Below are 105,000 nucleotides of genomic sequence, written 5' to 3'. Positions count from 1 at the left end.
GTCCATTGACACAGACAGAGGGTCTCGGCCACACCCCCTGCTCCTGTGTCAGCAGATTTGATTGACAGCAGTGGATGCCAATTGCTCCCCTTGCTATCAATCTGTCCAATGAGGAGAGAGACAGCTGTGCTCATGCACATCGCTGAATCGGATGGGCTCAGGTAAGGAAAAGGGGAAGGGGGTCTGGGGGGCAGCTGCAGCACAGAAGGTTTTTTACATTAATGCAAAGAATGCATTAAGGTGAAAAGCCTTAAGGCTTTAGAACCATTTTAATAAGCTATCCTATTTACAAATCTTTACACAACTACTTTTTTGCTCTTTAGTCAGACCCATGCTTTCTTATCAATTACAATTAACTAGCCACGTTGTTAACTGTATAAATCTGTTCTGTATAATTGTTTTATTATTTTATTTATTTCAATTCTCCTAACAGGTTTAATCTGAAAACCCAGACCTTCTGTTATGTACTGTCAAATCAGAAATACGGTAAGATGTTTATGGCGTTGTAACTGTATTCATTTTATGACCATAGATTATTGATCTGTAGATACCTAGACCAAATTTATCATATTTATAATGCATATTTGTAAAGCAGTGACTGTGACTCTCACCAGTCATTCATATTAGGGGAGTCTTCTTGGTGGTTTAAATTACAGTAAAGCCTCTTCCACACAAGGCGGATCCGCTCAGCGGAGTCTGCCAGCTCAGCAGGAGATCGCTCCGTTGATTTCCGCTTAGCTGGCGAATGACAGGTCCGTCTCTGCTCACTGAGAGGGGAGGGGCCTGTCAGAGCGCCGCTAATTCCTATGGAGAGATCGCATGACAAGGGACAGCAATCGGACCTTAAACGGTGAACCAGGACGCACCGGACCCCTGCTGTGAGACGGATCCGTCTTAGGTGTGAACCGAGCCTTAAATGTTTTTCTTACAGTCTGCACAGCCTCTTTAAATCCCCCCCCCCACAGTTGACGTGTTTGGGTGATTGTTGGTAGGTTAAATCATCCACCCAATTGTAATATCTCTCTGGGATTTCTATGAACCTGTGTTTTCAGCCCTCCAGCATCCACTAGAACTAAAATAACAGTTAATGTCTGGGCAAAAAAAAAAAAAAGTAATACAGTACATCACTACAATACATGCATGTTTCCCCATGTCTTGTCTCTATTAATCCTGCAGGTACAGAAAAATACCTGCTAATCTGTCAAAAATCAGTTTAGCTGCTAACTTCCTGTAGTAAGCAATGCTGCCTCTGCTGCACTAAAATCCCAAGCAGTGTTAGCACTTCCTAGTTCTCCCCTGATGGTTTACAGACCAACCCCTCTCCTCATCTTGTAACATAAGGAGGGCATTCTGTAGTCCTGCAGAAGCAAACTTGACAGGGCTGACAACACCGCTCAGGATATCAGTGCTGCAGAGGCAGTGATGTCAGATCACTACATAGAGTTACGGGCTTTCTGGATTTTTGGAGGATCAACAGTCATTTTTCTGTACTTGCATCAATTTAAAGAGAGAAAATATAGGAAAATGTGCATAGATTGCAGAGCTGCACTGCATTTGGTATTTCATTTTGTTCAGATGCACTATTGGGATGGACATCCCTTTTAAATGAGAAATTGAAATACAAATACATGGGCGATACAAGTTTCCTTATGCAAATAAAATATTTCCAGTTTTGCAAAAACTAGAACTAGTTACATTACTGTCAAGAGTGAGATGACATATTAAAAAAACACATTTATTGTTCAGGGTTTCCTGTAACCCATATCTTAACTATATGCATGCTAAGCACTTCCCCAATGGCTTAAAAGTGTGATGTCACAGCTTCAGTCTTAAGCAGGATACATGCATCATTTGCTTTTAATATTTCATGGAGATATTTTATCATATTTAGGGCTATTTTCTTTCAAAGGTACCAAACATCTGCTTTCTTTTTTTCAAGTTGCTCAAAATTTAAATCAGAGACCAGAGGAAAATAATTCCTAATAAAAATTGCATTTACATTTTTTTTCAACCACTTTTTTTTTTCACATTCTAAGAGATCAAATAAAAAACAAATACATTTAATTATGTCCCACGTGGTACAACTGCATTGAAAACAAAATTGGTTAACTTATCCAACTGCTTTTTATTTGATTTATTCTATAAAAAAAAAAAAAAAAAAAGGATTATGAAAAGCTGCACAAGGTTTAATCTTTCTTGGATCCTAACTTAACAATTGGATTTGATTGTGTCTAGACACCTTATGGTCCCTTTTGGACAGTAAGTTCATAACATGGTTGTGGTTATTATAAATGGGCTACCAATGCATCTCAGCACGTCTCAACCTGGACCTAACCCTTTTTTGGCAGCACAGCACACCACAGTGTACAGCAGTGCAACACAGGTTCATTGCCTAATATTTTGGGGTGTCTTGAAATGAATGGCATTGTATTACACTAATGCCCCTTACACACGGTCGGACTTTGTTCGGACATTCCGACAACAAAATCCTAGGATTTTTTCCGACGGATGTTGCCTCAAACTTGTCTTGCATACATACGGTCACACAAAGTTGTCGGAAAATGCGATCGTTCTAAACACGGTGACGTAAAACACATACGTCGGGACTATAAACGGGGCAGTGGCCAATAGCTTTCATCTCTTTATTTATTCTGAGCATGCGTGGCACTTTGTCCGTCGGATTTGTGTACACACGATCGGAATTTCCGACAACGGATTTTGTTGTCGGAAAATGTTATCTCCTGCTCTCCAACTTTGTGTGTCGGAAAATCCGATGGAAAATGTCCAATGGAGCCCACACACGGTCGGACTTTCCGACAACACGCTCCGATCGGACATTTTCCATCGGAAAATCCGACCGTGTGTACGGGGCATAATACTACATGATGTGGCACTGCATGTTACTGCAATGCAAGAGTGTAAGGTCAGCTTATTTGGAGCTTTATAAACATATTTGCAACATGTTTTTTACACAAAGCCTAACTAAATTAACTTGATGCACATAATTCGATTAACACATAAATAAAAAGCCAAATTCCAGGCAAACGAATATATATAGTTGAAGTACATAGCCATTTTACCTGCTAAAGGATTTATATTTCTCCATACATCTATGGAAAAGATTGAGATTTGTGACCTGACCTTTCCGGGTTGCAGTGAAGCACTACAGTTGGGTTATCTCCCAGCCTCCAGACTGACTGGACAGTGTAGGAAAAGCAGTAGGCCGAGGAGCTTATCCCCTTGCTCTTCTACTGTCAGCACATGTGCCTTCCTGTCCTACTCTTAAGGCTGGGTTCACACTTACTGCGGACGTGGCTCACAGCAGGGGCCCTGTGCGTCCCTGTTCTCTGTTTCAGGGATGAATCAGGCCTGAATTTTTGCCTGAATTCGGACCTGAATACGTAGCCAAAGATGCACAAGACTCTTGTGCAATCTTCTCCACGGCCGCCACGGAGATTTGTGAATCGGCTCCGTTGAGAGCCAGGCACACTCTCCTGTCATGTGAATTGGATGCGGAAAAATCCGCATCCAATTTGAACTAGTGTGAACCCAGCCTAAAGGCTATACAGAGGATTACAAAAGGTCAATGCCAAGTCTGACTCCAGTACTTACACAAGTTTCATTTAAAAATATATTTATAAAGGATAAATAACTGTGTTTAATATTATGTTTTAATGTCTGCTTTGAGGCCATCTTTAAAGTACAACTAACAGGTCCCATATGCCAATTTAAACCTGTACCAAATCAAGTTACTAAGTGATGCACAAGCTTCATAAAATAGACAAAAAACGTCATTTACTTTCCATAACTGACTAAACTCTCCTATATTTGTACCTCCCAAACACTGCAGTTTACAATTTGAGGGTTTAACCTATGCAGATCCGCGCTATTGCCAAATGACGGCAACAGCGCGGACCTACATTGCCGGGATTACGTCTATTGACGTTGTCATGTGCATGAGCGGCCTGCGTGCCCCCTGCAAGACGCACTCGGTGATCAGCGAGTCTATGACACTCGCCTGATCACAGATCAGAGTAAGGGGTCGGTCCCGACCCTTACCACATGATCAGCTGTCAGCCAATGACAGCTGATCATGTGATGTAAACAGAGCCGGTAATCGGCTATTTTTTCTCCTTGCGCTGACAGCGTGAGGAGGAAAAACAAAGCCGATCACCAGCGGCCGTGAGAGGGACATCAGTCCCGATCACGGCGATCATCTGTGCCCCCTGCCAGTGACACAGCAATAGGCAGCAGTGCCGCCTACCAGTGCCCACCAGCGTCACCCATCAATGCCCACAGTGCCATCCATCAGTGCCACCTATCAGTGCCCATAAGGGCCCATCAGTGCCACCCATCAGTGCCCCCCATCAGTGGTACCCATCAGTGCCCATCAGTGCCACCTATCCGTGCCACCCATCAGTGCCACCCATCAGTGGCCATCAGTACCACCTTATCTCTCCCCATCAGTGCTGCCTTAACTGTGCCTATCAGTGCTGCCTTAACTGTGCCTATCCGTGCCCATCAGTGCAGCCTATCAGTGCCCACCAGTGGCGCTTAATCAGCGCATATCAATAAGGGAAAAAAATTACCTGTTTGCAAAATTTTATAACAAACTATGAAACATGATTTTTTTTCAAAATTTTCCATCTTTTTTTGTTTGTTTAGCAAAAAATAAAAATCCCAGCTGTGATTAAATACCACCAAAAGAAAGCTCTATTTGTGGGAAAAAAATGATAAAAATTTCATTTGGGTACAGTGCTGTATGACCGCGCAATTGTCAAAGTGCCACAGCGCTGAAAGCTGAAAATTGGTCTGGGCAGGAGGGGGGGTTTAAATGCCCAGTAAGCAAGTGGTTAAGCAACAGAGTAGACATGTGCGGTTTATTCGGAGATTCGGATATATCCGAATACCAGAATTACAATAAACAAATTTTACCAAATGCTCTGAATAACGAAACTAAATTTGTCTAAATTTTGGAAATTTGGACTGAAATTCAAATAGAATTTTACAATAAACTCCAGTCAAATTCTTACTGTACACATATTGCTGCAATCAAAGACTGTGTGTGTTATTGGAGTACCATTTCCAAATAATGCTGTTTTTTTTAAGCCAAAGGTGATTCATCAAGAGTCATTGTAATCATTTGATGAAGATTTTTCTTTTGTTCACTTTGCCACATTTGAATCGAAAAAAACAAAAAAAAAAAAGCTTTCGATTTGACCGATTCAAAATCTATTTGAACGTTTAGAAAAAAAAAAAATCTATAAATTCAAAGAAAATTCGAAAAAGACATCAACCGAATTTAACGGAACTAACTAGATTAACAAATTGAAACAAAACAAATTTTTTAGTAATGCACATGTCTACAATAGAGGCAGTGCTGTCAATCCAGAAGGCAGTGAGCAGGACTAGGTGTGGCCAGGTGCTGATTGACAAGCTACAGGTTCTGAATCAGCAGTGAAAATGCTGATAGCCATGCCCCTGTCAACAATTTTTCATCCTACTGTATACTGCATTCAGGCACCGCCTACATGAAAGTGGCAACTCTGCTGTGACATGAAGAGCAGTTCAGTATCATATCAGAAACCATCACAGAAAGGTTGCATTAGGTGGTCTTTACTTGCAGGCTTAAAAGGAGAAGTCCAGCCTGAGCTGGTTTGGCTGGGCTTCTCCTAAGGGTCACAGGAGTGCAATCAGTTTTGCACTCCTGTGACCCGTTTTCAGCAGAGAGCAATCTGAAGTCCGCTCCCTGATGACAACCCACAGATCAGTCCAGGCACCGCGTCATCACGACAATGGAAGTCGGGATCTGCCAGGTGCCTGGACTGATAGCGTCTCAGCCTCTCTGCGAGCATGGAGCAGAGCAGGAGAGCTGCCGATTGACAGGCAGCAGCTCTCTGCTTGGGGAGCTGAGAGAACCGTGCCATTGGCAATGTTCGATGGTTCGGTTCTCAGTGCAGAGGCGATGGGGGACAGATACAGCATCCACCTAGGTAAGTATGAATATGGGGAATTTTTTTCCCCATACTTTTTAAATAGGTATTTGTGGGACTTCTCAGTTGTACTAGGGCAAAACTAAGTGCAGATGCACTTTTAATTTAGTGATGCAACACATATTTTTATAATGGGAGGCCATAGTGCTACTTTAGTTTCTCAAAGCCATGCTTGTTTGTATAGTGCAACATAGGCCACTTCACCTCCCGCCTACTCACTAATAAAAAATTCATTAGCATCACCTCTATTTAAAGTAGCAAAAATGTCACCCAGGAAGCAGTACAGGGACTAAACATTGTAGCATAGGTGTCTAAATCAAAAGTGACTGAACAAAATTAGAAATTCTTTGGCATGTAAATCTTTGTCCAAGTGCCTGCATGATCTGAATAGGCCTACTTGGATTTTCCAAATAACAGTCAAGGGTTGTATGCCTTATCCTATGACTTTACAATCCCTGATGAAGGAAGAGTGTTGAGCCCCTGAAACGTGTTGGCTTTTGTAGCAGAATTAAATCTTTTTATGGACTATAAAAACTTCTGTGGCAGTCCCATCTTTTTGGCCTGTAAAAGACACTACTACGTGTTTTTTTTTTAAATTCCACTTTACTCAAACTGTTGTACTTACTGACAAAACTCAGCAACAACTTTAAGAAAGAAATCACTGTGCATTTTTATTGGCAAGTCAGGGACATTGTATGCTGGTACAGTATGTGAGGAAAGGGATTAAATAAAATAATTTAAAAGAAAATTTTGATATTTTTAGTGGCTGAAAATCTGTTTATTACATTTACTAGTGTCTACATAATACGTAGTTAGTCTGGTTGAAAAAAGACACAAGTCCATCCAGTTCAACCAATAGAAGGGAAACAAAAAATATATACAATCCTATACCCACAGTTGATCCAGAGCAAGGCAAAAAATCCCAACAAAGCATGAATCATTCCGCTCCAGCAGGGGAAATTCCTTCCCGATTCCCCAAAAGGCAATCAGATATTCCCTGGATTAACTTTATCTATAAATATTAGTATCCAGTTATATTATGTGTATCTAGGAAAGATTCCAGGCCTTTCTAAAACAATTTACTGGATGGCCAGAACCAGCTCTGAAGGGAGTCTATGCCACATTTTCACAGCTCTTACTGTGAAGAAGTCTTTTTGTATTTGGAGGATAAATCTCTTTTCCTCCAGACATAAAGCGCGCCCCCTTGTCCTCCGTTATGACCTTAAAGTGAATAACTCAACACCAAGTTCACTATATGGACCACTTATGCATTTATACATGTTGATCATATCCCCCCTTAATCTCTTCTTCTCAACTATGTTTCCTGTTCCCTCAGATGACTCCAGTTTTGAGATCATGGACCGGTTTGCTCCTGATGCTACCAGTTGCACTAGCTACACCCACAGAGAGGGACAGCTCAACCACAGTTGTGTTACTTTTTCTGCTTTTAATTGTGATCGCAATCGCCCTTGTCCTTGCCTGGAAAAAACTTGTCCACACTGAAGGTGGGGAGGCTTACCATCCATGGGAGCTGTGGCAGAGAGCACAGGAAAAGCTACAGAGTGTGAAGAACAGATGCACCCATGAAGATGAGGAGGGGAGTATTGGAGAAGATCAAGATGATGAAGAGAAGGAGGCTGATCTACAGGGGGAGGAACCAGACATCACAGCTTTGTGATGGGACTTATCTAAAGTCTAAAGTCTTTTTTTAAAAGAATATATTATATATTATATTATCTTTCTTGCCTTTCTACTGAAATTCTTGCATCACCACTGATTATGAGGTCTCTGCTGAGGGGCTTGGGGAAGTGATGTTCAGGCCCACACATTGACTTTAACCAGACAGCACATTGCCTCTTTTGGAGAAGAGTGGTATTGCAAGGATTCCAAAAGCAGACTTTTTCTAAACTCACTTTTCATTTAATATCAATTGGGAGGGTTGTATATAAAAAAAAAAGATAAGGGCGGGGTTATAAATCCAATGTAAATAATTTTATAAGCATGTTAAAATTCTTAAAACTTGTTTCTATATACAGTGTAGAATGTATATTTATATTTGAACATTAGTTACATTTGCGTCTCATGTACAGTCGTGCTGAAAACTTTGCATACCCTGGCAGAAATTGTGAAATTTTGGCATTAACATTAAAAATATGACTGATCATGCCAAAAAAACTCGGTCCCGCTGACCTGGATCGCCGGTTCTAAGCCCCGGTATGTCCACGCCAAGAACCCGGGGCTTAGAAATCCTCTCTGCGTCTTCATAGCTGACAGAACTAGCTATGTAGCTGTTGATTGGTTGGCGCCGCCCACGTGACGGCGCTGACCAATTAGAATGCTCCAAAACATCCCTCTGATGATTTCTAAGCCCCGGACACCTGGCGCGCATATACCGGGGGTTAGAAACGTAGATTACCGTGTTTCAGGTCAGTGGGCCAGGGGGTGGGGAGGGGGATCTGTGTAAGTCCCTTAGTTTTCTGTGTAGGTGAACTTACCCTTTAAATAAAAGACAGTTTTTTGACATGATCAGTCATATTTTCAATATTAATGCCAAAATTTCACAATTTCTTCCTGGGTATGCAAACTTTTGAGCACAATTGTATACATACTTTGCTTCTTGCTTGGCAGGGCCGTATAGGAACTATGGCTTGACAGTTGGTATCTGTAGGTTTTAATTTGGTGGGGTGCACAACACAGACGGTTTTTATTTAAAAAGTACTGATCAGAATTAAAATATGCCACTGTCACTTGCTTGTGAATTTGTAGACTAGGGGGCTATCATCCCAATACTTGCTACACTACTTTGCGAGTCACTAAAATGGAAAAACAAATGTATGTCAGGGGTTTGATCAGCTACATAACTGCTCCATATTAAGGACTCAGTGGTTAAGTATGATAAAGATGACCGCCTTAAAGCCTGCAACTTCTAAAACAAGCCAGCATTGTCATCTCCCATATTTCTTTACAAGTGTGTTAAACGGAGACCATTTTTTACACTGTGCTGTTTATATTTTGAAATGCAGCCAACAATATTGCCAATGCATTGTCTAAATGTGGGCTAATGTATAAAGAAATGTTACCTGGTTTAACCCTTTATGATTGCTCTAAAAAAGGACCACCTGAGAAAAAAAGGTTATATTTGCAAACCTACTTAGTGTGTAGATTTAATAAAAGAGTTAACATGTTTCAGAAATGCCCGATCCATTACAATGTAATTTCCTTATTAAAAAGAGGGTCATAATACATCTAAAAAAAAATAAAAAATAATAAAAAAAAACGTTCTTGCTAAAGAAGGACTTACAGAAAACATACCATTCTGCAATAAATATGTAATACGAGTATCTATTTAAATGTGTCTAATAATAAGAATGTTTTTGACCTGCAAATAGAAAGCAAGGATTATTCTATGGGTTCCTGACAGGAAACTGAACACTACCAACGAAAAAAAGCAGCTACAGCTCTTCCCCTAGGAAACTTGCCTTTCTACTATACTATACTATACTATACTAGACTATACTATAACCTATACTGTAACTGCCATGGCAGGTGGGCGGACCTGGGAGATGAAGCCCAGAGACAGTAGAAACTTGGTGGTTTAATTCTTCTGCATGTGAAATATCAGTTTTGAAAGTGTAGATACCTCTGTAGCTCATAATGGAGATATGCTTGGATATGATACAGTCATAGTCTTCTCATGGCAATGAACATAACAAAGTATCACAGTCATTTCCTAAATTGTCATATATTGGATTTCAGTTTAACAGAAGATAAAAAAAACCCCTTTTTATTTACCGATTAATCTATCCTAGGAGTATATTGAGGGACACAGAATAAAGTATTCAGGTACATTTGCAGAGCGTGAGTAGGTGTCCTGGGAGCCGCACATTAAGTCAAAGCCTGCTGTACGATAGTGAATGTCAGGCAGTCTCAGCCTGGACCCCCCCCTCCAGGCAATGTGGGGGGGGGGGGTCCAGGCTGAGACTGCCATTCACTATCATACAGCAGGTTTTGCCTTGATGTATGGCTCCTGGGACACCTAGTCACTCTCTACCATTGCCTGGAGCATAAACGGGCTTCATTCCCAGCCATCACTCACAGCAGTTGGCATAGGACTTCATTCCCATACAACCTGAGCAGCTCACACACATATCTTGGTTGAAATTCAGGTACATTGGGTTATGCTGTTGACTCTAGGAGATTGTACACTGTAAGGACAGCCCAACATAACCCCCCCCCCCCCTCCTTTCCTCAGTTTTGTAGCAAGCAATAGTAGGAGTGGTTCATAGAAACAGAGAGGGGGGACCAGTTTAAAGTTGTTGTAAACCCGAATATTCAAAAATAAACTGATCAGTCTACCTCACACTGTAAAGCAGAAGAAATCATCTGTCCCTAGTTTGAACAGTCATGGAGCAGCCAGTCTTTTAAAATTCTCTGTCTTCCTACACTGAAAAAAAACAAACACCTCCAAAAAATTTGTGTCGCCACACTCCCTCTCCTGTGACTGACAGACTAATAATCAGTCTCATGTACGAGCAGTGGGCGTGTACCAGCAGCTGTGCACAACAACTCAAGCTAGATTGCTCACCCTACCTCCTCCGGCTCCCCTATGATTGGCTGTTCCTCGCCAAAGCTACCCCTGCACTCTAATATATTGGAATTCCTGGCACTGGGTAGCTTTGACATGTGCACATTGACTGGGCTGTGTGAGCACACTAGGAGTGAGGCGCACGGTACTGTGATTTATGGGGGCGTGTACACATGGGAGGAGAGTCAGTGATGTCACAACTCCACCTCCCCAGCTCCGGCTTGGGGACACGCCCACAGACCGGAGACATTCGCAGGGCTGCGACAAGCACTAGGATTGAAAAACGGAGGTACAGATAATGCGATTTGGATTCTTTTAAAATTGATGAAGATGGGGTTTACAACCACTTTAATGTACTTCAAGAAAAGACCAGTAATTTATAAATAAAAACATAAGGAACACAGGCTGAAGTATTCAGGTACATTGTGCACAACATAGCTACCTAAAAGAACCTTACGATTAAAGTGAGCTTCAGCTGAAGCCTGAACATCCATCTGGTAAAACTTAACAAATGTGTAACAGAATACCAGGCAACAGCCTTGCAAATCTGAGAAACAGATACCCGATGCTGAAAAGCAAATAACGCATTAACTGATTTAGTAGAGGGTGTTTTGAAAGGAAAAAAGTAAAAACCTTTACACTTTTTATAGGCTTTAAAAAGGAGTTGTTGAATCCCCCTGGCTAGTGGAATGTGAAGCATTTTGTTCCCTATCTGGACCTTCTTGATTGGCAAAGCATCAGATTGTTGAAAGGGAGCTGTGGCTGAGAGACAGACTCAACAGCAGGTATCACAAGCGGAGAATAAAGGGAGATCTTCTAAGGTGAATGGAAGAAACCACACTGGGAAGAAAAGGCCTTGGACCTCAAAACAACCCTGTATTGTATAGCACAAGAAAGGGTTCTTTACATGTTAAAGCACAAAACAAGAAGGCATGCCTCACAGAAGTGATGGCAACAAGAAAGGCAACCTTATGAATAAGGGTAGACAGAGGAATATCTTTGATAGTTTCAAAGGGTGATCGAGAACCAACAGAGTCTCTGGGGGAACATACACAAAGCATAATGTGAGCAACACCCTGTACAAAGGTCTTTACTTGCGAGGCAAGCGGTCTCTGGAAAAGAAAATAAAACAAAAAAGAGTGGCGCAAAGATTGGTACTGGCAGACTACGGCAATGTATAAGACAATATCAAAGGACATGCATAAAAAACATACTAGGTCCAGGGTGATCAATTGGGTATGGAAAACTAACAATACAGAAAAAAAGTCCAATGGAACATTGTAGCACCACTCGTGGCAGCTCCCTTAAGCAGTCCCATGGAAGACAGATGGGAGAAGAACAAGGTGTGCCAGACTAAGTGCAGCATAAAATCAAACAAGGGTTTATTAAAAGTATCAGCCAAATGGCTACTTACAAACTGTAGGATATAAAAGAGCATATAAACCAAGAGGAGTCCATGGTCACTCCGGGGGGGTCCAGGGGTATCACACAGCAGACCCAGCGATGTTTGTGGCAGAGTAGATCGAGACGCTGGCCTGAATCCTGCCTCTCGGTGGAAGAACAAGCGTGGAACGCACCAGGAACCCTCCCGGAAGTGATGTCAGGACATGTCACATGACACGTTTCAAAGCTTCTGCTTTTTCGTCAGATCTGATTGCCTGTTAGCATTGTCAGTCTTATATATGCTTGCTCAAAGTCAAGCAGGAGACGCAGTGTCAAATAAATCTATGGAGCTTGATTTAAAGGGGACCAGCACATTATTATAAGGACAAAAAAAAATGCATGTATAGAAAAATGGTGAACTAAATAGACATCTTGAACATATAGTCAATCCATAATCAAATTAGTATAGTAATTCTTGTAATGAATATTTCTGGCTCACAATGATTACAAAAATGCTTAAAAGCATACATGGAAAAAGGAGGAAATTATTAAAAGACACAATTATAAAAACACACAAAAAAAGAATCCAGCTATGGTTAGATAATGGTATATAACCTCATCAGTGGTCAATGATATGGGCCTGAGCAGAAAAACTATGTCTCTATTAAACGGAATAATCAGTAATATCTCTCTAATGGCAGTTGTAAATATTAACCATGTCAAACATTTTGAGCTGTCTACTTACCACCCTACAATCTACAGGCGGTGGAGTCACAACAGATGAAAAAACAGTGAGAAATGATCTCAAACACCTAAAAGACAATAATGTGAAAATGTCCATGGAGAAAGTTATGCATTGGGAAACAATGTGAAACTAAATTAAGACATAAGGGTCATTGTTATAATACTGTATCTTCTTCAATTTCTTCGTTTAGGCCTATTGGCATCAAAGTATTTAAAGTGTAAATCCAGAAGGTTTCTTGCTTACATAAACGTTGAAACCGTTCAGCTGGTGAGTATTTATCTGGTATGGATTCAATAATCTCAGAGGAAGTCGTGATGACAAAACACATCAGGCGTGACATTACGGTGACCGGAAGTGGCATTTGCGTTCCACGGCCAGGAAGAGCCAACCGGAAGTAAGCGGTGGACGCTGTCTTCCTAATGTTTGAGAGTCTCGTACCTTTCCTGTGCTGTGAATAATGCCTTTTTAAATGTTGATGACACAAGAACCATCTTACTGTCAGATTTTATGGAGCCTGTCATTTGAGATTAATAAAAGATAAGAAAACAGAATTATGCTATTTTGAGCCTTTTTTCTATCAGAGTACCTATGGGAGATCCAGGACAGTTCTGATACCCTCCATGATGTGGATGACAGCTGTTGTTAACATATCAAGGCTTGATGTGTTCTGCTTTCTGGTGAGTGAGAACCCCTAAGGGGAGTGTGATGCACGGCTTGAGTATTTTTGTCGTGAGGTACACATCTTCATTACCACATTAGGATCACAATCTGTGTATTTCTGGACTTTTATTTCTGGACTTTTATTACCATCTGTCATTTATCTTTCTCATGTGTTGTTATTATCATATGAAAGCTGGTCATAATAAGTAATGACGGTAGCGCCGCTTTAGTAATCAGGGGTACTTATTGAAGCACCTGTGGACATTTTACTATATTGTATGGACCATTCAATAATCCATACCTAAAGATCAGCAGTGGCCTTGGGATGATGTTCAGCAAAATGTCGTGCGACACTATATTTTGGATTGATTTCCTGAACTGACTGAGCTCTCCAAATCTGGCCTGCAGGGTCCTAATGGTTTTACCAACATAGAGCTGGATAAGCAGTACACTACATGTGTCGTCAAACAGTTGTAAAAAGAATTGATAGTGAATGATCTACCATTAGTGACAAAGGTTTTTTTTTTATCATGGGACAGTTGTAACTTTGGCCTGGGATTTTAAATTTGCTTGGCACAATTTTTCTCTTAACACTTGGTGCCTTTCTATATGCGAATTACGGTAGTGAGGAAATGGCTATTGTTAGGTGGGGATCCTGGGTCAGAATGGGCCAATGTTTTTTGAAAATATTTCCCTCTTTCGATGTGCTGTGTGATATTGGGTGATAAACCTGGTGGTGGGTTCTAGGTCCTATTTTGTTGAAGGGGATAGGTTATAAAGAACATACATAGAACTTCAACCTGTAGCAATAAATTCATGCTCACTCTGAAGGCAATACCCTTTACCAGGACTTTTTTTCCCTCAGAGAAAAGGTGCAGGAACTCACCCTCTTTGTCCAATTCTCCGCCCAAACCACGCCCAAACTCTGCCCCAACCACACCCAAACGCCAACCCCAGTCTCTTAGAGGAGAGATTTACAGCGGCTCCAAAAAATTGTAATGAGTTAAGGCTTAGAACTGTATATCACATAAGGAAAATTCCGCAAAATCCCCCCCAGGTTTCCTTATCACAAATCCCCCCAGCTCTCCTCTCTGCTGACCTCCTCCTCCACACACATACTTTCTCAGCTCACCTTTCATCACAAATTCCCCCCAGCTCTCCTCTCATCACAATTCTCCCCAACTCTCCTCTCATCACAAATCCCCTCCTAGCTCTCCTCTTATGAAAAATCCCCCCAGCTCTTCTCTCATCACAAATCCCCCCAGCTCCCCTCTCATCACAAATCCCCTCCTAGCTCTCATTATAAATCACCCCCCAGCTCCCCTCTCATCACAAATCCCCCCCCAGCTCTCCTCTCTGCTGACCTCCCCCTCCTCCACACAGATACTTTCTCAGCTCGCCTTTCATCACAAATCTCCCCAGCTCTCCTCTCATCACAAATCCCCCCTAGCTCTCATCATAAATCCCCCCCAGCTCTCCTCTCTGCTGACCTCCCCCTCCTCCACACAGATACTTTCTCAGCTCGCCTTTCATCACAAATCCCCCCAGCTCTCCTCTCATCACAAATCCCCCCCCAGCTCTCCTCTCATCACAAATCCCCCCCAGCTCTCCTCTCATCACAAATCCCCCCCAGCTCTCCCCTCATCACAAATCCCCTCCTAGCTCTCCTCATGAAAAATACCCCCAACTCTTCTCTCATCACAAATCCCCCCAGCTCCCCTCTCATTACAAATCACCCCAGCTCTCCTCTCATCACAAATCACCCCCCCAGCTCTCCTCTCATCACAAATCACCCCCCAGCTCCCCTCTCATCACAAATCCCCCCCAGCTCTCCTCTCTGATAATCTCCCCCTCCTCCTCCACATACATACTTTCTCAGCTCACCTTTCATCACAAATCCCCCCAAGCTCTCCTCTGTGTACAATGCTCTCCCCTCTGCTAAACACACACAAACTTTACCTCTCTCCACATATTCCCCCTCCCCCACACACTTCCACAGTGCACTCCTCTCTGAATGAACTTAGCCTCTGCACAGCTCTCCCTCGTTTTCACAGTGACAGATCCCTCACCTCTTCTGCCATCACCGCTCTCCGTGGTATGTGCAGGCTTTTTTTCTGTACAGTGCAGTGGACTGGAGAGTTCCCCCTACTGTAGCACAGAGCTGAGGAGGTGTTTCAGGGCTCCTCTGCTCCATTCTACAAAGGCTAGTAGCGGTGGCAGGCAGGGATGGAAGCTTCCTCCTGAATCACTGCAGCAGCTGAAGGTTGGAACCTCAGTGATCGAGGGCAGCAGCCCTGAGTGTGCAGCGCTAGCACAGAGAAGCCAGTAGAGGAAGCGCGCTGTGCAGAAAACTTCCTCTACTGGCTTCAGTATTAAAGGACAGGCTGGAGAGGAGGGGAGAGGAGACGAGGGGGCTGCCAGAGGTTCCGGAACGCAGTTCCGGCTGAAAAAAATGCATTCCCTTTTTCTGATCACTACCTTATTAGTTTCACTCTTTCCCTCCAACCACCAAGTCAACCCTTCTCTTCTCTACTCTGCTACTGACCACCTCTATGACAAAATTTCACCCCTATTCTGCAACGACCTAGCCATTTCTGTCTACAAAGCTTAACTTCTAGCCTCACTCAAATGCTACGTTCACCCTCTGGCTCTATTCTACACTCTCTAACCCACACCTTCAATCCCTTCCTCTCTTCTGGCATCTTTTCTAACTCTCCAAAACATGCACTAGTCAGCCCCATACTTAAAAAGCCCTCACTGGACCCAACCAATCTTAACAACCTACGCCCCATCTCTTCGCTCCCTTTTTTATCAAAACTCCTTGAACATCTGGTCTACAACCGGCTGAGTGATCACCTTGCTGAGAATAGCATTCTTTACCCTTTCAGTCTGGATTTCGTCCCCAACACTCCACAGAAACTGCTCTCCTAAAACTAACAAACGATCTACTAACGGCCAAAACCAAATGGACACTATTCTGTACTCTTACTCCTGGACCTTTTTTGCTGCCTTTAATACGGTTGACCACCCCCTCCTCCACAAGAAAACTCAACGCCTTTGGTCTCCATGACTGTACTCTTCACTGGTTCTCTTCCTACTTTTCCAACTGCACCTTTAGCGTTACTTACAATTCTACTTCCTCCTCTCCTCTTCCTTTCTCTGTTGGGGTTCCCCAAGGTTCTGTTCTTGGACCTCAATCTACACCTCCTCCCTGGGTCAGCCGATAACCTCCCATCGCTTCCAATACCAGCTCTATGCTGATGACACCCAAATCTATTTCTCTACCCCTCAGCTCACTCCCTCTGTCTCACAGATATATCAGTCTGAATGTCACACCACTTCCTCAAACTCAATCTATCCAAAATCAAACTTATAATTCCCCCCCCACGTGCCCCTTCCCCTGATCTCTGTCAAAATCGATGGTACAGCTATAAGCCCATCCCCGCACGCCAAGGTCCTAGGTGTATTCCTGGACTCTGAACTCTCCTTTAAGCCCCATGTCCAATCACTGTCTAAATCTCTAAATCTTGCTGCCAATGACACAACTAAGCTCTTAATTCACTCCCTGGTCATCTCTTGCCTTGACTACTGCAAATCCCTTCTCATTGGCTTACTTCTACATAGTCTATCCCCCCTTCAATCCATCATAAATGCTGCTGCCAGACTCATCCACCTTACCAACCGCTCAGTATCTGCTACCGCTCTCTGTCAATCCCTCCACTGGCTTCCGCTCCCCCAACAAATTAAATTCAAAATACTGGCAACTACTTACAAAGCCATCCACAACTTAGCCCCCCAGCTACATCACTAGAATAGTCTCAAAATACCAACCTAATCGTTCTCTTCATTCCTCTCAAGACCTCCTGCTCCTTAGCTCCCTCGTCACCTCCTCCAAAGTTCACCTCCAGGACTTTTCCAGAGCCTCTTCAATCCTATGGAACTCGTTACCCCAATCTGTCTGATTATCTCCTACTCTATTAGCTTTTAGAAGATCCCTGAAAACCCTTCTTCAGAGAAGCCTATCCTACCCACACCTGTATGTCTTTTTTCTCCATCATCTCATCCCCCCCCCGTTATTACCTTTTGTTTCACTTGACCCTCCCTTCTAGATTGTAAGCTCTAACGAGCAGGGCCCTCTGATTCCTCCTGTATTGAATTGTATTTTAACCGTACTGTCTGCCCTAATGTTGTAAAGCGCTGCTTAAATGGTTGGCTGGTGAGTGAGGCACAGTCAGGAGGGCCCTGACTGAGTTAAGGAAGACTGTTGCGACTTAAGGACACTAGCAAAAAAAATAGAGACGGGCTTTGGAGTGTGTGTGTGTGTGTGTGTGTGTGTGTGTGTGGTTGTTATACTGGGCTATCTTTACAGCTTTATTTCCCAGTATCTAATCTCCTATAGACAGCAGCAAACCCAATGTACCTTGAATACTTTATCCATGTGTGTTCCCCCACTGGCTATTGAATAGTGTTTCCCCCCCACCTACCGCTACATTAGTACAATGTTTTTAAGTGATGCAGGGGTTATTGGGGAGAAACATAGCAGCCAGTGGGGGACATGATATCCAACAAATCTGGAAATGTCTGCACTACCCAGAGCTCTGCAATACAGAAACATGTTAACACACCACCTGTCAGAGAGCAGAGTATTCCTTTTCTTCTTTTCCAGTCTACTTCCATTTTCATTTAATGAATGAAGGAACAGGGACATTTAAGTAAATTTATGAAGTGGCAAAAAGAATGAAATGCAGGCACCCACAGGTGCATGCATGAACAGTATGTTTGCAAAGCTTCCCGAGTTCCCATGAACCGTTAAATCAAGGAAGCAGAAAAGTGCATGCCACTGCAGAACTCAAAATGGCACACCCTTTTGTGCACCTTATTCCTGATGAGTGGCATTAGCAGCCAACAGTAAAATATGTGAGGTATCATTTTCAAATTAGAATTTTACTAGAGCAACCTGCTAATACCATTTTTTTTTTTACCAGTGACAATTTTGCTTAAAACAATAATAACTTTTTGACAATTACCTATATTAATAAGCACCTGTTACAGAAAACCTGAAAAAGTAGGTAGTCACTGCTGACTTTCCAACAATGCCAGGTACCTGGCCTCAATACTTTCTATTTAAATTTACAAAAAACAAGGATGCAATATAAAAAGTTCTGATGTGCATAGTAGTTTGTCAATGATTTAAACCTTTCAAGTTATTGGATTAGCCTGACACCTCAGAAGCTGGCATTTTCAAAAGGAGAGTAAAACTGTGCTTCTCTGCTCTCTCAGTGAAAGCTTCATGGCAAAAAGTTTTTTTAAAGATATCTTTTAAAGTGGACATGGTGGGGTTGATTTAATAAAACTGAAGAATGCAAAATCTGGTGCAGCTCTGCATAGAAACCAGATTCCATTTTTTTTTTTTTGTAAAAGCTTAATTGAAAAAGCTGAAGTTGGAAGCGGATTGGCTACCATGCACGGCTGCATCAGATTTTGCACTCTTCAGTTTTAGTAAATCAATCCCACTGTATATTCCGGCAGACTTATCCTCGCACTTACGATAAGGTGCTCTTTTGCCCATCTCTACTTTTTCAGAGTGTCTGTGGAACAATGCTTTCTATTCCTAGACCCTGTCCCCTAATGACACCATTAATGTAATCTAGTAATCAGAAGCATGGTTGGACAGGATAAACTCCTAATAGGCTCCTGTAAAGCTAGAAGAACTGTGTCTATCTAGGCACTGTCACATGTAAGGAATTGCTTAGCTTCTCGAGACCCCATTTAATGCCTGAGTAGCTTGTTGCACAATTCTTGAAGCATGTGAATGCTCAAGATGGAGAATCCCAATATTCTCAATGAGCCCATTCACACCTGAGAGATGCATCGCTTATTGCATAAGTTCAAAAAAGTATGCGAGATTCGATTGGGGCAAAATAATGCATTTACTCATATAGAGTACCTGAAAATTGCTTAAAAAAAACAAACAAAAAAAAAAAAACGTGATTGCTTTTCTCTTTCAGGCGCTCTAATTTAAAAAGAGCGTATGGCGCCAAAAATGCGATTGTGCCCCTGTTCTATCAGCCGTGTATAGGAATGCATAAAAAAGTTGTGTACAAATGGGCAAGAGATGCACCTAAATCACCTTGCTACGTTCACAATCAGGTGTAAATGGGGCCCAAAATCAGGAGTTATATGTTAACAGTATATTTTTAACTGATTGCTTTAAAGCGGTGCCATTTAATCCCAATCAGCAGACAGACAAGTGGTGAAAATCTGAACAAAAGAAGTCGGGCACTAAATTACAAATGGGGAGATACTGCAACTACAAACAGAGAATTAAACTCTGCTATTCTTTTCTATTAAATTGTCACCCAGGAGCTGTTAACTATAATGTGCTATTATGCACCGCATATTTCGACATTATGGCAGACTTACCTGTCAAACTATCCCCTCTAGTACTGCTCAGTCAGCGTTCCGGCTGGTCACGAGCACTTCCATCTTCTCCCGGTCTTCCTTCTGGATTTGGTCTGTTTGGCCACTTGTATGGGCGTGTTGCAATTAGGTCACTCCCGCACATGTACACAGGAGTTACATCATCACAGCACAGGATGGTGCCATAAAAGTATGCTGAGCTGTGCATGCACGGCTCAATGAACATTAACGCTGATGGACAGGGAGAAGCATTTATGACAGTAGAGACCAAAAGGGTCTCTTCTGTCAGAAGACCTCACAGGTAGGGTTTTTACCTCTTTTTAGTTCAACTTCACTTTAAATAAGAAAAAAAAAAAAGGGAAATTCCATGTTCAATCAATAAAATACAGAAAAAAAAACAAAAACACAAGCATAATTAAACATGTGTATTATTCATTCCAAATATCCCACATTTATTAAAAACTCAAGAGATGATGCGCAGAGCTAACGGCGACAGACACGTACCGCTGAAGCTCCGCTTTTCTCAGGACTCCACGACTCTAAAGGACACCCGAACAGCAGGGTAAATACCATTAAAACATTACCCTAAGCCTCCTCAGCGACCTGGGAGCATTTAAAAATGGTTTTGGGAGCCGCCCGTGGCAAAAATAAACCTAAAAACCTCAAAGACATAGGGCTCAGAGGCTCCTGTAAAATGGTGCGGTCTTACTCTCCTCCCACAACCACATCTCGTGCTGACAAGCGGCTGCATTTACCTCAGGAAGATTATGATACTGACTGAACACAGCGTCGCCTCCCAGGAAAAACAGGCAGATACCTTACACCCAAATATAATTAGACAAATTGAAAAAATGCTACAGAACAGCCTTAAGGCAGACCTCTGATCATATTACTGAAAGCCTCACAAAAGAAATCCGTGAGTTAGGTCAGCGTACTGCTGACTTAGAAAATATAGTGGATGACATTGAAATGAATATTTCTCAATCTATCGTCATCACCCCTTAGAGAACTTAAAAAGTCAGTCTCCCCTCCCTTTCATTTTTCCTTTTACATGTGGGTAGTTGTTCCTTGGATGTATTACACTATGGTCAGTTTATCTCCTTTTTCGGTCACATACTGAGGATATAGATTTCCTGGCTACAGTGGGGGAATAATCTACTTCCTATCACCATTCAATTGAGTCCTAGTGGGGTATAGAGCCAAATGCATTTTAAAGCTTGTGAGTTGGTAAGCATAGTCTACAGCTACGGTGGTGGGAATATCACCTTTCGTTTTATGTGCACATCAGGGTGTTGGTCACGATTGAATGTCTACATACGTTGTAAAACAAAACTAAACTATGGCCAGTTTTCTTGTTATTTCCTTCTTCCGGTATTGAACTGAGGGAACGGTAACCTGAACCTGGACAGAGCGGGTCATTCTCTACCTTAAAGGCCCTGGCTGGGTTTAAGCCATCCGCCCACATTGTTTGCTGTTCTGGTAAGGGCAACTTACTACTATGGTGTTTGGACTGTTAATCAATTCTGTGTATATTTAAGCATTTTGGTGATCCGGAGTGCTTTCGCCTAAAGAGAAATTGGGACTTTTTGTTTGGAATTCATTCCATGATATTTATTTAAAATAACTTATTGAACGTTTAGCGCAGTTTATTTTTAATATTGAAATGAATGTACTGTCTCATGATAATGAAATAATCAAAATGACAGCAGGGCGGTGCGTCTCTCTTTCTGGGACGACATCATATGATGGCGTCCCAGAGCAGCCGCGCCATGTTGCTAGGACATGGCGCAACCCCGCATCCGTGGCTCTTTAACCATGTGATCGGCTATGTCCAATCACAGCTGGTCACATGAAAACACAGTGATGACAGTAATCGGCGCTCCTCACCTCACACTGACTGAGTGTGTGGCTAGGAGAGCTGATCAGTGGCATCTCCTCGTAGGGGGACATCTACACATGTAATCATGGCACTGATGAGTGCCCTGATTACAATATGGTGACACTGTTGGTGCTAATCAGTGCCCACCATTGCCAGCAATCAGTGCCCATCTGTGATGCCAGTCAGTCCTGGCTATGAGTGCTGCCCATCACTACCCAGTGCCACCCATCAGTGCCACCTAACAGTGCCCATCAGTGACACCTATTGGTGCTCACAAGTGTAGCATATTAGTGTCTCCTCATCAGTGCCAACTCATCAGTGCCCACCAGTTCAGCCTATCAGTGCCCATCAGTGCCGCCTCATCAGCACACATCAGTGAAGGAGTAAATTTACTTTGTTTCTGTCAGTAAATTTTGTAAGTAAAAAAAAATGGTTTCCAAAATTTTTGGTCTTTTTTTTTTTTTTAGAAAAAAATAAAAAACCCAGCAGTGATTAAATACCACCAAAAGAAAGCTCTATTTGTGTAAAGAAAACAATAAAAAATTCATGTGGGTACAGTGTAGAAAGACCATGCAATTATCATTCAATGTGCGGCAGCGCTGAAAGCTGAAAAATGGCCTGGGCAGGAAGGGGGAGTAAGTGCCCTGTAGGCAAGTGGTTAAAGATGAAAACCTTATACTGCAAACTCGATTAGAGGATTTCGAAAATAGAGCATGTCATTCAAATATCCGTATACGAGGTATACCTGAGGCTGTTATTGACCTTCAATCTACCATGACTGCACTTTTCCAAGAATTGTCACCATCAATACCGATTGAAAGATTAGAAATGGATAGAATCCAGAGAGCTTTAAGATGTTGCAAGCCAGAAGGTCCCCCCGTGACATAATTGCGAAAGGAGCAACTTTGCCAGAAGCAAAGAATCCCTCATCTTCCAAGGTCACTCCTATCAGCTCTTTGCTGTGCTTTCCCAAATAACTGTAGCTAAGCGAAGTGTGATGAAACCCTTACCAATGGGGATTCTCATTCTCTATTCACTTCACGATGTGAAGCCTTCATGCAAATCCTCAGATGAACTACTGAACACCTTACAGTAACTTCATCTTTATGAAAGACCCTCAGCTAGCCCTCGCCGACGCACAACAGCCAGCTCTCCACGAGAATCCTCCAAATTCGGGAATGATAGAAGCAGACAAAACCCCTCTAAGAAAGGTCGATTCAACGCTCCAGACCCAGACCCTCCGGCCACAATGGACTGAATGGCTTTCATACATCAACCTGAAGTTTACCTTATTTTAAGGCTCTCCCTTTCAGCGGTCGCTGAATACTTACTGCTTTTATTATATTTTGAATATACCTACTTAAATTAATACGGTTTTAAGAAGTTATGAATTCTCCTCTGAATCTCTCTCAGATTCAGATAATTAGATTTACTATATTATCTACCTACTCACTATTCCTCCCCTACAACCCCCTCCCCTATTCCTTTCCTTCTTCTCCCCTCCTCATTCCCTTCCCCTCTCTCAACCAAAAAGTGTTACATATTGTTCTGGTCATAGCCTTATCTACTTAATTTACTTCAAAGGAACAAACTTCGTTATCCTTTAAATTTTAATATTACAAATGCTCTATTTTTAATGCTCCTGATCATCAACAGCATTACTTACCATATCCATTACTGGCATTCCTAAAGCAATCATTAATGTTAAGCAAATCATATTTATTTTTAAGCTATACAACCTTAAGAGAAGTCATATAGTTTTTATTTTTTAGTTGTATAACCTCAGGAGACTTTCTTTCGCTTTATCCATTTTTTCTCTATATACTGCCGAACTTGGATGCCCAAGAAATTACTTTTTCTTTTTTCAAATATACCTCTTGGCCGTTGGGGACTCGAGAAATGGTCACCGCTCCCCTCCCCCATTTTTCTGTCTAAGGACACTCCTCCATTCTGTTTTTTTGGTGGGGGATCTCCTCGGACAGATATTGGGCCTCTGAGTTAGCGCTGTATACGCACTCAGTAAGCCACTATTTTATACTTTTTTCTTTTTACACAGTTAAATTGTAAATTTGTGCATATGATCGTTAATCTCTCTTTCTTCCTTAGCAATCAGTCTATGTTCCCTTCTTTTTTTCATGCCCCTCCCCAGGGTACCTATAAATTTAAAATCTATAAATGCAATATACTACAATATCCTCCCTATGGTCTCTAGATGGCCCCCTTAAATGTCCTTACATTAAATGTATGAGGTCTAAAGATTCCGCAAAAGCGAACTAAAGTTTTTCGTTCCTTATGCCTCCAAGAAACTAAATTTCACTGACTTAACAACTCCTAAATATTTTGGCTCAGTTTATCCCCAAGTTACCACAGGCTCTGCTAAATCTAAACAACGAGGAATGCTAATAGCATTTCATCGATCTACACCCTTTTCCCTTCTGACAGGCATCAAAGACCCGGAAGGTTGCTATCTTATACTTACGGGATATCGATGCGATTCCCCAATCACAGTGGTATCCTACTATGCTCCTGATAGAAATTCATCTTTATTTCTCTCCCACTAATTTCAGGTAATAGATGCACATAAAATGGGCACACTTTTAATCTGTGGAGACTCAAATTAATTTCTATATCCTTTTTTAGATAAATCCCCAACCCCTACTGCATCCAATTCTCAATCTCGAAGGTTCCAAAGACTTCTTCAGCAACATGCATTGCTAGATTCCTGGCTTGAAATTAACCCTATGAAACGCCAATATACATTCTATTCCCATCCTCACAAAAAGTTTTCTCGTATTGATTACATACTGATCTCAATAAGCACGTCCCCCGGAATTTTTTACTTCATCAGTCATCCCTTTTACATGGACTGATAATTGTGCTATTCTCTCAACTTTTACTTCTCCAATACCTAAAACACAAGATTCCACATGGTATATTAATGATTCAATCCTATCTCACCCATCACACTCCTCTGATCTAGAAATAGCCATAGAAGATTATCTTGCTAACAAGACACCTGATATACATGTATATAATGTATCTCCATTAACATTATGGGAAGCACAAACCAATTCTCTGAGGGGTCTGTTTACGCTAGGCATCATTTAAAAGAAAAAAAAAAAAAAAAAAAAAAGAGAAAAACGACGAATGCAACAATTTGAAAATTTGCGTGGCAAGTAGGGATGAGCTTCGAGTTCGAGACGAACGCATGTTCGACTCGAACATCGGCTGTTCGCAAGTTTGCCAAACAGCAAACAATTTGGGGTGTTCACGGCCAATTCGAATGCCGCGGAACACCCTTCAAAAGTCTATGGGAGAAATCAAAAGTGCTCATTTTAAAGGCTTATATTCATGGTATTGTCATAAAAAGTGTTTGGGGACCTGGGTCCTGCCCAAAGTTTTAAAAACAGCCGTTTTTTCAGGAGCAGTGATTTTAATAATGCTTAAAGTGAAACAAAAGTGTAATATCCCTTTAAATTTGTACCTGGGGGGTGTCTATAGTATGCCTGTAAAGGGATATAAATGTAAATGTTTCCCGTGTTTAGAACAGTCTGACAGCAAAATGACATTTCAAAGGAAAAAAAAAGTCATTTAAAACTACTCGCGGCTATTAATGAATTGCTGGTCCGACAATACACATAAAAGTTCATTGATAAACTTCCCACAGGGGAACCCTGAACCAAAAAAAAAAAAAAAAAAAATGGCGTAGGGGGTCCCCCTAAATTCCATACCAGGCCCTTCAGGTCTGGTATGGATTTTAATGGGAACCCCGCGCCAAAATTAAAAAAAAAAAGGCATGGGGACCCCCTAAAAATCCATACCAGACCCTTATCCGAGCACGCAACCTGGCAGGCCACAGGAAAAGAGGGGGGGGATGAGAGAGCGGCCCCTCCTCCTGAACCATACCAGGCCATATGCCCTCAACATTGGGAGGATGCTTTGGGGTAGCCCCCCAAAACACCTTGTCCCCATGTTGCCTCATCCCCACAACTCTGTCAGGTAGTTGTGGGGGGTCTGCGGGCGGGGGGCTTATCGGAATCTGGAAGCCCCCTTTAACAAGGGGACCCCCAGATCCCGGCCCTCCCCCTGTGTGAAATGGTAAGTGGGTACTTGTACCCCTAAAATTTCACTAAAAAAAAGTGTCAAAAATGACAAGAGACAGTTTTTGACACTTGCTTTATTTAAATGCTTCTTTCTTCTATCTTCCTTCGGTTTCTTCCTCCATCTTCTTCTTCTGGTTCTTCCTCCGGTGTTCTCGTCCGGCATCTTCCTCCGCGGCGTCTTCTTCCCTTCTTCTCCTCGGGCCGCTCCGCATCCATGATGGCATCTTGGATTAGTAAAATTAATGTAATAAAGATGTCTATATTACCCAAAATCTTATATCTTTTTTGAGTCTTACCAATCCCTGTCCCAGCATATTTTCTTAGGATACTACAATGTATTTGCTTTCGTTTGGGGCTCTTTGAAATCTCGTTTTACCAAATATACCCTTTACCTTCCCAAATTTAAAGGTGGACTAGGGTTTCCGAATTTCACTGCATATTACCATAGCACATATACCTAAATACCACGCAACACATGAAACTCCGCTTTGGGTAGCACTAGAATCGATAGATCGCGATCCATTTTCCATAACAAACCTAATATGGTCTAACCTCTCTGACTGTAAAACTATCACAAATGTTATAACTAAACTCACTTTTTTACCCTGCATGTTTGTTTCCTAAATCTTATAAAGAATGGACCTCCTCTAATCTAACCTAACTTTGTGGGTTATCATCCACCTCATTTAAAATATTTCCCGAATTATGCGAAAGTCACAAACTCCCTCAATCACAACTTTTTCAGTATCTGCAGATTAAAAAAAATAAATAAATAATGTATGCCCTATATACAAGGGAAAAGTAATCTAAATAAACTTATGAGTTTTGAAAGAATATAACGTGATCCCCATTCAAAGGGTCTTATAACAATCCACAACCATCTTATTACTTTACCCAATATTGAATCACCGTCATATGTAGCAAAATGGAAGAGAGACCTTGGATTTCAGGTAGAAGCAACTGGATGTGATAAAATTTGGGCCACAACAAAATCTTTACAGAATATTACTGCCTTAGAGACAAACTATAAAGGTACTCGCACACTGGTATTTGGTTCCTATCGGAATCAAAAAATTTGCTCCCTAATATTCTGCATTTTGTTTTTGTGGCTGTGGTGAACTAGGATCACATATTCACATATGGTGGGGTTGCAAAAAACTTTTAGAAAGATGTTTTTCTTATGATCAACAGTATTTGAGATTTCTATCAAACCCGATCCTACAATTGCACTTCTAAAACATAAAACCGACCACCATTTCTTATATCAATTTCAAACTCCTATTACAAATAACCACAGCCGCGAAACAATTGCCAAAGCTTGGAAATCCTCATCCTTAATGATTTCTGAAACTGAAAATAGAATAAACCAAGCATTGATGCATTTCAAAACAGAAGCCATATTCCATGATAGAGTACACATCTTTGAAAAAATATTGATTTTTTTCCTTCTAACTTTGAAACCTCCCTACTAAGGCCTTGGTAATTCTACGTCATACCTCTATTCTATATATGTTCATAGTGTAAAACTTCCACCATGTGATATCCCAGGGACCCCCACCATTTTTGATGTCTTTCTCTCATTTTGCCTTTTCAAACTTCTACTTCAATTTACTTTATACACAAAGTTGGTAGCAGATTTCTTATTTCGTTATTTCCTTGAATAGGTCATGAGTGTTCCTCAGTATAGACACATAGTCTATAGCATTATACAAATGTTATAATGTCCCATTATACAACGCAAATCTATTGATTCTACACAAATCCATTCTTTAACCACTTCAGCCCTGGAAGAATTTACCCCATTCCTGACCAAAGTGTTTTTTGCGATTTGGCACTACGTCGCTTTAACCGACAACTGCGCGGTTGCGCCCAAACAAAATTGACATCCCCCCCCCCCCACAAATAGAGCTTTCTTTTGGTGGTATTTGATCGCCTCTGCGGTTTTTATTTTTTGCGCTATAAACAAAAAAAAAAAAAAAAAAAAAAGCAATAAGCGTATGGCGGACACATTGGACAATTTTAAACACATTTTTTTAAACCATTGGCATTAATACAGCAATCAGTGCGATTAAAAATGCATTGATTACTGTAAAAATGTCACTGGCAGTGAAGGGGTTAACTGTTGCCTGGGAGGTGATTCTAACTGAAGGGGGAGGGGACTAACTAGAGGAAGTGACGGATCGTGGTTCCTAGCTAACAGGAACACACGATCTGTCACTCCTGTCAGAACAGAACAGGGAAGTGTGTGTTTACACACAACTCCTCCCTGTTCTGTGTCTCCTGCTCACAATTGCTCGTGGCTGGCGGTCATAGCGACCGTCAGCCACGAGCATCGGCACCCCCACTGTGCAGCGGGCTTGCGCGCGCCTGCTATCCGGACCCTGCGAGCCAACGTATAGCTATGTGGTTTCGCGCAGGGGAGCCAACCTGCCACAGTATAACTGCGGCGGCTGGTCCGGGAAGCAGTTAATATCTTCTACATTATATGCAAATGATTTATGTGAGTTAATGTTCAGATCCCTTCTTTTTCTCTCCATCACTTAAGATAATATTATAACCATGTACTCTATCCGAGTTTTAACCTTTCATTTTCAACATAAAACATTTTTTGGGAGATGTTAGATTTTTACCTAAATAGGTTAAGTCACAATATCTTAAAATATTGGAACTCCAGATTGATACCATCTACTTACCATATACTTATTACCTATGTTGGTAATTATTGAAATTCAATAAACAAAATGGACAAGAAAAACTCAAGAGATGAACATTCCCTTTTGTGCGACTTTATTTGCTTTCATATACACACAAACACTTCATCATGCCAGTAACAAATTTAAAGGAGATTATTAAAACCAGTGTCAGTTGTTAAGGTCTGTATTAACAGTCACATACAGCCTGAAAAAAAATGCATATCATTTAGTTTAGTTCCAAAGTAGATATCTTTAGTTGGGTTACTTGAAAGTTTTTCATTTTCAGATAGGAGTAGAAAACTGGTTCACTTGCCCCTCTGCTAGTTCACAAGAGTGTCCTGCTGAGTCGCCCCACTTGGAACCCAATCAGCTGATTTAATGGCTCTAATGAGCAGCCCAACTGTCACTGTAACTTTGACACTGCTTTGCTTTCATCAGTGATCTTGGCCTCCCTCTAAAAAGGCCTAAAGATTTCCAGAGCAGGCTAAATCATGTATCCCGCTGATCAACAGCTGGGAAACAGGGAGTGTTGGAGAGGTCAGTATAACTTTCTTTCTATCCTTTACAAAAATACATTAATACTATTTCCACAGTTGACTTTAGTGTGTAAACTTCAGATTTCTCATCTTAAAATGCCATTTTCAGGCATCTCTATGCCATATTTCTATCCACTGCTGACAGCTCAGTAATCTGAGTGTATCTATGGGTTTATAATGGTGCAATGCTAAGACACATAAGATGAATGAACTGATTATAGCATAAGCTGCCAATTCTATGTGTAAATGAATATATATAGATCACTTAAAATCACTCAAAGATTCTAAAAACAATTATAATTTGATAAATAAAGTGCTGACAACCATGTCTGAATGATATTTGTACCACAAAAGCATTCAAAACGGTGATCCCAACGTGCTCTTTTTGCAATGTCCATTCCCTTTGTTCTAGTCCACAGATAAATCATACATATCTTCTGTGCAATAAAGAGTCACTCAAAAGGTGCCTTCCACTAATAAAATTAGTGTCCGTGTGCTACTCATCTCACCCTGTGTGAGTTACGCCCCATACACACGGTCGGACATTAATTGGACATTCTGACAACAAAATCCATGGATTTTTTCCGACGGATGTTGGCTCAAACTTGTCTTGCATACACACGGTCACACAAAGTTGTCGGAAAATCCGATCGTTCTGAACACGGTGACGTAAAACACGTATGTCGGGACTATAAACTGGGCAGTAGCCAATAGCTTTCGTCTCTTAATTTATTCTGAGCATGCGTGGCACTTTGTGCGTCGGATTTGTGTACACACGATCGGAATTTCTGACAACGGATTTTGTTGTATAGCAAGCTCTCAAACTTTGTCGGAAATTCCTATGGAAAATGTGTGATGGAGCCTACACACGGTCGGAATTTCCGACAACAAGGTCCTATCACACATTTTCCATCGGAAAATCCTATCGTGTGTATGGGGCATAACACTCACCAGATTTTATACAACCTTTTGTCACATGTGAAAAAGAAGGTCCCAAGCGCTTTATATTATACACTCCCACTCTTCCAGGTTTCCGCCTTACAGTGTTCCTTATGGCAATTTTATCAATTCATGCTCTAGTGCCATCTTGTGAATGATTGATATACTACATTTTATGCACAAACTAAAAATGTAATATAATAATCATCTACAAGATGGCACTAGAGGGGATGGTTGTATAATGCTTTCAGCATGTGGATTAGGATGACTAATCTACATGCCATGGCAGGACTAGAACAAAAGAAATGGACATTGCAATAGGAGCAATTTAGAATCAGTTTTGAATGTTGTTTTTTTCGTGGCACAAATATCATTTAGCCATAGTTGTCAGCACTTTATCATATTAGAATGGTTTTGAGAAGCACTTTATGGGATGTGATTTTAAGTGAAATATATGCATGTTTTTAATTTACAGAATTGGCACTTTATGGTATAATATTAATAAGAGTTCACTTACCCTAAGAGTCTTAGCGCAGCAATGTTATAAACACTTAGGCATCGCTCTTTTCCTGTATGGGATTTTATGTAGGTGTTTAGCAGCTTATTAAATGAAATAGGGGTAGAATAGGTGCAAAGTCCCCTTCTTTTTATTGTAAAAATCTGAGAGTATATCTGACACTTTGCTTGCCCTACAAACACAAGCTTCAACCGTGGGAGTTGCACGTACTTGAAATTTTTTAAACAAATGTAGATTAGTGGTCGGTGAGAGCTCAGTCTCAGTATTACAGATTTGCATGAACATGAAAAAAAAAAAAAACACAGCTGATGTTCTCTGAGCTCTCCTACTATAAATGGTCTAAAGTTCTCCTTCTCCACAAAATCATTTGTTTTGCAGCACTGTACAATATATTTTAATAAATACATAATTGTAATCCATGGTATTTTTCTATATTTTCTTGGGGCTCTGCTTTAAAAAAAAAAAAAAAAATAAAATTTGAACATGGTTTATATTTAGGAATTGTTGTATATTAATGCCCTAAAAGCGTAAAGAGATGCTTTACATGCCTCTGTTGCAGCTGGTGACATGACCTAGTTCTTCTGGCTATGGGAAGCATGTGACCTCCTTCTGCAACAAATCAATAGTTCCAAGTGCTGACAAATGACCAAGGAAGTGACAGTGCTGCTTCCCTTAGCACCTGACCTCAGCTAGCACAAAGCATTTGAACGCCAGCCCCCCCCCCCATAAATAAACATCCCCTTGCTCTGCATGGGCATAAAACAGTGTTTCCTTAATATTCATAACTAAACATCTCTATTAACTGAAATACTGTATGGATCCATTCACACAATGCCAGGACTGGTGTGTGTTGGGCACACATGGTGTGATGTTAGAACGCACTGCAGTGCTTGCTTTTTTTCTTTTACGTTTATTTAAAGAAGATTTAAGTGACTCCGTGCTTGGCAGTGCATTGCAATACATTTCCGTGTGTTATAACGCGCTGCATTGTGATAACTTCCATACCTGCATCATTTTAATGCAATGCACTCCAATGCAGCACATTGGTGTAAACAAACCCTATAGAAAAAGCCAAGGCATTTTATTTCTTGCTTTTGCATTGGGATTGTGTAGGGCAATGCTGCCCAAAAGTGCTGGAATGAATGAGCCCTTAAACAGTCTGCCTTTATGCATTTAGTAGACTCACTCAAATGTGTATTTTTTTTCCTGAGGGCAGGAATGAAAGAGCAGTAGGCAACAGATTTGCTTAATAAATCATATAGCTTATGACTAAAAAATATTATAGATAATAGACAAAAAATATAAATAAGTGAGAGGTATATTTTGCATAACTTGTTTGGGTAACAAACAAGAATATACTTTTGAAGCTCATGATGCAAAGTAGTTTTCCCTACACTCTTGCATGAGGTATGCTATCAGAGTATAAAGTGGAGTAGTGGGGAAGTCACAGGTTATGGGCATGTTGGGTACAGGACTGCATTTTAGTGTTTTTTTCCTATTCTAGCCAAAGTAAATTAGTCATCTGCATCACTTCAGACGAAACAAATCTTGATGTTTACTTAGACTATAGTCCATGTTCTTTAACATATTAGGAGATAAAGTTACTTGGTGGTGAGATTGTAAAAGTAATCTGTACACTGTAATAGGTTAATGGTAATAATACTGTGCAGTAAAGCAGTCTGTTATTTCCCTGAGTGCTGCATTCTGTATACTTAAAAGTTAACAAAGCTGCTTAACTGGGCCTGGTTGCTGGCTGATGCATTGTGTGAATACTTTCGGGCCTATTCAGTAAGGAAAAGGACAGTATAATGTAGCAAGCAAATAGAATTCACCATCGCCAACCTAATTAAAGTTTAAGTAAACCCCCCCCTATTGTTTTTCAGCCAAAGAAGCTGCCATCTTTGCCTCAGTTTAATCTACAACTGCCATGACGCTGCACATGTGATCAGTTATGACACCAACCATTGAATGGTTTGACAGTTTGGTTGAGAGCCAATAGGAGGGTTACATTTCCGGCACGTGGCGAAAATGAAACGGTTTTATGGATGGGTTTACTTACGCTTTAAGAGAAACTCCAATTTTGTTGAGGGAACCAAATCAGAGATACACATATATATACATACATACATATACACACACACACACACACACACACACACACACACTATATTTCATATTCTAATCTTAGGTTTTTAAAGTGGTACTAAACTTAAAATTTTCGAATTTTGCCCTACCGGTAACCATATAGTAAGTCTTACCAGTGGGTTCCGTGAAGATCTACTAAACCTGCGCTGTTTAGTAGACATTCACACCGACCTCAGCCAATTACATCACTGTGCATGCGCAGCATGCTCTGCATTCAGGACACATTCAGTGTGCCCTGAATGCAGAGAGCACTGTGCCATGATAGTGACTCCCATGTGTATGCGCGAGAGAGAAGTAATCATGACCCAGCCAGAGAGCTCTAACCCAGAAGTAAGACCGGGCGGAGATGGAAGCGCCGAGAATAGCGACAACCCAAAGATGCAGGACTTCGGTGAATGCCAGCACTTTATGGCACAAATCAATATAAAAAATAAATTTTAATATATATATATATATATATATATATATATATATATATATATATATATATATATATATATATATATATATATATATATATATATATATATATATATATATTTATATTTTAGTGAGTTTACTACCACTTTAAGTCTGAAGATGGGTCTTGTCAGTGCACTTGATGAAAGTGTGCACCAAATAGGAGGGCCTGGCTGCTAGTATCATATGGTCTCTCCGAGCACAGTAATCAAAAAGGAGCATACCTGATCAGGACATCCCTTTGGATGTACAGCACTCTTGATAAGGCTAGACTGTTCAGAAGTAAACATAAGTACTTTGCAGGGTACGCCTGCAATAGGATTTCAATATCTCTGCTGACTTCTGCTAAAAGACATATGAGCAGAAGAATCAGAATTCTGGGTAGTTTGTTCTACAAACAATGCTAGCTGGTAAAAAAAATACAAATTCTTCTTCTTTACATCTATACCGATGTTCGGTTATAAAAAATTTAGTGACATAAAGTGGAGTTTCCCTTTAACTGTAAGAGGATGGCTTGTTACAGGCTGCTTTATGTATGACCATTGCCTTACAGAACGAGCCCATTTGTCTTGATATGTATTATCTGGCTCGCCTTCCTTTATTCTTGCGACCTTTGGAGGAAATAGGAAGTGGCTGGGAGGACTCAAGGAGTTTCACTTCATGCTGACAAACTTGAGGAGCACTTCCAGGGCTGCAAAAGATTAAATAGAATTAAAAAAAAACAAACACACACCAAGAGAGAAAAAAAAAAAAAAGGCAATAAATATGCATGTGAGTGAGCGAGAGAAGACACTAGGGATTGAAGCAGATAGTCATGGCCACTTCCTACATAAAAAGCAAGTCAGGAATAGTAGCTCCTATTTACAGCCGTGGCCAAAAGTTTTGAGAATGACACAAATTTATTTGCACAAAGTCTGCTGCTTCAGTGTTTTTAGATCTGTCTGTAAGATCTTACTATGGTATACTGAAGAATAATTACAAGCAATTCATAAGTGCCAAAGGCTTTTGAAAATTACATTAAGTTTATGCAGAGTCAATAGTTGTAGTATTGATCCTTCTTTTTCCCAGACCTCTGCAATTCACCCTGGTATGCTGTCAAATTCTGGGCCACATCCTGACTGATAGCAGCCCATTCTTGCATAATCAATGCTTGGAGTTTGTCAGAATTTGTGGGGGGTTTTTGTTCACCCGCCTCTTGAGGATTGACCACAAGTTTTCAATGGGATTAGGTAGAACCACAGAGAATAGCACACATACAAAAAAAAAAAAAATAAACTACTTTTAAATCTCTACAGGCTATTTAAATAACACGTGATCTTAAGAAATATGGGGATTTAGTCACACCATATGGCCATACCATGCTTAAGCCAACCATGGTGTCAAAGTACCCCATTTTCAGTGGGTCCTACAGTATTCATAGAATTAAAGAGAAACCCCACTTCTCTTAAACAGTTTGTTAACCCCCCCCCCCCCCCAAAAAAAAAAAAAAAAAGCATGCTATACAGCACAGGGCTTGTGCTGTGTAATTTGGCACCCTGTAACAGCTGTAATACCTGGCTGATCCTGTCTAGCTATACCATCCCCTCTGCAAACAGACCACGATAATCATGCTTGCTGAGCCCCTGACATTGTGGTTTGTTTGCGTGCCTCTGTCATCCGCAGCCTGCTCTTCTGTGTCAGTCTCCTGTCCCCCCTTCCCCTTCTCTACGTGTCAGGCCCCCGCTCCGGCTCTCACATTTCATTAAAAAATATCCCATCTGTGCGCTAATATACCAGTAAATGTCCCTGTGCCTGTGTTAAGGATATTTTTTTACCTATCTCTATGTATAACAAGCGCTCAGCTGACTCGGCTTTCACCCTCTCCTCCTTGGAGATGTCAGTGGGAGCGCTCAGCCCCACCCACTGGAGCTGCAGGTTGGACAGAGAGGAGACCCGAAAAAGGCAGCCGAGTGCTGGGAGCCACGTTGTTATACATACAGATAGGTAAAAAATATGCTTAACACAGGCACATTTACTGGTTTATTACAATGCAGATGGGATGTTTTTATATAAGTAGGTTAACAACCACTTTAACCATGGGAGAAATGTGCTAGCTGCAGATTTACTGCTAAACTGCACTATACACTGAATATAGGTTCATTACACACAGTGATGTATTTCATTCTTTAAATTTTGATGATTATGGCTTACAACTAGTGAAAACCCAAGATTCAGTATCTCAGAAGATTAGAATATTGTGAAAAAGTTCAATATTGTAGACTCATGGTGTCACTCTAATCAGCTAATTAACTCAAAACATCTGTAAAGGTTACACAATCATGGGGAAGACTGCCAACTTGACAGTTGTTCAGAAGACAGTCATTGACACCCTCCACAAGAAGGGTAAGTCACAAAAGGTAATTGCTAAAGAAGCTGGTTGTTCACAGAGTGCTATATCCAAGCATATTAATGGAATGTTGAGTGGATGGAAAAAGTGTGGTAGAAAAAAGGTGCACAAGCAACAGGGATAACCACACCTGTGAGAGGATTGTGAAGCAAAGGCCATTCAAGAATATGGGGGAGATTCACAAGGAGTGGACTACGGCAGGTGTGAGTGCTTCAAGAGCCACCACACACAGACGTATACAGGACATGGGCTACAACTGTCACATTCCTTGTGTCAAGCCACTCCTGAACCAGAGACAATGTCAGAAGCGTCTTACCTGGGCTAAGGAGAAAAAGGACTGGACTGTTGCTCAATGGTCCAAAATCCTCTTTTCAGATGAAAGTAAATTTTACATTTCATTTGGTAATCAAGGTCCCAGAGTCTGGAGGAAGAGTGGAGAGGCACAGAATCCAAGTTGTGTGAGGTCCAGTGTGACGTTTCCACAGTCAATGATCTGGGGAGCCAGGTCATCTGCTGGTGTTGGTCCACTGTTTTATCAAGTCCAAAGTCAGCGCAGCCCTCTACCAGGAAATTCTCGAGCACTTGATGCTTACCTCTGCTGACCAGCTTTATAGAGATGCTTATTTAATTTTCCAGCAGGACTTGGCACCTCCCCACACTGCCAAAAGTACCAATACTTGGTATTACTGTGCTTGATTGGCCAGCAAACTTGTCTGACCTAAACCCCATAGAGAATCTGTGGGGTATTGTCAAGAGGAAGATGAGAGGGACAACAATACATACGAGCTGAAGGCCCCTATCAAAGTAACCTGGGCTTACATAACACCTCAGCAGAGCCACGGGGTGATCGCCTCCATGCCACGCTGCATTGATGCAGTCATTTATGCAAAAGGAGCCCGGACCAAGTATTGAGTGCATACTGTACGTGAACATACTTTTCAGTAAGCCAACATTTCTGTATTAAAAATCTTTTTTTTTTTTTATTGGTCTTATGTTTATATTCAAATTTTCTGAGATACTGAATTTTGGTTTTTCACTAGCTGCAAGCCATAATCATCAAAATGAAAAGAAAGAAATGCTTGAAATATATATCACTTGGTGTGTAATGAATCTATATAAAATATATGAGTTTCACTTTTTGAACTGAATTACTAAAATACATTTTTTGATGATATTCTAATTTTTTGAGATGCACCTGCATCTTGCCAAGTTTCTTTTAAGTGCCTGCAGTGATTTACCATGATTGACTATACGAAGATCTAAAGCTTTAGACATTGGTCGCATCTGTGCACTTGCATACCCCTTACATTACCCAACTATTGCTAACAGCGCTCAGGACCTTCCCAATAACTGATATTAAAGTGGAACTGCCCCACAAACCAAAAATGCTATTGAATTCATTTATATTATTCAAAGCAATCTCCCCCCATGTCTCCATGCTTTATTTTGCTGTGAAATCATTTTGAAAAAACACCCTCCTAACATTTCTGGCTGTGGCCATCTTGAGTAAGGGCAGGTAATTTATGTATCATTTACTTCCTGAAATCCATCTGCACTTAGTTCAGGCATAGGCTGAGCTGAGAACTCTCCCTCCTCTCCTGAAAACTCCTGGGATGTATGACATCATTTGCCTAGGCATGGAAACCAGGAAGTAACTGAAGGAATGTAAAAAAAAAACAAAAACAAAAAAAAAAAAAAATACATAAATATGATATACTTTCCTATCTATTTACAAATGCTAGCAGCATAAGGATTAAATCTAGTCCATGTTGATAGAGTGAAGTTCCACTTTAAGGGTTAAAAGACCTGCTGTAAGTTGGTATGCAAGCTCACCTAAAGCAACACCAAAATTAACTATAAAAGAACAGAAAATTCTCACATACGTTTCAGCAGAACCACACAACAGGATGCAGATATAGGAGCTGGCTGCAGCTTGGTAGAGCAGGAAACACTCAACACACAACCACATATACCACATGCAGCTAAAGAGCACAATTATGTGAGTGAGGTGTACTAAACAAAGGCAGAGCAGTGCAGAGTGGAAAATTACACATCCACAGGCAATCTCAACTTTTGCAGCAAAGCCAATCACTACATTTTATGGTATGAAGAAAGCACAAGACTGCAGCTGTCCTGCAATGTCTATACCATGAAAGAGAACCCATTTAAATGGTGAAGGTGCTAAACACTTCTAAAACACTTACTCAACAGTTAGCTTTACTGAAATTCCTGAAATGGTTAGTGCCAGTTGACACCAGCGCAATTTTGAAGCAGACATCCCTGCCCAACTTCATTGCCGCTTGCATACAACTTCTTTAACACAAGTCAATGCAAGTCGTGATGAAGTTGCCCCAAAGTAGTGCAGGAACTTGAGTGACTTGAGTCGCACTGATTAGAACGGTTCTATTGCCATTAATAGGGCGCAACTTGTCATGCAACTTTGCCATATAATTTGCGGCAGTGTAAACCGGCCCTTAAAAAAGGTAAAGTGATTTCATTACATTTCCTTATTTACAAACTGGTGCATACAAAAAATAAAAAAAAAATTATGTATCTAAAATGATCACATAAGCGAAACTCCAGACTGATAGGAATTCCTACTTGGATAAAACTAGTTGCCACCATTCATTGTGGCTTAAATTAGTTCCTAAAAGTCAGTTTCTACATTTAAGGAGTAATTGTTCCAACATTGAAGAGTTTTGGTTCCAGTCTCAACATGTTCTCAATGAGGTTCATACAGAAAGGTTATGATCAAGCTGACCTAGATTGTTAGAGGCGGTGGCCTCGAGAGAGAGGAAAAGTTTATTAACCAAGAAAGATAGGAGACCTTCTGATTTAGATAAATTTAATTGGGTCTTTTTTTACTTTTGACTCTGTCCAGCATATGGGCAATAAAAAGATCATCAATAGGCATTGGCCTATTTTGAAAAATTATTCGGTTCTGGGCCCTTTAATTTCTAGGACATCTGATGTAGTGTTTAGAGGGTGTTTAGAGGGGCTCCTTCCTTGAGAAATTTGATAGCCCCCAATGTTATTAATCTCCCTAAAAAAAAACGTTATTACTTTCATGACTTTAAAAGGGTTTTTATCCTTGCCACAAATGAGATCTGTAGGGTAAATAGTTTTACAGGTAGAAATGAATGTCCTTTACCTCCAAACAGGAAGTTTTTATGATATACAATCTTTTGTCACGTGCATTACAAAGAATGTTGTTCACACGGTTATTTGCCCTTGTGGTTATCAATGTATTGGAAGAGCAGTAAGGAAATTACAAACTAGGTTGAAGGAACATGTTGCTGATATTAGGTCTGGATCTTTAAAAGCATAGTTTTCCTAAGCATTATGCTAAGGTTAGAATCCTGCCGATACAACATTTCTGGCGATTGATACCTTTTCTCCTCATTGGAGGGGTAGTCATGTCAGAAGGTAAAATTTCCCATTTAGAGACCAAGATGGATCTATGACCTTAAAACCTATTTTCTTTTGGCTTAAACGTGGCAAGGGAAATAAATAGCTTCATTAATATTAGTTTACCTGGTAAAAATATGTATTTGAAAATTTGGGGTGTTATTACCCATTTATATAGCAACGTCCTTTTTTGTATTTTTTATTCAAGTAATTTAATTTTCTTATTCCTCTGAAATTATATTTTTTTAAAATAAATTTTAGGACTTATTTTAGATCATGAAGGTTCATAAACAATGTAGTAGGCTGGTGACATTTTTCACCTGTTTTATCTGGTATTCTTAAATTTTTTTTTTTTTTTTTCTAATACAATTTTCATTTTTGGCCACATGATGGGACTACTGCTGTGCGTGCAGTGGTTCGTACTGCCCTGGTGTTTTTTTGGGTGGGAGTGTTCATGCTGTAGTGGGCGGCCTTGTGAGTGAGGTGCCACTAATGGTTGATGTGAGAGGTACAGTGCCTTAAAATTTTCCCATTTTGTCATGTTACAACCAAAAATGTAAAATTCATTTTATTTGATAGACCAACACAAAGTGGCACATAATTGTGAAGAGGAAGGAAAAGGATTTTCATTTTTTTTACAAATATCTGAAAAATATGGCGTGCATTTGTATTCACCCCCTATTACTCTGATACCCCTAACTAAAATCTAGGGGAACCAATTGAGGAAATAGACTGTGCTGGCTCTACCTTGTGCTAATAAGAGACTACGGTTGCAAAAATGATGTTGATGTGTAACTAATACAACATTAATAAAGTGCATATAATGGATCCAGTATCTCTGCAAACAATTGCAGTGAACAAATACAATAAAGTGACAAATTATTAAAGTGCTTATGGTGACAATAGTGCAAATCAACGTCTATTTCAAGTGCACAAAGTGCTGTAGTGCTCTGTGTCCCATCAGTGTCCATGCTTCTACCTCCTGGGCAAATTGTAATAGGTCCACACTCAGATAGGTTGGACTCCCTTGCCTCATAGCAAAAAGGAGTTAACCTCCAAAGATGTCCCCCGCACTACAAGTGTGGACAGTGTACAGCAGGCGATAAAAGATATTCTCATAGAAAAAAATTCTTAGGTTTATTGAAACTTACAAAGACGGTTAAAAAAACCTGTCAAATTGACAGAGCTGTCGTCATAATTATCATCGGCCTTGCTTGTGTAGGAGATAAGATGCTGTTTGGCACACAGCGTGGGATTCCAATCCCCAGGCCGGAAGTGACGTATGAGAGGGTCGTCTTGACGCCTTTCATCATAGGAATGCAACGTTATCAAAAACGCTTTTCAGTGAGTGCAGACCTATTACAATATCCCCAGGAGGTGGAAGCACAGACACTGATGGGACACAGACCACTATGGCACTTTGTGCACTTGAAATAGACTTTGATTTGCACTGTTGTCACCATAAGCACTTGGTGAGTCCACCTGTGTGTAATTTAATCTCAGTATAAATACATCTGTTCTGTGAAGCCCTCAGAGGTTTGTTAGAGAACCTTAGTGAACAAACAGCATCATGTAGGCCAAGGAACACACCAGACAGGTCAGGGATAAAATTGTGGAGAAGTTTAAAGCGATTGTATACCCCTTTTTAAATTTAAATTTTTTACCTACAAGTAAGCCTATAAGGCTTACCTGTAGGTAAATTTATTATCTCCTACACCTGTACGGTTTAGGAGATAATACGCATTAATCAGAAAAGTAACCAAGAGGCCCCTGGTAACTCTGGAGAAGCTGCAGAGATCCACAGCTCGGGTGGAAGAATCTGTTCACAGGACAATCAGTCGTGCACTCCACAAATCTGGCCTTTATGGAAGAGTGGCAAGGAGAAAGCCATTGTTGAAAGAAAGCCATAAGAAGTCCCATTTGCAGTTTGCGAGAAGCCATGTGGGGGACACAGCAAACATGAGAGATGAGACCAAAATTGAACTTTTTGGCCTAAAAGCAAAACGCTGTGTGGCGGAAAACACTGCACATCACCCTGAACACACCATCCCCACCGTGAAACATGGTGGTGACAGCATAATGTTGTGGGAATGCTTTTCTTCAGCAGAGACAGAGAAGCTGGTTAGAGTTGATGGGAAAAAGGATGGAGCCAAAAACAGGGCAATCTTAGAAGAAAACCTGTTAAAATCTGCAAGAGACTTGAGACTGGGGTGGAGGTTCACCCTTTCAACAGGACAATGGCTCTAAACATACAGCCAGAGCTACAATGGAATGGTTTAGATCAAAAGCATATTCGTGTGTTAGAATGGGCCATTCAAAGTCCAGACCAATTGAGAATCTGTGGCAATACTTGAAAATTGCTGTTCACAGACGCTCTCCATCCAATCTGACAGAGCTTGAGCTATTTTGCAAAGAATGATGGGCAAAAATGTATTGATCAATGAATTGTTTGATTTTTATTTGTATATTTTATTGCTACTTTGAATACGAAGTTTCTGACAGTGTTATGTACTGAGCCACATACAGTATAAGTGCATCATTGCATTATTAAAAATGGATGTTTGTACTTATCCAAAAATTGCTTTCATGGAGTCCATTGAGGGACGCAAGATTTAAAAACCATGGGTTATACTGCCATCTATATGCTCTTCTACATTCACCATGCTCAGTTTGTAACAAGCAGCACCAAAAGTCACGAGCCACAAACAGGGAGAGACCTGTTACCGCCAATGGACAAAAAGATTTTTACGGGGACTACAAAAATTATGATCAAAGAGCACAGGGTTCTTAAAATCATGTAGTCCAAAAAAAAAAAAAAAAAAAAAAAAAAAAGACAGGCAGCACAGCAATACAGACTACCTGTATCAGCATCCACTTGGTATGCAAAGACATCCATCCTCCTAGGGACACTAGTAATAACTGAGCATGGTGGATGTAAAAGAGGTTATAGCCCCTATGACTGGCCTAATGTTGGTTTCTGTTCTAGTGTCCAATGCTCTTGTAGGTGAGAGTATAAATACATGGTTTTAAGAACCCTGTTCCCTTAATGGATGATCGAAAAAAATAGGCCTTTTTTCCTGGTTTAGACCTATTAAGCTTTGACATCCTGAGGCAAAAGTAAAGGTTATACTTGTTAAGATTTAAATATATGCACGTTTCTGTTTATTGACAAGTTGTGCAGGTTTAAAAGGAGACCATGTTAGGCCTATGTAGCCATTTTAGATATATCAAGTGCTTAGCCAAGTTCTAATTTAAAGACAAAAAGTATACAGCCTTAAATCCGGACCGTGGTTTCGGCCTAGTCTCGGCGGCCATCTTGGTGCTCTCAGCCTCCTCACCAGTATTGCATCCTTACTTCCTGGACTCTACACCCAGTAAAGTGGTTTATTTAGCCCACCCACTGTTCTCTGCAACTCCTCCAGGGACATCACAGTGCTCAGACCTACAGATGACCCCTGCATCCTCCAGGTGAGTGGCACCCATATTGCTACTCTATACTGAACATTCCTGACCCTCCCATCTCTCCTTTACTTGATCTAATTCTCGGCTAACAACCCCAGTGCCCTTACCCGCCAAAGTATTGTCCTTACCTAAGTCTGCTGGGGGTACTCGGGCCTATCAGGGGTGAACGGGGACTCAAGACCTGTCCTAGACGATACATGTGGTGACTATCTTGCTGCTCTGGTCCTCCAAGCCCCCCAGCTCACCCTCTGTGCCGAATCCGTAACCGCTCAACCAGCTACGTCTGCCGCCTCTAATTAACAGTCATGGCTCCGACGAAACCCAAGTCCGACACGGCTGCCAAACTGGATAAATATCGCCGACAGGATAAAGACAACATGGGGGAGGATGGTGGCGCCGCGTCGGAGGGGAGGGGGGTGGAGGGCGCGGACACAGATAGAGTGCTGAAAGCCATCTCTGCACTCCAGGCCGCCCTCACGACCAAAATTGAGGAGGTTAAGGTAGACGTCTCCCTGGTCCGACAAGACCTGCACAAGCTTAAAGAGCGAGTTAAGACATCTGAGACCAGACTAGGAGAGGTGGAGGACGCGATCCCGCCTTTATAGAATACCTCTGAACGCATGCAATACCAGATTAATCAACTCCTGGCAAAGCAAGATGACATGGAGAACAGGCTTCGTAGGTGCAACCTCCGCTTCACTGGCCTACCGGAGGGGAAAGATCCCACCACATTTCTGGAACAATTGCTAATTACAACATATGGCAGGGAGACCTTTTCGCCCACATTTGCTGTCGAAAGAGCGCATCGTATGCCCGCTAGGCCGCCACCACAAGGTGCTCCACCTCGAACATTTATCGCCAAATTGCTAAACTATAAAGATCGCGACACAACACTGCGCATGGCAAGGTTGAAAGGTAATATACCCATTGACAACGTCAAGGTTGCCATCTTCCCTGATTTTTCCACCGAAGTACAGAAACTCAGACAAAACTTCACCGAAGCCAAGAGGCGCCTGCGCATCAAAAATCTTAAATATTCAATGTTATTCCCCGCACGTCTTCGTGTGGAGGATGATGGCCGAGGTTGCCATTGCTTGGCTGGAGTGCCGGGACAACAGAAAAGAGAATGAATAACCCATCATACACAGTACATGATCGTGAACTGCGACAGGGGGTCACAGGCCTCTTTTCTTATACCATGAGAGACTTTGCTCTAAACACCTCAGGAGAAACTATATACTATCACTTATTACTTTGATGACCGGAGCCTCAGGTCAGTAATAGTCCTACAGAACACATGTATGGTGCAGCGTGACTTTGCCCCACGCACCTTTAGGGAAATCAGTCACCGAACCTGGAATGACGCCATCCAACTACAATTACACACAGTTATCTATCCCAGGGACTATATACATCTATTTTCTTTATACATGATTCTGTGGGATATGTTTATTATGGGCTCCAAAATCCAACGGCTACCCTGGTTTTTCCTTTTATTTCAGATGAAGCTGACTGTTTTTTCCCAGATTTCAATTTCAGTTTTGTTTGGGAAGTATGCCCGCACAGGTTGGGGTCGGTGCAGGGCTGGGAGGGAGAGGGGGGGGGGGGGGGGGGGGGGGGGAAATGTTTAAGTTACTTTTTAAAATGCAAAAAGTACTATGTTAGCACTTTCTGAATCAATATAGTTTTTTGAATAATATTGAAAATTTGCCTTTGCTGCTATGTTTTGTAGTACTGTACACACTCATACATCATTTTTGTATAAAGGTACTGGTGAGACTCAGGATACACACCTTAATATTGAAATTGATTTGTGAGAACTTCATATAGCGTCTATAAAATTCCTTACTTGGAATGTGAGGGGCTTGCGTGAACCACTTAAGAGGTCGGCAACCCTCGCATTCCTTAAGAAACAGAGGGCTGATATAATAGCATTGGTGGAAACCCATATAGACGGCAAGCTACAGACGGCCCTACGTCGCCCCTGGGTAGGATGGGCATTTCACTCGACGTTTACATCCCATTCCAGAGGTGTATCTATTTTAATTGCAAAATCCATACACTTTGAGTCAGGAGAGATATGCACAGACCCTCAAGGCAGATATGTTTTTATATCTGCAAAACTATACGGAGAACCCTTCCTAATCTTGGCTTTCTATGTCCCCCCTCTGTTCTCTATTACTATAATACTGGAGGGTATCTCCTTCATGGCAAGATACCCCACAGTTCAAGCAGTGTGGATGGGGGATTTTAATTCCACAATGAATGATACCCTAGACAGACTTCGCCCACTGACAGTAGCTGCAATGAGGACAAATGACACTAAACTACATAAAATAACCTCATCCATTCATTTAATTGATATTTGGAGACATAAATTTCCGCATACCAATGCCTATTCATGTTTCTCCTCCACGCATAACTCGATGTCCCGAATAGATTTCATTCTGATGTCTAAACAACTTTTACCTAGATTATTGACAGTGTCCTTTGGACCTAGGCTGTTGTCTGATCATAGCTTTTACTCCATTACTCTTAGCGTGTCCCTTGCCAAGCAGCAGCGGGCCGGGCGCTTGAACCCTTTTTGGTTGTCCTTGCTGGCCAGAAGATGATATGCTTGAGGTGGAATGGACTCGGATTTTCACAGACAATGAACATTCTGCTCCCACGCCAGTAGTGTGGGACACGTTTAAGTTGCATGCCTGAGCTGTCCTGACCTCATGCATTAATCAGATTAAAACAAAACTCCGCGGAAGCCTTAGATAAAGCAATCATAGAGCCATCTTCTTCAGAACAAGCATATATAGCTGACCCAGCTATAACAAATGCCAATACACGTAAACTACAGACAAGAGTGGTGTCCCAGATGCATTATGTAAAAGCTAAACAGAAATTATTCTTCAATAGACAGAGGTGGTTTGAACATGGAGAAAAAGCAGGTAAATTGCTTGCATATCTTGTTCATAGTGAAGACAAACCCCCAATTGTAATTACACTTCACGATAAGGATAGACAGCCAGTCACGGATCCTTTTGTCGTGTCCTCCAAGATTAGATTTTTTTACAGAACTTTACACATCGACGGTCTCGGAGGATACGACAATAATGGATCAGTTTTTGAGCAACCTCATACTTCCACAACTCTCGGAGAGTCAAGTTGAACTTCTTGAGGCACCCCTCACGGTGGAGGAGATAAAGATTGCTATTGCAGACTTTGCTAGGTCCAAATCCCCAGGTTCTGATGGTTTGCCCATTGAATTTTATGCACACTTTTCTGAGATACTTACACCCAAACTGCTTACTCTTTATAACACTATGTTCGAAACCTCAACACTACCTACATCCATGAGAGAGGCCACGATAGTACTAATACCCAAACCAGGGAAAGATTTAGGTTACCCTGAGTCATACCGCCCCATATCTTCACTCCAAGTAGATGTCAAAATATTAGCCAAGGTACTCTCCAAACGTCTAAATAAAGGAATACTATCCCTTAGCCATGTGGATCAGTCTGGGTTTATGCCTGGCCGTAACACTTTAATTTAAGGAAGTTATTTATCTCCAGGCCAAGCATGATAATGTGGGCACAAGAGTGATAGTAACATTAGATACAGCCAAGGCATTTGATTCGGTTGAATGGAGATATATGGAGGGATACGGATTTGGGCCCAAATTTATCAGATGGGTGCAACTGTTATACCAGCAACCAACTGCCCGAGTGGTGGCCAATGGATGCCCCTCTTGGGAATTTGGCCTAAGCAGAGGTACGAGGCAGGGATGCCCGCTCTCGCCTTTGCTCCATGCTCTGGCATTGGAACCCCTCCCCGTGTCCATCCGTTCTAACCAGGAGACAAAAGGTTTGACATTCGGATCCCTTACTGAGAAAATTAGCCTTTATGCAGACGACACTCTCCTTTACCTGGCAGACCCTGAACTATCTCTACACACAGCTCTTAACATAATTGAGCAATTTGGGAAATTCTCGAGCTTGAGGATTAACTGGGGAAAGTCACAGATATGATAGTTAAAAAACTGATAGTTTTCCACCTACAGAATCACAGTCTAATTTACCCCTTCAACGGGTAGGTATAATAAAATACCTTGGTGTTAAAATATCCAAGAATCCAGTAGACTATATTTCCTTGAATGTCGAACCATTATTCTCCCTAATTAAATCTAAGATCCTGGTCTGGTCCCGCCTCCCCTTGGGAATATGGGGTCGGGTCAATTTAATAAAGATGGTACTACTGCCTAAGGTACTGTACGTCTTATGGCATACTCCAGTATATCTACCCCTCAAGTATTTTAAATTATTAGAAACACTACTTAAACCATCTATATGGGGAAAATCTAGACACAAACTCTCATGGCAAACACTTAAAAATTCAACGGACATGGGTGGAACAGCACTACCTGATTTTAACCATTATTATATTGCGTCACAGCTATCCCAACTATTTCACATTGATAAAACTGACAAGGAACGCTTTCTTATTCTGCTGAGCCCCCGTTGGGTTCAGTATACTGGAGATCCAATAAACGGGATAGCAGTGGGTGTAGGGAACAGTCAAAAGATTATAGACATTTTTTGTCATATCACTACAGACGCATATGGGAATTGGCTTCTTCTAAATTAGAGATATCACTATTTAATGACTATACACCACTTTGGCATAATAACAAGCTGCAGGAACTTAACGAAATCCAGAACTCAGATTTATGGGCAGCCAAGGGCATATACTATTTACACCATCTGTTCCCAAACGGAACTTTTAAAACGTTTGAGGCACTTAAGATGGAGTTCCAAATTCCGAATCAAATGTTTTTTGTTATCTCCAGATCCGTCATGCGATTCAAACGCAATTTTCACAGAGTCTTCCACAGCCCACCCCTAACTCTATTATAGCCATAGTCAAGGATACAGACTCAAAAAAACTAATTTCCTGTTTTTACAACATGTTATCCGCCCCTACCTCTGCAAAATTAGCTTACGCGTTGAAACCAAGATGGGAGAGGGAAGTTGGGGGGATGGAGGATGAAGAGTGGGAGGAGGCCTTGGAAATATGCAAGTTGGTTTCACCCAAACTTTCAGACAGACTGTCCCAGATTTTTATACTTCATCGTGCATACCTCACTCCTCTTAGGGTAGCTAGATATAAAATGTTCAATGTGTGGAACTGAAACAGGCACATTCTTTCATCTTATATGGTCTTGCCATCAGATACAAGAATACTGGAAGCAAATAGTTACCTTCTTGCATGACGAAATGGGGTCCCCTTTAACCCTCGACCCAAAGCAATGCCGACTGGGGATTTTTCCAGATGCACTAGATAAATTCACATTAATATTCCTACATGAAACTTTATTCTCTGCTAGGAAAATTATTGCCAGACAATGGATGAGATCCGAACCCCCTCAATTGGTGGACTGGAAAAGAGACATTAACACAACCCTTCCATATAAAAAATTCCTTTATATTAAGCAGAGGCTGTCCAAATAAATATAACAGAATAGGGGATAGATGGTTACAAGAGTCTACGACATGCACAAAAACGGTGCCTATCCTGATACTTACTAGGTATGGGTGTGGAAGTGTACCTAAACCTAAAGAACTAACTATATGATTGAAATATATGTGTATTATGTTCTTTGTGTACGGAATGTTTTCTACATGATGCTAAACAAGTGTACAAATGCTTTTTATGTATTATGTACAATCTTGCAAATAAAAAGTTTGTTATAACGTTAAAAAAAAAAAAAAAAAAAAAAAAAAGACAAATAGCATAACATTACACTAGGAGTTACAGTGCTCACCTCTGAGATGGAAGATGAGGAGACTGATGCCATGATTGGAAGCTGAAGACCTCGCGAAGATTTTCCAAAACTGAAGGAGCGATGTAAGTGAAACCCTATCCAGTGATAAAAAGATACAAGTTTACAATCATAAAAACTGGAAAAATGGGGACAAAAAAACAAAACACCCAAACATAGGAAGTCATTATCTGAGCCCACCCCCCCCATCACCATTGTACAGGATAAAATCCTGCTTGAAAATCTATGTCTTCAACTCCATGCCTCAATTGCTTCAGATAAAAAACAAAAAAAACAAAACACACAAATGAATGCACCTCTGTATTCATTAACAAGGTTATGAATTTTATCTTTGAGTACCTAAATTTGACTTGGTATTATCCTCTCGCAGTCACTGTACAACAAAGCTCAGGCTGGGAGAGGGGAAAAGAAAAAAACAAAAAAAAAAAAAAAAAAAAAGGCAGAAGAAACACTCACTTGTTTCCATGTGTCACTTCTTTGCTGGCTGGATGAGTGACTTGCTACTACTTTGCTGGTGACTTCTAGATTCTACAGCATTTCCATCAATGAGGAACACCCCCCCTCCTGGACCATACCAGGTCCCAGGTCCTCAAAATAGGGGGTGGATGCTTTTGGGTGGGGGGCTCTGCTCCCCCTCACCTCAAAGCACCTTGTCCCCATGTTGATGGGGACAAAGGCCCCTTCCCGACAACCCTGGGCGGTTGTGGGGGTCTGCAGGCAGGGCGCTTATCAGAATCTGGAAGCTTGCTTTAACAAGGGGGCCCCCCGATGTGAATGAGTGTGGGGTACATTGTACCCCTACTTACCCAAAAAAAAGTGTAAAAAATAAACAGTACACAGGTTGATAAAGTCTTATTAAAAATGAAGAATGTCCCCCATAATAGCTCCAATGTGTCTTCTCCCTCCACTGAGGTCTTCCCCCTGATGCTAGCTCCCAGTGTTGCGTTAGCTCCGGAGTGTGCGCCGTTTCTTATATAGCCATGGAGCTGGCCATCCAGTGACGTCATCCGGAGACCCCACCCACCTGTGACGTTACTGTCCGGGGCATGATGGGGTGGTGATGTCATAAGGGGGCCGGGTCTCTAGATGGCGCCAGTGGATGGCCACGCCCCATGGCTAAGAAAATGACACACACCGAAGCCAACACAACAGCGGGAACTAGCGTCGGGAGAAGACCTGGCAGAAGAACCAGAGGAAGAAGACATCAGCGGAGGGAGAAGAACCGGAGAAAGAAGAAACATTGGCGCTGCGACGGGGGAAATTCTTCATTTTTAATAAAGGACTTTGTCAAAAAACCTGTGTACTGTAATTTATTTTTCACACTTTTTTTGGATAAATGAATAGGAGTACAATGTACCCCTACTCATTCACATGGGGGGGGGCGCGGGATCTGGGGGCCTCCTCTTACAGATTCCGATAAGCCCCCTGCCCACAGACCCCCACAACCACTGCCCACGGTTGTCAGAAAGAGGCCCTAGTCTCCAACATGGGGACAAGGTGCCTTTTTGGCGTGGGGTTTCCCCTCAAAATCCATATCAGATCGAAGGGTCTGGTATAGGGATACGACTAACGATTATTTTCATAAGCGATTCGTTGGCCGATTATGGTTTTGATTAATAACCTTTAAAAAAGTGTGGTGTATAATTTAGTTAATATGTAAGGTTTTTAAGGAAAAAAAAACTGGTTGCCAACCATCCGTCGCAGTTTTACTGCGGTAGAATGGCACGGCTGGGCGAAACGTTACCTTACGACGCTTCGCCTTTTGGCCACTAGGGGCGCGCAGATCCTGTTTCTCTCAGGGGAGAGGAGACAGATCGTGTGTTCATACTAATATATAAAAATGTGTCAAAAGTGTCCAATTTGTCTGCCGCCATTACAAGTAAAAAAAAAAAAAAAAAAAAAAAAAAAAAAAAATATAATAATAATAATAATAATAATAATAATAATAATAATAATAATAATAATGCCATAAATCTATCCCCTATTTTGTAGACGCTATAACTTTTGCACAAATCAATATACGCTTATCGCGTTTTTTTTTTAACCAAAAATATGAAGAACACATATCGGCCTAAACTGAGGAATACATTTTTTTTTTTCAAAAAACTAAGAAGAAGTGGGATATTTATTATAGCAAAAAGTAAAATAGTGTTTTTTTTCAAAATTGTCGCTCTTCTTCTGTTTATAGCGCAAAAAATAACTGCAGAAGTGATCAAATACCACCAAAAGAAAGCTCTATTTGTGGGGGAAAAAAAAAAAAAAAAAAAGACGTCAATTTTGTTTGGGTACAGTATCGCTTGACTGCGCAATTGTCAGTTAAAGCTATGCAGTGCCGTATCGCAAAAAAATAGCCGGGTCATGGAGCAGCCAAATCTTCCTTGGCTGAAGTGGTTAAAGACTGTTTTGCAGATTTGCAGATTTTCAAACAGAACTGTAATATATTTTATGCTGGCCATACAAAAACAATAGGGGTTATTTACAAAAGGCAAATCCACTTTGCACTACAAGTGCAAACTACAAGTGCAAAGTGCACTTGAAATTGCACTTGGAAGTGCAGTCCCTGTAGATCCGAGGGGGACATGCAAGGAAAATAAAAAAACAGCATTTTAGCTTGCACATGATTGGATGATAAAATCAGCAGAGCTTCCCCTCATTTCAGATCTACCCCTCAGATTTACAGCAACTGCACTTCCAAGTGTACTTTGCCTTTCGTAAATAACCCCCAATGTCTTCCTTCAAAAAAAAAAAAAAAAAAAAAAAAAAAAAAATCATTTTCGAAACATTAGCTCTGTCAAATTGACGTTTGTTTTCAACCACAGTGATGGGAAAATTTAGAAATGGAAAACTTCTTGGTCAAAAGGAATTTTCAGTTAGTGTATGGTTTTGGTTCAGAAAATTACATTCATTTTAAAACTGAATGTTAAAAGCAAGTGGAATTTTCAAATGACATTCTTTCATTCAGCGAATGTACAAAGATGTTTTGTATGAATATTCTCGTCTGATAATTGATCCTTGTGGCCTGCATAAGGCTTGGTGCACACCTATGCAGTTTGCTTTCGACCTGTTTTTGCAGTGCTTTTTGCTGTGAGTTTTGATTTTTGTGCACGTGATTTTGCGGCAATTTGTGTTTTTCCATTTTTTTAATGCTTTTTTTGGCCAATTTGTTGATGGGCAGATTAAAAAAAACAAATTGCTGCAAAAAACACACTACATGCTTTTCTGTAGCTTCTCCATTGAAGTATATTGAACCAAAAAAGAGCCGTTTTGCGTTGAAAAAAAGTCCTTGACCCTTGCCATATACGCAGCAGCTGAAAAAAAAGCATAGATGTGAACGTGTCCCATAGGAAACCATGTTACATGAATTGTAGTGCGTTTATGCAAAAATCACCAAAAAACACATAGGTGTGACCTAGACCTAAGCCGTTTAACATAATGGGGTTAAAAAAAAAAAAAATTGAGCCCTTTATAGTACAAAAAAAAAAAGAGAAAATAAGCGCTACTATATGGGGTTATTTTTTTTACTGTGGAACAGTGAAAGTAATATTATAATAATATTATTATTAATAATAATTACACCCAGAAGTAGGATATATGGGCATTTTAACTAGGAGTCAGACGTGAAGCTATATGAAGGGTGGAAGGGAGATATAAATACTTTGTAGTAAAGTAGTACTAAAAGCTGAGACTTTTTTTCATGGATATGATCACTTTAAATGTAAATGCACAATACTGGAAAAAGGTTTGCTTTAAATATAATTATAATGCCTTATATTACCTCCAGTCTATCAGCCTCCACCCTCACCCTCTCTGGGTTCAGATGCTGATCTTCCCTGAGTCTTTAAAGTCTGTTTTTTTTTTTTAAATTAAAAACAACAAACCTGTTATACTAACCTGCTCTGTGTGATTGTTTTGCACAGAGCAGCCTGGATCCCCCTCTAGGGTCCCCCACCGACACTTTTGACTCCTCTGCCTTCAGAGTGCCCCAATAGCAAGCTGCAAAGTATAGTTAAAGTGTCCCTATAGCAAGGTAAAGAAAACTTCTGCCTTTAGAACCACTCACTTCCTGCCTGGGACTACATGTCCCATGAGGCATTGCACCTCACACATTCACAAGTTCAGACACTTACCGACATGTATGGACTGTTTACTGAGCTGTATGTGTGCTGCACTGCAATACCTGACAGGTAAACAAATAATGTATTCTGTATGCAGGCCAACTTAATCGGCTGGCCGATTAAATCGATTACTACTTTCATAATCAATTAATTGTTTTCGGCCCTAGTCTGTTATGGTCTTGGTGTGGGGGAGACATTTGGGCCCCCATGCCGTTTTTTCCTTTAATTTTGGCGTGGGGTCCCTACCTCAAGATTCATACCAGACTCAAAGGGCCTGGTAAGGTCGGATCAAAGTCAGATCCTGTTCATTGAAAATCGCATGGAAGTCAGACATGAAGTCGTAGGGCAAAGTCAGATCGGAAGTTGTGAACCCGGCCTTATGCCCTGTACACACGGTCGGACATTCCGACAACAAAATCCATGGATTTTTTCCGACGGAAGCTGGCTCAAACTTGTCTTGCATACACACGGTCGCACAAGTTGTCGGAAAATGTGGTGACGTAAAACACGTACGTCGGGACTATAAACGGGGCAGTAGCCAATAGCTTTCGTCTCTTAATTTATTCTGAGCATGCGTAGCACTTTGTGCGTCGGATTTGTGTACACACGATCGGAATTTCCGACAACGAATTTTGTTGTCGGAAAATTTTATAGCAAGCTCTCAAACTGTGTGTCGGAAATTCCTATGGAAAATGTGTGACGGAGCCTACACACGGTCGGAATTTCCGACAACAAGGTCCTATCACACATTTTCCATCGGAAAATCCCATCGTGTGTACAGGGCATAAGTGTTACTTAACAGCAGCAGAGAAAAATCAGGTATCCAGTCCTGCCAGGCAGAGACACTGGCTTTATACGATGATCACTGAATTAAAGGCTTGCTGCAATTGTGTTATGCACACATAGCAAATCCTGTTGTGTATTGATCACCCATTACAGCAAGTGATTTTTGAAAAGGTATTTAGCGCCAAAAAGGACTGAAGGGAAAAGAAAATTAATACAAATATTTTTGGAAATTAAATCAGGGGAAAGATGGGAAAGGCTGTCAGATCAGACCGAGCTCCCATTTCCCCACCAAACTGTACATTGGCACAGTGGGCGCTCGAGCAAAACAGTGAAATGAAGCGCAGTGGATGGGGGAGATGGTTTCCTGAGTTCTGACCTCTCCGCCTCCCCTACAGGCCAGTACCTGCCAGTGCAGTACACAATGTGCATACAGTACTGCTGTTTTTAAAAAGGCTCTGTGTGTGCGTGCATGTATAGTATGTATGTATGTATGTATGTATGTATGTATGTATGTTTTTTATGGGCTTGTTCACATAGCAGCAAGGACTGCCACTGCTCAGAAAAGCAACCCATGCTTGGGATTCCTTTTAGGGGCATTTGACAAGTGGTTTAGAGGCGGCACGTCACCTCCCTCGCAACACCCCAGTTGCAGCATCACCATTTTGCAACCACTTGTAATGCACTTGGTTGCAGGGCAGCCTCATTCACCTGGTGGTATACTTCCAGCCACAGCATGTGTATTACCCTGGCTGCTGCCTCTGCAGCTAAAGGGGGGGCAGTTGGGGCAGGCAAGTACGTGGCTCAACCACGTGGCTTTAACATCCCCCTCTCGTGTGAACCAGCCCTTGGTTTACATCTGTGCAGCTGCATGCAGGGCATTCATTTCACTGGGCTTCCTACTCACCAAAAACAGCCCCTGACCCTTTTTTAAAATCGGGCTGCACTGAAAACGCACTGTGTTTGCCAATGCGTGGGGGGTGCCATGCATTGGCATCTGCAAAAGAGCAGTGCGTTTGTCTGCACGTCGACAAGCAGCAATGTAAACCAAGCATTAGACTGGGGTGCTTTAAGACGGAAAATACTTTAAGGGTGCCATGACTGGAAAAAGCTTGAGAAACACTAATATAGGCATATAAAAAAAGAAGTTCACTTTACTGCAAGACATGGCAAATTTTGTTGCAGACATGTCAGAGGATAAGAAGGTTGTTAAACTCACCAAGAAGGCTTGGCTTGCGCTCTCACTGATAACAGCATCAGGACTGTCACTAGGTGTCAGTCGGGTAAAATGGGCACCAAAATGGCTGGCATCATCCTCAGACAGCTAGAAAAAAAAAAAAAAAAAAAAAAAAAAAAAAAAAAAAAAAAAAGGAGGAACAGTAAAACACTGTAGTTGTAGACTACTGCCGAAGTAAAAATAAATAGTTACAGAAACAAAATATGGTCTTATTAAAAACAGAAGTGCCTAAAAGTAAACAAAAAAAAAAAAAAAAAATTGGATTTTGTCATCATACTTACCTGTAAAATCCTTTTCTTTTTCATACATCATGGGACACAGAGTTAGGCTAATATTCATTACCTGCTGGGTTATACTTAATCTCCAGGTGAATGGACACTGGTAGACCAAAGGTCTTTAGACAGGAAGTGATCCCCTATATAACCCCTCCCATAAAGGAAGTACTTCAGTTTGGTAGCAAAGCGCAGAATCCTCAAAAAGAGGGGAGGGATATCTGTGTCCCATGATGTACTCAAAGAAAAGGATTTTACAGGCAAGTATGACGAAAACATCTTATTTTCTTTTTCATACATCATAGGACACAGAGTTAGGCTAATATTCATTACCTGCTGGGACGTCCCAGAGCAAAAGCCTTGAGGGGAGGGAGACACCCTGCCCAACAATAGCCATCAGATCTTATACGGCAGCCCGCGGTACACTGCGTACACATTCACCTGATAAAATCTTGTGAACATATGCACTGAAGATCAGGTGGCAGCCTTACAAATCTGAGCCGCAGATACCCGATGGCAAAAAGCCCAGGGGGCTCCTACACCCCTGGTAGAATGATTTCTCACCCTAAAGGGAGGAGCTTTATGTTTCAGACCTTAGGCCTGAATGACCAATTGACAGACCCAATTGGCAATGGAAGCTTTGGAAGCTGCCTGCCACTTCTTGGGTCCTTTTGGTAAAACAAAACAGTCTGGTCCTCGGATCTCCGTAGATCTAGACAAATAAACCTTGACTTCCTGGACAATGCCCAAAGAATTCATTTTTCTCTTCGTCAAACGAGGCTGAGAGGGGAAAAAAAAAAAGGCAAAATAATGTCCTGATTTAAATGAAAGGCCGACACCACTTTTGGAAAAAAGGATAGAACAGGTTGTAACATGACCCTGTCGTGATGGAGGATCAAGTATAGTTCCCTGCATTAAAGGGCCGCCAACTCTGACACCCTTCTAGCCAAGGTGATAGCCATCAGGAAGGCTAGTTTGCGTGACAGCAAGTCTAATGGAATTTCCTTGATAGGTTCAAATGGTTGCTTCTGTAACAGACAGCACCAAGTTCAAGTCCCAAGGAAACATAGGTGACCTAATGGGGGGGGGGGGGGGGGGGGGAGCAAGAGAGTTGCCCCCTGCATAAAGGTTCGGATCAGTGAATGGGAAGCTAAAGGCCTTTGGAAGAATACTTGACCTCTGATTTTACTCAAAGCCAATTTGATTTCCACAGATGACTGTAGAAAAGAGAATTCTCCCAATCACGTATTTCCGAGGATGCCATTTTTTGTCTTCACACCAAGCAATAGAAGTCTTCCAGACATTATGATAGATCTTCCTAGTGACAGCTTTTCTAGCATTCACTAGGGTAGACACCACTGGTCCCGAGATGCCACGGTCCTTTAAACCCTGGTTTCAATAGCCATGCCGTCAAAATTTAGAGACTGTAAACTGGGGTGGAATATAGGACCTTGAGACAGTAGACTGGAGCTCCGTGGAAGCGTCCATGGCCCGTCTATTGTCGGTCTCACAATCTCCGGGAACCAGGGCCTTCTGGGCCAGAATGACTGAAACTCCCCCTCTCCGAACCCTGTTCAACAAATGTGGAAGGAGAGCGATCGGAGAGAAAGCATAAACCAGAGAGTACTGGCTCCATGGAACTACCAGAGCATCTGCTCCGATTGCCAGAGGATCTTTTGTTCGGGACACAAACTGCTGTAGTTTGTTGTTGGATGCTAGTAGGTCGACCTCTCACCATCCCCAATGTTGGCGAATTTCCTGGAACACCCCTGGGTGTAGGGACCATTCCCCCGGGCAGATCTGCTGATGGCTGAGATAATCTGCCTTCCAGTTCTCTACTCCCGGTATATGGACTGCTGATATAATTGGCACATGTTCCTCTGCACAGGCTAGTATATGGTTCACCTCCTTCAGAGCTGAACGACTCCTGGTATCGCCTTGGTGGTTTTTATAGGCCACTGCAGTGGCATTGTTGGACTGAACCCCGATAGGGCAGTCCTAAAACTATACCGTCCAGGACCGTAGGGCCAGTCGTACTTCCCGTAATTCCAGGACGTTGATGGGCAGGATCTGTTCTGTCCTTGACCATTTCCCTTGAGCTGTGAGCCCCTCCAGAGTCGCTCCCCAGCCTGAGAGACTGACATCTATAGTCATTACTCTCCAAGTTAGAGCCCTTTCACACCGAGCCGCCCATAGCGTCGGCGGTAAAATGCCGCTAGTTTTAGTGGCGTTTTACCGTTGGATTAGCGGTGCATTTCGGCCGCTAGCGGGGAGCTTTTACCCCCCCGCTAGCGGCCGAGAAAGGGTTAAAACCGCCCGCAATAGCGGCGTTTTGCCGGCGGTATCCCAGCGCTGCCCCATTGATTTCAATGGGGAGCAGCGGTGGAGGAGCGGTACACACACCGCTCCTTCACCGCTCCAAAGAAGCTGCTGGCAGGACTTTTCCTGACGTCCTGCCAGCGCAGCGCTCCGGTGTGAAAGCCCTCGGGCTCACACTGGAGACAATGCTGCAGCTGTTTGAGGGCGGATTGCAGGCGCTATTTTTAAACGACCTCGGTGTGAAAGGGGGTCTTACTGGGAGGAAGGATCTTCCCTTTTGCATGTTCTGATCCTGCAACCACCAGCTTAGGCTTAGGCGTGCCCAAGGAGAGCACATTGGATAATCCAGGGCTTGTCCTCTCCTGTTCCAAGCCAACAAGAAGTCTAGTTGTAGAGGTCTGGAATGGAACTGGGCATAGGGCACCACCTCCAAGGAGGATACCATTCTCCCTAGAAGACTCATACAGAGCCGAATGGAGGGTTGTCTGGTGCCCCTTATCTGATGCACCTGATCCTTCAGGGCACAGATCCTTGCAGGTGGCAAGAATACTCTTGCTTGGACCGTATCTAGGATCAGACCTAAATACTTTAGATTTTGATCTGGTCTCAAGGTTGACTTTTTGGTATTCATGATCCAGCCTAAGCTTTCTAAATACCGCACTGTGCACATTATGCTCCATTCTAGAGCCTGTAGTGAGTGATCTTTGAGCAGGAGGTCATCCAAATACCCGAGCAACAGGATCCCTTGGGCCCTTAAAAGACCCAGTACTGGTGCTAGGACCTTTGTGAACACCTGGGGAGCTGTAGCAAGCCGAAGGGTAGAGCCAAAAACTGATCACATGGTAAACTGCCGCTGTCAGTAGCCATTTACTGTGATCCGTGAGGCGCCAGGTCCTCGGGACCCAGCAGTCATGGAAACTCCCGTGTGCGCGCCCCAGGGGGCGCGATTCTGTGAGGACATCATAGTATGCCTTCCCAGAGTTAGAGCCGCACTGTAGCCGTCATTCTACATCTACGGCTGGCATGCTCCACTTTTTAACAAGCTTTTCATCCATGGGTTATAAAAAGGGAAAACCTCTTAGGAGGAACAAAAATCCTGTCAGGATGTTCCCAATCAGCATACACCGCCTGTTGCAACAGAGGGTGTAAGGGGAAAGCCTGTGTGGCCTGAAGAGACCTCAGGGATCCCAAAGAGGACCAGGAAGGCTCAGTAACCGCTATAAGAGACAACTTAAAGGCAGAACGAACCATTTTGGATCAGGATCAGTCAGGATCAAAAGCCTCCGATTGAGAGGCAGAAACCAACTGGATATCTTCTTGTCCAGATTGCTCGGAAGCAGACTCATCCGCCAGGCCATCCACAGAATCCCAAGCTTTAAGCTCTTCCCCATCCTCAACCAATTCCTGCTCCAGACTAGGAGGCTCCGGGGAGGGGGATCGGTCATGCTTATTACTACCCTGCAGGATGGAGGCAATCATGCCAGCAATCCTGTGCTCTAACCTGGCTAGAGCCAAGGACAGTCCCTCCTTAGTGATAAAGGGTGAAGCAGCAGCGTTGACTGTAGGCACAGTCCTAGATAGGCACAGAGGCTCAGATTGCTCGGAAGCCTCTGGTCCTTCAGGGGATACAACACTAGGGATACGACTAGGTTCATCAGAAACTACTGATGATATAGGTGTGCCCTTCCCTGTAGTGTTAGTCCCGCTCCTCTTTTTTGAAGACATTTACTAGCCACAAAAAGGGAGTACTTGGGTGTAGTATTAACACACCTCAGAAGGGTGACCCTTTAATAGGGCTCACCAAGCCCCTATGCAAAAATCCTGCTAAGCACCTTTAGCCTGCGAAGCAACACCTGTAGACTCACGTGACCCGGGTAAGGAGAAATGAACCACTGCAAGTGCCTGCTCTGTCTCACAGCTGCCTTCTGGAAGCCCCGCATACTTGGCATACACAGCTCAAAAAGGAGAAAAAAAGAAAAAAAAAAAAAGAAAGAAGAAGGGTACACTCTGCAAACACCCACAGCTAGCCCAAAAACTCCCCCGTATGGTCACCGCATACAGGTGTCCAGCCTCTAGCTAGCTTGACTGATTGTTACAGTCACTGGGACACCCCACAATATTAAATAAAAGGGGTTTCACTTACCCGTCCAGGCGCAGGGCAGCTTAGAAACCAAGAGCTCAATCTTCACCCTTCACAGCGGGTTCCTGTCACTTGAGGACCTTTAAGGTCTGGGTACCCTTTTCATGTTTAGGGTCCACTCCCTTGGACCTGTACAGCACCCCGCAGGAACGTATTGTGCTGTGGTGTCCAGGATTCCACTTCACAGGGTCCAGCGCCCGGAGGCCGTATTACAGGCAAAACCTCGCAGGATCTTGAGTCTTCTTTGTGAGGCTTGGGTACCATTTATCTAAGCATATGAAGCCTGTGTAAAATGTATCCGATCGGTCAATCCCTTGATTCATTCAAGAACCGTTTGTGGGACTAGAGACCTGGAGCTCAGAGAGCTCAAACAACTGTGCCATCCACCTTGCAGACACTGGTAAAAAACTGAAGTACTACCTGTATGGGAGGGGTTATATAGGGGATCACTTCCTGTCTAAAAGACCTTTGGTCTACTAGTGTTCATTCACCTGGAGATGAAGTATAACCGAGCAGGTAATGAATATTAGCCTAACTCTGTGTCCCATGATGTATGAAAAAGAAAGTGTGTGTTCCTGCATTGACAGGGTCTCTTGTAAGCAGAACATTTGCAGCAGACATGGGTTTCCCGATGCTCTTGTACAGAAGCACAAATGGCTAAAGACTGTAAAACATAGTGACTGGCCATGGAAACTTGAGTTCACCAAATAAGAAGTACAATGAGCTTACTTCCATTTCAAACTAGAACAGGGATATGCAATTACCGGACCTCCAGCTGTTGCAAAACTACAAGTCCCATCATGCCTCTGGGTGTCATGCTTGTGGCTGTCAGTCTTGCTATGCCTCATGGGACTTGAAGTTCTGCAACAGCTGGAGGTCCACTAATTGCATATCCCTGAACTAGAAGATGTGCATCACCCACTATCAGCTCAAAACTGGCAGAGACTAGAATCCATGTACAATCCAATACAAGTTTTCTCGGAAGTGGCCATCAAAGTTCTGACCACAAAGCATTCCATAAGGTCCTTTAACAAAATGACGATGTCATCAAAATAAAACGTTTAAAATGTTTGATTGACAATGCGTTTCACCACAGCTGTCAGACCAATCACATCAAGTCCTTAAATTGTCCACTTCCACTACATAAACCAAAACACACTAAGTGAGGAAAAGGTATTCTTTAAGCCAAACACCTCTACTATACACCTCTACCAATGATCGGACAATCATTCTTCCACTGACACCGACAGGCACTATTCCTCCTACTTACCACAGGCGCTATGTAATTTTTTTACTCCCATTGACCACCAAGATTGACGTATTTTCTACTCCCACTGGCCACAGTCCGGCCCTCTAAAATCTGAAGGACAGTAAACAGGCCCTTTGTCTAGAAAGTTTAGCGACCCCTACCATGGAATGAAGGCCGACATTCAGAAGTATCACTCGCTAGTTCATAAATATGTGCCTGCACTCCTTCTTGAACTAGGGCAGAAGCAACCTACAGTGCCAAGAGGGGAGCGTCCACGGTAAAAGCTGTCCTTAATAGATCACTTTAAAATATGTCCAAGGAAGATCTTTCAAGTGGGTGTGCTATTTTGTATTTTATCACAACAACTGTGAAACAACTGAAGTGGGTTTTGAACGTGGTGCTAGAAAACGCACATAGAACGCGGGTTTCCTGAACCGCTTTGTGGTGTGAACAGGCCCTAATTATCTATCAGGGGCAATACACGGTCTTGGAGACTAGACCTCAACAGCTACTAAGTGTTGGCCACCCATCAAAGAGAAGCATTCAAGACAAATCAACTCAATTTAGTTCTAGCAGCAGACAAAAGATGCCTGTACTGTGGCCGAAACACAGCGCCGCTAACTGTATGTAGCCAATGCTACTACAGCGCACACATTGGCCACATCTATTGGTAATGAAAATCGTTTGGGTTAACTTGGCCCAAACTATTTACAGTCAAGGTAAATCTGGAATTCTAAGTTTAGTCCAGTGCCTCACACTCGTTTCTCAATGCATTGGGTAAGCATGGCAACTATAAAAAGGAAAGTAAATTCAGGAGCCATTTCCCTTTCTTTACATATATAGGCAACTATAAAAAAGGAAAGTAAATTCAGGAGCCATTTCCCTTTCTTTACATATATAGGCAACTAGTAAAAACATTTTTTTTTCTAATGAGGGGCTAAAAAAAAGGACACAGAAGCATCAAGAAGTTTAAAGAACAAGGGAAGAATACAGAATAGATAAAAAAAAAAAAAATTAAGAACTCCGGGCAATAGGAAAGAAAAGTGACGTTGGTATTGTTCAATGCTTCTCCGGTTTGTCTGTTAACTTACAGTATGTACTCACCAGGTAGGGTTTGTATGGTGGCTCAATTCTACAATGCAGCAGGTCATCCCACTGAATGTGTCTGAAAAAACGGTGCTTCTGCAATTCAGAATGAACAGGAAATGAGGTCAGCAAAAAAGAAAGATAGAAATGGCAGCAAAAGTAGCCTAGCCAAGAAGTGTAATATACTATTTTCTTGCAAGGACTGAACCGTTTTAAATCTTTAGAGATCTGACAGGGTCTATTTAACCCTTTTGCTGCCAAAGTCTTTTTTTGTGTTTTTTTGCACACGTTTAAATAAAATCATTTTAGGCCTGAAGATGACAGAAAACATCAATACATATTTTCTGAAAAAAAACACCATTAGAAAATAAAAAATAGGTAGTTCTGATTTTTATGTCACAAGCTATTAGTACAAGGGTTTATTAAATGCAAATTTTCAGTAAATACACTAAAGTTATTTAGGGCACACAAACTTAACAAATTACTACATTTTTAGTAAAATATAAAAGATAAAGGTTGCATCAAGTAAATAGATACCCAACATATCAAACCTTATAACTACACGTGCTTGTGAAATGACAAACTTCAGTACCCTACATTTTCCATAGGTGACTCTTTTAAAGCCCCTACAGGTCATCAGTTTAGAGTTAACTGAATAATGGGTCCAGAATTATAGCTCTCAACAACTGAACAGGAGGGAGGGGCCAGGAGCACAGAAGAGGGACCAGGGAAGGAGGATCTGGGCTGCTTTGTGCAAAACCACTTCACAGAGGAGGCAAGTATAACTTTTTTTTTTTTCCCTATAAAAAAAAAACAAACAACACATCATTTTCATTTCACATCAATTCATTAAAGAGGCCTATTGAAGAAAACAGCAATGTGCAAAGGTGCACAATACATGAGAACCTCTGTCAATTTTTTTTTATTGTTGTCTGTGCTCCCATTGGGGAGATTCACCCTCTCTATTTTTCCTGTTTACCAATATCACTTAGAATGAATACGAAGGATATTCCCAAAATTGTGGATGTCACCAAAATAGGGATAGAGGGGAAATCTTTTGATGGGGATACTAGCTCTGGTGACTAGGGATACTCTCACTTTAGTGGGTTTTCCTCATTGAGTTTTGGTTGATTGGAGTTCTTTAACCCATAAAATCGATTCAAAGGACTATCAAATGTCTCTTACTTGTATTAACTGAAATTGACACTTTAAACATAAAAATGTATTTGTCAAATATTAAAAATATTATTGATTTAGAAGACCTGGATATCTGCCACATCAGAAGGTCCTGATCCAAGTCTCTGCGTAGGATTCTTCTTAAACAACTGAAACAGAATGAAAAGAAAAATAAAGAATATGTAATCGTTACCATGAGAAGGGGCTTCCTAGGTAAGGTTGGTTAAGCTGTGAAAGGTCCTACTGCATGAGGTAGTCATTGCAAAGTAATAAAGATTTTTTTTTCAACCAATTTAAAAAAAAAAAAAAAAAAAAAAAAAAAAAAAAAAAAAAAAAAAAAAAAAAAAAAAAAAAGGGATTAAACTATTTTTTTTTAACATCTAAATCATATCCAGTCATGTTTACCAATTACAGTTTAGAAACATTTTAAAGCGATAGTAAAGTCTTTCTTACTTGTACACAGGTAATCCTATAATAAAGCTTAACTGTAGGTACAATATATATCTCCTAAACATGGACCATTTAGGAGATATTCACATTTGTAGCAGCCGGTGATCATGACTTGTGTGTGTAAGCGGCTGGAGCATGAAAACCCGGAAGGAAGACTGGAGGAAGATGGAAGCCCTTGCAGCAGATACAGAGTGCTGCTGGAGGGATCCGTAAGCACATTATGACATTAACATGCAAGGGACCAATCACTATCTAAACATATAGATATAGATAATTGTATAAATTTATATTTTAAAGCAGCAGCCCTAGAGAATTGGTGGGTTTTGCAATTTTTTTTTTATGTCACACGATATTTGTCTCCTCTGCCCTTAAAAGCATTTGATCACACCAAGATCGATGAGATCAAATGCTTTTGATTTTTAAAACTGGCGCCATTTACATCCAGGTAACCTGGAAGCGATGTGACGTCATTGCTTCGGGTTACTATATCACAGAGCCCAACAGAGCCGATCTGCCAAAGCCATCTTTTTTGGGCTCGATCACCCGGCTGAAGCACTGGCTGGTCGATTGGGAATCGTGGTGGCAAGGGAGACCCCAGTAAAGCCACTGAAGATCCAGCAGCTAGGATTGCTTTTACCAGAGAGCAGATCGTCAGCTCTTAAAAAAAACAAAAAAAAACGGGAAAAAAAAACAAAAACAACAAAAAAAAAAAAAAAGAAAAAACCCCGGCAGCTGCAGTCATCATCCCGGTATAACTACGCGAACACGCAGTGACGTACCAGTGCGTCCCTGGAGCTTAAGTGATGAATTCCAGGTATGGATATTTTATATATAGTTACATTGGTCCAGTTTGGACCAATGTAACTATGTATATACCATACCTGGCCAATGCCCTTTGAAGCAGGACATCACTAAAGTAGACAATGCTACTCCAGCTTTGTTAAAAAAGGAGGTATGGACTGCACAGAGAGAAATATAATTTTTTTCCCTGAACAAGTTAGTAAGACCTCATCTGGATTACACAGTTCAGTTTTGGGCACCAGCTCTCAAAAAGGATATTGGAGAACTGGAGAAAGTGCAGAGGAGGGCAACCAAACTGATAAGAGGCATAGAGGAGCTCAGCTATGAGAGAAGATTAGAGAAACTGAATTCTCCCTTGAGAAGGGGAGATTAAAGTGATATTAAAAGCTTTTTTTTAAAAAAATTACATACATGTCATACTGTGCAGAGGATTTGTACAGAGCCGCTCACATCCACCTCTTCTCAGGTCCCTCCCTCCTGCTGAGTGCCTCCAGAGCAAGCAGCTTGCAATGGGGGCACCCAAGCAGGCTCTATCCCAATGTGTGTGTATGTGTATGTTTTTCTGTGGTTTGAACTGGATGGATTAACTACAATATGTAATTAGTAATCTCTATATTTGCTTCTGGGCCCTGTGCTGAGCAGCTTGCCTGCTACATTCTAAAAACACAGGAAGTTGGACGCTCAGCACCAGTCAAAGAATGCTTTGCATTTCCTGAATGAATGCAATTGTTCTGTTTGGACAAGGTAGAAAGAGGCAGTGCGGTGACACACTTTCCACCTTATTAAATCAGAGGATACTTTGCATTCATTTCAGAAAATGCAAAGCATTGTTTGACTAGTGCCCATGCTGAGTGGCTAATTTCCTGTGCTTACAATGCAGCAGGCCAGCTACTCAGCATGGGACCCAGAAGCAAGGAGAGATCCTTGGAAGAGTGGGGTCTACTTTAGTGATTTCCAGCTTCTAGGGACAGTGACCATGTACAAATTTACATGCCTGAAAAATTCTTCTTAAACCCCCACGTACATTTACTGCAGCAGAGCGGCCCGGGTGTGCAAAATCGCGTACCTGTGCGTGATTTCGTGCACGCAGTTTAGGGGGTGCGTGCTCCACTCCCGCTGTGATTGCACACAACAGGAGCCAATCAGTGAGTCCAGTGGCCACCGCAACCCGCCGATCGTTCACAGGAGAGACGGAGCAGCGTTGCATCGATGTAAACAAAGCACACCGCTGATCTGTCAGGGAGGAAAAGAGGGAAATTGTGTTTCAGCTAAGCTGAATCATGATCTCCCTTTTCCTCCAGTGAATCCACTCCCCCAGTAAGAAAGCACCTCCCAGGAAACACTTTAAACCCTTGATCACCCCTGTAGTTAACCCCTTCCCTGCCAGTGTCATTTATACAGGGATCAGTGCATTTGTTAGCACTGATCACTGTATTGGTGTCACTGGTCCCCAAAAAGTGTCACTTCGGGTCAGATTTGTCCACCACAATTTTGCAGTCCCATTAAAAGTGGCAGATCGCCGCCATTACCAGTAACAAAAAAAAAAAAAAAAAAAAAAAAAGTAAAAATCCCTAAATCAGTCCCCTATTTTGTAGATGCTATAACTTTTGTGCAAACTTAAAAATATTGTTTTTTCAAAATTGTCAGTTTTTTCGGTTTATAGCACAAAAACTAAAAACTGCAGAGGTGATCAAATGCCACCAAAAGAAAGCTCTATTTGTGGGGAAAAAAAAAAAAAATCAATTTTATTTGGGTACAGCATTTCACAACCACATAATTGTCAGTTAAAGCGATGCAGTGCCGTATCGCAAAAAATGGCCTGGTCAGGAAGTGGGTAAAACCTTCTGGGGCTGAAGTGGTTAATAGTCTCATACTTTATGTCAACTTATTTAGCTATATATGCAAGACAGAAGAAATTATATATTAGAGCAGGAAAAACCGCAATGAAAATATGCAAACTGCAGTAAATTTACAGTAATCACACTTGCCCTTCAGTAAGCTTAGAGCTGTCAGTTCAGTGAAGGATGACTGTTCTTGGTTAATGTGACTGATGTCACAGTCCTCTGCCTGTTAAAGCAGAAGTATAGCCAAAGCTATACTTCTCTGGTCAGCAGACCTTTTTCGGTCATGACCAGTCGACAGATACTGGCCGAACGGCTGAATTCTGTCAGACCAACTCCAGTACACATGGGCCAAACGTTGTCTGGTTGCTATTTGCTTTAGGAATATTGCAGGCTAATGCTCTAGTACTATGTAACTGACATTCCACTTTAAAAATACAATATGTAATTTATTATGCCTGAAACTTTCAAGGCTACCTTCTTCAGGAGATCAGTGGCATCAGGGGTCAGGTATGGTGGGAAGAATGGTTTGCCCTTTAGAATCTTGTCAATGATTTTCTTCCTGTTATTTCCAGTAAAAGGAGGCTGTTCATCACACAGGGATAAAAAAAAAAAAAAAAAAAAAAAAGGGGAAGAAGAAGAAGAAGAGACACAGGGGTCAGTTACATACTGCTCAGGCATGTCTGTGCTCAAGCAACAGGCCCCTCCTACTTGCAGACTAGTCCGCAGAAACATTTAGCCTGGTTGACACATTGTTTTCAGTGGTGTCCATTCACATCAATTCAGAGCGCGATTTTAGAAAAGGTCCTGTACTACTTTGGTGCGATTCCAGCACAATTTTAGCTCAGAAGAAGAACACGCAAACCAAATCATAAAAACGCAACCAAGTTGCACTACACAATTGACTATCAGATCAAAATCGCAGCCACAGTAGTGTGAACCTAGTCTTCGAGTTGAAATTCAGGCACACAGCTAATATATATATATATATATATATATATATATATATATATATATATATATATATATATATATATATATATATATATATATATATATATATATATATATATATATATATATATATATATATAGCGGTTTTACAATTTAGATTTCTCTCTATCCAGTTATGAAAAGTACCAACAAAAGTATCTGATAAAAATGCTAAAAAACGTTTATAGACATTATGAAATCCTGGCAGTATATATATGTTTCAAAGCTATCAAGTCACAGTTAAACTCTGTAGATTATCCTAGGCTTTGGAAAGATATCATTAAATCCCAAACCAAATTCGTAATACAATATGGCTTACAAGTCATTAGATGTGGTGGCTGCATTAGTTCTTTTTTAGGCTCCTTCCCCCCCCCCCCGTTGCATAGTTGCCAACAGTCCCGATTTTCCCGGAACAATCCCAATTTTGGGACCCTCGACCCGATTAAAGCTTGTCCCGATTGTTTTCCCAAGGATTTTGGTTTTGTCCTGAGAAAATCGGGAATGTTTTTGCCAAAAAACAGCAACGGCTACACAAAAAATAGCCGCCTTCGCCTCCACGAGTGTTGTTTCCCCTTGTGTTTAGTGCAGAGGAGAGGGGCAGCCAATCGGCCTCGCTCTTCAGTGTACAAATAGAAAATTATATTGTACACTGAAGCCCATTGACTGCAGGGATTGGCGACCCCTCAGCTCTCTCCACTGAACACAAGGAAATGTTCAGTCTTCACACGCTGCCGCCAACCCTCCGCTCCGCCCCATGTGTCTGAAGAGCGCCACTAATGGAAGGACCGGGGCTCGCTGGTGGGGACAGTGCACTGGTGGTCCTGGCTCCCCCTTGCACCCTGTCCCCCCCCCATGTCACCACCATACCTGCACCCCACTCCCCCCCGTGTCACCACCATACCCGCTCCCCCCCTCCCCCGTGTCACCACCATACCCGCTCCCCCCCCTCCCCCGTGTCACCACCATACCTGCACCCCCCCTCTCCCCGTGTCACCACCATACCTGCACCTCCCTCCGTGTCACCACCATACCTGCACCTCCCTCCCCCTCACCACCATACCTGCTCCCCCCCGTGTCACCACCATACCTGCACCCCCCTCCCCCCCGTGTCACCACCATGCCTGCACCCCCCTCCCCCCCGTGTCACCACCATGCCTGCACCCCCTCCGGCCTAGTCACCACCATGCCTGCACCCCCTCCGGCCTAGTCACCACCATGCTTGCACCCCCCAAATCACCACCATGCCTCCACCCTTCCCCAAGTCAGCCTGTAACACCCCAAGTCACCATGCCTCCACCCACACACCTCTCCCCCCTTGTCACCACTCTTGAGGAGATGTAGCTAGACTGCAGCCAGCACTCCGATGGGGACACCTGACGCAAGAGGCACGACGCAAGAGGCACTCCGCTGGGGACACCTGACGCAAGAGGCACTCCGCTGGGGACATACAATAAGTCCGCGCAGTGGATGTGGGTACATATGGAATATAGAACGGCTGCCTCTACAGGTACAATTCCACCTGGGTGGAGTGTACCAGAATATGTATAGAAAACAAGTGTAGATGTGGCGCTGTTCTAGTGGAGTAAATATTTGACGGAAAAAACGCTGTTTAATACCTTGTGTAGTCTCCCAAGACTAGGTATGAAAGCTGGGTAGTTTAAATTATATATACTATAAATTAGTGGCAAGTGCCTCAAACCTTGTGTGTACACATATATCACAATGTGGTGCTACGGATTTATGGTGTCCATTAGCAATAGGACTAATTCAAGCAAAAAATGAGTGGATGAATAAAAAAAAATTAAAAATAAAAGAACCCACGTGTGTTGCAGCCTCTGTCACCCAGTTTGCGGTGAATTTTGGATTGTGTTACAGCCTCTGGTGGCTGCTTGGCAGTGTAGTTTCAATAGCCCTAGAATGTGTTTCAATGTGTATGGTTAACCAAAAGGTGGCATGGGTTACACTCTGTGAATGTTAGTCAAAAATATTATATGCCATTTTGCAAATATAAATAATGGAATCACATTAAATCTATGCCCAATATTATATCACATACAATTGCATTAATAAATTTTAGGAAAATATGGTTGTGGCTAGAGGGTACATTTAGATACAGCACCTCATCCCAAAAAAGTTATTAATTAGCTAGGGGATGTAGGGACAAGGGATTATTACGGTGCTTAGGTCAGATATGCAAAGAGGGAAAAGAAGATTTAAAATGGCAAAACAACAAGCTTTATTTATTGATAATAATACAAACATGAGAAAAACATTCAAATCGTTTACACTTAAAATCAACTAATATAATGCGTGCGACCAAAAGGTATAATCAAGTAGGCCGGATGGAGATGGCCATCGAAATGTGGGCTCGGTTTCCTACATGTTTCGCCAAGACATTGGCTTCCTCAGGGAACAAGAGCTCAAATTGGGTATATAGAAGTCTGTATATAGGGATACAGAAAGCAAATATAAACAAAAATATTTAACAATACAAAGTATAGTCTGCAACTAAGTAATGAATTAACGTGGCTGGACTATCATGCAGAGAGGTGGCCACCAGGATTCCGGCAACGCAGACGTACCTGAAAACCCGACACCCAGGGGGGGCACGAAAAAGTGTCACCACAGGGGGAAGGGGCAAACCGCGCCGTGTATTGTGCCTGCAGGGGGCACGCAGTAAACCTGGCAAAGGAATGTATTGAAGATAGGTGAGTGGATGTTAAATATCACTTGAACGTTACGTTTAAAGGAGTGCTAGAAATGATGCATTTGTACATCAATTGAGAAAAGCAGAAAAACTATTTTTAAAAGGAAAAAAGACTCACACTATTAATTAAAAACGGTAGATTGCAGAGGGCAGGAGGTGCCTGTAGGTGAGTACACACACACACACACACACACACACAGCAAGACCGTTAACAGGGTTGACAACCGATTGGTAAGTAACCTGTATGGAGAGATACGTTTAAAGGTGGGCCAAATGGTCATCATAAAGAGGGGAAGAAGAAATCGCACTAAAGATAGACTTACTTAATGGAGTACACTGTAACGTAGATGGCTAGTTGGGATATTTACAAGGTCAAATATATAAAGCAGAGTCTTTTTTGAAAGAGCAATAAATGCAATGTGTCCTGCAGAGGAATAAATAAAAAAAAGGGGCTGTAGTAGAAAGGCAGAGACTAAGTGAGACTAGTTAAAAAGCCAGAAAATGATTTACCTGATGAGACATATAGCTAGAAGTATAACTCATAGAAGGTCAATGATGAAAGTTGCCAAAACAACAAAATATATATATAGATGGTGTCTCCAAGATGGTAGCTCCTAAAGGGAATAATTGAGGACTTCAGTAAAAGGTAAACTTGAAGAGGTAATCTTAGTGCTGTGAGAATACCAATTTACCTGGTTGCTGTGTGTGGGGGTCATACACAGGCACGTCCCTCGTCCAGCATGTGGACTGGGGGACTGGCCGGTTACTAAAGTACCCCCCACACCTGATCAGATGATGATCAGGTGTGCGGACGCACAACGAAGGGCGTCCGCGCGTGCGCAGACCGCGGTGCCTCGGAACTGCAAGTTTCGGCATGCGCCGCGCGCATGCTCAGACCCGACGGTCCGCCCCGAGGTGAATGGGAGGATGGAACGCCGAGGAATGGGAGGTACCAGGGCGTCGTCACCACCCATCAGCCGATGGAATGGGGGGGGCGGCCCAAGAGTTTGAGCAACGCGCGGACCCCCGAGGCAGATAAATGATCTGCCCCTGGCGTCCATACAGGCACGAACAGCGCTGGGAAAACACCTCCCGAGAGGGGGGCACAACCGCGTACCCCACAAGGGTACCGAGTGGCCCGGGAAACGAGGCGATCCGGAGATGGAGCCCACCTCAGTGCAGGATAAAGTGTGGGCAGAGACACAGGATAGGGGGACTAAACCCCCATTCAACCAACAGTCCACAAGGGTCTATGGGGACAGCGGGCATATATACCTGTGCGTCGGCCCACAATGTCCAGCCACAAAGTGTATAACAATCATAGAGAACCACAGGGGCCTGGTAACACAGGAAAAACCTATAATAAAAACTGTGTGACGATAACTGGAAAAATAATAATGAAACATAAAAAAAATTTATGTTTCATTATTATTTTTCCAGTTATCGTCACCCAGTTTTTATTATAGGTTTTTCCTGTGTTACCAGGCCCCTGTGGTTCTCTATGATTGTTATACACTTTGTGGCTGGACATTGTGGGCCGACGCACAGGTATATATGCCCGCTGTCCCCATAGACCCTTGTGGACTGTTGGTTGAATGGGGGTTTAGTCCCCCTATCCTGTGTCTCTGCCCACACTTTATCCTGCACTGAGGTGGGCTCCATCTCCGGATCGCCTCGTTTCCCGGGCCACTCGGTACCCTTGTGGGGTACGCGGTTGTGCCCCCCTCTCGGGAGGTGTTTTCCCAGCGCTGTTCGTGCCTGTATGGACGCCAGGGGCAGATCATTTATCTGCCTCGGGGGTCCGCGCGTTGCTCAAACTCTTGGGCCGCCCCCCCCATTCCATCGGCTGATGGGTGGTGACGACGCCCTGGTACCTCCCATTCCTCGGCGTTCCATCCTCCCATTCACCTCGGGGCGGACCGTCGGGTCTGAGCATGCGCGCGGCGCATGCCGGAACTTGCAGTTCCGAGGCACCGCGGTCTGCGCACGCGCGGACGCCCTTCGTTGTGCGTCCGCACACCTGATCATCATCTGATCAGGTGTGGGGGGTACTTTAGTAACCGGCCAGTCCCCCAGTCCACATGCTGGACGAGGGACGTGCCTGTGTATGACCCCCACACACAGCAACCAGGTAAATTGGTATTCTCACAGCACTAAGATTACCTCTTCAAGTTTACCTTTTACTGAAGTCCTCAATTATTCCCTTTAGGAGCTACCATCTTGGAGACACCATCTATATATATATTTTGTTGTTTTGGCAACTTTCATCATTGACCTTCTATGAGTTATACTTCTAGCTATATGTCTCATCAGGTAAATCATTTTCTGGCTTTTTAACTAGTCTCACTTAGTCTCTGCCTTTCTACTACAGCCCCTTTTTTTTATTTATTCCTCTGCAGGACACATTGCATTTATTGCTCTTTCAAAAAAGACTCTGCTTTATATATTTGACCTTGTAAATATCCCAACTAGCCATCTACGTTACAGTGTACTCCATTAAGTAAGTCTATCTTTAGTGCGATTTCTTCTTCCCCTCTTTATGATGACCATTTGGCCCACCTTTAAACGTATCTCTCCATACAGGTTACTTACCAATCGGTTGTCAACCCTGTTAACGGTCTTGCTGTGTGTGTGTGTGTGTGTGTGTGTGTGTACTCACCTACAGGCACCTCCTGCCCTCTGCAATCTACCGTTTTTAATTAATAGTGTGAGTCTTTTTTCCTTTTAAAAATAGTTTTTCTGCTTTTCTCAATTGATGTACAAATGCATCATTTCTAGCACTCCTTTAAACGTAACGTTCAAGTGATATTTAACATCCACTCACCTATCTTCAATACATTCCTTTGCCAGGTTTACTGCGTGCCCCCTGCAGGCACAATACACGGCGCGGTTTGCCCCTTCCCCCTGTGGTGACACTTTTTCGTGCCCCCCCTGGGTGTCGGGTTTTCAGGTACGTCTGCGTTGCCGGAATCCTGGTGGCCACCTCTCTGCATGATAGTCCAGCCACGTTAATTCATTACTTAGTTGCAGACTATACTTTGTATTGTTAAATATTTTTGTTTATATTTGCTTTCTGTATCCCTATATACAGACTTCTATATACCCAATTTGAGCTCTTGTTCCCTGAGGAAGCCAATGTCTTGGCGAAACATGTAGGAAACTGAGCCCACATTTCGATGGCCATCTCCATCCGGCCTACTTGATTATACCTTTTGGTCGCACGCATTATATTAGTTGATTTTAAGTGTAAACGATTTGAATGTTTTTCTCATGTTTGTATTATTATCAATAAATAAAGCTTGTTGTTTTGCCATTTTAAATCTTCTTTTCCCTCTTTGCATATCTGACCTAAGCACCGTAATAATCCCTTGTCCCTACATCCCCTAGCTAATTAATAAATTTTAGTAAAGTGCAAGAAGTGCTTCGTGATCTAAATATGTGTGCTAGTTTAGCAGCTATTAATTAACAAAGTGACTAGTGCTCAAAAGATTCAGGGGGCAATTGGGGGAGGAAGTTGGTAGGTACAGAGGGTGGTTCCTTCTGCTTCTCACTTCAGTAAACCAGACAGGAAAGCATGCTGGAAAGAGGCAGAGTGTGAACACAGAAAGTAAAGTCGCTAGACAACATTTAAAGCACGGACCAGAGCCATCCAGGGTTGCTACACAGTGGCACATACTGTGACTGCGTAATACCCCTGCAGGGGTGAGGCTATCCGGTGAGTGCAAGCACATTAGGAGCACGATTAAGAAGCACTATCACCAAGCCAGCACATGGATAAGAAGATCTTTAAATAATATGGTCTCTCAATAAGGACTCACTCTTTCTGAGCACAAGTCACTTTGCCATATAAGAAGATTTTTAAAAACAAAATTGTTTTTCCAGCAAGTACTGGTTTTTCTTTTGGAGCACAAGTCACTTTGTTAATTAATAGCTGCTAAACTAGCACACATATTTAGATCACGAAGCACTTCTTGCACTTTACTAAAATGTTTTAATGCAACTGTATGTGATATAATATTGGGCATAGATTTAATGTGATTCCATTATTTATATTTGCAAAATAGCATATAATATTTGTGACTAACATTCACGGAGTGTAACCCACACCACCTTTGGTTAACAATACACATTGAAACACATTCTAGGGCTATTGAAACTACACTGCCAAGCAGCCGCCAGAGGCTGTAAATCCAAAATTCACCGCAAACTGGTTGACAGAGGCTGCAACACACGTGGGTTCTTTTATTTTTATTTTTTTGAATTAGTTCTATTGCTAATGGACACCATAAATCCGTAGCACCATATTGTGATATATGTGTACACACACAAGGTTTGAGGCACTTGCCACTAATTTATAGTATATATAAATTTAAACTACTCAGCTTTCATACCTAGTCTGGGAGACTACACAAGGTATAAAACGGCAGTTTTTCCGTCAAATATATACTCCACTAGAACAGCGCCAAATCTACACTTGTTTTCTATACATACTGCCCTGGGGGCACCTGATGCAAGGACGGACTCTGCGGGGGGGCACCTGATGCAAGGACGGACTCTGCGGGGGGGCACCTGATGCAAGGACGGACTCTGCGGGGGGGCACCTGATGCAAGGACGGACTCTGCGGGGGGGCACCTGATGGCATCTGGTGGCAGGTGACACGCTCAGGGGTCCCACCGATTCTGCATTATGGTGAGTTGAAAGATTTCATTCTATATTACAATGTAATAATAGAAATAATGCGCTTCAATCATCCTGACACCATAACAACCATGGTGCCGAGATGATTGAAGCTCTAACACCAGGTGTTTGGAGTATGTTTACCGGCTGATAAACTCTGGAATACACTTTGCTATTGTGGTGTAGGATCTGGGTCTGCTGTCCCTCCATCCCTCTCCCCCCCTTTCACTCATTCATCTCAGACTCTAACCACACCCCTTTTTGAGCCACACCCACTATTTCACGTAAACCACACCCATTTTTGGTATGGCGCCCCACATTTTCTTTTCCCTGTGCCACGCCTACAAATGCATGCCCGCCCCCTAATTATAGTGTGACTCCGCCTACAGCCAAAAAAGCGTCCCGGAAATTTTTTTTACAATGTTGGCAACTATGTTGTTGTCACCTTGTGATCTGACTAGTAGCACACCTCCTGTATTAGATTTCTTCCACTCTGGATAAAGGAGCACAGAGAGACACCTTGTTACGCATTTTACGCAGTTACAGCAACAGTTTTCTTCATTTTGGGATAAAGGTTTTACATAAATAAAAGCTGATCATTGCAAGCACCCTTGGTAGTGGTAAATTGTTTGTCTCAGCCCTGTAAAGCCTAGTACACACAGGCCGAATGTTGGGAGTGTTCTGGTGGGGATGGGGGTTGAGTATGAGAACACAATAATACAGCAGGGGAGATCGCTGTATTAACATTGGAGGATTGTTAGTCATCTGCAGGACAGCTTGTGCTGTTGAAAAACAGACTTAAAGTGGAGTTCCACCCACTTTTACAACTCTTCAGCATCCCTCACTAAACTGTGCACTGTAAACGAATTGGATATTTTTTCGTTTTTTTTTCTCAGCACCTACTGTATATCTGCTGTATTCATTTTTCACTTCCTCCTACCTGGCCGTGGCCCATCGCATCATTTCCTGTTTGCAATGTCTTCTGGGAAGGGGCAGCAACATCCTCTGACACTGCCGTTGCTATGGAAACCTGACCTGAAACCTATTACACTGCTTGTGCTGCACTGAGCATGTGCGAGATCTGCAAGGATGAGATCCAGGAAGAAATACAGTCTGGCTTCAGATGCCACACTTAAGATGGCCACGGCCTGCTGTCAGTTTATAAAATAACAAACTACTGCTATAAACTAACAAAATAGACCTTAGTTTACAGACTAACTTTACTAGAATACATTAAGCTTGTGTATCATAGGGGTATTTTTATTTAAAAAGTATAATTTCAGCCAGAACACCACGTGAAAATAAAAGGAAAGATACTGTAACTAAGGCAGCCATCACATGTAAGAATTGTTAAGCTACAATACAATAAAATGTGTGCATTTATGTTTAATACCGATTTCATATTTAGACAATCATTAGCAATGTTTGGACAATTAACCCTATATCAGAGAATGCTTACTGAGCCGGTTAGCATATCATACAAGAGAATCCCCAGACTCCACCAATCTACTGCTCGGTTGTGTCCTTTGTGTGCCAGGATTTCAGGTGCCCTAGAATTAAAAAAGGTAAAGGATTAGGGTATACTTAATTCATGAGTACATCTTCTATCAATTAAACAAACTTATCTTATGAAAAGGTGGATGCTCTTGAATGTGGGCCACAGACAATATACTGTTGAGGTGGGACATATCTTGTATAATCTAACTGCAAATCTCTGCACAGATTGAGGTACAAAGATGCATTAAGGGGGAATATGCATTTGGCTGTCATAAGAATCAGTTTTTTCTAATATAACAGCAGTTTGTAGGCCAAGGTTAAACCACAAACAGATATCATAAAAAAAAAAAAAAAAAAAATTTTCAGAGATGGAGTCCCCACGTCCTGCCTTGTTGCTAGAACTTTGCTGCCATTACTGCTCATCTTGTGGTCTCCTCCTTCACAGCAGTGCTTGGTGCAGATTTACTGCAACAGGGAAGAGGGAGTTTCGCATGCACAGGGATTTTAATCAGAGACAGCTCACTGCTGTGATAGAGGGGTATGTAATGTGCCTTGTGTCTGCAAACCTTTGCCGACAAGCTATCACTTCTTACAGCTTTAACTACATTGAAATGTCCAAAACACACAGCAACCAAAATTGCATTTCCAACTTTCAGAAAAAGAGGACTACTCTGCATTGCCCCTGGCAAGAAGATTTTTCCTTTAAATCTCCGGTGTGTAGCAGGTAACAAAAATGGGAATATGACTGGTTGAGGTTGGTTACTGCTCTGTGTACACTTCTCTGTGGCTTACCGAATAAGCCTTCAGGAATTCCCTTTTCTCAATTCTAGTGCAACAAATGCTGTCAAATACATACATATATTCCACAGTTCCACAGAATGTGTGTGTCACACTGTCTCCATGAATGGACTCCTTGCACATTCCAAAGTCGGTGAGCTTAATGTGACCTAAAGAAAAAACACAAATACTTAGCTAGAATAAAAATGGAATCAGTGCTAAAGAAGGTGTCAGGGTTGTATGCTAATGACCAATCCCTCCTCAATTTCCCTAAATAGGAGCATTCATGCAACAAAGGGGAGAAATTGGTCAAGAAGACACCATGAGAGAGTTGCATTATACAATTATTTATGTTTACTAAAATCTAAAGATGTATACCCACCAAACATAGTAATCAGTATGGGGTGGCTGTTTCTTTTAATAGGTCTACATAAAGCAAATAAAAAAAAAAAAAAAAAAAAAAAATTCTCAGGCATACCATGTACACTAAGCATAACATTTTCTGGCTTCAGGTCCCTGTAGATAATCCCCAAAGAATGCAGGTGTCCAAGAGCCAAAGTAATCTCTGCTAAGTAGAAGCTGCAAAACAAGCAAAAAATAAATACCTAAAGTGATCGTATTTTTTAAATAACATACATAATATACTTATCTGCTCTGTGAAATGGATTTTGCACAGAGTGGCCTGATCCTCCACTTCTCATGTGTCCTGCTGGTGCTCCTCCCACCATAGCAAGCTGCTTGCTACGGGAGCACTCATGCGGGCTCAATCACGCTGCACGCTGTGTGTGTCCATTAACAGACACAGTGTGGCTCAGCCCCACCCCTACTCCCACCTCACAGGCTGTGATCGACAGCAGAAGAAGCCAATGGCACCCACTGCTGCTTCCTCCATGGCCAGTGAGGAAAGAAGGAGCGGAGAGAGAGCCGCTGCTCTCGAGCACAGCGATGGATCGAGATCAGGCTCAGCTAAGTATTTAGAGGGGCTAAAAACAGAACATTTTTTTTTACCTTAATGCAGAAAATATATTAAAGGTAAAAAAACCTTCTACCTTTAGAATCACTTTAAAATTATTAATTTTTGTACTTGCCTCAAATTCTTCATCTTTAAGTCCATTGAGGGACATAAGAATTCAGAAACTGTTATACAACCATTCACAGGAGGCAGAGAAACTGTAAAGTCATAACCCAGCCCCTGTATAGCCTTTCCTCTACTCAGCATGCCTCAGTTTAGTGAGCAATACACAGGGCCAGCAAATAAATACAAAAACAAAAAGAAGGGGTGGGACTGGTGTCCCTCAGTTGACTGAAGAAAAAAAAAAAAAAAAAAAAAGATTTTACAGTAACTACAAAAATCTTATTTCATCCTATTGTTCATTAGGAGACACATGAGCTCAGAAACAGTTGGGGCACCCAAAAGCAAACAAAATGAGGGATGAGCAACAGCAAGTGACAGACCCAACTTATTAGGAACCATCTAGAACACAGACATACCTACAGAGCCAACATCCAGAAGCTGAAGCAGATGAGGTGAACCCTCGCAAGACAGGATCTGCCAGGACCAGAGAGAAATCCTAGAGCAGCGATGGCGAACCTTGGCACCCCAGATGTTTTGGAACTACATTTCCCATGATGCTCAACTACACTGCAGAGTGCATGAGCATCATGAGAAATGTAGTTCCAAAACATCTGGGGTGCCAAAGTTAGCCATCACTATTCTAGAGGATCAACCTGGTGCCCTAGACCAGGATAGAGATGTTACAACCAAGTGGAATGACACTGTAGAACACTGAGCCTTAGAAAGTGCAAGGCTGTGGGAACAAATCAGCAATCCACCAGAACAGGCGGAACGCCATAAAAAAACAGGAACTTGACCAAAAATAAGCCGCGTGGTTAACAACAAAAATCACTGGGATAAGTCTTAAAAGAATGGGACGAAAACAGGTCCACTACATTTTCCCAAAACACTCCAACGTTAAATCCAGGGGTTTTCTTCAACAATGCTTCAATCCTCAATGCCTCTTTGGGGTGCAGCCCTCCTCAGACTGGGAAATCTTCAATAAACTGCAAAAACACAGGAGGGCGCAAACACATTGCTCATTACCATAGACATATTTATTGAATGCACCAAGACAAAATGGATACTCACAAGCAGATAAAAAACAGCAAGCATAAAACTGGTGCAATTCAGCCCAGGTGTAACCCGCCCTGGGAACAAACGATTGGATGGCTGACACATTTTGGGGGGGGGGGGCCCCTTCCTCAGAGCTAAAGTTCTGAGCTACTGCCCATGGTTTTCCCCATTCCAGCATCTGTGAGCTTCTTACACCAACAGGCAGGCGGAAGTGACATTCAAAACCATCTGCCAACCTGTTAGGGAGGAAGGGAGTCTTTCTAAAACCAAAAAAAAAAATAAATAAATAAAAAATGGCTGCTTGCACAAACATGAGGACTATGCTAGCCAAACCAGCTGCTTCTGCACAGACTGAGGAGGGGAAAAAAAGGCAAATCAACTGGACATACCTGAAAGTGAACGTAAAAAAAAAAAAAAAAAAAAAAAAAAAAAAAAAAAAAAAAAAAAAAAAAAAAAAAAAAAAAAAAAAAATTTTCGGGTTTAATGTCATAATGTAGAATAAGATTTCCTATCATTTGAGCCCAGTCTTGCCACACAGAGTTAATCCAGCTCTGAGAAATTCTCTTTTATTGTTCAGCGAGATAAAACGTGACAAAGAGAAAAAAACTTTGTCAAATCCTCCCCCTTGCTGTGAGTGACAGGTGATTTACATATCTCATGCACTAGCCTAAAGACACCCCCACTCCTTTCTTCAGCAGCTCTGCAAGGATTGGCTGTTCCACACCTCAGCATGATTTGGCATGCTGAAGTCATGTGGTTACTTTCCTGTCTTTTCACTGGATGTTAGAGATCATAGCAGAAGTTCAGTGTAAGAAATACACAGGAGAAATGCACAGTGGTGTAGTGAATAGCACTCTCGCCTAGCAGTAAGAAGGGTCGCTGGTTCAAATCCCAACCACGACACTGCCTGCCTGGAGTTTGCATGTTCTCCCTGTGCCTGCGTGGGTTTCCTCCGGGTACTCCGGTTTCCTCCCACACTCCAAAGACATGCTGGTAGGTTAATTGGCTTCTGTCCAAACTTGGCCCTAGTATATGAATGTTAGGGACCGTGGGCTCCTTGAGGGTAGGGACCGATGTGAGTGTGCGATATATGTGTGGAGCGCTGCGTAAAAAAAATTTAAAAAAAAATTGACACAGCGCTATATGGGTACCTTAAATAAAAAAAATAGGGATAATTGTAGACATGCACCCACACTCGCTCAGGTTGAACTCGATGCACTGGTGTCTTTATTCAACCTTACTAACTATGTAACTAGATTGACAAGGGGAGTGTAGAGATGGGCGGGGAGTCTACTGACATCACGACTCCACCCACCGAGCTCCAGACAACAGACCCACCCACAGAATATGCAGTTTTTCGGGTCTAATAACAGACAGAGGGGAGACATTTGACAGGTAAAGATACATGCAGGAGGCATGTATATCCTTATAGATAACCCCTATGGCAGTAGTTTAGAAAGGATGAGATTGGGTTTACATCCACTTGAAAGATGGGTGTAAGTGCCCACCATTCCTAGTGCCACATATGATATCAATCTGGCAACAAAAAGCCACTAAGGCCCCTTTCACACAGGACGGATCCGTTATGACAGACTCTGCTTGCTAAGCGGAGAACGCTCTGCTGATCCCCAGGCAGATGACAGGTCCGTCTCCATTCACTGTGCAGAGTCCGACCTGTCAAGAGTCCCCCTCCCCTCTATGGGGGGGATTGGATGAAAACGGACAGCCTGTGAACTGAAATCAGTGGGGAAGCCGCTAGACCCACAAAGAAACAAAAAAGGAGAATAGTTGCCTTTCCAACTAGGAAAAATGAACATTTTAGGGAAAACTCTACCTCTTATAAAAAGTATTTTGCTCACCCTTTACTTAAAGCATTCAGATTGATGGACCTGGAAAACTCCTTGAACCTGGTGGGGTCCTGTGCATACTAACAAAGTAGCCTGTATGCTTTGTTTTGCCTATATTAGGTGAGCAAAACCATTCTCTCTCATGTGCTATCCTGGAGGAGGATTAGGGAAAATTCAAATTAGATTTTTTGCAGAGGTGGAAAAAAAAAACCTGAGGCATGATGGGCACAGGAGGGGTTATACAGAGGCTGGCTTATGTCACAACCTCCTTTAGGCAGCGGTATAACCCAACTGTTTCTGAATACTGTGCACCTCATCAGGTGATAGAGAAAATAAACCTTGATAAGTTTAGCCATATAACAAAATGACTCATTACGCACACTATCTATGCTAATTGATATACATACCAGGCTGTATCTTCCATAAAAATCCTCTCTCGTTCCAACTGCGAGAACAGTTCTCCACCTGCAGTAAGAGCCAAAAGTACTCATTATGATTAGCCAATCTTCTGACATACAACCTATGCTAGCTGCACTAAAAGTCTTAACATTCCAGTGTACAGTATAAAGCGGCTACATGGCTAGTCAGACTGTGCAATCCCATTTTTAATACACAGGACACCAGTCACTTAGTAGACAGCAGAAATCTGTATAGTATGTACAGTCTTTGTTCTCCAAAAAAAATAGATATTCCTGTAGGCAATTTAGTACACCTAAACTCAAAAAAAAAAAAAAAAAAAAAAAAAAAAGTAATATTGCAATAAACCAGTCCTCAGATGTGGCAGCTGCATTATTTTATTTTCACCTGGTAACCCTGCCAGGAACACACTTCCTGTCCTAGGGTGACAACGCTCACTCTCTGTACAGCAGTTAGCCCCTGTTCACACCCGTGGGACTGACAGGTCTAAATCACATGACAAGCCGCCCCCAATTGTCAGCAAAGGAACTGTTCAAATCAATTTTGCGGTGCCGCACCAATTAGAAATAAAGTAGTTCCTTCACTACTTTTGGTGATTTCAGGTGCGACTTGCATAGATATCTGTGCATGAAGTCGCACTGACATGTGGCTTTAAAATTGTGCGATTTCCAGTGAAGTCACACGATTTCAAAGTTGGATTGGGTGTGAACCAGGGCTTATGGAGGAATGACATTAGGAAAAGCCAAACTATAGAACAAAAGAAGAAGGAGGAGGGAGGAGGAATTTGACAGGTACCTGCTCCCACTTCCATTCAGCCTAGGCGACTGGAAGCAGAAGCTCTCCCTCCTGAAGTCTTCTGGGACATAGGACAGAAGACTTAAGAAGACTTCGGAGACCAGTCACAGAGCGCAGCGCCTCTCGCGCAGTGGGCACCCGACTGTGAATCCGCAAGCCGTCAGTCGGGTGCCCATAGTAGAGATGTCAGTGCCGCCGAGGGAGGACATGGGAATACCACAGCGCGGTGAGTGCACCGTCGGACAGGTAAGTGGCTGTTTATTAAAAGTACGCAGCTACACTTTTTGTAGCTGCGGCTTTTAATAAACATAAATAGGACTGGAACTCAGCTTTATTAAAGCATTTGCTGCACTCTTTAAGATATTCTGTGCCAGGTTCAAAATGCACTGCCATCAGTTTTGGTAGCTTCACCAAAACAGAAAGGTTGTTTTTAAAGTTACAGTTTTACAAAGTGCTGCTATCACTGCGCCAAATTAAAAAATAAATTACCTCCAGTTCATAGAGAACTAAACTGGGAGATAATGAAGACCAACTGTAAAGCTGACATACAGAGACAGGCAGAGAGCCCATCTATGTACACTGTAGCAGGCTGCATCTTTGCTGCCACTTCCCCCTTCCTGTCACTGTTTATTAGGCTGGTTCACACCATAAAAACACTCGAGATCCGTTCCGGAAGCAGTTTTAATGCATTCCAGATGCTTTTTTTCCCCCACTGTACAGGGGTCCGGTGCATTTTTTGATGCCGTACAGTGCAGGAAAAAAAATGCAGCATGTTCTACTTTTTTTCTGGAGCTGGAAAACCATACAACCTGCTTTCCATGCAGGAAAAAAAAAAAAAAAAACACAAAAAAACAAAAACAAAAAAAAAACCAAACAAACACGCACTGGACTGCATGTGGTGTGAACTGGCCCTTAAAAGCAGAATTTAACCCTCCTATCCTTTATAGCCAAGGAAGCCGCCAACTTCAATTATATTTGGTCTGCAGTTGCAAAAGGAAGCTGGATCACAGAAAAAAAAAAAAAAAAGGAAGGAGTTTGGAGATTTGGAAGAGGATGAGAGCAATTGAAGGTACTTCAGTGAGTTAAAGCAGTATTAAACCCAAAAGCAAAACATTTATGATATTTGCAGTTTACCAGGTCTTATTTGTGACGGTGGTATCAGTTTTCTTTAGACTTTTTCCTTTACTTTACCTGCCCAGATAGCAAGCAATTGTGCTCAAAGTTTGAAAATGACTTGCTAAGCTATTGCTAGACATGTCAGGCTTCACCAGGTTGTTGCACAATTGCAGCAAGTCTTCATTGTATGACTCCAGATCAACTTTCTTTGCAAACATTCTGCAAGTCTGCTGCAAGTTCTGGTTATGTTATGTTGTACAATAGTCATCCCACCACAGGGGTCACTGTGGCTGAATTTTCATGCTTTAGACTTGCAGAGCTCTTTCTGTAGACTCATCACTGCAACTTTGCTCTTGCTAAAGACACAAATTGGAAAAGTGTCAACTAGAACTTGTGCTTCAAGTGCTCTGCAAGCGTACAACTTACCAGTGAAAGTGTGCAGCAAATTAACAGATTTACAGATCAACACTGCCACAAATTTGTAGCAAGTTATCCTTGCTATATGGGTGGTGATTTGGCAAGCAAGTCTGTTTTTCAACAGAGCAAGTTCTCCTGAAGATGTAGCAGTTTGGGACACACCATTTACAACTGACAGGGGGTGCCGACAATGATTAGCTTTTATGTAAAACCTTTACCCCAAAAAGAAAAAAAAAAAAAGTTGTTGCTGCAACTGCAGTGTGAGCTGGAGTTTGGCTTCAACTTGTTAGTATATTTAAATCTGCTAGCACAAGTTATACTCCACTCCCCCCCGACTGACAATGTTGCTTTCCAAAAGGTGCCCCTGTGCTCCTTCAGAGTGGGGCATTCTAATACAGGAGGGGTGTTACTAGCTAGATGACCAGGTGAAAACAGAGGGGGGAAAAGGCATAAAAATAAATAAATAATGCAGCCACCACATCTAATGATTGGTAAGCTGCAATATATTACATTTTTGGTTTTGTACTGCTTTAAGAATACATACTTGAATAGAATATAAAAAAGGAGAGAAAGCAAGAGGGAAAAAAAAAAAAAAAAAAAAAAAAAAAAAAAAAAAAGGGAAATTACCACTGAGACACTCCAGAATGAGATAGAGTTTTCCATGAGTTTGAAATGCATACATGAGATCCACTATAAAGGGATGCCTAACAGATTCCAGCACATTGCGCTCTGCTGTTGCATGCTCGGTGTCTTTAGCTTCACAAATCAGCTTGGCCTGTGTAAAAAAAAAAAAAAAAAAAAAAAAAAAAGAAGAAGAAAAGGAAGGAAACTTGAATACTTGGAAGCAAATATTTATATACTGAACAAGCTAGGAGGGGCTCATAACGTATGGATATCTCACTTTGTGCTTTGCTATATACAGCAGGGTTACCCAACACTTCAGACCTCATTAATAAAATGCAGCTAGCAACAATATGTCACAGATTTCTCTCTGCTTACAACAGTAAGACCTTCATGACCACGTGGTTGACATGTGACGTCTCTACATTATATGTTTTAATTCCCCATGAACATGGTAATACAGCTTTAAGATTCCATTTAGAGAGGCATAGCGGCTAGGCTAGTGACCTCCTAGATTTTGTTGATTGAAGGGGTAAAATTCCAGTTGATACACAATTTCTTTTTGGATGGACAATACCATCTCCAAGGATGTAGTATCACAGGAAGAACTTGACAAACTACTAGGAGGTTGGGCAGCTATATGGTAGAAGAGTGCCAAAAATAAACATGCAAATTACACATTAGGAGGGTGTGGAGACCAAGAACTGAGTAATCAGCGTTCTTTGATTGCTCAGTTCTCAGTCTTTGAGGCATCCACCTAGGTGAGGATGTACAGTGGATATAAAAAGTCTACACACTCCTGTTAAAATGTCAGGTTTCTGTGATGTAAACAATAAAAAAATTAGACAAAGAAATAATTTCAGAACTTTTTCCACCTTTAATGTGACCTATAAACTGTACAACTTCGTAAAAAAAAAAAAAAAAAAAAAAAAACACCCACACACCTGAAATTTTATTTTTTTTCTTATATATAAAAAAACTAAAATAATGTGGTTGCAAAAGTGTGCACACCCTCTTATAAGGGGGGATGTAGCTGTGTTCAGAATTAAACAATCACATTCAAACTTATGTTAAATAGGAGTCAGTACACACCTGCCATCATTTAACCACTTCTGGACCGCCGCACGCCGATGTATGTCCAAACTTTGAAGGGGGAGATCATTGTTATGGCAGCAGCTAGCTGCCATAACCCCGGTATCCCCATTTTCACTTTCTGATAAAAGTGGCCCCTGCGGCGGATTCTCCGCGAGATCACTTATCGGTGGCGGGAGAGGGCCCCCCTCCCGCCGTGATCCGTTGCCCTCCGCCGCTTATCGGAGCCGGCGGTAGTGGCAGAGGCGATCGCGTCCGTCTCCCTCCTGTGCCTGGAGACGAGTGAGGCCAAGATGGTGCCCACTCGTCTCCATGACACTGCTGGGCGGAAGCGACGTCAAAACGTCACTTGCGCCCACGCCTCTTAAAAAGGCATGTTTTTTTCAATGTCATCTTTTTTAAATGACTTTTTTTTTAAATGGCATTCTAGTGTAAATATGAGATCTGAGGTCTTTTTGACCCCAGATCTCATATTTAAGAGGTCCGGTCATGCTTTTTTCTATTACAAGGGATGTTTACATTTCTTGTAATAGGAATAAAAGTGACACCAAAAAAAAAAAAAAAAAAAAGTGTAAAAATAAATTTTTTTTAAAAAAAAAAAAAAAACCCGTCCCAACGAGCTCACGCGCAGAAGCGAACGCATACACGAGTAGCACCCGCATATGAAAACAGTGGTCAAACCACACATGTGAGGCATTGCCTTGACTGGTAGAGCAAGAGCAATAATTCTAGCCCCAGACCTCCTCTGTAATGCAAAACATGCAACCTGTAGAATTTTTTTTAAACATCGCCTATGGAGATCTTTGAGGGTAAAAGTTTAACGCCATTCCACGGGCGCAATTTTGAAGCGTGACATGTTGGGTATCAATTTACTTGGCGTAACATTATATTTCACAATATAAAAAAAAATTGGGCTAACTTCACTGTTGTCTTATTTTTTTTAATTCAAAAAAGTGAATTTTTTCCAAAAAAAGTGCGCTTATAAAACCGCTTGCGCAAATACGGTGCAAAAAAAAAAAAAAAAAAAGTATTGCAACGACCATCATTTTATTCTCTAGGGTGTTAGAAAAAAAAAAAAAAACATATATAATGTTTGGGTGTTCTTTCTAGCAAAAAAAAAAAAAAAAAAAAAAAAAAAAAAAAAAGGTTTTAAACATGTAAACACCTAAAATCCAAAACGAGTCTGGTCCTTAAAGTGGAGTTCCACCCACTTTTACAACTCTTCAGCAACCCTCACTAAACTGTGCACTGTAAACGAATTGGATGTTTTTTAATTTTTTTCTCAGCACCTACTGTATATCTGCTGTATTCATTTTTCACTTCCTCCTCCCTGGCCCATCGCATCATTTCCTGTTTGCAATGCCTTCTGGGAAGGGGTGGCAACTTCCTCTGACACTGCCATTGCTATGGAAACCTGACCTGAAACCTATTACACTGCTTGTGCTGCACTGAGCATGTGCGAGATCTGCAAGGATGAGATCCAGGAAGAAATACAGTCTGGCTTCAGATGCCCACACTTAAGATGGCCACGGCCTGCTGTAAGTTTATAAAATAACAAACTACTGCTATAAACTAACAAAACAGACCTTAGTTACAGATTAACTTTACTAGAATACATTAAGCTTGTGTATTATAGGGATATTTTTTTTTACAAAGTATAATTTTGGCCGGAACAACACTTTAAGTCGTTAAAGTGCCTCTGATAACCCCAAATAAAAGTTCAGCTGTTCTAGTAGGCATTCTAGTTCCTGACATTTTCTTAGTCGTATCCTACAGCAAAAGGAATATCTGGAAAGTACTGGCTGTGTGGTACATGTGACAACAATCTCCCGGGGTAGAGTGGCAAGACGGAAGACTTTTCTTAAGAAAAACATCCAAGCCCGGCTAAATTTTGCAAACACACATCTGAAGTCTCCCAAAAGCATGTGGGAAAACCTTAGACTTAGCGGTGACAGTATTTCTAGAAGTCTTTCAGGACAGCACAGCTCCACCCAACTTCCCACTGTAAATAATATCTTTTATGGCAGCCCCCTTCCCCCGTGGCCTCAGTCGTAAATGAGAAACCCCCAGCCATGCTGAAAAGCACAATCTTAAAACAAAACAAAATATACACATATAATATAAAAGTGCAAGTCATATTGGAAACCACTAGGGAGGGCAATAGCTGCTGTCCTGAAAGACTTCTAGAAATACCATCACCGGTAAGTCTAACTAAGGTTTTCTCAAATTGTCTTTCAGGACAGCACCTGGAGAGGATAAGCGAGAAACTTACTCTAGGGTGGGACCACCACCTGTAGGACCTTCTGGCTAAAGACCTGCTCTGAGGCTGACAGTAGATCTACTCTATAATGCCAGATGAACGTAGTGAAACTTGTCCACGTTGCGCTTTACAGATTTTGTCGGGAGAGGCACTGGGCCCTCTCAGCCCTAGATGTTGCCACTGCCCTCGTTAAGTGGGCTCAGATACCCTCTGGCGGTATCTGCCCCGAGACTTTGTAGGCTTCCTCGAAGGCTGTTCTGATCCATCTTCCTATTGAGCTCTTGGAAGCACGCTGTCCCTTACGTGTCCCTGAGAACAGCACAAAAAGGGAATAGGACTTCCCAAATTGTTTGGTCAATTCCAGATAATGAATTAGGCATCTCTTCACATCCAGCGTATGGAACTTTCGCTTTAGAATTGGCTGGGGATGTGCAGACTGTTGGTAGAATCACCTTCTGAGAACGATGAAAGGCGGAGGAGACTTTAGGAAGAAAGCCTGGGTCCACCTTCAGGATTATCCGATCTGGAAAGACTGTTGGGAAAGGTTCTATTATGCAAAAAGCTTGCAGAGGTTACTGCTACTACTAAGGCCATTTTCAGAGTCCAATTTTTTAATGTTGCCTCCTCTAGAGGTACGAAAGGATTCCTCCGTTAACCCCCGCAGGACCACTGACAAGTCCCAACTTGGAATTTTTTTTTTTTTTTTTTTTTTTTTTTTAATAGGTGCTGGTCTTGACCTAGCCATTGCTTTACAGAACCTAACAACTAATGTATCTCTTGATAACTGTACTTCCAAAAAAAAAAAATAAATAAAAAATAAAAAACTGATAATGCAGCCACCTGTGTCTTCAAGGTGCTAACCGCCAACCCCTTCTCAATTCCATCATGAAGAAATTCCAGGATGGAAATGGTCTCCTGCGGCAAATACCTTTGTCCCGCACCAGCAGTTGTAGCATTTTCAAACCTTGAAATAAATATCTTGTGACTTTTTTCCTGCCGTTTAACAGCATAGAAACCAATTTGTCCGACAGACCCCTTTTTTTAGGATCTGCTCCTCAGAAACCAGGCTGCTAACTTAGACCTGGTCTAAGCTGCTCCTTTAAACCAGCTTACGTCTGGATGTCAGATGGGTCCCTGGCTTAGAAGATCATCCCGTAGGGGTAACATCCAATGGAGTTCCGGCGCTAGGTTCAGGAGTGTTGAGAACCAAATCCTCTTGGCCAATAGGGAGCCACCAGTATTAGATTTGTGGACTCTTACTGAAATTTTTTGAGGGCTAGCGGTATTAACGGGAAGGGGGGGAGCATAGCACAAATGGAAGTCCCACGGCTTAGCCAGAACATCCAAACCTTATGCCTGATCCCCTCTGCTCAGGGAAAAGCAAGTTGGGAGTTTTGCCTTTAGGACCCTCAGTTTCTTTTCTGCCCAGCTTAAGATCTCCCAAGCCAAGGACAGGAGAACCCTGCTCCTGGTACTTCCCTGCTTTGCTACGTAGGGGACTGCCGTGGCATTGTCGCACAAGACCTGAACGCGTTGACCCCTGATCTCTTCCTGAAACCAGAGAAGACCCATCCAAATTGCTTTCAGCTCCCTCCAATTGGATGATCTTTTTGCATCTGAACTTGTCCCCTGGGCAAAACGATCTTCCAGATGAGCCCCCCTCCCCCAGGAGCTTGCATCTGTCGTGATTGTTTTTGAGGCAGGAAATATCCAAAAGTAGGCCCTCGCTTAGGTTTAACTGGTTCCTCCACCACCAGAACTTTAGCCTCACTTGCGCCAGAATCACGAACCTCTTTTCCAAGGGTTCTTCGTGCCTCCAATTTTGGAGAATCACTTGCTGCAGATCCCTTGAGTGAAGACAGGCCCATTGAACAGCCAGAATGGAGGATGTTAGAAGACCCAAAGTCGACATTGCTGACTGCACTGTTACTGGCGAGTTTGTCTGGATCCGTTTTATTGTCCCCATGATCTTTTCCCTTTTCCTCTTCTGGCAAGAAGTTCCTTTGTTGGACAGAGTCGATGCTGTACCCCAAAAATGTCATCACTTCAGAAGGGACCAAGTTTGACTTCTCGTTCAGGATCCAACCTAGGTCTTGCAAGTGGTATTTTGTGCTGTTCAGATTTGACAGCAGATGATCTGTTGAGCTGGCGAATAGAAGCAGATCGTTCCAGGTATGGAACTATCATGATTCCCTGGATCCTCAGAGGCGCCAAGGCTTCCACCATGACCTTAGTGAAGATTCTCGGAGCCGAGGATAGACCAAAAGGCAGGGCTCTGAACTGCAGATGGGCTATCCTGCCCTCTGAGCCGATTGCCAGATGCAAGAATTTCTGGGATTCTACCGCTATTGGAATGTGCGGGTAAGCATCCCTGAGGTCAATTGAAGCCATAAACCCCCCCCCCCCCCCGTAGGTAGTTTCCTTACGGAGTAGATCGCATCCATACGGAACCTTCTGCAACAAATGGACCGTTTCAGGAGTTTCAGGTTCAAAACAAAACAAAATTTTCCCGAGGGTTTTTTTTATTAGAAAAATGTGAGAATAAAACCCTAGACCTTCCTCCTCCTGAGGTACTGGAATAATTACTCCCTGATGCCTCAGCTCTTCTAAAAGGGATATCAGGGCTAGGGACTTGTCCTGTGCTCTGGGGATCTGAGTCACAAAGAAGCGGTTTGGAGGTCTCTCCGAAAACTTCAGCCCGTAACCCTGGGAGATGACATTCAGGACAAACAGACTGGAGGTTACTGCCCGCCACTGAGGGAGGAAGGCTAGAAGTCTCCCTCCCACAGCAGGACCACCGTCACTGGCTTTTAGCTGGCTGTTCGGGACATCTGAACAGAGCAGCAGCCCTACCTTTTCCCCTCTGTGTACCCACAGGGCTTCTTATATACTGTTTCCTTGGGGGCCTGGGTTTGCTGAAGAGGATGAAAATTCTTTGATTAAAGGCGTCTTCTTTGCCAGAAAAGCCTTTTTCTTGTCTGCGGTACTAAAATGGCCTCTAAGTCAGGGCCAAAAAGGTAGATCCCCATTAAAGGGGAGACCACAGAGCTTCATTTTAGAAGCGGAGTCTCCAGACCAAGTTTTTAACCAGAGCGCCCTTTGCGCTGAATTTACCAGGGCTGAAGGCCTAGCCGACATTCTGATCGATTCCACTGAAGCAGCCGCTAAATATCCCACAGCCTTCGACAGTACTGGGATGATATCCAACAGATCCTCTCGGGAGGTACCTCCCTCGATGTGCTGTTTCAACTGTTCTAGCCAATGCTCCAAGTTTCTGGCAACCACGGTTGAAGCCATGCCCGGTTTTAATATTTGCCATAGACGAGTCCCATGTTTGTTTGTTTGTTTTTTTTTTTTTTTTTAAGGAAACGGGCACGTTTATCCATGGCATCCTTTAGGATGCCCATGTCCTCAAATGTCAAGTAAGTATTGCAAGAAATCTGGGAAAATGCTGCATCTAACTTCAGCCTTTTGTTTCATACATGCGATACGTCTTCCTCAAAAGGAAAGCTAAGCTTAAGAGATTGAGAAAAACTGAGCCCTTTCTGGTTCCTTCCAGGCTCGCCTGACAGCCTCTGAGAGGACTTTGTGTACTGGAAAAACTGTTTAGTTTCTCCCAAGCCCTCAAACATCTTATGCAGGGAAAGATCAACTTTATCTTCCTGGATGCTAAGAGTGGTATGAATGGTCTTAATCAATTCATCCACTTCGTCCAAAGATGACTTATATCTAGACACTCTTCTGTCCGACACCTCCTTATCCGCATTCCTTGAGGCTTTGGGTGAACTAGCCTTGCTTGTGGCTTCCTCCTCTGAATCACTGTCTTCTTTGGAAGTGGATGGCAGAGGACTGGATGGTCTGGCTTGATGCCCTGATTGAAGTGCAGGGTGTTTGTCCAAAAAGGAGCAGAATGATAGGATTGGAAAATATCCGTAAGTTCCTTCTGTAAGGAGACTAAAAGCTCTGAGCTCTGTGGCTGCTTTACTTTTCCCTGCTCATGCTTCACTAGGTCCGCTATGCAGTCCTTGCACAGGGTCTTGGTCAAGCTCTCTTTAAAGGGATGCTTTGCAGGAAGGGCACCTTTTCTTAGAAGAGGTAGGGGTATGCTTAGGTTTTTCCCATGCCTTCTGTAATTAAGAACAGAAAAGCACCCCATTAGGACCAAAGCCAAAAAAAAAAAAAAAAAAAGCCAGAGCCCAGACCTGAATCCCATTGAAAATCTGTGGGGTGATCTGAAGAGGGCTGTGCACAGGAGATGCCCTTGCAATCTGACAGATTTGGAGTGTTTTTGCAAAAAGTGGGCAAATATTGCCAAGTCAAGATGTGCCATGCTGATAGAATTATACCAAAAAGACCAAAGAGTGCTGTAATAAAATCAAAAGGTGCCTCAAAGTATTAGTTTAAGGGGGTTGTAAACCCTCGTGTTTTTTCACCTTAATGCATCCTATGTCCCCCAGCCCCCCCGTTTTACTCACCCGAGCCCTTAGTTTCCCTCAGCGGAGACGCGCCCTTCCTCTCTGCCTGGGGTTCTCGGCTCTTGATTGGATACATTGATAGCAGCGCAGCCATTGGCTCCCCCTGCTGTCAATCAAATCCAATGACGCGGGCGCCGGGGCCGAGTCCGGCATTCTGTGTCTATGGATGCAAATGCTGGACTCTGGAGCGCGCCTGCAAGGTAACCCCTAGGGAGAGCGCTTCTCCCGGGGGGGGGGGGGGGTTTACTGATGTGAGGAGGAGCCGCGAGCACCACCGGGGGACCTCAGAAGACTATGATCAGGGCCACACTGTGCAAAACTAACTGCACAGTGGAGGCAAGTATGATATGTTTGTTATTTAAAAAAATGAAAATAAAACTAAGGTTTACAACCACTTTAGGTTATAAATCGTACCTTCTGTAACACCTTCATGGCGAAAATCTTGCCAGAATTGGAACCAATCACCTTCCTCACCTGAAACACCTGCAAAGAAGACGACAACATCTTTAGAGCAAACAAACATGTGGGTATTGCTGCTAAGAGCATCTAACACAAAAGGGAATATAACAGTTCAAAACTTACAGTTGGCAGGTGTCTATACTGCACTACACAGGAGCAGCAATCAGCGTACAATAGAAAAAAAAATTACTAGGACAGGAGCAAGAGAAAAAAGGTTTTTTGGCAGAAGAGACTTGCAAACTGTACCTCCTAATAATTTTTCCACCTGATCGGTTAGTTACAGTATAGTTGACATACAAGGCATTCTCTGGTTGGATGAGATGGAGACAATTTGGTGCCCCTTCACCTTGTCCACTCCGAAAAAGTTTTGAGAAAATGTATAGCGTTCTCTGAATGGTGCCTGTGCTCAGTGAGCAGCCCCCTGCATTTACCATGCAGCCACTAAGCACAGTACACAGAAGACAGAGGCTACAGTTATTCTCCACTTCCACAGGGATTGGGAAGATATGGAATATGCATACTTACAGTATCTCACAAAAGTGAGTACACCCCTCACATTTTTGTAAATATTTTATTATATATATCTTTTCATGTGACAACACTGAAGAAATGAAACTTGCTACAACGTAAAGTAGTGAGTGTACAGCTTGTATAACAGTGTAAATTTGATGTCCCCTCAAAATAACTCAACACAGCCATTAATGTCTAAACCGCTTGCAACAAAAGTGGAGTACACCCCTAAGTAAAAATGTGCAGATTGGGCCCAATTAGCCATTTCCCCTCCCCGGTGTCATGTGACTAGTTAGTGCTACAAGGTCTCAGATGTGAATGGGGAGCAGATGTGTTAAATTTGGTGTGATTGCTCTCACTCTCATACTGGTCACTGGAAGTTCGTTATGGCACCTCATGGCAAAGAGCTCTAAGGATCTGAAAAAAAGAATTGTTGCTCTACATGAAGATGGCCTAGGCTATAAGAAGATTACCAAGACCCTGAAACTGAGCTGCAGCACGGTGGCCAAGACCATACAGCAGTTTAACAGGACAGGTTCCACTCAGAACAGGCCTCGCCATGGTCAACCAAAGAAGTTGAGTGCATGTGCTTAGCGTCATATAAAGAGGTTGTCTTTGGGAAATAGACATATGAGTGCTGCCAGCATTGCTGCGGAAGTTAAAAGGGGTGGGGGAGGTCAGCCTGTCAGTGCTCAGACCATACGCCGCATCAAATTGGTCTGCACGGCTGTCTTCCCAGAAGGAAGCCTCTTCTAAAGATGATGCACAAGAAAGCCCGCAAACAGTTTGCTGAAGACAAGCAGACTAAGGACAAGGATTACTGGATTACAGCAGTTTAGACATTAATGGCTGTGTGTTGAGTTATTTTGAGGGGACAGCAAATTTACACTGTTTTACAAGCTGTAAACTCACTACTTTACATTGTAACAAAGTGTCATTTCTTCAGTGTTGTTACATGAAAAGATAGAATAAAATATTTACAAAAATGTGAGGGGTGTACTCACTTTTGTGAGATACTGTTCATAATGGAAAACTAAACTATGAAGAAAAAAAACACACACACACACACACACACACACACACACACAATTTATCTGAAAGAGCCCACAGAGGTTCCACTAAAAGTCCAATCAGGTTACAGTACAACATCCACGTGGGACTGTCCAGACCTACAGAGGATCACTTCAATACCTTTCATTTCAACCATGCAAGGAATTTCAGGGGAGGAAAGACATAGATCAGCTGTACTAATCCCACAGAGCATCCACCGATATGCTACCGCTGTGGCACTGACTGCAACCGGATCAGATGACCCCTCAGACTGGACATCCAGCATTGCAGGGACAACCAAATCCCCTGAAACTTCAGAACATTATTCGAGGGACGAAATTCCTCCAAAGTCTTCTGCACCAATAAGGGGTCTAGGACTCCTCCCCGGCCTGATAGGCTGGCATCTGTTGTAATGATCCAAGATATTAGAAGGCGGGACACCCATGACTCCAGAACTGCATTCCTGAGCCACCAGGTCAAAGGACAACCTGGTCTTTGGTGACAAGTGAATCAGCGTTTCCAACTTGTCCCACAATAACAGAATGTTAAGTTGTAATGGTTTGGAGTGGAGTTGGGAAATGAGACCATCTGTCAGTAAACTTGTGCAAAGTAAGGGTAGGGCAAGTCCATGACTGAAAAAAACAAGTCTGGAAATGGAGAGCGTAAAGTCTCTCCTGAGAAAGAAAAAAACCTGTGAACCATCTAGGATTGGACCCAGATATTTCAAGGAAGGAATTGGGCTCTGAAGGTTCAGGACCCAAGATCAGGATGATTTGAGCCACACTGTCAGAACCTGTGCAAAATGCTCCCTGATAAGGATATTGTCCAGATTTCCCACAATTATTATTATTATTATTAATAAACTGGATTTATATAGCGCCAACAGTTTACGCAGCGCTTTACAACATGAGGGCAGACATTACACTTACAATACAAATCAATACAGGAGGAATCAGATGGACCTGCTCGTTAGAGCTTACAATCTAGAGGGGAGGGTCAAGTGGAAACAAAAAAGGTAACAACTGTGGGGGGTGAGCTGATGGAGAAAATTAAAAAACAGTTGTTAGATGTGGGTAGGGTAGGCTTCTCTGAAGAGAAGGGTTTTCAGGGATCGTCTAAAAGCTAATAGAGTAGGGGGAATGTCTTGAGAGCCCAGCAGCTAGCAAAAGGCCAAGACTTTAATGAACACCTGCAGTGCCAAGGACAGGCCAAAAGGCAAGCCCACAAGCTGAAAGTACTGAGGGACCACTGCAAAATGAGAGAAATGCTGGCGCACTGGTAAAATAGGGACATGTAGGTACATATTACTTGACCACACAAACCAGAAAGACTCCCTAGTTAAGAAAGGCCATTACAGATCTAGATGATTCCATGTGAAATTGCTGGGCCAGAACAAATACATTTAGGAACTTGAGATGCCTAATGGCCGAATGCTCCCTTTTGGTTTGGTAATAGTGAACAGGCTGAAGTAGAACCCCAAGAACCTATCCACCACTGGTATTGGGACTACAACATATTGATCTAGAGAACCTGCAAGAACTGATACTCTATGCAGTGATAATGGTAGGTTGAAAGACATGAACTGAGGAAAAGGAAGAGAGCATAATTTGAATTTGTAACACCCAGAAACTCCCTCCCAAACCTGTCTGAGATGTGGCTGTCCAGATGTCCGCAAAAGCTTTGGAAAATAGGGGTGTCACTTCATGCAGAAGAGGGTTGGTGGGGGGTACTTAAACCCAAGGTTTGTGGCTAAACTGGGTGCCTGGCTTGGGTTTCGAAGCAGCAGTTTGAGACTCCTTGGGGACAATAGCGTCTAGTAAAGGATTTTAAAGACTCAGCATTAGACAGAGCAATGTCAAGCTCAGTGCCTGCTGCTACAGGGTGAGACACCAGACTGTGCATGCGCAGCTCTTGAACAAATGTTGAGCGCTCACTCTTGTGATGCTGGGGGGAGAGCACTCAACATACGCCACACCCTAGTAACTAGCCAGGATGGGGAATGCCAACAACATGGGAGTTTTTCTGTAGGCTTCAAGTGGCCTACTGGTATAGCAATTACATTAAGCAATACTTTCAAAACTGAATCGTATATATTTTAACCTACTGGGGCCATTTGACAGCACAGTCCATTTTTTAAAAATATGAATGTAGCCTTTAAAGTCACTTGGATTCTGCTTGAAGTTAAAGAAACATTCGATCAGAAAAAAACAAATAAAAAGTGGATTCTGTTCTAGCAGTTGCTAAATGTCCTAATCAGGCACACCCACTCCCCTCCCAACACTACAAGTCTTTGTGAGGATGCCTTCTATGAGGGAAGTAGGCATTACACATTTACACCATCACAGACCGATGGAGTGGGAGAGCAGGAAACATTTCCAGGTACAGAAAAAAAAAAAAATCATCTATAGAATATCTTGTGTCACTTCCAGTGGCAAAAAAACAACCTAAAAAACATACAGTGATAAGAGACTATGAAAGTTTTTTTTTTTTTTTTTTAAAAACCCCTCACAAAGACTATAATTGGGCTTTGGGTCCAAGTATCAAATCGTGTATGCTAGATTGTTAAAAGGCTGGTTTTCTGGGAAAGGTTCTAAGTACTTGTATTAACAAATATCTGCTTATGTTGGTTCATAGGAATCAGGTGGACCTGATACATTTGCTTGGACATCGCAAGATTCCAGGCTTTCTGCTCTCGGCTGATATCTACAAAGCGTTTAACTCGCTTTCCTGGGAGTACCTGTGATATGTTCTGGAACGTTGGGGCTTTGGGGAATCAATCCTTCAGTGGAATTCGGCTCTCTATTCCTACAGGGTTGCGCTCTATTGCCGACTCTTCATCCTGGCTCCTGGCCATTGACCTTAGAGATGATCCCAATATCTCCCAGATCCCGTATGCTGGCACTCACCATAAAGTCAGCCTCTTTGCGGATGATGCTCTTGACCCCAACTAATCCTTTGACCACCCTACCTAATCTGCAAGCCCTTCTTTCTCGTTTTTCAGCTTTCTCTGGGCTCCACATTAACCCATACAAGACCACTGCCTTAAATATTTCCTTGCCCCCCCCTCCATGATGACCCAGCTACAAGGCTTCTTTCCGGATTGTTAGAATTCCTCCTCCCTGGACTTACACACACCCCCCCCCCCCCCCCCCCCCCGAGTGTCATGCTCCACTCTTTACAGACATAGACTGCGAGGAGGTCTTGGGGGTCCTAACATACTTCTCTTTTAACTATGGTTTTTTTTTTTTTTTTTTTTTATTTAACCCATCATACTTACCTAGGTGGATGCAGCATCGGACTGATGCTGCATCTGTCCCCTGGTGTCTCTGCCCTTTGAACTCTGCCGATGGCTCGGTTCTCTCAGCTCCCCAAGCGGAGAGCTGCTGCCTGTCAGCAGCTCTCCTCTACGCTCATTGGAGCGCTGAGCTGTGGAGGGTCAGGGAGTGGCCGTCTCAGTCTCTCAGCAACTCACTGAGAGGCTGAGACAGGCATCAGTCCAGGCAATTGGTAGATCCAGACTTTGTCGTGATGACGCAGTGCCTGGACTGATTCCGGTGACGTCAGCAGAGAGCAAACTTCAGACTGCTCTCTGCTGAAAACGGGTCACAGGAGTGCAAAACTGATTGCACTCCTGTGACCCATAAGAGAAGCCTAGCTAAATAAGCTCAGGCTGGACTTCTACTTTAAGTATTACCAGGCTGCCCAAACATCCCAACTAACTTTACTCCATACAACCTCGGACATCCCAGTTGTGGGTGCTCCTCGAACTCACCAACTGCGCCCCGATTCCTCTTACAGCCTTGCTGTGGCTTCCTCATAAACTTAGTCCCCCTCTCCCTTAGCCACCTTATGCACCATAGCTTAAATCTTTGGTACTCTGTCCGTTACTCTGGCAATTTGATGTCCCCTTTTCAATAACCCCGTTTCCATCGGGCCTGGATCAACCAAGCTCCTTCCTCCCATGGATTTACGGAGGTCCGCATTTTCTTTCGTCCCGTACTCTTCCCTCCTGGTCTTTTCAGGACACCCACGAGGCTCCTTCTGCTGAATTTTTCTGCTACACTCAACTAGGTCATTGGGTCTGTTCGCTGGGACACAACTCGTCCTATCCCTTCCAAAAAACACTTTTTGAACACCTTTGCCTCTGTTCACCTGGTGCTATCTCGATGGTTTATTCTTCAGTCGCTATAGACTCTCCTGCGGCTGAGTCTTGCAAGTTACGGTGGGAACGAGACCCGGAGATCTCCATTTACCCAGAAGAATGGAACATGGCCTGGTCCTCCGTGACCAAGTGCTCCTTCAACACAGCTACTCTGGAAGCTGCATATAAAATTTTACAATGGTATTGGGTCCCAGCCCGAAAAGCGAGCACAGACCCATCTTATAGCGACCGGTGCTTCAGAGGGTGCTGCCAATGAGGGGATGTGGTACACATCTAGTGGCCTGGTCCCCACACCACTGGGTTCTGGTCCAGGGTATTTGGTCTTCTACATTACTTATTCCATATACCCATACATAGGGAAGCCAAAACCGCCTTGTTGCACTGCCCAATTCAGGGATTATCAGCAAAAATTGGCTTCTTATCAGTTTATAGCCGCTAAACAGGTAATAGCCAGCGCATGAAGAAACCCTCTGTTCCATTTGCTATGGTGAAGAGCACTTTAACAGACCTCATTATTAATGATAAAAATGTCAAGTATTCTCAATGACTCTCACTCCACATTTTCTCAGAGTATGGCCACCTTGGTGGTCCTATGCTCTTCCAACCTTACACCTGTACACCTGAGCAGTCTGGGTCTGTCCTAAGAATGAACTTGCTACCTTAACCCTCCTGCAGGACTTCCATGAGACACGTCATCTGCGGATGAAGGAGGCACACAAACAGACCACAATGTCAGACCTCAGCAGCCATGATTATCGTGGTCTGTTTGCAGAAGGGAGGGTATAGCCAGGCAGGATCAGCCAGGTATTACAGGGTGCCAAATTACAAAGCACAAGCACTGTGCTGTATAAAATGCTTTAAAAAAGGAGCAGCATCCATATTTTTTGGGGGGTTAACAAAAGCTTTAAGTCCATTGTGCTGTACCCCTGCGTGGGTGAATGTTTTTTCAAAATGGTTTACTTGTTACAATAAAAATTAATGTACCAGAAAAGGCTGGTTGTCAGGAACAGAAGACTTTTTTTTATTACCCATTATCAATGTATAATAGTCCATCAGCAGTCATGTTTTATTGCTGTGGCTGCTCTAAACTTGCTGCAGGCGGTAATGTGAAATCTGGTAGCTCAGGGTTGCAGCACTTTGCAGAATAAGCTCATATTAGTTACACACTCACCTTTCCATAGCTGCCACATCCAAGTACTCGCAATATGTGAAAGCACTGGGGAGACAGGGTCTCTTGTCCTGGGCACATTCTGCTATCTGACAGGTCATACTCGGTACAAGGAGAAACAGGCCTGGAAAGCAAATATATTTTTGTTAAATTAAGCACATGTAGGTTTTACTTTCAGTGTTTTTCCAGAGTTGTGTGAACTTCTATTCTCCCGTCTCTTATATTATACAGCTTGAATCAGGTTTTGTGCTCACAGATAACAAAAGGGAATACTTGCTACAAGTTTCTATGCAGTCTTTAGTTTTCAGTGCAATGCAGAGATGAACTGCTAACTCTTCAGGTTTCATTTACACCCAACATCTACTCCAGAGGAGTATATACATTTGTGTATCTACATTTAAAGTGTTACTTAACCCAGGACCCTGCATTCACTATATCTGGTCTCCCACAGTACACAGAACATGAAAATGCAATAGTTTTATTTCGGAAATAAACTGCTAAATACCTTTTCTCATCAGCAGCTAGGGCAGTCTTGTGACTTCTATCAGCGCCTGGTTAAAGCTTATTGGAGGACCATTAGGGGTGAACAGGTGGACTGGAGGCACACCCCACAGCGTACAAAGGCCATTAGTGGGCCTATGTTTCAGTCCTCTGTCAACCTGTTTTATTGGTTCTGTATTAATTATACTTTTAGCGTTCACCCTCCGGCATATAAGCTTGCATACACTAATGTTCCAAGTGATTGTATCCCATGTGACTGTTTATAAGCTTTTCTGTCTTTCTTATATATACACAGCTTAATAAAAACCATCGAACAAGAAAGCTTGTCCGAGGAGTTTTCCTTCTCCCCAGATTGTCCTATGAGGCTGCAGGACCCCCGACCCTCTGTCTGGACAGAGCTGATTAGCCCTGTGCTGATCACATGCACTCTCCCAAGATAAAGATAAAAAAAAAAAAAAAAAAAAAAAAAACACCCCTCTCTAGCAATACACACTAAACTGAGCATGTGCAGAGTGCCCCCAAGGCTCTGTACCATCAGAATGGTCCAAGCAGCAGGAAAGCACCACAGAAAGCAGCAACCCTTCATAAGTAAATAGTGACATCACCTTGCAGGGGTGTGTAATACAAGTACAGACACTTTGGCAGGTAAAACAGCTAGTAATAAGCCAAACTTGCTTTTTAGTGCAAACTCAGCTTCAAACAGTTTTAAGCAGTTTGTTACCTTACCAAGTAAAACTGTAGTTAAAGTGGTTGTAAAGCCACTTGTTATGTCTCTACAATCCCCTCTGTTAGATAATATGTGCCCCACCGTATATCCTTTATAAAAAAAAAAGCCAATTTATACCTTATATCAGAGCGTTTCCTGGCGCTCACATGACTCCTCAGCTCTCTCCTCTCCCAGTCTGACAGATACAGCGGGAGGGGCTGAGAACTCCCGCTGACATCAGCTGGGAGGAGAGGGCCAAGGAGTCACGTGAGTGCCAGGAGACGCTCTGATATAAGGTATAAATCTCCTTTTTTTTTTTTTTAACCACTTGCCTACTGGGCACTTAAACCCCCCTCCTGCCCAGACCAATTTTTATCTTTCAGCGCTGTCACGCTTTGAATGACAACTGCGCAGTCATGCTACACTGTACTCAAATGAAATTTTTTATCTTTTCACAAACTGATGAGGCTGCAATGATAAGATGGCACTGATAGGTGGCACTGATGGACAGCACTGGTGATGAGGTACTGATTGGTGACATTTATAGGTGACACTGTGGGCACTGATAGGTGACACAGAAGCCTCTGCAGAGACTCTCCACAATTGGGACAGATGTCCCTCTCACAGCCGCCGGTGATCAGCTTTTTTTTTTCTCCTCACGCTGAAAAAATAGCCGATTACCGGCTCTGTTTTCATCACATGACCAGCTATCATTGGCTGACAGCTGATCATGTGGTAAGGGGTTGGGATCGACCCCTTACTCCGATCTGTGATCAGCCGAGTCTCAGACTCTCTGATCACAGAGCGCACCGCGCGTGCCCTGCAGGGGGCGCGCAGGCCAGCCGCCCGAGCACAGGAGGACGTCTATGGACACCCTCCCAGCAAAGTAGGTCTGCGCTGCAGCTGTCTTTTGTCTATGGCGTGGACGAGAAGAGGTTAATAAAGGACATACAGTGGGGCACATGTTTTTATCTAACAGGGGGGATTGTAGAGGCATAATAATATTATTTTAGAAGCTGGAGGGGAGGATCGTGGAGTTGATAGAGCTGACAGGCGGGGGGGGGGGGGATTTGGGGGAGAGAGGAGACACAGCGGATGACGGAGGCACGTAAACTCACCACGGTGTCAGGGCTTAGCAGCCATGATAAACCATGGTCAGTTTACAGGGGGGAGGGCAGAAACTGACAGGATTTTTTTTAGTTGATGCAGGGGGCCAAATAACAGCACAAGCACTATGCTGTATAAGCAGGATCCATTTTTTTTTTTTTTTTTTTTTTTTTTTTTTTTTTTAGAGTTAAACACTTTAATAAACTGTAGAAACAAGATCATCAGTTATCCATAGTTTCCAACTGTCCCTGAATTGGAACAAAGTCCCTCTGTCCCCTTTACCTACTCATTTGTCCCTCATTTTGGTCTGATCTACTGTATATAGTTGTATATAAATTGCACTTTTTATCTTAAAAAAAAAAAAAAAAAAAAAAAAAAGCACTAAAGGCCCCTTTCACGCTGAGGTGGTTCTAAACTGCCAGTAAAACACTGAGTGCTTTTGAAGAGCTTTCCATTCATTTCAATCGAGAGGGGCGTTTTTTCACCGCCCTGCCAGCGCACTGTCCCAGTGTGAAAGCGTAGTTACATAGTAGGTGAGGTTGGAAGAAAAACAAAAAAAAAAAAAAAAGACACAAGTCCAACCTATGTGTGTAATTATATGTCAGTATTACATTATATATCCCTGTATGTTGTTCAGGTGCTTATCTAATAGTTTCTTGAAACTATCAATGCCCCCCGCTGAGACCACCGCCTGTGGAAGGGAATTCCACATCCTTGCCGCTCTTACCATAAAGAACCCTCTACGTAGTTTAAGGTTAAACCTCTTTTCTTCTAATTTTAATAAATGGCCACGGGTCATGTTAAACTTCCTTCTGCGAAAAGGTTTTATCCCCATTGTAGGGTCACCAGTATGGTATTTGTATATTGAAATTATATTCCCTCTCAAGCGTCTCTTCTCCCGAGAGAATAAGTTCAGTGCTTGCAACCTTTCCTCATAGCTAATATCCTCCAGACCCTTTATTAGCTTTGTTGCCCTTCTTTGTACTCGCTCCATTTCCAGTACATCCTTCCTGAGGACTGGTGCCCAGAACTGAACAGCTTACTCTAGGTGCGGCTGGACCAGAGTCTTGTAGAGCGGGAGAATTATCGTTTTATCTCTGGAGTTGATCCCCTTTTTAATGCATGCCAATATTCTGTTTGCTTTGTTAGCAGCAGCCTGGCATTGCATGCCATTGCTGAGCCTATCATCTACTAGGACCCCCAGGTCCTTTTCCATCCTAGATTCCCCTAGAATCCCCAAAGCATTCATTGATTTTAATTGAAATAGTTTTTCGTGAGCTTTTCAGGTGCTTTTTTTAGCATGAAAGCACCTGAAAAGCGCTTCAATGTGAAAGGGGTCTAACTAATTATTTTATTTTGTAGAATTTTCCTTTAAGGGGGCGTGGCAGGATGTGTACTATGCTACATACTTTTCCTAATAGTCGTCCCTCATTCCCATATCAAAAAGTTGGGAGGTATGATTATTGTACTTACACATCGCAACACCCAATGCCTTCTGTGTCATCATCCTGGAACAAAACAAAAGATTTAGTGAGTGTAATCTATACAACAGTGGTAAGGGAACAGGAACAGAAGTAACTAGGTCTGTGCCAACAGATGTCCTGTAGAGTGTCTGTTCCCCATTAATAAGTGCAACTGGAGTTTCTTAAGTAGGCGTATTAATTTAGGACCTCTAAGACACATCATGTAAAATATAATTGTATCAAACATGGGTGACCCACTGACGAAGGACGCAACGCGTTTGGGGAATTAGGAGCCAGACCCTCGGATGTCATCCTGTGGCCACTGATAACTATTTGAAGCAAGCTGGGATGGCATTATCTGCTCATTATACGGGCACGGTTGAGTGCCATTTATGTGAGTTTACAACTTATGTTTTATCCGGTTTTAATAAAAAAAAAAAAAAAAAAAGTAAAGTATACAGAGCACTAAATATTTCCTTTTTTTTTTTTTTTTTTTTATAATCGCTGATTGAGACTATGCACCCGTGAAAGGAGGAGTTGGAGAGCGAGTGGAGCTTACATCTGGGAACTGCATGCTTAGACCTGCTGGTAAAAAAACAGGTCTAAGTGTAAGGTGAGCTGCCAGCTTACCACTGCTGGAGGATTTTGAAAACACTTTTGCATAAAAGTATCCCATATGCACAGAGGTGGAAGATATGATGTGTTAAGACTTCTTATATGTTGTTCAGAAGCACATGAACTGTTGGATTTAAGCAGCCTTGTTTAAGATCGTTTCATTTTTGGACACTTATCCACCAACTGTTACTGCTATTTATTTCTTGCATACTATGGTTACTGGTTTATTTATGTTATTTTCCTTTGACACACATTTACTGATCTCAGCTGTAAACCATTTGTGGACACATAAGCTGACCATACACCATACAATTTTCTTTAGAATTACCTTCAACTATTTAGTGCAAGGGCCTGCCTGATTGCATACAAATTGAAAGTGTTTAGGTCTGACCTCATCTTATATGGTTTTTGGTAAATCTAAAGGAAAAATTGTACAATGTATGGCCAGTCTTACACAGGACTGTGTCACTTTGTTAATAGTTGCGCTACACTATTTATGTAGTTTGCTGAATTGAAAAGCGAGTGAGAACGCTTGTGGGCGTGGAGCAGCAATTAGGGAATTTTTAGTTTTATTTCAAATTTGACCTTTACTTTGATTAATAACACCGAGGTTGAGGGAAGGCTACGCTGATTAAGCTTGTGATTTTAAATAGAATTGTCTATTTACTAATGCTAACAGAATACGGATTAAAAATAGTTAACCACTTGCCGACTGGCTCCTGTACATATACGTCAGCACTTTAAAGATGGATATCTCGGTAACGGCAGCAGCTGCGGCGACAACCGACGTATCTATCTTTTCAGTGAGCGGTCCTGTTTACGATAATGGTGGTCTCTGCGGTGGATTCGCCACGAGATCATCGGCAGAGGTGCCACCTCCCTCCCGCACCTTCCGCCGCTTACCGGAGCCGTTGGCGGCGGCGGAGGCAATCGGGACCTGTCCATGGCTGGGTATGGAGACAATTAAGGGGAAGATGGCCCCCACCCGTCTTCATACCATAGCAGGGCGGAAACAACGTCAAAACGTCACTTCCGCCCATACGTCTTAAAGGGCCACTTTCTTGTTATTTTTTCAAATGACAATTTTTTTTTTTTTTTTTTTTTTTTTTTTAAATTGCATTTAAGTCCAAATATGAGATCTGAGGACTTTTTGACCCCAGATCTCATATTTAAGAGGTCCCGTCGTACTTTTTTCTATTACAAGGGATGTTTACATTCCTTGTAATAGGAATAAAAGTGACCCAATTTTTTTATTTATTTTTTTTTTTTAAAAAAAACCGTTGTAAAAATCAAATCAAGTAAAATAAAACATTTTTAGAGCGCCCCGTCCCGATGATGCACAAAAGCGAACGCATACGTGAGTAGCGCCCGCATATGAAAACGGTGTTCAAACCACACATGTGAGGTATCGCCGCAATCGTTAGAGCGAGAGCAATAATTCTAGCCCTAGACCTCCTCTGTAACTCAAAACATGCAACCTGTAGAGTTTTTTAAACGTCACCTATGGAGATTTTTAAGGGTAAAAGTTTGACGCCATTCCACAAGCGGGCGCAAATTTGAAGCGTGACATGTTGGGTATTAATTTACTCAGCGTAATATTATCTCTCACAATATAAAAAAAAAAATTGGGCTAACTTTACTGTTTGTCTTATTTTTGTTATTCAAAAAGTGTATTTTTTCCAAGAAAAAAAAAAAAGTGCGCGAGTAGGACCGCTGCACAAATACGGTGTGACAAAAAGTATTGCAACGACCGACATTTTATTCTCTAGGGTGTTAGAAAAAAAAAAAAAAAAAGGTATAATGTTTGGGGGTTCTAAGTAATT

General features: G+C 42.3%; 1 protein-coding gene and 1 long non-coding RNA gene across 2 annotated transcripts in view; one reads left to right on the top strand and one right to left on the bottom strand.

Moving 5' to 3' along the window:
* LOC141106491 (uncharacterized) overlaps positions 1–9,186 on the top strand; it is a 29,207-nt gene extending 20,021 nt beyond the window's left edge. The window contains exons 2-3 of the long non-coding RNA XR_012235726.1: positions 434–486; positions 7,330–9,186. This is a non-coding gene — a long non-coding RNA (uncharacterized lncRNA). The remainder of the gene's footprint in view (positions 1–433; positions 487–7,329) is intronic.
* A 19,352-nt stretch (positions 9,187–28,538) lies between these two features.
* Positions 28,539–102,607, bottom strand: RPS6KB2 (ribosomal protein S6 kinase B2; the record flags this gene model as incomplete). Its single annotated transcript, XM_073597290.1, is given in 14 exon segments — positions 28,539–33,748; positions 48,127–48,221; positions 54,262–54,366; positions 61,364–61,441; positions 62,608–62,670; positions 66,091–66,198; positions 75,451–75,541; positions 76,345–76,435; positions 76,744–76,844; positions 80,651–80,708; positions 83,616–83,763; positions 91,851–91,919; positions 98,789–98,909; positions 102,573–102,607. Coding segments are annotated over 14 exon segments (1,275 nt in total), but the record flags the coding sequence as incomplete, so codon positions are not given.
* Between the last annotated feature and the right edge of the window lie 2,393 nt (positions 102,608–105,000).

This window comes from Aquarana catesbeiana, linkage group LG08, assembly GCF_042186555.1.
Source record: "Aquarana catesbeiana isolate 2022-GZ linkage group LG08, ASM4218655v1, whole genome shotgun sequence".
In the NCBI taxonomy this organism is placed as follows: Eukaryota; Metazoa; Chordata; class Amphibia; order Anura; family Ranidae; genus Aquarana; species Aquarana catesbeiana.
This window is presented reverse-complemented; position numbering and strand designations above follow the sequence as displayed.